We start from the raw sequence: 144179 nt of genomic DNA, 5'->3' as shown, positions 1-144179 counted from the left end.
ATGGTCATGGTGGAGTTTGCATTCAAGACAGAATGTCTAGTTAGTCCTAATTGAACATGGTACTAACCTGAACTCCATTATGGTCATCCTGGAGTTTGTATTAAAGACATCTTATAATGTCTAGTTGGTCCTAATTGAACATGGTGCTAACCTGAACTCCATTATGGTCATCATGGAGTTTGTATTAAAGACATCTTTTAATGTCTAGTTGGTCCTAATTGAACATGGTGCTAACCTGAACTCCATTATGGTCATTGTGGAGTTTGTATTAAGGACATATTATAATGTCTAGTTGGTCCTAATTGAACATGGTGCTAACCTGAACTCCATTATGGTCATCCTGGAGTTTCTTTTAAAGACATCTTATAATGTCTAGTTGGTCCTAATTGAACATGGTGCTAACCTGATCTCCATTATGGTCATCGTGGAGTTTGTATTAAAGACATCTTATAATGTCTAGTTGGTCCTAATTGAACATGGTGCTAACCTGAACTCCATTATGGTCATCCTGGAGTTTCTATTAAAGACATCTTATAATGTCTAGTTGGTCCTAATTCAACATGGTGCTAATCTGATCTCCATTATGGTCATCGTGGAGTTTGTATTAAAGACATCTTATAATGTCTAGTTGATCCTAATTGAAGATGGTGCTAACCTGAACTCCATTATGGTCATGATTTTAGTTTGTATTAAAGACATCTTATAATGTCTAGTTGGTCCTAATTGAACATGGTGCTAACCTGAACTCCATTATGGTCATCGTGGAGTTTGCATTAAAGACATAATGTCTAGTTAGTCCTAATTGAACATGGTGCTAACCTGAACTCCATTATGGTCATCATAGAGTTTGTATTAAATTCATCTTATAATGTCTAGTTAGTCCTGATTGAACATGGTACTAACCTGAACTCCATTATGGTCATTGTGGAGTTTGCATTAAAGACATCTTTTAATGTCTATTTGGTCCTAATTGAACATGGTGCTAACCTGATCTCTATTATGGTCATCTTGGAGTTTGTATTAAAGGCATCTTATAATGTCTAGTTGGTCCTAATTGAACATGGTGCTAACCTGAACTCCATTATGGTCATCATGGAGTTTGTGTTCAAGACATCTTTTAATGTCTAGTTGGTCCTAATTGAACATGGTGCTAACCTGAACTCCATCACGGTCCTCTTGGAGTTTGTAATAAAGACATCTTATAATGTCTAGTTGGTCCTAATTGAACATGGTGCTAACCTGAACTCCATTATGGTCATCATGGAGTTTGTGTTCAAGACATCTTTTAATGTCTAGTTGGTCCTAATTGAACATGGTGCTAACCTGAACTCCATCATGGTCATCATGGAGTTTGCATTAAAGACATCTTTTAATGTCTAGTTGGTCCTAATTGAACATGGTGCTAACCTGAACTCCATTATGGTCATCATGGAGTTTGCATTAAAGACATCTTTTAATGTCTAGTTGGTCCTAATTGAACATGGTGCTAACCTGAACTCCATTATGGTCATTGTGGAGTTTGTATTAAAGACATCTTATAATGTCTACTTGGTCCTAATTGAAGATGCTGCTAGCCTGACCTCCATTATGGTCATCATGGAGTTTGTATTAAAGTCATCTTATAATGACTACTTGCACCTAATTGAACATGGTGCTAACCTGAACTCCATTATGGTCATCCTGGAGTTTGTATTAAAGACATCTTATAATGTCTAGTTGGTCCTAATTGAACATGGTGCTAACCTGAACTCCATTATGGTCATCTTGGAGTTTGTATTAAAGACATCTTATAATGTCTAGTTTGTCCTAATTGAACATGGTTCTAACCTGATCTCCATTATGGTCATCGTGGAGTTTGTATTCAAGACATCTTATAATATCTAGTTTGTCCTAATTGAACATGGTTCTAACCTGATCTCCATTATGGTCATCGTGGAGTTTGTATTAAAGACATCTTATAATGTCTAGTTGGTCCTAATTCAACATGGTGCTAACCTGATCTCCATTATGGTCTTCTTGGAGTTTGTATTAAAGACATCTTATCATGTCTAGTTGGTCCTAATTGAATATGGTGCTAACCTGATTTCCATTATAGTCATCTTGGAGTTTCTATTAAAGACATCTTATAATGTCTAGTTCTTCCTAATGAACATGGTGCTAACCTGATCTCCATTATGGTCATCATTGAGTTTGTATTAAAGACATCTTATAATGTCTAGTTGGTCCTAATTGAACATCTTGCTAACCTGATCTACATTATGGTCATCGTGGAGTTTGTATTAAAGACATCTTATAATGTCTAGTTGGTCCTAATTGAACATGGTGCTAACCTGAACTCCATTATGGTCATCATTTTAGTTTGCATTAAAGACATCTTATAATGTCTAGTTGGTCCTAATTGAACATGGTGCTAACCTGAACTCCATTATGGTCATCATGGATTTTTTATTAAAGACATCTTATAATGTCTAGTTGGTCCTAATTGAACATGGTGCTAACCTGAACTCCATTATGGTCATCATGGAGTTTGTATTAAAGACATCTTATAATGTCTAGTTGGTCCTAATTGAACATGTTGCTAACCTGATCTCCATTATGGTCATCATGGAGTTTGTATTAAAAGACATCTTATAATGTCTAGTTGGTCCTAATTTAACATGGTGCTAACCTGAACTCCATTATGGTCATGGTGGAGTTTGCATTAAAGACAGAATGTCTAGTTTGTCCTAATTGAACATGGTGCTAACCTGAACTCCATTATGGTCATCATGGAGTTTGTATTAAAGACATCTTATAATGTCTAGTTGGTCCTAATTGAAGAAGGTGCTAACCTGTTCTCCATTATGGTCATCATTTTAGTTTGCATTAAAGACATCTTATAATGTCTAGTTGGTCCTAATTGAACATGGTGCTAACCTGAACTCCATTATGGTCATCATGGAGTTTGTATTAAAGAGATCTTGTAATCTCCAGTTGGTCCTAATTGAACATGGTGCTAACCTGAACTCCATCATGCTCATCATGGAGTTTTCATTAAAGACATCTTTTAATGTCCAGTTGGTCCTAATTGAACATGGTGCTAACCTGAACTCCATTATGGTCATCATGGAGTTTGCATTAAAGACATCTTTTAATGTCTAGTTGGTCCTAATTGAACATGGTGCTAACCTGAACTGCATTATGGTCATTGTGGTGTTTGTATTAAAGACATCTTATAATGTCTACTTGGTCCTAATTGAAGATGTTGCTAACCTGACCTAAATTATGGTCATCATGGAGTTTGTATTAAAGACATCTTATAATGACTACTTGGTCCTAATTGAACATGGTGCTAACCTGAACTCCATTATGGTCATCCTGGAGTTTGTATTAAAGACATCTTATAATGTCTAGTTGGTCCTAATTGAACATGGTGCTAACCTGAACTCCATTATGGTCATCCTGGAGTTTCTATTAAAGACATCTTATGATGTCTAGTTGGTCCTAATTGAACATGGTGCTAACCTGATCTCCATTATGGTCCTCATGGAGTTTGTATTAAAGACATCTTATAATGTCTAGTTAGTCCTGATTGAACATGGTACTAACCTGAACTCCATTATGATCATTGTGGAGTTTGCATTAAAGACATTTTTTAATGTCTATTTGGTCCTAATTGAACATGGTGCTAACCTGATCTCCATTATGGTCATCTTGGAGTTTGTATTAAAAGCATCTTATAATATCTAGTTGGTCCTAATTGAACATGGTGCTAACCTGAACTCCATTATGGTCATCATGGAGTTTGTGTTCAAGACATCTTTTAATGTCTAGTTGGTCCTAATTGAACATGGTGCTAACCTGAACTCCATTACGGTCATCTTGGAGTTTGTAATAAAGACATCTTATAATGTCTGGTTGGTCCTAATTGAACATGGTGCTAACCAGAACTCCATTATCGTCATTGTGGAGTTTGCATTAAAGACATCTTATAATGTCTAGTTGGTCCTAATTGAACATGGTGCTAAACTAAACTCCATTATGGTCATCATGGAGTTTGTATTAAAGAGATCTTATAATGTCAAGTTGGTCCTAATTGAACATGGTGCTAACTTGAACTCCATTATGGTCATCTTGGAGTTTGTATTAAAGACATAATGTCTAGTTCGTCCTAATTGAACATGGTGCTAACCTGAACTCCATTATGGTCATCATGGAGTTTGTATTAAAGGCATCTTATAATCATGTCTTGCTGGTCCTAATTGAACATGGTGCTAACCTGAACTCCATTATGGTCATCATAGAGTTTGTATTAAAGACATCTTATAATGTCTAGTTCATCCTGATTGAACATGGTGATATCCTGAACTCCATTATGGTCATCATGGAGTTTGTATTAAAGACATCTTATAATGTCTAGTTGGTCCTAATTGAACATGGTGCTAACCTGAACTCCATTATGGTCATCGTGGAGTTTGCATTAAAGACATCTTATAATGTTTAGTTGGTCCTAATTGAAGATGTTGCTATCCTGATCTCCATTATGGTCATCATGGGGTTTGTATTAAAGACATCTTGTAATGTCTAGTTGGTCCTAATTGAACATGGTGCTAACCTGAACTACATTATGGTCATCCTGGAGTTTCTATTAAAGACATCTGCTAATGTCTACTTTCTCCTAATTGAGCATGGTGCTAACCTGAACAACATTATGGTCATCATGGAGTTTGTATTAAAGACATCTTATAATGTCTAGTTGGTCCTAATTGAACATGGTGCTAACCTGAACTCCATTATGGTCATCCTGGCGTTTGTATCAAAGACATCTTATAATGTCTAGTTGGTCCTAATTGAACATGGTGCTAACCTGAACTCCATTATGGTCATCATGGAGTTTGCATTAAAGACATCTTTTAATGTCTAGTTGGTCCTAATTGAACATGGTGCTAACCTGAACTCCATTATGGTCATCATGGAGTTTGTATTAAAGACATCTTTTAATGTCTTGTTGGTCCTAATTGAACATGGTGCTAACCTGAACTCCATTATGGTCATTGTGGAGTTTGTATTAAAGACATCTTATAATGTCTAGTTGGTCCTAATTGAATATGGTGCTAACCTGAACTCCATTGCGGTCATCCTGGAGTTTCTATTAAAGACATCTTATAATGTCTAGTTGGTCCTGATTGAACATGGTGCTAACCTGAACTCCATTATGGTCATTGTGGAGTTTGTATTAAAGACATCTTATAATGTCTAGTTGGTCCTAATTGAACATGGTGCTAACCTGAACTCCATTATGGTCATCATGGAGTTTGTATTAAAGACATCTTATAATGTCTAGTTGGTCCTAATTGAAGATGGTCCTAACCTGTTCTCCATTATGGTCATCATTTTAGTTTGCATTAAAGACATCTTATAATGTCTAGTTGGTCCTAATTGAACATGGTGCTAACCTGAACTCCATTATGGTCATCATGTAGTTTGCATTAAAGACATCTTTTAATGTCTAGTTGGTCCTAATTGAACATGGTGCTAACCTGAACTCCATTATGGTCATCATGGAGTTTGCATTAAAGACATCTTTTAATATCTAGTTGGTCCTAATTGAACATGGTGCTAACCTGAACTCCATTATGGTCATCGTGGAGTTTGTAATAAAGACATCTTATAATGTCTAGTTGGTCCTAATTGAACATGCTGCTAACCTGAACTCCATTATGGTCATCATGGACTTTATATTAAAAGACATCTTATAATGTCTAGTTGGTCCTAATTGAACATGTTGCTCACCTGATCTCCATTATGGTCATCGTGGAGTTTCTATTAAAGACATCTTATAATGTCTAGTTTGTCCTAATTGAACATGGTGCTAACCTGAACTCCATTATGGTCATCGTGAAGTTTGTATTAAAGATATCTTATAATGTCTAGTTGGTCCTAATTGAACATGGTGCTAACCTGAACTCCATTATGGTCGTCGTGGAGTTTGTATTAAAGACATCTTATAATGTCTAGTTTGTCCTAATTGAACATGGTGCTAACCTAAACTCCATTATGGTCATCATGGAGTTTCCATTAAAGACATCTTATAATGTCTAGTTGGTCCTAATTGAACATGTTGCTAACCTGATCTCCATTATGGTCATCGTGGAGTTTGTATTAAAGACATCTTATAATGTCTAGTTGGTCCTAATTGAACATGGTGCTAACCTGAACTCCATTATGGTCATCGTGGAGTTTGCATTAAAGACATCTTATAATATCTAGTTGGTCCTAATTGAACATGGTGCTAACCTGATCTCCATTATGGTCATCTTGGAGTTTGCATTAAAGACATCTTATAATGTCTAGTTGATCCTAATTGAACATGGTGCTAACCTGAACTCCATTATGGTCATCTTGGAGTTTGTATTAAAGACATCTTATAATGTCTAGTTTGTCCTAATTGAACATGGTTCTAACCTGATCTCCATTATGGTCATCGTGGAGTTTCTATTAAAGACATCTTATCATGTCTAGTTTGTCCTAATTGAACATGGTTCTAACCTGATCTTCATTATGGTCATCTTGGAGTTTGTATTAAAGACATCTTATAATGTCTAGTTGGTCCTAATTGAACATGGTGCTAACCTGATCTCCATTATGGTCATCGTGGAGTTTGTATTAAAGACATCTTATAATGTCTAGTTGGTCCTAATTGAACAGGGTGCTAACCTGAACTCCATTATAGTCATCATGGAGTTTTATTAAAGACATCTTATAATGTCTAGTTGGTCCTAATTGAACATGGTGCTACCCTGATCTCCATTATGGTCATCATGGAGTTTGTATTAACGACATCTTATAATGTCTAGTTCGTCCTAATTGAACATGTTGCTAACCTGATCTCCATTATGGTCATCGTGGAGTTTATATTAAAGACATCTTATAATGTCTAGTTGGTCCTAATTGAACATGGTGCTAACCTGAACTCCATTATGGTCATCATTTTAGTTTGCATTAAAGACATCTTATAATGTCTAGTTGGTCCTAATTGAACATGGTGCTAACCTGAACTCCATTATGGTCATCATGGAGTTTGTGTTGAAGACATCTTATAATGTCTAGTTGGTCCTAATTGAACATGTTGCTAACCTGATCTCCATTATGGTCATCATGGAGTTTGTATTAAAAGACATCTTATAATGTCTAGTTGGTCCTAATTGAACATGGTGCTAACCTGAACTCCATTATGGTCATGGTGGAATTTGCATTAAAGACAGAATGTCTAGTTTGTCCTAATTGAACATGGTTCTAACCTGAACTCCATTAAGGTCATCATGTAGTTTGTATTAAAGACATCTTATAATGTCTAGTTGGTCCTAATTGAACATGGTGCTAACCTGATCTCCGTTATAGTCATCATTTTAGTTTGCATTAAAGACATCTTATAATGTCCAGTTGTTCCTAATTGAACATGGTGCTAACCTGAACTCCATTATGGTCATCATGGAGTTTGTATTCAAGACATCTTATAATGTCTAGTTGGTCCTAATTGAACATGGTGCTAACCTGACCTCCATCATGGTCATCATGAAGTTTGCATTAAAGACATCTTTTAATGTCTAGTTGGTCCTAATTGAACATGGTGCTAACCTGAACTCCATTATCGTCATCATGGAGTTTGCATTAAAGACATCTTTTAATCTCTAGTTGGTCCTAATTGAACATGGTGCTAACCTGAACTCCATTATGGTCATTGTGGAGTTTGTATTAAAGACATCTTATAATGTCTACTTGGTCCTAATTGAAGATGCTGCTAACCTGACCTCCATTATGGTCATCATGGAGTTTGTATTAAAGACATCTTATAATGACTACTTGGTCCTAACTGAACATGGTGCTAGCAGCAGGGAAGTTCTACAGACCAGACCGTTCCAACAAAAAAAATCCTCCTACGAGAACTTTCTCCGTAGAAGCCTCAGATTTCAAAAATAAACCTTTCCAGAAAAACTAATTTGCGTAAATTCGATACAGAGTGCAATTTTTGTGTGCAAATTATATCATTCTGGACAAGGAAAAAATACGATTTTTTAGGGGGGGGGGGGTGGGAAAATAATCGGGTGTCGATGAAGTTTGGCAAGGAAAAAGCTGCAATTTTATGAGTAAATCTGATCAAGACCAACTCGATACCTACTACGAGGATCATGAAGATTAATCGTGACAAAACCGTGCGGTGTTGCTTGAGCGTGACTGAAGAAATTTTTGAATTTATTTATATCCATATCGCCGTTACACCAAGTTTGATGGATATTCCTCAGCGTGTGAGTATCAACGCCATTAAATACCGATAAAATATTACAATTATCTCTAATCACCTTTGGAATTTGCGTATATCGCTGTGTCACGTAAATCACATCGGTGTTCCTATGTCGGCCACGCGAGAATATCCTAGCTGGGTTAGTTTGCTTATCCAGCATCACATCATCGAAAACAACAAGATTATTAACATCGCTATTTAAATTTTCCACTGATGGAGCTTCATTGATATCCGTTATAAATTCTATTGTGCCATCCTCAGTATTATCGCTAAATTCTTTTAGTACTTGATAACATCGCTGATCATCAACGGATGGCGCAACCAAATACAATTTGTCCCATTTTAACCATCGCATAATCAAATTCAACAACAACTGCGTTTTTCCAGATCCCGATGGTCCAATGATTATCATTCTGATCGAATTTGGTAATGCCTCGGTGTGTTTTACTTGCTCGCGTTTCTTTGTGGCTGAAAAATCAATTACATTCATGTTATTAGAATATTATGGATTCATATTGTGTTAAGTGTCGCACTCGAACTGCTACGATAAATCCAATCGAAGTCGTTACACGCAACAACAGAAATGCAATCAAGGGTGAATGTGAAGTTTGCAAGACAATTAAGTTTAGATTTGTAAAAAAAAAAGTAGAACCGGAGGAGATATTGCCGCCTCCTTAACAAATCTACCTGGAGCTCCTTGGGCGAAATATCCCGGAGAGAAACATCTGCCAGGATACAATTACTGTGGACCTGGTACGAGGCTCGATATAAGACTCAATAATAATAATCAACCAAATCCTGGCGAGGATCCAGTAAACGCCATCGATAACGCATGCTACTATCACGATCTTGCATATCGTAGCGGAGATTTAGAACAACGACATCTCGCTGATATTAGATTAATTCACGCAATAGACGCAATTCCTAACAAAAATTTTAAAGAGAAATTGGCAACTTGGCTGGTAAAGGGTGCGATGAAAGGTAAATTAGTTCTCGGTGCTGGTAAATTATAATGGAGCAGATATATTATTCTCCGCGAGGTTTTTGGCGAGGAAAATCAGCAATTGCCAAACTTGCCAAGGCAGCAAAAGTAAAGCAATCTGTTGCTGAATCGTGGCTATCGAGACAAGCAGTCTGGCAAATTTATCTTCCTCCGCCTAAGAAAATATCATATGCGAGTTTCTCTGTCAGCGTCCCTAATGAAGTCCATCAGGCTGATTTAATGTTTCTTCCTTACGATACCGTCGACGGAGTCACATATAAATACGTGTTGACGGTTGTTGATATCGCTAGCAGATACAAGGAAGCGGAACCGTTATCGAATAAAACAGCAACAGAGATTGCTAAGGCGTTTAGCGAAATTTATTCACGATCCCCGTTGACATGGCCAAATCTTCTTCAGGTTGATCCAGGTCGAGAATTTCTTGGCGCGGTTACTTCATTGATGAAAAAGAATAATGTTAAAATCCGTCGCGGTATTGTAGGTGTTCATCACAATCAAGCTATCGTTGAGAGATTCAATAAAACTCTTGCAGAACGATTATTCGGATATCAATACGCGAGAGAATTTATCCAAGATAAACGATCTCACGATTGGGTATCAAGATTGCCTCAGGTAATTAACGCGCTGAATAATGAGACGACTCGAACAATAGCAATGAAGCCCGCAATTGCAATTACAAAATCGAATATACCCCTAAAGCGAGATTCTACAATTCAGCCTGTACTAGGTAGCGTCACAGTCAGATATTTATATAAAGAAGGCGAGGCCGAGGGAGGCAGAAAAAGAGCAACCGATCCAAACTGGAGCGTCACAACACATAAAATATCAGCCGTAACAAGATCGTCAGGAAGACCAGCAATTTATTTTCTAGATTCGTTAGCACCACAACGAGGATTTACCAAAGAAGAATTACAAATAATACCGAAAGATACTCAACTACCGCCATCGTCGTTAATGTGAAATTTAATTCTACCTAACTGAGATAATTTTCTTACTCGAGACACGGCTAGATAAACTAAATTTGACCAAGAAATTCTATCATCGACGATCCAAACTTGGCCATGTACAGTCAATCCCTGCGATGAATGTATCGTTGTTGCGTATCCGAGTTTCCATGGTGATCTTTCCGCGTTTATCGCATCATTGACAAGATTAATATCAACGAAAATAATATCATTCAAAACTAATATTTTTTCTTCTCCGCATGGCAAAGTAACATTAATATTTTGTTTCCTGGTATCAGCGGGCCTATAACACAACGGTACCTGCAATGTTGGAAATTTCTCACAATGAAGCTTGAATAACATTTCCTGAATAGCATCGCGAATAATTTTTCTACTAGCAACAATCAGATGATCTGGACGCCACAAGGTTAGAAAATTATCCATCGAAGTCTCGTTGATTATTTTTCTCATCACATCACATTGAAATTTATTAGGTTGCAATCGAATCATTTTTTTAAACTCGGTCAGTAAAATATCATCGGATCTATAATCAGCATCGATTTCTTCATAATAATCAACGAAGTTCCTGAGCCATTCATGTGGAGATTCGCCATCAATAGGATCTGGCTGACCATGATCTCCGCACATTATCACAGCGGTGTTTTTCTCCTCCAACCAACCCAGGAATGATTTTAACACAACTAAATTTACTGTACAAATTTCATCAAATATTATGATTTTGTTGATATATTTATTTCCCATGCGAGCCGAATCCCACAATCCACCGCTGTATTTGAAATAACTATGATACGTACAAGAATCAACGCCGCGTTGTCTTATTTCTCGCGCTAATCTGTGAGTTGGAGTCAACACGATCATATCAGATTTTGAAAATAAATTTATCGCTCTTGTTGTTTTACCGCTACCGCCAGGACCGTTCATGTAGACAAATTTACTTCGTGAAATCGGATCAAACGCAGATGCGGCCGTTGATACTTCATCGTATTTATCTCGATGAAACTTATCGCAATCTTCGACATCGGCGTCTTCGCAATAATCTAGAATATCCTCGTTTTTTATTCTCCAAGTTCCCCAAGAACCATCAGTGATTAAATTTTCTAGCCTACACTGATATTTCTTATCGATATAAAACGAGTCCGTTGCGACCCTTACCGCGATATCAGAAAATTTATTTATCATCGACAGCAAATTTATACTCACATAAGCTAGCATCGATGACCGCAAATGCGTATATTGCGCTGATTCTCCATCGAGATAACTAATCACGGTACCCAACTTTTCTCCATCAATGATAATATTCTCTCTGTTGCAGAATATTCCACGCGATACTGTATCGGCAATAATAAAATCCATCTCAGCATCATTGATAAATAACCTAGCGTGTCGGTGTTTATGATCAACTGATCCTCCTTGAGTAAATTTACCAATTATTTTTCTTCCGATATCTTTCGCATTTTCACAGTCCGTGGGCAACCACACTTCGGTCTGCTTTCTATACGATATAATCGCCTCGCTCACCGTCAACGATATTAACATCGACGAATCCAGCATATATCTCAACAATACCGTAGGGACCCATCTGCGTTGAGATAAATGTCGACCAAACCAAATATAGCAGATTTTATGTAAGTTTTCAGCAAACTCGAATGAAGTAACATAAGCGAATCCTGTCATAACAAAATCGGGTAACGGTCCGTTAATCGATACCCTTGTCATATCGCTGGTTGGATGACCAAATTTAGCAAAGTAATCAGCACAATCGCCATATCCGAGAAAACTTCCAGGATAGCATGCGCTCATGTCAACGGAAATCATATCTTCGAAATAATATTTGGTATTCCATAATCCTCCATGGCCGTATTCGATACAGCTAAGTTGAATATCAGCGAGATATTCATTCCTCGTAGGTTTCCACGAGTTTCTCTCTCTGGCAGCGTGAGCAGTAACAGATGGAATAGTAAAACAATTTGTCAGTAACTGATCGGGATTTGATGAATACTTCACTGCGATATTTTTCATCGATTCGTGTAATATTTCATCACGGTAAATATCTCCTCGCGGCAAAATAAACTGATCATATTTTTCTTCACTCGAAAATAACCAAACCGATATTGGATCAGACGCTGCTAATATTTTGATATATCTGAACATGGCATCGGAATTGTCTTTTGCAGCGTCCGCAGATTTACTATCTGTGGGATAAAACTTAACAACACGATCTCGCGGGAATATCATTACCGACTGCGACCACGCGTGCGAATTATGATCAACAATTTCGATTGGTGTTCCTCGAGAATTATACGGCGATGAATATAATATTTCACCCGATAGTGTTTTAACCGTGATAGGAAATTTAAGTTTCTTGCTCAACACAGCAACATCATCAATCGATGCACCATTAACAACCGTCTTCGCCCATGAGTTAATTTTATCCAATCTCAATTGAGTCAAGCCAGATCCACGACGAGCGTTTTTCATGTGCTCGATAACGCGCTCAGCAACGCAGTTTATCATCGGTGATTCTTTCATCGCAGGTAGATTTTTCGCATCAGGATTATTATTCAGCCGATAAATTCCATAGACAACAGCACTAGAAGGATACGCCCTAGCATAATAAGGACCATCAATCCCTAATAATAATCCCGGCTTCGAATTTTTATCAAGAACGACATTTTTCTTACCGCCACGTACTGGATCTCGTTTATCGCGAATGATCCAAGTATCATCAGGTATTTGTGCGATAAATTTTATTCCAAAAATAAATCGTTCTTCCTTGTGTTCAGATTTTATATGCTCAATTATCTTCTTCGCTCGCTCTAGATTCATCGTAGCATTAACGAAGTTAGTTTTCCAAGTTGACCAGGTATGAATCGCTCCATCATCGAAAAATTCTTTCTTAGCACGATCAACTTCAGGAATGATAAATTCTGCCTCATCAAGATCAAATATATCCATTATTATATTTTAGACAAATGTTTAAATTATAATGAAGCAATGCGCGTGGATAATAGTCGGATCAACAAAATCATGTGACAAATCCTGCAGAGGTGAATATTGTGGCGCTCACATATACGAAATTCGACGAGGCAACAAAGGACCACAACGATGTTTAGTTTGCCAAGTTGGTATTCGAGGAAAAACAAGATTATGTTTCTCTTGTGGAGGAAAAAAATATCGTGAATTATGTCGATATTACAAAAAGAAATCTTCCTCGGTGATAAAATGTGAAGAAGATTATATTAATCGATTTAAGGCAAATTTCGATTTAAACAAATGGAATATTGTATATGGAAACAAAATCAACGATTCCTGCAATGAAAATCACGAGCGAGTATAGATCTCATCCAACAATCAGTGGATACGAGGCATCATCGGATGGTACTGTCAGACACATCAAAACAAAGAGGTGTGTTGGTAAAGTCAATAAATACGGTTATCTCAGATTTACCATCACCAAAAATAAAAAAACAATAAATTACACAATTCATCGGTTCGTATTCGAATGCTTTCATGGACCAATAGAAATCGGACTTGTCATCGACCACATTGACGGTAATAAACTTAATAATGAATCTTCCAATCTGCGCGCAATCACTCAGAGCGAAAATTGCATTTTCGGTAATTCTGGTAAATATCCGAAGTATGCCAGGGCTGTCAAATCGATAAATCAAGCAACAGGTGAAGAACTTGCATTTGAGTCGACAAGCGCCGCTGCTAAATATTATAATATTAGTTCACACTCGGTACAATTTGTGGCAGAAGGAAAAACCAACGCAACGTTTTCCTACAATCTCGGTGTTTGGCTCAAATTTTCCTACATCCGAATAATATTAGATTCGGAAATCGATGAGGAATAATTGAAGATTTACAAAATTAATATAATGAATGAGGAAACTATAAACGATATCATTGGAGCCATCGATGATCTGAAGAAAAAAATAAATCTTCCATCGGAGTTAGACACAAATAAAATTCGATCAGAATTCGAGACGATTGTTCAAGGAAAACTCGAATACAAATACACACTGCCGTCCGAATACAAATTAATAAAGAAAATCCAAATTGCGATGTATCAATCACTAGCTACAGTCAACGATGATCGCATTGAGGATTTCGTTAAATTATCGATGTTGGTGGAGAATGCTAGATTGATTTTATCTGACGCATACGAATCAAGAAAAATTACAAGTTCGCGTGTCAGGCAGTTGAAAAAACTTGTCGATGAAAACAAAATTAGGGAATCTTCCGATTCCTAATTCCACAAAACAAAAAAAAAGATTAATTTTGAAAATTTCCCTGGATTTTATTTATTTTTTTTCGCCCATTTTTTCCCGTGGACAGATTTAAAAATCTCTGATTTAAGAGTCAGAGACTCTCACTCACGATCTTACTAGCAAATTGATACTTACAGTCTCTCCTCGTATATCAAGTAAATTTCCTTTTTGATCCGTTAGTTTGAAATTTATTCTTGTCAATAATCGATTATGACATCGCAGGTAAAACGGATTCATTGGTTCCTTGATTATCAAATAACCGGGAGATGCGCTAGGTGAAAATGAATACAATACAAATCCCTGATTCGCTTGATTCGACACTGACGAATCAACATTATAGCTACCCTCGACAACATCCGCGTGAAGATAAATCGCGATAACATCCGTTATATTAACGATACCCGGCGATATGTGCCGTCCACCTTTGTCAGGATCGTTATTGTGTTTAAGAATCAATTCTGAATGTATTTTTTTGGTCCATGAGGCATGTAATTTCGGAAATAAATCATCGATGGTATCAGTGACGGATTTTCTCATCGCATCAAAATCAGAATTGGGAAATTTGAAATTTGGCAGTGTTTCCTCGGTTAATTCAAATACTCTCATGAATTTTTGTTTCTCACCCGAGTTCTTGATCAACTCGAATTTGCTAATAGGGAGAACATAGTCGGCAATTGATATATCATCGACTATCGCCTGAATAAACATATCATGATAATATTCAATATCATTCGCAAGTTGATTTAAAATTTTCACGTGTTTTATAATTTCGCTACATGAACCAGATTTATTTAGGATGCATTCATGAAATGATCCTCGCAATAAATTTAATTGTAATTCGTGTTCTTGAATAAACTCGTCGAGGGTTCTTCTTACCAAGATACCGTCTATGGGGGCTATTATCCTGTTAATGTGGGTAGCGTCGAAGATTTTCACATCCGGGGGGATTTTAGGAAGAGGCAGCCATGAGAGAATTCTTTCGTTAATAAAAGTGAAAGCGAACATTACTAGGTTAATTTTGTGGTTATTCATGAGATTGATGGCGTTGTGGATCAGAGGCTTGTGTTTGATATCTCCGTACCATCCTTCGTCGGTGGTAAAATCCGATTTTTTTGGTTCCGGTAGTTCTGGAAGGGTTTCATCATACCAACCTGGAATAATAACATCCGATTTTTTTGGTTCTACCAGAGGTGCGACCTCGGGCCAACCTAATATATTTCTAATCGATGATTGGTAAATATCTACCACGTACGGTGATTTCACTTCTATCATTGACGATAGTGTTGGATCATGTGAAGATATCTTTATTCCCGGAGTAGCATCGCCGGTTATATTTGATATTCTAGTGGTAAATTCATTATTCAGCTGATCAATTTCGTAACTACCGGTTGGTATACCAACGACGATCCAATCGGGTGTTCTATCGGGTTTATTTTTATTTGCAAAAACAAGTGAATTATTTGGCATCAAATTACCGAATGATTTTGATCTAACATTTGGCCAGCTGTTGTAGACACGCAACTGTGTTAATGCAATTTCGCTAACGTTAATTGGTGTTGAGAAATTAATGCTAAACTCTGGTTTCGTTGAACTTAACGATATTAACGTTGTTGTCGGCGGCGTCGTGTTTGTCACGATCTGGGCTAGCTCGGACATTATTAATATTCATTTGTTCAATCTCCGAGTAGATACTAATCATTGAAGAAAATTCTAGATCGGATATAATACCGTCGTTGAGACTCTCAGAAAGTAACAATGATAACTTCGAGTACGCATCATTGATTTTAGCAAGTTTATTTTTATATGATGATAATTTTTCATTTGTGCACGATGATATTTTTTTCGCGATGATATTAAGAACACCCGCGATTGTTGTTGTTGACGATATTATTATTGTTGCTACGATTGGCGCAATTGTTGTTATCGCGGATAGAATTATTCCTGCGCCGACGACCACGGCCGATACCGCGTACACTGCAACATCAATGATAACTAATTTGCGCTGGTATTTATTTATTTTTATCTGATAATCGTCAAGTTGTTTTTTTAGCGAATCCTGCCATGATCGCGCCTGATTGTATCGGTAATCAGATGCAGTCATTTATTAGTATCTTACGATAACAATTGCGGATAATATGGCGTACGTTCGGATAAAAATTCGAAAATTATAGAATAATACACAATTCCCATGCTGGTTCTTGGCGTGAATATTGATCTGTCTGGCGGTTCTAGCGTGAATGTTGTTTTGCTATATTCACTTAACGAAATAATAATAAAAAATCCAGGGCAGAATTCATAAATTTTATTATTCTGATCCGGTTGTACCTTAAATTTTATATCGGAGATAATATTTGCTCGATATACGCCAGCAATTGGCGCGGTAAATTCAAAAGAATCATTATCGGGTGTCCAGGTAAGATTATTTATGGTTAACACAAATGTTAGATTGCATCGTATAATTCTGTCTATCAATTTATTTGGTATATATAATTTCTTCAATATTGGGATATCCAACGATGATATTTTTGTGTTGATATTGTTAATTTTTGTGGTTGTTTCGATAATTTCCCTACCTAATTGTTTTACGTCAGTGGCGTGACCAGTTTTATCGACGGATTGGTCAATCTTTACTGTTGCAGCAAGAAGTTTCGTGTTTAAATCTCGAATTTCTCCGTCGTACGTTGATATATCTAACTTTTGACGCGTCAATTCATGTACCGTGTTAATTTTATCGTTGATGGATTTTATTTTCTCATCTATTTGTCCTTGCATCACGTTAATCCCCTTGGTAAATTCAGGAACAACAACATCGCCGAGTTTAATAATTTCCTCGTTGATTTTTTTGCTGAGATCGTCGATTGATGTTTTCTGACCCATCGAGATATTTATCTTGGTAATTTCCTCGTTGATGGATTTTACTCTATCGATGAGATCGCTGTGTGTATTTGAGGAGGTATCGATGAATTTTTTTATATCCTCGTCGAGTTTTTTTCCAAGTTTACTTGATACATCGTCGAATTTTCTAATATCGCTAAATAATTTGTTGAGTCGCTTATTTATTTTGTCTTCGTGTGATGCTAACGCCGTTGATAACTCACTATTTTTTTGTTTTATATTCACGAGATCGGCCTTTGGTGGAAACTCTGCAATGATATCGGTAATATCAGCAATAGATTTTAATACCAAATCCGATTGACGAGTAAATTGACTGATATGATCATTATATTCTTCTCGCTTAATTATATCAGTTATTTTGATGTTGCTAGTTTGTAATCGCCCTTCGGTATTTTGAAAAACAGCAACTTCACCAGGATCAACTTCTGATAGTGATAGAAGATTGTTAATATCGCTCTTGGTTGCAAACTTTGATGTATCGATGCCGCCTACTACTTCTCTTTTTTCTTTTCTGAAGAGAGATCTACCGTAAATGTCAACCATGATATTTATCTAAGGTATATTCAAATAAAATTTTGCGATAGGGATTGGATGATTTTGAAATTGCATCAAGGACGTTAATTGTCTCTGGACCGCATATTGGTGGATCTGCTAATGTTTGTGTTGGAAGCGTTGAATACCAAACCGGAAGTTTTAGTTTTGACACGTACTTGATAAATTCATTTGGTGGTGCTAATCCGTATGAGTCGAAGTAAATGATTTCGCGAGGATTAATCGCGTAGGCAACCCAGTGAGTGCCAGGACCGGAATTTTTATCGAGATTTATTATTCCTGTCTCGGTAGGATTTGGTTTATCTGGTAGTTGATCTCGCATAAATACGCCTCTGAAAAATTTTATTTTCTTTTTTTTTGCTTCACTTATTAAATCTAAATTTGAGGCTGGTAGGCTCGACTTAGACCGGATCCGTACGGGGGACGTCTTAGGTAAAGGCCTGATCCTTGTTGCGGCTGCATCATTTTTGCGAGAAGAGGGAGAAGAGGGAATATCCCTCCCTTTTTTTTGCGATATCTTCCTCCGACGATCTTTTTTCCTAATACGGTACCCATCCCACCAAGTGCACCTAATCCTACTGCCTTTGCAATCATGGGGGCCGCTGCAGCTATTAATCCTGGAATAGCGGCGAATAGCGGGAAAATACCACCTACTTTGATCATATCTCTGATTGCTCCTATTGAGAGATTCAGGCGAATACCAGTATTTGCCGATCTGGCTCTGGTGAAATGTCCGTGTTGATTTTTAGTTAACGATAGTTTGTTAGGTCCACCGTGAAGTTGATTACTTTTTAAGGTTAAACTTAAACCTCGTCGTGCTGTTGTTGCTGATTGAAGCTTTTTCACCTGACCGGGAGTCAGAGTTACGCTAACGTGATCGTATGGCATATTAATAATCACTTAATCTAAATTTGGAATTTATTACATGTTCTCTACGGGTGCATCGATGACTCTCATTCTACCACTAATACCTTCTAGGAACATTGTTCTATCACTAAGAATAACCGCGATTGCTCTTGCTGGTCCTCCTGTGTTAATTCTGGCTTTGAAATGAATATCGACAACCGACTGCTTTACTAAATCGAGATGTTCCAGGGAAAAGTAATAGATGGGATAGAGAGTATTAAAATCTAACTGTGATATTTGCAATCCGGTATCAATATTTTGATCGCGTCCCATAAAACTTAATAATCGATGATACGCGCGCGCCGTGGAATAATTTTCAAAATTGATAGCTATTTCTTCGGATGGCTCCTGTTGGCCATTTATTCTTAATGATACGTTTGTTGCCTCTAATCGATCGAATATCATGTTACTATGTAATTGATCGTCTCTAATCATGCTTTGCAGAGCAACAAAGATATGTCTTGGCGCGGAGGATCCCTGCTGTGAAGCAATTCGCCAAGTAAATATTCCGTCCAAATTAACATTTTCGTTGGAGTCAGTCATTGTTGTCAACCAAGACATGATGGATTTTCCTCCTTGATTCATAAACGACAGTAATTTTTCTTCTATGATCATTGATGGAACTATTGCTGGCATCCACAAGGTAATTTTTTCAAGGACAACTTTACCAGGATCACCAGGATCTCTCCAAATGGCTCTGTCATCATTGGCATCTCGAACGAAAGATATCGTATGCTTCGCTCCGTAAATAACTTTTCTGAAATGTCTGCAAAATCCAAAAATATGAGATAATGGAATTGCACAGGAGAATTTTCGTTCATCTCCCTTCAACATATTTTTTCTTATGGCAAATCCAAGATTGTAATTGCCGTTGGGGGAGATCATCGCTGAACGAATATCAGCGGCGGCGCCAGCAACGGTTACCGGTCTGCCGATATCAAATGGTAAATGTTCAGGGTAGTTGGAATTATCCTTGGCAAACATCATGCTAGGACCGGCTGATCTGGTAAAATCATCCGAGTATCTCGCTAGACCTATGATAGTCGTTGCTATATCAACGTTGTTCGTAATTGATTCAATCTCTCTTCCATCAATCATATAAGTGGCATTCTTGAATAATGCCATGATACCATTATTGACAAACCCAACACCAAAATCCGCATCGTAGTTGGTACCATCAGCTGCCTTTACAATTTTACCAACAAATTCGATATACGCCTCAGATGGAAGAAAATATCTTGTTGTATCGTGGACTTGAATTTCCTTCCGATTTCTTGAATCTGGCTCAACTACATCGTACGAGAAATACTGAAAATCTCGCACTGATGTGTCCCTACCTACTGGCTCGTCCATATCAAATACTTCATTTGACACTTGTGCGAACATTTATTACTAATAATATCGTCTAAAACGAAGACCACTACCTGAAACAAAACTTGTATTTGCTAAATTTGTATTAGCAACTTCATTTGCAATATTTGTCTTAGCAACCTCCTGCGCTAGATTTGTTATAGCAGCTTCCTGTGCTAGATCATTTATTTTTTTATTTGCCGCATCATTTATGGCCTTACTGACTTCAGGTGGCATTTCGCTGGTAATGGGTAATTTGACGGGTTGTTTTTTACGTACTAAACTTAATATTTTATTTTTGATGGCGTTGAAGCCTTTACTAGCCAAATTACCGATACCAGAAACAGCAGTCTCACCTATCTTTCCTATCGCTTTCAATCCTAGTTGTTTTACCATTGGTCCAATTTTAGGTATTACTCGCGTAACGAGACTTCCAACAATATCACCGAATCCGTTGCCGTGGATATATTTGTACACGGGCAATCGAGAGTTAACTACGCGGACCTGTCTTGGTCTGCGCTGATGTTTGTGAACAATCATGTTATTTCAATTGTGTTATTTTAATCGATAAGCTCATCGACGAGTTCCTTGTAAATGTGAGAATCAATGATACCACCACGAAATAATCGCTGACAAATATCTGAGGCTTCGTTGATTATTTCACGAGAGTTATTTCCAGCTCGTTTTCCTCCGATTAATACTTCAAGGCGAGATACGTCGTTGACAACACTGTCAGGACAGATGGTATATCCACTTCCTGTTTTGGGTTCATCTTCAGGTTCATCTTCAAGTTCATCTTCAAGTTCTTCGGGCGGTTTTAATATTTCTTTCTCACGATCTAGTCGGTTTATTTCTATTCTAAAATTTTTGTAATCAGGATCTTCGATATCAATAGGTTTTTTGATAGAAGCAAAATACACAGTGGGTATCCATTGTTCCTTTGACATTTTTAAATCATGATGTTTTGTTTTCAAATAATTTTCTGGTTCTATAAAACCAAACCTTGCGATTCGAATTAATTCATCTTGGTCACTAAATTTTTCAAGAGCATCACGGGTAAAATATCTTGATGGCATGATTCTTTTTTGTCTAATTTTTATAAATTCGGGTTCAACTTCTTCTGGTTCAGTTTCAACTTCGTGAGATGAAGACAAAGATAGCGATAATGGTTTAGATTTGTATATCTTTTCATAATTATCTACCAAAAGAATAAAATTAGTATATTCTGGATCATTAATTTTAACTACTTTGACATTCTTGTATGCATAATATACCCACCTTATCCAATTTGCGAATGTTACTTTCTCGGATTGACCCGGTTTCATCAGTTTTTTTCGTCTGTTTTTCTCAAAATTTTCCACAGTAAATTTTATAACCTCTTTCTGATTCATTGATTTTATTCTTGCAATAGTCTCATCGGTAAATTTATCGGAGCCCAAAATTTTTATTTTTCCACTTTGAGGTTGTTTTTGCGGCAATTGTGCTTGTGCTTGTGCTTGTGCTTGCGCTTGTGCTTGTGCTTGCGCTTGTGCTTGTGCTTGTGCTTGTGCTTGCGCTTGCGCTTGTATTCGTGTTTGTTCTTGTTCGTGTCGAATTTGCTCAAGTTGACCCGGAACCACTTGGGTATGTTGCTCAATATCTCTCGTCATGGGAATAAGCCCAAGATCCCTAAGTTCCTTGTCTTTCTTTTGTTTGCCATATGCGACTTGTTCGATAACTCCGGTGACTGGACTCAACCATTTTGACGATACCTCACCAATATGATATTGAGCATCATCGTACTCACGAACTTTTTTCTTAAATAATTTTTTTGTCGGAATGAGTTTCCTTATTGCCGCTAATTCTTCTCGTGTTAATCTTGCAGAATGAGGCTCTCCAACTGTGCTAGTTTTTCGACTCATCTTATTTTCAACTATATTGTTTTATTGTGAGATAAAATTAATATCCGCAGCTTTTTCCTTGCCAAACTTCATCGACACCCGATTATTTTCCCACCCCCCCCCCTAAAAAATCGTATTTTTTCCTTGTCCAGAATGATATAATTTGCACACAAAAATTGCACTCTGTATCGAATTTACGAAAATTAGTTTTTCTGGAAAGGTTTATTTTTGAAATCTGAGGCTTCTACGGAGAAAGTTCTCGTAGGAGGATTTTTTTTGTTGGAACGGTCTGGTCTGTAGAACTTCCCTGCTGCTTGGTGCTAACCTGAACTCCATTATGGTCATCCTGGAGTTTGTATTAAAGACATCTTATAATGTCTTGTTGGTCCTAATTGAACATGGTGCTAACCTCAACTCCATTATGGTCATCCTGGAGTTTCTATTAAAGACATCTTATAATGTCTAGTTGGTCCTAATTGAACATGGTGCTAACCTGATCTCCATTATGGTCCTCATGGAGTTTGTATTAAAGACATCTTATAATGTCTAGTTAGTCCTAATTGAACATTTTACTAACCTGAACTCCATTATGGTCATTGTGGAGTTTGCATTAAAGACATCTTTTAATGTCTATTTGGTCCTAATTGAACATGGTGCTAACCTGATCTCCATTATGGTCATCTTGGAGTTTGTATTAAAGGCATCTTATAATGTCTAGTTGGTCCTAATTGAACATGGTGCTAACCTGAACTCCATTATGGTCATCATGGAGTTTGTATTCAAGACATCTTATAATGTCTAGTTGGTCCTAATTGAACATGGTGCTAACCTGAACTCCATTATTGTCATCATGGAGTTTGTATTCAAGACATCTTTTAATGTCTAGTTGGACTTAATTGAACATGGTGCTAACCTGAACTCCATTACGGTCATCTTGGAGTTTGTATTAAAGACATCTTATAATGTTTAGTTGGTCATAATTGAAGATGTTGCTAACCTGATCTCCATTATGGTCATCATGGGGTTTGTATTAAAGACATCTTGTAATGTCTAGTTGGTCCTAATTGAGCATGGTGCTAACCTGAACTCCATTATGGTCATCCTGGAGTTTCTATTAAAGACATCTTCTAATGTCTAGTTTCTCCTAATTGAACATGGTACTAACCTGAACTCCATTATGGTCATTGTGGAGTTTGCATTAAAGAAATCTTTTAATGTCTATTTGGTCCTAATTGAACATGGTGCTAACCTGATCTCCATTATGGTCATCTTGGAGTTTGTATTAAAGTCATCTTATAATGTCTAGTTGGTCCTAATTGAACATGGTGCTAACCTGAACTCCATTATGGTCATCATGGAGTTTGTATTCAAGACATCTTATAATGTCTAGTTGGTCCTAATTGAACATGGTGCTAACCTGAACTCCATTATGGTCATCTAGGAGTTTGTATTAAAGACATAATGTCTAGTTCGTCCTAATTGAACATGGTGCTAACCTGAACTCCATTATGGTCATCTTGGAGTTTGTATTAAAGGCATCTTATAATGTCTTGCTGGTCCTAATTGAACATGGTGCTAACCTGAACTCCATTATGGTCATCATTGAGTTTGTATTAAAGACATCTTATAATGTCTAGTTGGTCCTAATTGAACATGGTGCTAACCTGAACTCCATTATGGTCATCGTGGAGTTTGCATTAAAGACATCTTATAATGTTTAGTTGGTCCTAATTGAACATGGTGCTAACCTGATCTCCATTATGGTCATCATGGGGTTTGTATTAAAGACATCTTGTAATGTCTAGTTGGTCCTAATTGAGCATGGTGCTAACCTGAACTCCATTATGGTCATCCTGGAGTTTCTATTAAAGACATCTTCTAATGTCTCGTTTCTCCTAATTGAACATGGTGCTAACCTGAACAACATTATGGTCATCATTGAGTCTGTATTAAAGACATCTTATAATGTCTAGTTGGTCCTAATTGAACATGGTGCTAACCTGAATTCCATTATGGTCATCGTTGAGTTTGGATTAAAGACAGAATGTCTAGTTAGTCCTAATTGAACATGGTGCTAACCTGAACTCCATTATGGTCATCCTGGAGTTTCTATTAAAGACATCTTCTAATGTCTAGTTTCTCCTAATTGAACATGGTGGTAACCTGAACAACATTATGGTCATCTTGGAGTTTGTATTAAAAACATCTTATAATGTCTAGTTGGTCCTAATTGAGCATGGTACTAACCTGAACTCCATGATGGTCATCTTGGAGTTTGTATTAAAGACATCTTATAATGTCTAGTTGGTCTTAATTGAACATGGTGCTAACCTGAACTCTATTATGGTCATCGTGGAGTTTCTATTAAAGACAGAATGTCTAGTTAGTCCTAATTGAACATGGTGCTAACCTGAACTCCATTATGGTCATCATGGAGTTTCCATTAAAGACATCTTTTAATGTCTAGTTGGTCCTAATTGAACATGGTACTAACCTGAACTCCATTATAGTCGTTGTGGAGTTTGCATTAAAGACATCTTATAATGTCTAGTTGGTCCTAATTGAACATGGTGCTAACCTGAACTGCATTATTGTCATTGTGGAGTTTGTATTAAAGACATCTTATAATGTATAGTTGGTCCTAATTGAAGATGGTGCTACCCTAATCTCCATTATGGTCATCATGGAGTTTGTATTAAAGACATGTTATAATGTCTAGTTGGTCCTAATTGAACATGGTGCTAACCTGAACTCCATTATGGTCATCTTGGAGTTTGTATTAAAGACATCTTATAATGTCTTGTTGGTCTTAATTGAACATGGTGCTAACCTGAACTCTATTATTGTCATCGTGGAGTTTGTATTAAAGACAGAATGTCTAGTTAGTACTAATTGAACATGGTGCTAACCTGAACTCCATTATGGTCATCATGGAGTTTGTATTAAAGACATCTTATAATTTCTAGTTGGTCCTAATTGAACATGGTGCTAACCTGAACTCCATTATGGTCATCTTGGAGTTTGTATTAAAGACATCTTATAATGTCTAGTTGGTCTCAATTGAACATGGTGCTAACCTGAACTCCATTATGGTCATCCTGGAGTTTCTATTAAAGACATCTTATAATGTCTAGTTGGTCCTAATTCAACATGGTTCTAATCTGATCTCCATTATGGTCATCGTGGAGTTTGTATTAAAGACATCTTATAATGTCTAGTTGATCCTAATTGAAGATGGTGCTAACCTGAACTCCATTATGGTCATCATTTTAGTTTGTATTAAAGACATCTTATAATGTCTAGTTGGTCCTAATTGAACATGGTGCTAACCTGAACTCCATTATGGTCATGGTGGAGTTTGCATTCAAGACAGAATGTCTAGTTAGTCCTAATTGAACATGGTACTAACCTGAACTCCATTATGGTCATCCATGAGTTTGTATTAGAGACATCTTATAATGTCTAGTTGGTCCTAATTGAACATGGTGCTAACCTGAACTCCATTATGGTCATCATGGAGTTTGTATAAAAGACATCTTTTAATGTCTAGTTGGTCCTAATTGAACATGGTGCTAACCTGAACTCCATTATGGTCATTGTGGAGTTTGTATTAAGGACATATTATAATGTCTAGTTGGTCCTAATTGAACATGGTGCTAACCTGAACTCCATTACGGTCATCCTGGAGCTTCTATTAAAGACATCTTATAATGTCTAGTTGGTCCTAATTGAACATGGTGCTAACCTGATCTCCATTATGGTCATCGTGGAGTTTGTATTAAAGACATCTTATAATGTCTAGTTGATCCTAATTAAACATAGTGCTAACCTGAACTCCGTTATGGTCATCGTGGAGTTTGCATTAAGGACATCTTATAATGTCTACTTAGTCCTAATTGAACATGGTTCTAACCTGATCTCCATTATGGTCATCGTGGAGTTTGTATTAAAGAAATCTTATAATGTCTAGTTAGTCCTGATTGAACATGGTACTAACCTGAACTCCATTATGGTCATCGTGGAGTTTGCATTAAAGACATAATGTCTAGTTAGTCCTAATTGAACATGGTGCTAACCTGAACTCCATTATGGTCATCATAGAGTTTGTATTAAAGACATCTTATAATGTCTAGTTAGTCCTGATTGAACATGGTACTAACCTGAACTCCATTATGGTCATTGTGGAGTTTGCATTAAAGACATCTTTTAATGTCTATTTGGTCCTAATTGAACATGGTGCTAACCTGATCTCCTTTATGGTCATCTTGGAGTTTGTATTAAAGGCATCTTATAATGTCTACTTGGTCCTAATTGAACATGGTGCTAACCTGAACTCCATTATGGTCATCATGGAGTTTGTGTTCAAGACATCTTTTAATGTCTAGTTGGTCCTAATTGAACATGGTGCTAACCTGAACTCCATTACGGTCATCTTGGAGTTTGTAATAAAGACATCTTATAATGTCTGGTTGGTCCTAATTGAACATGGTGCTAACCAGAACTCCATTATGGTCATTGTGGAGTTTGCATTAAAGACATCTTATAATGTCTAGTTGGTCCTAATTGAACATGGTGCTAACCTGAACTCCATTATGGTCATCCTGGAGTTTGTATTAAAGACATCTTATAATGTCTAGTTGATCCCAATTGAACATGGTCCTAACCTGAACTCCATTATGGTCATCATTGAGTTTGTATTAAAGACATCTTATAATGTCTAGTTAGTCCTAATTGAACATGGTACTAACCTGAACTCCATTATGGTCATCGTGGAGTTTGTATTAAAGACATCTTATAATGTCTAGTTGGTCCTAATTGAACATGGTGCTAACCTGAACTCCATTATGGTGATCATGGAGTTTGCATTAAAGACATCTTTTAATTTCTAGTTGGTCCTAATTGAACATGGTGCTAACCTGAACTCCATTATGGTCATCATGGAGTTTGTATTAAAGACATCTTACAATGTCTAGTTGGTCCTAATTCAACATGGTGCTAGCCTGAACTCCATTATGGTCATCGTGGAGTTTGCATTAAAGACATCTTATAATGTTTAGTTGGTCCTAATTAAAGATGTTGCTATCCTGATCTCCATTATGGTCATCATGGGGTTTGTATTAAAGACATCTTGTAATGTCTAGTTGGTCCTAATTGAACATGGTGCTAACCTGAACTCCATTATGGTCATCCTGGAGTTTCTATTAAAGACATCTGCTAATGTCTAGTTTCTCCTAATTGAGCATGGTGCTAACCTCAACAACATTATGGTCATCATGGAGTTTGTATTAAAGACATCTTATAATGTCTAGTTGGTCCTAATTGAACATGGTGCTAACCTGAACTCCATTATGGTCATCATGGAGTTTGTATTAAAGACATCTTATAATGTCTAGTTGGTCCTAATTGAACATGGTGCTAACCTAAACTCCATTATGGTCATCTTTGAGTTTGTATTAAAGACATCTTATAATGTCTAGTTGGTCTCAATTGAACATGGTCCTAACCTGAACTCCATTATGGTCATCGTGGAGTTTGTATTAAAGACATCTTATAATGTCTAGTTGATCCTAATTGAAGATGGTGCTAACCTGAACTCCATTATGGTCATCATTTTAGTTTGTATTAAAGACATCTTATAATGTCTAGCTGGTCCTAATTGAACATGGTGCTAACCTGAACTCCATTATGGTCATCATGGAGTTTGTATTAAAGAGATCTTATAATGTCTAGTTGGTCCTAATTGAACATGGTGCTAACCTGAACTCCATTATGGTCATCTTGGAGTTTGTATTAAAGGCATAATGTCTAGTTCGTCCTAATTGAACATGGTGCTAACCTGAACTCCATTATGGTCATCTTGGAGTTTGTATTAAAGGCATCTTATAATGTCTTGCTGGTCCTAATTGAACATGGTGCTAACCTGAACTCCATTATGGTCATCATAGAGTTTGTATTAAAGACATCTTATAATGTCTAGTTCGTCCTAATTGAACATGGTGCTAACCTGAACTCCATTATGGTCATCATTGAGTTTGTATTAAAGACATCTTATAATGGCTAGTTGGTCCTAATTAAACATGGTTCTAACCTGAACTCCATTATGGTCATCGTGGAGTTTGCATTAAAGACATCTTATAATGTTTAGTTGGTCCTAATTGAGCATGGTGCTAACCTGAACAACATTATGGTCATCATTGAGTTTGTATTAAAGACATCTTATCATGTCTATTTGGTCTTAATTGAACATGGTGCTAACCTGAACTCCATTATGGTCATCATTGAGTTTGCATTAAAGACATCTTTTAATGTCTAGTTGGTCCTAATTTAACACGGTACTAACCTGAACTCCATTATGGTCGTTGTGTAGTTTGCATTAAAGACATCTTTTAATGTCTAGTTGGTCCTAATTGAACATGGTGCTAACCTGAACTCCATTATGGTCATTGTGGAGTTTGTATTAAAGACATCTTATAAAGTCTAGTTGGTCCTAATTGAAGATGGTGCTACCCTGATCTCCATTATGGTCATCATGGAGTTTGTATTAAAGACATCTTATAATGTCTAGTTGGTCCTAGTTGAACATGTTGCTAACCTGAACTCCATTATGGTCATCTTGGAGTTTGTATTAAAGACATCTTATAATGTCTAGTTGGTCTTAATTGAACATGGTGCTAACCTGAACTCTATTATGGTCATCCTGGAGTTTGTATTGAAGACAGAATGTCTAGTTAGTCCTAATTGAACATGGTGCTAACCTGAACTCCATTATGGTCATCCTGGAGTTTGTATTAAAGACATCTTATAATGTCTAGTTGATCCCAATTGAACATGGTCCTAACCTGAACTCCATTATGGTCATCATTGAGTTTGTATTAAAGACATCTTATAATGTCTAGTTAGTCCTAATTGAACATGGTACTAACCTGAACTCCATTATGGTCATCGTGGAGTTTGTATTAAAGACATCTTATAATGTCTAGTTGGTCCTAATTGAACATGGTGCTAACCTGAACTCCATTATGGTGATCATGGAGTTTGCATTAAAGACATCTTTTAATTTCTAGTTGTTCCTAATTGAACATGGTGCTAACCTGAACTCCATTATGGTCATTGTGTAGTTTGTATTAAAGACATCTTTTAATGTCTAGTTGGTCCTAATTGAACATGGTGCTAACCTCAACTCCATTATGGTCATTGTGGAGTTTGCATTAAAGACATCTTATAATGTCTAGTTGGTCCTAATTAAACATGGTGCTAACCTGGTCTCCATTATGGTCATCATGGAGTTTGTATTAAAGACATCTTATAATGTCTAGTTTGTCCTAATTGAACATAGTGCTGACCTGAACTCCATTATGGTCATCGTGGAGTTTGTATTAAAGACATCTTATAATGTCTAGTTGGTCCTAATTGAACATGGTGCTAACCTGAACTCCATTATGGTCATTGTGGAGTTTGTATTAAAGACATCTTTTAATGTCTAGTTGGTCCTAATTGAACATGGTGCTAACCTTAACTCCATTATGGTGATCATGGAGTTTGCATTAAAGACATCTTTTAATTTCTAGTTGATCCTAATTGAACATGGTGCTAACCTGAACTCCATTATGGTCATTGTGTAGTTTGCATTAAAGACATCTTTTAATGTCTAGGTGGTCCTAATTGAACATGGTGCTAACCTGAACTCCATTATGTTCATTGTGGAGTTTGCATTAAGGACATCTTATAATGTCTAGATGGTCCTAATTAAACATGGTGCTAACCTGGTCTCCATTATGGTCATCATGGAGTTTGTATTAAAGACATCTTTTAATGTCTAGTTGGTCCTAATTGAACGTGGTGCTAACCTGAACTCCATTATGGTCATCATGGAGTTTGTATTAAAGACATCTTATAATGTCTAGTTGGTCCTAATTGAACATGGTTCTAACCTGAACTCCATTATGGTCATCGTGGAGTTTGCATTAAAGACATCTTATAATGTCTAGTTGGTCCTAATTGAACATGTTGCTAACCTGATCTCTATTATGGTCGTCATGGAGTTTGTATTAAAGACATCTTATAATGTCTAGTTGGTCCTAATTGAACATGGTACTAACCTGAACTCCGTTATGGTCATCTTGGAGTTTGCATTAAAGACATCTTATAATGTGTAGTTGGTCCTAATTCAACATGGTGCTAAGCTGAACTCCATTATGGTCATCTTGGAGTTTGTATTAAAGACATCTTATAATGTCTAGTTGGTCCTAATTCAACATGGTGCTAAGCTGAACTCCATTATGGTCATCTTGGAGTTTGTATTAAAGACATCTTATAATGTCTAGTTGATCCTAATTCAACATGGTGCTAAGCTGAACTCCATTATGGTCAACTTGGAGTTTGTATTAAAGACATCTTATAATGTCTAGTTGGTCCTAATTCAACATGGTGCTAAGCTGGACTCCATTATGGTCATCTTGGAGTTTGTATTAAAGACATCTTATAATGTCTAGTTGGTCCTAATTCAACATGGTGCTAAGCTGAACTCCATTATGGTCATCATGGAGTTTGCATTAAAGACATCTTATAATGTCTAGTTAGTCCTAATTGAACATGGTGCTAACCTGATCTGACTTCCAATATGGCCACCATGCCTGTACTCACATGGATACTTTTATATGGGAATTGCTTTCTTTTCCATTTGAACATGAAAATAGGTCACTTGAATTACTATATAGAGAATAGGTGGAAAATCATTAAAAAATGTTTTCTAGATGGAAAATTAGTAAAACTGTCACAAAATTTAATTAAAGACCTTTTTTAATAAGTTCTCAGCAATACTTACTACAACTGCTCGAACATAATAAATTTACAGATTAATTATGAGCACAGCTCATGGAAAATAAAAGTGAATCAAAGATTTTCCATGTACACCTATATTTCTGTGCCAGTCTCATTTACAAGCAGAGTCTAGTACATTTTAAATGTTCTCTATGTATTTTAAGTGGTGAAATGGACTGCTTATAAATTTATATCTAATTTGTTATACCGTCATTGCGATAGCCAAAAGGGCCATATTATTTTTCTTATGTACAGTCCATAAGGTTGTGATTTATGTTCGAATGTCTATCTATCTATCTATCTATATCCCAAAACCATTTTAATAACATGGCAAAAAAAAATTATTGGATTTAGAGCCATTCAATTTTACGCTTCAACTAACTGGATTTTTTTCAGGCCATTACATCAGCATTTAAAATTTTTACAGATATTTTAACATTTGGACTTGGCACAAAACATGAGATAGTCAAATGAAATATAGTATGTATAGTGTATGTATCAATAGATAATGTCATGAGATTTTCATGCCGTTATCTACATGTATAATATTATTTTAAATGTTCTAGTTTTGAAGTTTTGGGAACTTCTTTGCTCAGCAGTATATACAGCAGGGGCATACATGTCTGGTGTCAGTCATTATATATATGTATAATATTTCTTTTAAATGTTCTAGTTTTGAAGTTTTGGAAACTTCTTTGCTCAGCAGTACATACAGCAGGGGCATACATGTTTTACAAACAAAAATCTTTTTTATTTCAGGCACATAGCTGTCTCACATATTATTCCACCAAAGTACTTGAGAGCTCTGGATACTCATTAGAATCAGTGATGTCTGGTGTCAGTCAGGGATGTCTGGTGTCAGTCAGGAATGTCTGGTGTCAGTGATGTCTGGTGTCAGGGATGTCTGGTGTCAGTCAGGGATGTCTGGTGTAAGTCAGTGATGTCTGGTGTCAGTCAGTGATGTCTGGTGTCAGTCAGGGATGTCTGGTGTCAATATTTCTCTGGAATGATGTATAAAGTGTACAGCAAGTTGACTACTAAGGATAGATTTCAGAATGCATTACAATCTCGAACAGGAGCAAGGAATCAACTGATATTACACCTTCAAGAAATCAAATCAAAATGAATCCATACCTCAACATGTTTTACTGTATATAAATGCTTGTAAATCAAGTCCAACTGCAAGCAACATAGACCCTAATCTTCCATTAGATAATGCACTGGCAGGTCAGGGTACTGGTTACTCTTAACAAAACTGCATAGACTCAGATCTGCAGGTACATGCAATTGTAACAAGATGATCTGTGTTGGAGTCAGATTATTACAGTCAAGACACTAAGAATGTTATTGAAAATAAGATGTTTATATAATTAAAGATAGAAAAATCCTACACCAAACTTGTATGCATAAATTCCAACATTAGATTTTTCAATGATGTGCACTGAGTTAAATAACTGATAAAACAAAAAATGATATGGTTCCTAACTGGAACGAATTGTAATATGCACTTTAAATTGAATAGTCAATAATAATAAGTTAATTGAAATTAAACAAAGATTAAGGGCAAAAAAGAACCAATGATTAGTCTCTCAAACAATGTTAAGTTTTCACTCAAATAGTGAGAGATGATTTCACATAAATTGGGCCATATATCTTGTGACATCCAATTCACAACCACAAGGTATTTCCAGCCCAACCACTCTTCTGGATGGTCAAGGAGCCACCGCAAAGAGTTCCCAGTCTGCCTAAGAATCCATAGAACCCCTTTTGTTCCCTGCAGACCCATTGATCCCGAAGCTTTTGGTCCCTCACCATGAGAAAGCCACTATCTTCCTCGGGGCTAACATCACCACCGACAGCAGCACATCAGGTATATCCCAACCCATGTTAGTACCACGGCTAAAACAACACTTTCAGTACGGTGAAAACAAAGCAGAGATATAGCATAGCACTGTCACTATCACTCCATCACGCATTCACCCCCTCACTCCTTTCAGCTGAAAATATAACATCTATGTCCGTGTAATATCTTTGATGCAGTTAGTATAACATGCAATGACATACATGACGCATGCATGTCAGTGGAGTTGATTATTTGATAAAAGTCATATTGTCAGGAATACTTTATAAGCTTATGATAATAATCAGGTTCATATGATCTGATGAGAATCTAACAGAACTTTAAGCAGTAATCAAATATCCAGCAAAACAAGTTAGGACCCTAAACTTAAGAATATATGAGGTGATCCAAAGACCATCAGGCTCAGATGCACAAAGTGACACACCATTAAGCCTAGGAAAGTTTAAATAACTGTACACAAAAGGGTGAACCCAAACCATGAACCACCCCACACAAGTCAGATATAAAGGATTTCTCACATTACAAAATCTGATATTGTACTTATTGACATAATCTTCAATATTTTTTATATTCTTCAAAACTATCAGATATTTGAAGAAAAAAACAGACTTATGAACCATAATGATGAAATGTCATATGATAATACAGCATTTCTTTGCTATAAAATATAACAATTATTGTTATAATACTGTTCATGTTGTAATGTAAGTGTGGTCCCATTATTCTGTGTAGTAGTGAAATTACTTGCATAATTTATTTCATCATCCATGGCTTAATGAATAGTGCTATAATGAGGGAATTATGTACTTCACCTCACTTAAGTAGTGTATTCTGACTCCTGTGGACAGTTTTATAATGAGGGAATTATGTTCTTCACCTCACTTAAGTAGTGTACTCTGATTCCTGTGGACAGTGTTATAATGAGGGAATCATGTACTTCACCTCACTTAAGTAGTGTACTCTGACTCCTGTGGACAGTGTTATAATGAAGGAATCATGTACTTCACCTAACTTAAATAGTCTACTCTGACTCCTGTGGACAGTGTTATAATGAGGGAATCATGTACTTCACCTCACTTAAATAGTCTACTCTGACTCCTGTGGATAGTATTATAATGACAAAGAGACACAATTTGCTTTACACATAATTTTAATTCCATCGTACATGTCACCATCATGCATTATAAATATATGGTAATATTTAAGGTTTTATGTGTCGGCAACAGTTGTTCTGAGATTATGTGATGAAATGGAAGCTGTTTAGACAAGATAACCAGTTGAGAAAAAGCTACTTCTTCATTGTCGTTGGTGCACTACAACATTTTCTCAAAAGATTTTGTAAAGTAAAATTATGAGTCCAAACTTCCTTCAGATTAAATATCATCATCATGAAAAACACGATTCAAGGAAAGCTTTTGCTTCTAAATTTGTTTTTATCAAAGTTTAGTGAAAATAATGTATGATATATACTAATATACAAGTCGGGTCCAACTGCAAAAAGCATAGACCTAGATCTGTTGTGATGTAATGTGCCAGCAGATCTGGATCTCTTCAGTTTTTTAGTCCTAATTAGTAGAAGAAATACTACACCTAATCTGGTGATGCATAATGTGCTAGCATGCCAGGGTCTATATGACTTACAGTTAGATCTAATTTATATGTGAGTAGATATGGTAGTGCCCTAAATTAGTCATTATTTATCTTGGCTGTTACTCTTGAGTGAGAGGCTCTGATTTTTGTCAAACACTTTTACCAGTTGTTTCAACGTTCTGATATTGAAAGGCTTGAAGATATCCAAACACATGATCTAGGATGGTGAGATTTAAAAAAAAATACAATTCAGGGTTCCATTGCTACCAGGAAATATCTTAACTGATAATGATTTAAATTTATTGAGTTCTGACCAGAATATTCGTAGGTCACAGCTTAGATTATTTGGGTGCTTCCTGTAAACATATTTGTATAGTCAATCCACACACTCAGTTGATTTGATTTGTCTAGTGGATTGGGTAGTACACAGACAACTCCATATTTGTATCTTTTTTTTCTGTAGAAGATATAAAGACCAGTCTAGTGTCACAACAAGCCAACATGCCTGCAACATCTGAACTCGGAGAGTTTGAGATAAATTATACAGCTGATCATCAGTTTCTGTTTTGATATCTTAAGTTATGGAAAATGTATTGTGATAAAGCTTATTATTTGGTAGTTAGTAAATGGGATATGGTGTCTAACATTAGTATCAATATTCACCTTGGCCACTAACTGCATTTGGGGGAAAACAAAGAATTTGATCCTGGAACAAAAACAACTGGAAAAGACCTGAAAACATTTCTTTATAAAAAAGCATTGGAACCATGAAAACATATTTTGACAATCAACTAGTCATACAACATATTACCAGCAAATTAAAACTTGGTTTATTAAAAATTCTAAAATAGTCATTTACAAATTAAAATCCAATATACATGGTACACTTGATTTCCCTAATTAAGATTTCAGTCAAAGAAAAAAAGGATTTTCACCTTTTGTAAGAAGTGAACATTTTGAATTGTCACCATTGGTCTTTGTGCCTGGATAAGAGTTATGGATGTTTAATAATTAATAAGTTAATAACTTTACATTTTTTGTGTTCCTCTTTGGGTTGTTTTTTTTTTAAAGGCAAAATGTCTAAGTTCCTAGTGGTAGTGTCATACCCATTGTGGTAGAAAGCCTAAATGTCTTGCCTCAGTAGCAAGGGCAACAAAAAGGTTGAACTTTCTGACAGCATTTGTCCTTTTTATTCAAATTTAATAATAATAACAATATTGTTATTTTAGCAGCAAATGAGCAAATGGCTTTCCAGAAAGTGTTTTCAATAAAACTCACAAAATATATTAAAGACCTTTTTGTAATAATCTCAGCATTCAGTTTTAAAATGTTAGAAAAAAGCTGTTGCTTAGATATGTCTATAAATCAGCACATATCACTGCACAAATCTGATTAACTTTTTATTGCTCCACAATTAGTTTGTATGTGTTACAGTTATCTCCCCTACAATAAAGTTAACTGATTTCTTGGAATGTTGTCTTGGTGTTAGGAATAGAAGTTATTTAAGTAAGGTGAGGTTATTTCCCTTTAAGGGTTTCCTCAATCATTGCCTTTTAACGATTAACACACATGTAGAAAATATTTGTACAAATAATAGTGATTATTGTAAATCTAAACTCAATATCTTAACATTAAAACATAAATCATGTTTGTGTTTTTTTATGAAATTTTTATGATTTCTGAAGAGTTTTTTTTATATTAGTTAATATATCATTATATGATGATAATTTTTCACTTATTTTGTAACTGAATTGTTATGTCTTGATTTATATATAGTTGTAAACCATATTGATGATGGAGGTCTGTAGCTATTGGCTTATTTCTCCTGTTGAAACCTTAATTGGTTGACCTGTATGGAAATGAAATAGTTATTGAAACACTTAGCCAATAGTGTCCTTTGACTTCCATTTTGTTTGATCTTACAACTTGATGTTTAAAATGTATCATTGACTTCATACCTGGCAATCGCAGTCAGAAGTTCAAGAATTTATTCATTGTTCAGGAACTTAATTTCTGTGTAGTTGTTAATTTTTCTGCATCAACATCAATGACAAATATGACTCAGTCAGTTATAAAAATCTATTTATCTGTCTTGAGTACAAATGGTGCAAATGTGGCCACCTTATAAGTATGAATTTATATCAGAATTCTTTAAAATGTGTTTCCCTATTGTGCAAAATTCAGAAATGTGGAGTCGAAACAGTGCACCCTGATTCACCCTAAAAAAATCAAAAATCAAATCAAACTTCTCACAGTATGTTGTGTTTCTATAAAACCGCTCTAGTGCCTATTGGTTAGAGTGTCCACCTCGGAAACAGGCTGTCGAGGATTCAAACCCCGGCCGAGTCATAACATAGACTTATAAAAATAGTACTGACAGCTGCGTCACTTGGCACTCAGCATTAAGAGGTTAGTGCTAGGACTGGTCGGCCTCATGTCAAGATAATGTGACTAAGTGCAACATCACGTTACATGTCTGAAGCTTGATGCCCCAGTGCTAGACATCACTATAACTGCCACACTGTAGACATCATAATGATATGACTGAAAAATTGTTAAAGCTATGTTAAAAATCCTAATGACACACACACACACACAATACACACACAATTCAATAAACAAGTTGATTTCAAGTCAACTATCGGGTATTCATTTTAAGGTCAGAATACATGACTCAAAATTTTTGTTATACTGGCTTGTAGGCATGATAAGACAAAAAAGCATCATTGTGTTTTTATAAAACCAGCTTGTGGATATACAAGTATCTCATAAATGCTTTGAAAATATACCACTTAAATAAATCGGGATTTTTCCAAAATGTATTCTAGATTTAATCAAACATAGCCTATCACTATATCATGACACTGCTTTACATATATAAAACAATTCCTGTTACCATATTTGGTTCAAGGTCGATGCCATGACAAAAATTGTATGCTGCACTTACAGGTCTCTTGTGTACAAGAAAATATTTAGCTTATAAATTATTTCTACAAATTTGATATTTGTAATGTTTTATTTCTACTATATTACTTTTGGATCTGGGGCCCCGAGTGTCCAATTGGTCTAAAGTGCTCTCCATTACGGATCACTGCCATCTCACCTTTGTCTGCGTAATTTCAAGTCTCGGATTCGGCCAATGTGGGTATGTGAGAAAGCTTGCCAGTAGCTTGTTGAGGGTTGATGGTTCTTTGCGGGGATTTCATGGGTTCTTCCTCCACCATTAATACTGGCCGCCATATATAGCCTATCGTGTGCTGAAAAATGGCATTAAACCCTACAACAACAACAACAACTACTTTTGGATCTAGACTGCTCTGGTGGTCTAAGTGATTAGAATGTCTGCCTCAAATGTGGGGGTTGTGGTTTTGAACCCTATCGAAGTCATACCAAGACTTATAAAAATGGTACTAACAGCTGCCTCGCTTGATGCTCAGCATTAAGAGGTTAGTGTTAGGACTGGTCAGCCTGGTATCAGGAATATGTAACTTGGTGGGGCATGATGCCTCTTTGCTCGACATCACTGTAAACATCCACACTGCAGACATTGTAGCAAAATAACTGAAAAATTGTTAAAGCTGTTAAAAATCCATCACATACACACACAAGTACTTATGTATCTACATTACTGCTTGAATTTTGTCAAAATTCAGCATTGTAGCCTAAATCAAAAGCACTAGCCAGAATAAATTAAACATCTCCACTTGACCTGTCAAGTTTGTGGCCAATTAACTAATTGTTTTCATGTCAGGAATGTCACAGTTTTTACAGGAAAATAATGTTCTTAAAGGGTTATGCCGTTGTTCTTAAGGGATTCTGCTGTTGTTCTAAAGGGATTCTGCCATTGTTCTAAAGGAATTCTGTCATTGTTCTAAAGGGAGTATGCCATTGATCTAAAGGGATTCTGCTGTTGTTCTAAAGGGATTCTGTCATTGTTCTAAAGGGATTCTGTCATTGTTCCATTTGGCCATGAAAATAGGTCATTTCACATTTTTGTAAAGGGGTTAGTGAAAATTTATGTATTTTCAGAATGTGTTAGTAAAACTGCCACAGGATTAAAAACTTAAAGACCTTTTCATAATAAATATCTCAGCAATATTTAATAGAACTATTCTTGCATAATAATTTTGTTGATTAATGACTAGTACAACACATAAAAAAATTAATGGTTTTTCATGTACACCTACTTTTCCACAGGAAAATGAATTTCCATGTGGATTCTATCTACTTTCCTGCCATTGTTCACATGGATTCCCATTCGATGTTTGCATGAGAATTACTCTTTTTCATATGTTTCCTGAAGAAAAAATCTTAATTTGAATTTAGTTTTATTATTATTAGTGGAAAATGATCAAAAGTGTTTGCATAATCAGTACAACTGTCCCAAAATTTAAGAGATTAATCATTTTTGGTTTTAATCTCTTAGCAATATTTGATAAAACAGTTTTGCATAATAAATTTGCTGGTAATGACTAGCATAGCATATGGAAAATTTAACTTCGAAAAGACTGTACTAAAAGAGTTTGTAAACATCTCAGCATGTTTGAATAAATCCAAGTCACTTTTTATTGATCCTCAATTTAGTTTGTGTGTGCGTGTAGGAGTTATCACCCTTACACTAGTTTTATCTAATGTCTTGGCTGTGATCTTGCTGGTAGGAATTGAAAAGGTATTTGAGTAAGGGCAAGGTTATTTCCCATTCATTGTTTCCAAAATCATTGCATTTTCACCATTGACACACACACATATAGGAATATTTTTATAAAATAACAATTATTTTAAGTCTTAAGCCAATATTTTGAAACAAAAACATAAATCATAGTGCCTTATATTAGAATTTTGTAAAATAGTCCTTTTTCTAGCTATTTTATTTGATTCACGTAATATAAAGTATAATTATATGATGGTAATAATTTAGTTCTTTCTAAATGAATTTCTTTGGCTTGAGTTATATAATGCTTCAAACCATTCAAGTGATGGAGGTCTGTAGCTATTGGTTTATTACTCATGCTTAAACCTTAATCGGTTTACCTGTCTGATAATGTAACAGTTATTGAAACTTACTTAGCCAATAGTGTCCTTTGACTTCCATTTTGCCATCAGATACTTTTAACGATAAGACAGTATTACAAAATTGCTATGTATCCTGGTTAATTTATTAATGGTCAGTTAGTATATCTTTACATCTCAATAATTGATCAGCTCCTATCTAAATGATTTGTTATGTATCTTTTTATTGTTTTGAACCCTGTATGTGATGTATGGGGGTCTGTACCTATTGGCTTATTTCTTAATTTTAAGCCTTAATTGGTTGATTTGTATGGAAATGAAATAGAGCTAAACTTACTGAGTCAATAGTGTCCATTGACTTCCTTTTTATCTCACAACTTATTGCCTGAATTTTATCATTGACTTCATGTCAGGCATTACGGGGCCCCCGAGTGGCCGAATGTTCTAAAGCGCACTCCGTTACAGATCACTGCCATCTCATCTCCGTCTGCATGGGTTCCAGTCTCAGATTCAGCCAATGTGGATATGTGAGAAAGCTTGCCAGCAGCTTCTTGTGGGTCAGTGATTCTTTCCAGGGCGTTCCCGGGTTCTTCCTCCATTATTACTGGCCACCATGTATAGCCTATCGTGTGCTGAAAAATGGCATTAAACCCTACAACAACAACAACAACGTCTCACATTACCAGATTCTTTTATTTATTTAGTTCAAGAAGTGATGTTCTTTGTAATTATTCCTTTTGCTGTGTAAATATCAGTGTTAAATATGACTCATTTACTTGTAAAGACCTAATTATATACATCGAGGCCAGCTATTATGTTCAATATTTGCAAAACTGTTTAAATGTTATATTCACACCTAAACAGTGCTTATGCATCAAGGTGAGCCTATTTAATTTCCTTTGGAATATTATTATACAAGGGTGCCTGAATACCTGTGTGGTTCATGGTTTGGATTTTTAATGCAGCAGTTTTTGTACGATGTCTGCAGTGTGGCAGTTTGTAGTAATGTATAGCACTGGGGCATCATGCCACATACATGTAGCATCATGTCCCACCCAGTCATGTTATCCTGACACCAGGCTGACCAGTCCTAAAGCTAACCTCTTAATGCTGAGCACATAGCGAGGCATCTGTTAGTTCCATTTTCATAAGTCTTTGGTATACCAGGGTTCAAACCTGCAACCTCCAGCATCCAAGGCAGATGCTCTAACCACTTAGCCACCGGCTTGGTACCCCTGAATACTTAAAGACTTCTTATGTGTAAATGGTCTTAAATGAAAAGGGTTCCGCAAGGACATCCACTATGGCCAGCTTGGTATACATTTTGAAAATCTTGTTATCATTGTTCCTTAATGAATAGTCATATAGACAGGTTGAACTTAAAGATTTTCTGTCATGTCTAGTTCATCCTAAATGAAATTTGTGCCAGTGTGATATCAGATATGGACCACCTTAAAAATCTTTTCAGTGAAACTCCCAAAAACAAACATTTTCAACACATTTGATCCAAACAAAGTAAATATCTTTGTGACTGTAACTGGTGATTTATGTGTTTATAAGACTTATTTTACACCTATTTGAATCCAGCCTATGAACTAGGAAACATTCTTCAAAGAAATCCAAATTTCTGTAGACCGATCCAATGGCCTAAGTGGTTAGAGTGTCTGCCTACAGGAGGTCGCTGGTTCAAATCCTGTCCAGGTCATACCAAAGACTTATAACAATGTTACTTGCAGCTGCCTCACTTGGCACTCAGCAGGTTAGTGTCACGACTGATTGGCCTGGTGTCAGGATAATGTGACTGGGTGGGACATGATGGTACATGTCTGTGGCATAATGCCCCAGTGCTAGACAGCACTATAAACTGACACACTGCAGACATCATAACAATATGACTGGAAAATTGTTAAAGTTGCATTAAAAATCCAAATCACACACACACACACACTCATTCAGTTCAGAAAGTTGATTTCTGTGCAGTTGTTCCTTTTGCTGCCTCAGCATCAGGTATAATGGTACCAATTGAACAACTCCAGATGGACAGAGCTTAAGGTGTAAGGAACATTGAATTCAGAAATAAACAACAGCTGTGATTGATGCATTATGTAAGAGTTGTACTTTCTGTTAGGCTTAAAAAATAGTTGTGCCTCTTGGCCACATGTGAGATTATGTTAATTTATACCTAGATCATATTTTGTATTTTTTCTGATTTTTTAAAAATGTTGTGCACATGGCTGAAACTGTATGTGTTGTGACTAAATAACTCTTACCCTTGTCCAGCAGAGTTATCTCTCTTAAATGCAGTGGAGTACCTGGTTTTGTCATTGTCAAAATGACAATCTAGCATTCCTCTCTATGACAATGTGTGATGTACATGCTGAGATAGGATAGAAAGTATATTTATTTCACAAAACACTAGCACTGAGGTATATGGAAAAACATTTGGTACTGTGATACCATCAGTGACAAATAAGTTATAAAAAATGATCTACCTTAAGGTCATCTTGTCTTATATATATAGTACTAGTAAAAATTGATTACAGTAAAACCTGTCTTGAGAGACCACTACTATAAAAGACCACCTGTCTTGATAGACTGGGTTCTCCATGCATAGATTTATTGATCATATAGTGTTATGACCTGTCTTGAGAGACCATTAATTTTTGGCAGAAGGGGTAGTCTTTCAAGACAGGTTCAGGCTGGCTCTGGTCAATTTAAAAGCATGTTACATATTTATACATCATTTGTGCTTTGTTTAGTATTTTCATTTAGTTTTAATTTTCGAGCACTGTGCAAGGTACAATCGTGATACTTTCATAGAATATTTATCAGGAGAATTACTTTTTGTTGGTAAGAAAACAAGGTTGCAATGACCCATTTTTATTACTTTTTCCATTTGGCCCGGAATTTTTTTTAATGTAAACTTTTCTTTATTAGAATTAGTGAAAAATGAACAAAACTGTTTGCATAATGTATTTATCAGTGAAGGTTCCAAAAAATTTAAGAAATTAAAGACTGTTCTGTGATAACATCTCAGAATCTGTAATAGAATTGTTCTCTGGTGGCCTTAGTGGTTAGAGCATTCTCCTTGGATGCAAGAGGTGATGGGTTCAAACCCCAGCCGAGTAATACCAAAGACTTATAAAAATGGTACTAGCAGCTGCCTCACTTGGCACTCATCATTTAAAGGTTAGTGTTAGGACTGGTTGGCCTGATGTCAGAATAATGTGATGGGTGGGACATGATGCTACATTACTATAAGCTGCCACACTGCAGACATCATAGCAATATAAAATTATTAAATCTACATTAAAATTTTTTTAAAAAAACACACAATAAAACTGTTCTTGTTTAATAAATTTTTTGATTAAAGTCTAATAACGTACAAGGAAAATTTCATTTTTAAAAATCTATGAAAGAAGCTATTTCTTAACAATATTTTTATAAATCAGCATGGGATTTTGAATCTAATTTGTTATTGCTCCTCAGTTAATTTGCATGTTTGGAACTCCTCATCCATACACTAATGGTACTTAATTTCATTGCCTGTGGTCCTCATGAAGGTAATTTAAGCAAGGTTGAGGTTAGTTCCCTTTTAATGGTTCCTGCTTGTTCACCAATAGCACACATATTAGAAAATATATTTGCAAAATAAAAATTAGTTATTTTAAATTTAGGAAACATTTTGCATTTACGCATAAATCATAGTGCTTTGGAAGAAACTTTTATAAGATTTTCATTTATTCTGAATAGTTTATTTGTAATTAGTTCATTTATAATTGTTCAGTTATTTCTAAATAATTTGCTATGAGTTGAGTTATATATTATTTTTAACCTTTGGTCTTACAGAGGTCTGTAGCTATTGGCTTATTTCTTATGTTTAAACCTTAACTGGTGGACCTGTATGGAAATGGTAATACAAGAAATACAGAAAAACAATATATACAGATCTCAAAATATTCTATACCTTGACGGAAATTAAAAAAAAAATACAACACACAAAATTACCGAATACATAATTACAACAATGAAAATGTGTGGACAAGTCATAGTTTTAGACAAAAAGAAATAGAGCATACCATGAGGGAAGTACGGATAATGACGTCATGGGGCTATGTCACATGGCGCTACGCGAAGTGAACAGGCCCATGGAAGAGTCGGGAAAAGAGCCCTTATGATATGGCTAAAATAAATAAATAAAAACGTAAAACTACAAAATAGCACATTTGTTGAGATACTTACCCATCCTAAACCCCAATCCATTATATACTTTACCTCATTACTAACACAGAACCTATTACTGTGCAAATACCCCGAATGGGAAGGCAACTAATGCATAAAGACTTTTAGACTTTTTGGCAAATAAAATAAGGGAGGAAAATGCTCGAGATGGGAGACATACACAAATAAAAGTAAAGACCCTATCTCGAGCATACCACACCCTTTTCTATTCGAGAGAGTGATAATGCACACATATAAACCACTAGGGTTTCAAATAAACAATATATGACAATCCTCGACAAAATTCAAAATATTTCACCACTAACGCTTATAGACTAAGCGAAAATAGGAGACAACTGGGAAGAATGAATTTGATACAGCTGCTATCCCTACACGAACACATAATATAGCACTCACCAACATATAGCATACGCACATAGCAAACACGGGACGTAGGCGACCCTAGCAAGGTCGACAAAAACAACAGGGAAGGAATTCCGAGAGGTTAATAGAAATCACTCTCGGATGAACAACCCTATAGATATACTAGGGAACATAGAAATACCCTAATGAAAATTTCTAAATATATGATTCAAAATTCTATAACATAAAACAAACAACACACCTAAGGGGGAGACAAATACACATAAACTATTTACTACCTTTGGCAAGGGGGTGGGGGCATCTGCCTGGTGCCCGCAAAAAAAAAACAAATTATGTTTAAACCTTAACTGGTGGACCTGTATGGAAATGAAATAGTTCTTCATGTTACATAGCCAGTAGTGTCCCTGGATTTCCATTTTGCTTTTAAAATTTAATGCCTAACTTTTATAATTACCTTTTTACTTTACCAGTCAGATGCTAAAATTGATTTAGTTCAAAAAGTAAACTGCATTTCTATTTTTTTACTGCATCAATGTCAATGACAAATGTGAATCACTTACAAAGAATTTATATACCTTGATGTCATCTGTTATGCACAACATTTACAAAAATGTATTTAATTATCACAGTCACACCTAAACACTGCTCATACATACACATACATAACACATTCACACACTTAACACATTTTCACCTGTCTATATACACTTGAACTGATAATGCACTGGAAATCTGGAATGCTGCACTTACTGCCTTGCATGAAACACAATGGTTACATGTATGAAGTGAGTGTCTGTACAAATTTACAAGGAAATGCCCACAGGAAATGCAGGACAATGAATATTTAACTGTTATATTTCATCCAGGCATTCATCTTTCATTAAAGGATGGTGCAGTTTGACCCTGTTTAATTTCCTTTGCAATATTATTCCATACAAGGGCCCTGAATATTACAGGAGTCTTTCAAAGAGTTTTTGTTTTTTTGTTTTACCACTTGATATTTATTTGAAACAGTGGATCTGCACTTAGTAGTATATTATATATTGCCTGGTTCTGGTCAATTAAAAATATTGTTAAATATTTATGCATCCTTTGTTAAGTATCTTGATTTTGTTTTCATTTTCAGACACTGTGTTGTGTACAGTCAGGACACTTTATTAGAACATTTATCTAGAGAATTACATTTTCTTGCTAAGAAACCCATGGTACAACAACCTATTTTTCACACACACTGATAATTTTGTTTTTGGTGTTTGCTTCTTGTACAATGTTTAGTTTAAATCTTCTCTTACAAGTTCTAGCATTGGACACAATTATTGTTAGTTCAACTGACCAATGATCAGAAGATTTTACATGATGACCTTCTGTCCATCCTGTCCACCATCTGAGATTGTTTATCACAAGTTTGTTATTTCTTCTGAATGGATGATCACATCAGCATGGCGTTTCCATTAAAGACATAATGTCTAGTTGGCCCCAATTGAACATGGTGCTAACCTAAACTCCATTATGATCATCGTGGAGTTTGCATTAAAGACATCTTATAATGTCTAGCTGGTCCTAATTGAACATGGTGCTAACCTGAACTCCATTATGATCATCGTGGAGTTTGCATTAAAGACATAATGTTTAGTTGGTCCTAATTCAACATGGTGCTAACCTGAACTCCATTATGGCCATTGTGGAGTCTGCATTAAAGACATCTTATAATGTCTAGTTGGTCCTAATTAAACATGGTGCTAACATGAAATCCATTATGGTCACCATGGAGTTTGTATTACATCTTTTAATGTCTAGTTGGTCCTAATTGAACATGGTGCTAACCTGAACTCCATTATGGTCATCTTGGAGTTTGCATTAAAGACATCTTTTAATGTCTAGTTGGTCCTATTTGAACATGGTGCTAACCTGAACTCCATTATGATCATCGTGGAGTTTGCATTAAAGACACAATGTCTAGTTGGTCCTAATTCAACATGGTGCTAACTTGAACTCCATTATGGTCATCATGGAGTTTGCATTAAAGACATCTTATAATGTCTGGTTAGTCCTAATTGAACATGGTGCTAACCTGAACTCCATTATGATCATCGTGGAGTTTGCATTAAAGACATCTTATAATGTCTAGTTGGTCCTAATTGAACATGGTGCTAACCTGAACTCCATTATGATCATCGTGGAGTTTGCATTAAAGACATAATGTCTAGTTGGTTCTAATTTAACATGGTGCTAACTTGAACTCCATTATGGCCATTGTGGAGTTTGCATTAAAGACATCTTATAATGTCTAGTTGGTCCTAATTGAACATGGTGCTAACCTGAACTCCATTATGGTCATCATGGAGTTTGCATAAAAGACATCTTATAATGTCTAGTTGGTCCTAATTGAACATGGTGCTAACCTGAACTCGATTATGGCCATTGTGGAGTTTGCATTAAAGACACCTTATAATGTCTAGTTAGTCCTAATTGAACATGGTGCTAACCTGATCTCCATTATGATCATCGTGGAGTTTGTATTAAACACATCTTATAATGTCTACCTGGTCCTACTTCAACATGGTGCGAACTTGAACTCCATTATGGTCATCGTGGAGTTTGCATTAAAGACATAATGTCTAGTTGGTCCTAATTGAACATGGTGCTAACCTGAACTCCATTATGGTCATCATGGAGTTTGTATTAAAGACATCTTATAATGTCTAGTTGGTCCTAATTGAACATGGTGCTAACCTGAACTCCATTATGGTCATCGTGGAGTTTGTATTAAAGACATCTTATAATTTCTAGTTGGTCCTAATTGAACATGGTGCTAACCTGAACTCCATTATGGTCATCATGGAGTTTGTATTAAAGACATCTTATAATTTCTAGTTGGTCCTAATTGAAGATGGTGCTAACCTGAACTCCGTTATGGTCATCATGGGGTTTGTATTAAAGACATCTTATAATGTCTAGTTGGTCCTAATTGAACATGGTACTAACCTGAACTCCATTATGGTCATCGTGGAGTTTGCATTAAAGACATCTTATAATGTCTATTTGGTCCTAATTGAACATGGTGCTAACCTGAACTCCATTACGGTCATCTTGGAGTTTGTGTTCAAGACATCTTTTAATGTCTGGTTGGTCCTAATTGAACATGGTGCTAATCTGAACTCCATTACGGTCATCTTGGAGTTTGTGTTCAAGACATCTTTTAATGTCTAGTTGGTCCTAATTGAACATGGTGCTAACCTGAACTCCATTATGGTCATCATGGAGTTTCTATTAAAGACATCTTATAATGTCTAGTTGGTCCTAATTGAACATGGTGCTAACCTGAACTCCATTATGGTCATCGTGGAGTTTGCATTAAAGACATATTATAATGTCTGGTTGGTCCTAATTGAACATGGTGCTAACCTGAACTCCAATATGATCATCGTGGAGTTTGCATTAAAGACATAATGTCTAGTTGGTCCTCATTGAACATGGTGCTAACTTGAACTCCATTATGGTCATCATGGAGTTTGCATTAAAGACATCTTATAATGTCTAGTTGGTCCTAATTGAACATGGTGCTATCCTGAACTCCATTATGGTCATCATGGAGTTTGCATTAAAGACATCTTATAATGTCTAGTTGGTCCTAATTGAACATGGTGCTAACCTGAACTCCATTATGATCATCGTGGAGTTTGCATTAAAGACATAATGTCTAGTTGGTCCTAATTCAGCATGGTGCTAACTTGAACTCCATTATGGTCATCATGGAGTTTGCATTAAAGACATCTTATAATGTCTAGTTGGTCCTAATTGAACATGGTGCTAACCTGAACTCCATTATGGTCATCATGGAGTTTGCATTAAAGACATCTTATAATGTCTAGTTGGTCCTAATTGAACATGGTGCTAACCTGAACTCCATTATGGCCATTGTGGAGTTTGCATTAAAGACACCTTATAATGTCTAGTTAGTCCTAATTGAACATGGTGCTAACCTGAACTCCATTATGGTCATCATGGAGTTTGCATTAAAGACATCTTATAATGTCTGGTTGGTCCTAATTGAACATGGTGCTAACCTGAACTCCATTATGATCATCGTGGAGTTTGCATTAAAGACATAATGTCTAGTTAGTCCTAATTGAACATGGTGCTAACCTGAACTCCATTATGGTCATCATGGAGTTTGCATTAAAGACATTTTATAATGTCTAGTTGGTCCTAATTGAACATGGTTCTAACCTGAACTCCATTATGGTCATCATGGAGTTTGTATTAAAGACATCTTATAATGTCTAGTTGGTCCTAATTGAACATGGTGCTAACCTGAACTCCATTATGGTCATCATGGAGTTTGTATTAAAGACATCTTATAATGTCTAGTTGGTCCTAATTGAACATGGTGCTAACCTGAACTCCATTATGGTCATTGTGGAGTTTGCATTAAAGACATTTTATAATGTCTGGTTGGTCCTAATTGAACATGGTGCTAACCTGAACTCCATTATGATCATCGTGGAGTTTGCATTAAAGGCATAATGTCTAGTTGGTCCTAATTGAACATGGTGCTAACCTGAACTCCATTATGGTCATCATGGAGTTTGTATTAAAGACATCTTATAGTCTATAGTTGGTCCTAATTGAACATGGTGCTAACCTGAACTCCATTATGGTCATCATGGAGTTTGTATTAAAGACATCTTATAATGTCTAGTTGGTCCTAATTGAACATGGTGCTAACCTGAACTCCATTATGATCATCGTGGAGTTTGCATTAAAGACATAATGTCTAGTTGGTCCTAATTCAACATGGTGCTAACTTGAACTCCATTATGGTCATCATGGAGTTTGCATTAAAGACATCTTTTAATGTCTAGTTGGTCCTAATTGAACATGGTGCTAACCTGAACTCCATTATGGTCATCATTTAGTTTGCATTAAAGACATTTTATAATGTCTAGTTGGTCCTAATTGAACATGGTACTAACCTGAACTCCATTATGGTCATCATGGAGTTTGTATTAAAGACATCTTATAATATCTAGTTGGTCCTAATTGAACATGGTGCTAACCTGAACTCCATTATGGTCATCATGGAGTTTGTATTAAAGACATCTTATAATGTCTAGTTGGTCCTAATTGAACATGGTGCTAACCTGAACTCCATTATGATCATCGTGGAGTTTGCATTAAAGACATAATGTCTAGTTGGTCCTAATTCAACATGGTGCTAACTTGAACTCCATTATGGTCATCATGGAGTTTGCATTAAAGACATCTTATAATGTCTAGTTGGTCCTAATTGAACATGGTGCTAACCTGAACTCCATTATGGTCATCATGGAGTTTGCATTAAAGACATCTTATAATGTCTAGTTGGTCCTAATTGAACATGGTGCTAACCTGAACTCCATTATGCCCATTGTGGAGTTTGCATTAAAGACACCTTATAATGTCTAGTTAGTCCTAATTGAACATGGTGCTAACCTGAACTCCATTATGGTCATCATGGAGTTTGCATTAAAGACATCTTATAATGTCTGGTTGGTCCTAATTGAACATGGTGCTAACCTGAACTCCATTATGATCATCGTGGAGTTTGCATTAAAGACATAATGTCTAGTTGGTCCTAATTGAACATGGTGCTAACTTGAACTCCATTATGGTCATCATGGAGTTTGCATTAAAGACATCTTATAATGTCTAGTTGGTCCTAATTGAACATGCTGCTAACCTGAACTCCATTATGGTCATCATGGAGTTTGCATTAAAGACATCTTATAATGTCTAGTTGGTCCTAATTGAACGTGGTGCTAACCTGAACTCCATTATGATCATCGTGGAGTTTGCATTAAAGACATAATGTCTAGTTGGTCCTAATTCAACATGGTGCTAACTTGAACTCCATTATGGTCATCATGGAGTTTGCATTAAAGACATCTTATAATGTCTAGTTGGTCCTAATTGAACATGGTGCTAACCTGAACTCCATTATGGCCATTGTGGAGTTTGCATTAAAGACACCTTATAATGTCTAGTTAGTCCTAATTGAACATGGTGCTAACCTGAACTCCATTATGATCATTGTGGAGTTTGTATTAAAGACATCTTATAATGTCTAGTTGGTCCTAATTCAACATGGTGCTAAATTGAACTCCATTATGGTCATCATGGAGTTTGCATTAAAGACATCTTATAATGTCCAGTTGGTCCTAATTGAATATGGTGCTAACTTGAACTCCATTATGGTCATCATGGAGTTTGTCTTAAAGACATCTTATAATGTCTAGTTGGTCCTAATTGAACATGGTGCTAACCTGAACTCCATTATGGTCATCATGGAGTTTGTATTCAAGACATCTTTTAATGTCTAGTTGGTCCTAATTGAACATGGTGCTAACCTGAACTCCATTATGGTCATCTTGGAGTTTGTATTAAAGACATCTTTTAATGTCTTGTTGGTCCTAATTGAACATGGTGCTAACCTGAACTCCATTATGGTCATCTTGGAGTTTGTATTAAAGACATCTTATAATGTCTAGTTGGTCCTAATTGAACATTGTGCTAACCTGAACTCCATTATGATCATCGTGGAGTTGGCATTAAAGACATAATGTCTAGTTGGTCCTAATTGAACATGGTGCTAACCTGAACTCCATTATGGTCATCATGGAGTTTGCATTAAAGACATCTTATAATGTCTAGTTGGTCCTAATTGAACATGGTGCTAACCTGAACTCCATTATGGTCATCATGGAGTTTGCATTAAAGACATCTTATAATGTCTAGTTGTTCCTAATTGAACATGGTGCTAACTTGAACTCCATTATGGGCATCATGGAGTTTGTATTAAAGACATCTTATAATGTCTAGTTGGTCCTAATTGAACATGGTGGTAACCTGAACTCCATTATGATCATTGTGGAGTTGGTATTAAAGACATCTTATAATGTCTAGTTGGTCCTAATTCAACATGGTGCTAAATTGAACTCCATTATGGTCATCATGGAGTTTGCATTAAAGACATCTTATAATGTCCAGTTGGTCCTAATTGAATATGGTGCTAACTTGAACTCCATTATGGTCATCATGGAGTTTGTATTCAAGACATCTTTTAATGTCTAGTTGGTCCTAATTGAACATGGTGCTAACCTGAACTCCATGATGGTCATCTTGGAGTTTGTATTAAAGACATCTTTTAATGTCTTGTTGGTCCTAATTGAACATGGTGCTAACCTGAACTCCATTTTGGTCATCTTGGAGTTTGTATTAAAGACATCTTATAATGTCTAGTTGGTCCTAATTGAACATGGTGCTAACCTGAACTCCATTATGATCATCGTGGAGTTGGCAGTAAAGACATAATGTCTAGTTGGTCCTAATTGAACATGGTGCTAACCTGAACTCCATTATGGTCATCATGGAGTTTGCATTAAAGACATCTTATAATGTCTAGTTGGTCCTAATTGAACATGGTGCTAACCTGAACTCCATTATGGTCATCATGGAGTTTGCATTAAGGACATCTTATAATGTCTAGTTGTTCCTAATTGAACATGGTGCTAACTTGAACTCCATTATGGGCATCATGGAGTTTGTATTAAAGACATCTTATAATGTCTAGTTGGTCCTAATTGAACATGGTGCTAACCTGATCTGACTTCCAATATGGCCACCATGCCTGTATTCACATGGATACTTTTATATGGGAATTGCTTTCTTTTCCATTTGAACATGAAAATAAGTCACTTGAATTGCTATATAAAGAATAGGTGGAAAATCATCAAAAATGTTTTCTAAATGGAAAATTAGTAAAACTGTCACAAAATTTAATTAAAGATCTTTTGTAATAAGTTCTCAGCAATACTTATTAGAACTGCTCTTGCATAATAAATTAGCTGATTAATGATGACCACAGCCCATGAAAAATTAAAGACTTTCCATGTACACCTATATTTCTGTGCCAGTCTGTTTTAGAAGCAGAGTCTAGTGCATTTTAAAAGTTCTCAATGTATTTTAAATGGTGAAATGGACTGCTTATAAATTTAGATCTAACTTGTTATACCGTCACTGCGATAGCCAAAAGGGGCATATTGTTTTTCTTATGTACAGTCCATAAGACTGTGATTTATGTTCGAATGTGTGTATATATATATACATATATATATATATATATATATATATATATATATATATATATATATATAGATATAGATATATATATATATATATATATATATATATATATATATATATATATATATATATATATATGTATATATATATATATATATATATATATATATATATATATATATATATATATATATATATATATATATATATTTATATATATATATATATATCCCAAAACCACTTTAATGACATGGCAAAAAAGAAATTGGATTTAGAGCCATTCAGTTTTATACTTCAACTAACTGGATTTTTTTCAGGCCATTACATCAGCATTTAAAAAATTTTTTACAAATATTTTAACCTTTGGACTTGGCACAAAACATGAGATAGTCAAATGAAATATAGTATGTATGGTGTATGCATCAATAGATGATGTGATGAGATTTTCATGCCGTTATCTATATGTATAATATTTCTTTTAAATGTTCTAGTTTTGAAGTTTTGGGAACTTCTTTGCTCAGCAGTATATACAGCAGGGGCATACATGTTTTACCAAGCAAAATCTTTTTTATTTCAGGCACATAGCTATCCCACATGTTATTCCACCAAAGTACTTGAGAGCTCTGGATACTCATTAGAATCAATGATATCTGGTGTCAGTCACTGATGTCTGGTGTCAGTCAGTGATGTCTGATGTCAGTCAGTGATGTCTGGTATCAATATTTCTCTGGAATGATGTATAAAGGGTACAGCAAGTGAACCACTAAGGACAGATTTCAGAATGCATCACAGTCTGGAACAAGAGCAAGGAATCAACTGATATTACACCTTCAAGAAATCCAATCAAAATGGATCCATACCTCTACATGTTTTACTGTATATAAATGCTTGTAAATCAAGCCCAATTGCAAGCAACATAGACCCTAATCTTCCATTAGATAATGCACTGGCAGATCAGGGTACTGGTTACTCCTAACAAAACTGCATAAACTCAGGTCTGCAGGTACATGCAATTGTAACAATATAATCTGTGTTGGAGTCAGATTTTTACAGTCAAGACACTAAGAATTTTATTGAAAATAAGATGTTTATATAATTAAAGATAGAAAAATCCTACACCAAACTTGTATGCATAAATTCCAACATTAGATTTTTCAATGATGTGCACTGAGTTAAATAACTGATAAAACAACAAAATGAAATGGTTCCTAACTGGAACGAATTGTAATATGAACTTTAAAGCGAATAGTCAATAATAAGTGAATTGAAATTAAAACAAAGATTAAGCGCAAAAAAAACCCAATGATTAGTCACTCAAACAATGTTAAGTTTTCACTCAAATAGTGATAAATGATTTAAAACAAGTTTTCACTCAAATAGTGATAAATGATTTCATATAAATTGGGACATATATCTTGTGACATCCAATTCACAACTGCAAGGTATTTCCAGCCCCACCACTCAACCAGATGATCAAGGAGCCACTGCAAAGAGTTCCCAGTTTTTCAGAACTTGAAGTAACATTCTTGCATCCCTTAACACATGTAACATTAATTTGAATATAATTATTTTGTTCAATTATTCCTTTACCTCATAGTTTGTATGGTTTTTTAGCCCTTAGATATACATGGAGCAAAGTTACTGAGTGCAATGCACTATAAATAGAACACCTGTTACCTTTGCGACTCCACACACATAGGCCTATTTGTTAAGTTTTAAGCAGTGATGTGTATGTTACGTTTAATGGCAATTTTAAGCATTTTACATTTTTGGTACACATATATTATGTATGGAAAGATTTAAGCATAAAATCTGATCGTTATAAGCTGTATAATTATCATTTACAGAAGAATTTTTTATGTGCTTCAAAATCTTGAGAGAACTCATTCACCATCAAGTCAATGAAGCTGCATGACCTGCCATTTCTCATACTCGAAATTTACAAGTTTTTTATCTGCATCTACATCACTAAGTCATCTAAATTTGATAATTTATAAAAACTAATTGCTACCTACATCAATATCAGAGCCTTTACCTAAGTTATTGAAGCTTTCATAGTTGTGATTCTAATCGTGAAAACTCAAGTAAGTCTGAATGAAATCGGCAACCTCCATTTTGGAGAGTGGAGAATACGACACAGTTACTTTAAATAGCAGATTTCGACCAGAGCATAAACAGCGACCACGTGAGAATGTAGACATGGACAAAAATCTTGTAAATTTTTAGAAATGGCAGCTACATTTGGTCATGCAGCTTCACTGATGTGATGGTGAACGAGTTCTCTCAAGATTTTAAAGCACATAAAATATTCTTCCATGAAAAATAATTACACAGCTATAACGATCAGACTTTACTCTTAAATTTTTCCATATATAATAGATGTATACCAAAATTGTAAAATGGTTAAAATTGTTTTTAAACATAAAATACACTACATTGTTTAACAGTTAACAGGCAGGCCTATGTGTATGGAGTCGAATAGGTAACAGTTGTGTTATTTATAGCGCACTGCACTGGGTAACTTTGCTTTATGAGGTAAAGGATTAATAGATATTCTGAGACATTATTACTTTTACTTCACACAATACTATGTTGATTATTCTGATTTCATTAGAATTTCAAGTTTTAAAGGAAAATAACAATTAATTTCAGTTGTTCAGGCTTTTATTGTGTCCTCATATCATTATAATGCAATTCAGCAACACAACATTACCCATACAAAATTTTTCACATGGATTGGATATGGAATCCATACGTACTTTTACAGAAATATCCATATGGACATTTTTATTCTATAGCTGAACCACTCTTATGGATTTCAATGTATCCATATGGAAATGTTATGGATTCTGTATGTACTTCTTATGGAAAGTTCCACAAAATATGCAAATTAGTCCATCAGATCTGTAGGTTGTTCATATCGAATAAAATTAAAATTCCACATGGAATTTGGCAATAATCCATATGGAATTTGTAAACATTTCATATGGAATTTGTAAACATTTCATATGGAATTTGGTAATAGTCCAACCCATATGAAATTTTCCAGGCGTACTTAAAGCGGATTTCAGACAGGTTTTTTAAGCGCTTTCTGCCTAAACCATAAAAAATCTGTTTCAGATTTCTATTAAACTGCTTAATGATTCTTAAACATTATTTGGAATCAATGATAAATGTTCACAATAATTTTTAAAATGGATTATTTTGACAGACATTATCATTGTCCTCATTTTCTTTCATTGCATACAAAACCTAATCCATGATGGCATCACTTGTCTTTTTCATTTTACTGAAAAGTTTGGTGATTTTTCACAAATATTTCGATCAAAACTTTCATTGAAAATATGGTGAGATCTCACTAAAATTTCACTGAAATATTTGTGAGGTTTCACAAAAAATTTGACTAAAACTTTTGAGACTCCACTAAAATTTTGATCATTATATAGTATTTTCCTAGGTTTCAGTAGTTTTTCAGACATTTTAGAAGGTTTCAAATTATTAATAGATATGAATTAAACAGGACTTTATTAACCAAGGTGATAATTAGTTGCATGAAACAAATATACAGATGTTATAATTATGACATCCAAGGCAAGAGATATGGGAGTTATTGTTGTTGTTGTTGTTGTGGGGTTTAACGCCATTTTTCAGCACACGATAGGCTATGCATGGCGGCCAGTATTAATGGTGAAGGAAGAACCTGGGAAAACCCCAGGAAGAACCACCAACCCACGAGAAGCTACTGGCAAGCTTTCTCACATACCCACATTGGCCGAATCCTAGACTCGAACCCACGCAGACAGAGGTGAGATGGCTGTGATCCGTAACAGGGAGCGCTTTAGACCACTCGGCCACTCAGGGCTCCGATATGGGAGTTAATAATAATAATAATAATGACTTTATTTAGAAAATGTAACTCAATTAGTTACAGCACTAATCTACCCTGAGGCCTTCTATCTGTTATGTACAATATATACAGCATGATGTGAAGAATCTGGCTTGACACTAAATAATTGATTTTACAAATCAAAGTATCAAGCATGGAGCATAAGCACAGGCATCTGTGAAGACATAAACATATATAAAATATCAGATATTAATCTGCATTGAAAAATTCAACTGTAAAAATAATGCAAAATTACAGAAAAGCATCCATTTGAGACACTGATTAAAAAAGAAGACGTGCTAGGAACCTGCCTTATGTCACTTGTACTGCAGACTTGATTTTTGATTAATGTACAAACTATGATGCTGTTGTGGTCTCTTGAATTAGTCCTTGTGCCATAAGCAGCCGTGACAAATGTGTATCATGATATAATTACTCTTATTTTACACTGAATTCTAACACACCTAGAATATTTTGATAATATACACAATAATGCATCACGATATTCAAAGATGATTATACGTGTGGGCCAAGAACACTCCGCAAAGATATGACTATCTTTGATAGACATGGGTATTTGGCAACAATTTCCACCAGTGATCTATACGTTGTCCCTCCTTAAATTCATTCTGGAAGTTAATCAGTTTTGAGTTATATAACTTCGAAATCATCCTGGTTCAATTCCTTGTCCTATTTAGCACGTTAGCCACTACTGTAAAGATCTTTATGCCACACAAAGCAAAATGCTTAAGTCCTGGCATTCAGTTTTCATACAGATTGACCAATTACATTCCCATCGACTTTGCATTCAAGCTATTCTCATTGCCGCACATTTTTCAAATGGTTATTAAATCTTGTACCCCGCTCGATAATTCGAATTGCCATGTTTAGCAAGCATGCTCATTCCCATCAGTTTCCATTATGCAACAATTCATTGGGCAAGTGCAAAATTTTAACCAATCAGAAAATTCTTTACAGCGATCATCTTTTAAATAATAATTGGAACAAATGCTTATTAGAAAACTCGTTGCGGAATGAGACCGGGTATTGCATTATTTAAACAAAAAAGTTTCGGATATGATATTTTTTTTAAAAAAGGTCCGTATTGAGGAAAATTAGATTCATGTCAGGAGAAAAGCGATATTGTGCCCAAAATAAACAATAAAATTACAGATATCAGAAATAGGAAATATAAATGCTGCTAAAAATCATTCAAATTGTACAAGAAACAAAAATTTTTTTATCTTATTTATATTTTTTATTGAAATGTCACTGATATTACAATCACAGACTATCACTAAATTTTCAGAATTTTTGACAAACTCTTAGTGACATTTCAATCACAGATTCCCACTGATATTTTCAGAAATGTTGGCAGAGTCAGTGAAATTTCAATGACAAACTTTCTCACTGATATTTTCAGAAATTGTGGTAAAATATCCTAAAATACCATAATTGTAGTGAAAAAGGACTCAGCCAATGTGGGTATGTGAGAAAGCCTGCCAGTAGCTTCTCGTGGGTAGGTGGTTCTTTCCGGGGTTTTCCCGGGTTCTTCCTCCACCATGAATACTGGCCACCATGTATAGCTATCGTTTGCTGAAAAATGGCGTTAAACCCTACAACAACAACAATTAATGGAACTAATATGGAATGAATTGTCTGATTCCATAAGGTTTTCAGTCCATATCTCTTCCATACTTATTCCTGAAGTATTGCATACGGAATCCATGAGAAATTTCTGTACGGGTAAATTTTTATTCTGTAAATTGAAACAACGTGCAATTTTATATCAGTGTTCTATAGTCAGATTTGTTTTGTGTGATACATTTAGTACATGGTTGTATGTTTCATTCAGATGATATGGGAGCGTCTTAAAATAGAAACATCTTTTGATTTATAAAGTGCATGTTTTCTAAGAATTATTTAATTCCATTTAGTAATGGTTGTATGAGAATTTGGTGGAAAAAAAGAATTTGATCCTGGAACAAAAAAAAGTGGAAAAGACCTGAAAACATTTTTTTTTAAAAGCATTGGAACCATGAAAGTGGTCAATTACAGATTAAAATCCAGTAATACATCCAGTAACACACTGTAGCAAAATGACTGAAAAATTAAACATGCCGCTACCAAAATACAATTCAAAATAACACCGGAACGACACAATAAAATATAAACAGAAATCCATACAAGCACACAAAATACGGGCCACAACGAGTAGACATAATACTATTTTTCCTTTTCCGCTTAAATCCTTATATCTTCCAAAATCTTATTCTAGGAATAAATGGGGCATCCAGACCAGTACAATGGGATCAAGTCAAAGATCATTGCTTGCCTTTTTGTACTTCAGTTTATTCAGCTTATGAACAGACACTTGCACACAGACACTTGCACACATACAAGTGAATTCAGACAGACTTGGTATTTAGTTGCATTTCAATAGACCAGTTGATTTCAAGTCAACTCTCAGGTATTGTAAGGTCAGAAGACTTGACTCAAAATTTTAGTTACACTGGCTTGTAGGCATGATAAGACAAAAATGCATCATTGGGTTTTTATAAAACCAGCTTGTAGATATACAAGTATCTGAAAAATGCTTTGAAAAACTACCACTTAAATAAATCTGGGTTTTTCCAAAATGTATTCTATATTTAATCAAACATAGCCTGTCACTATATCATGACACTGCTTTACATATATAAAACGAATCCTGTTACCATGATATCAGGTTCAAGGTCGGTGCCATGACAAAAATTATATGCTGCACTTACAGGTCTCTTGTGAATAAGAAAATATTTAGCTTATAAATTATTTCTACAAATTTGAGATGACTAGAGTGTCCACCTTGGAAGGGGGGGGGGGGCAGTTGAACCCCAGCCCAGCCATACCTAGACTTATAAAAGTATTACTAGCAACTGCCTTACTTGACGCTCAGTATTAAGAGGTTAGTGTTAGGACTGGTCAGCCTGGTGTCAGGATAATGTAATTGGGTGGGGCATGATACCCATTTACTCGACATCACTGTAAACTGCCACACTGCAGACATTGTAGCTAAACGACTGAAAAATTGTTAAAGCTACGTTAAAAGTCCAAATCACATACACACACAAGTACTTCTGTATCTACATTACTGCTTGACTTTTGTCCAAATTCAGCATTGTAGCCTAAATCAAAAGCACTAGCCAGAATAAATTAAACATGTCCACTTGACCTGTTAAGTTTGTGGCCAATTAACTAATTGTTTTCATGTCAGGAATGTCAGAGCTTTTGCAGGAATATAATGTTCTAAAGGGAGTCTACTGTTGTTCTAAAGGGATTCTGCCATTGTTCTAAAGGGATTCTGCCATTGTTCTAAAGGGATTCTGCCATTGTTCTAAAGGAATTCTGTCATTGTTCTAAAGGGATTCTGCCATTGTTCTAAAGGGAGTCTGCCATTGATCTAAAGGGAGTCTGCCATTGTTCTAAAGGGATTCTGCCATTGTTCATATGGATTCTCACAGTACCTTTGTATAGAAATTATTTTGTTTTCCATTTGGCCATGAAAATAGGTCATTTGACTTTTTTGCTAAGGGATTAGTGAAAATTTATGACAAGTGTTTTCAGAATGTGTTTGTCAGTAAAACTGCCACAGAATTTAAGAAACTAAAGACCATTTCATAATAAATATCTCAGCAATATTTCATAGAAATATTCTTGCATAATAATTTTCCTGATTAATGACTAGCACAACATAACAAAAATTAATTATTTTCCATGTACACATACATTTCCACAGGAAATCGAATTTCCAGGTGGATTCCATCTACTTTCCTGCCATTGTCCACATGGATTCCTGTTGCATGTTTGCATGGGAATTACTTCTTTTCATTTGTTTCCTGAAAAAATTTTAATTTGAATTTATGTATATTTTTATTAGTGGAAAAATTATCAAAAGTGTTTGCATTATCAGTACAACTGTCCCAAAATTTAAGAGGTTAATCATTTTTGGTTTTAATCTCTTAGCAATATTTGATAAAACAGTTTTGCATAATAAATTTGCTGATAACGACTAGTGCAGCATATGGAAAATTTTAACTTTGAAAAGACTGTAATAAAAGAGTTTGTAAACATGTAAGCATGTTTGTAAAAATCCAAGTCACTTTTTATTGCTCTTCAGTTAGTTTGTGTGTAGGAGTTATCACCCTTACACTAGTTTTATCTAATGTCTTGGCTGTGATCTTGCTGGTAGAAATTGGAAAGGTATTTCAGTAAGGGCAAGGTTATTTCCCATTCATTGTTTCCAAAATCATTGCATTTTCACCATTAACACACACACAGAAAATATTTTTTTTATAAAATAACAATTATTTTAAGTCTTAAGTCAATATTTTGAAATAAAAACATAAATCATTGTGCCTTATATTAGTATTTTGTAAAATAGCCATATTTTCTGGGTTTTTTAATTTGCATCCACTTAATATAAGGTATAATTACATGATGATAATTTTTCAGTTCTTTCTAAATGAATTTCTTTGGCTTGAGGTATATACTGCTTTGAACCCTATGAGTGATGGAGGTCTGTAGCTATTGGCATATTACTCATGTTTAAACCTTCATTGGTTGACTTGTCTGGTAATGAAACAGTTATTGAAACTTACTTAGCCAATAGTGTCCTTTGACTTCCATTTTGCTATCAGATAGATGTAACGATAAGACAATATTACAAAATTGTTATGTATCCTGGTTAATTTATCAATGGTCAGTTAACATATCTTTATATTTGTTATGTATATGTTTATTGATTTGTACCCTGTATGTGATGGACATTATAAGATGTCTTTAATACAAACTCCATGATGACCATAATGGAGATCAGGTTAGCACCATGTTCAATTAGGACCAACTAGACATTATAAGATGTCTTTAGTACAAACTCCAAGATGACTATAATGGAATTCAGGTTAGCACCATGTTCAATTAGGACCAACTAGACATTATAAGATGTCTTTAATACAAACTCCACGATGACCATAATGGAGATCAGGTTAGCACCATGTTCAATTAGGACCAACTAGACATTATAAGATGTCTTTAATACAAACTCCACGATGACCATAATGGAGATCAGGTTAGAACCATGTTCAATTAGGACCAACTAAACATTATAAGATGTCTTTAATACAAACTCCACGATGACCATAATGGAGATCAGGTTAGAACCATGTTCAATTAGGACAAACTAGACATTATAAGATGTCTTTAATACAAACTCCAAGATGACCATAATGGAGTTCAGGTTAGCACCATGTTCAATTAGGATCAAGTAGACATTATAAGATGTCTTTAATGCAAACTCCAAGATGACCATAATGGAGATCAGGTTAGCACCATGTTCAATTAGGACCAACTAGATATTATAGATGTCTTTAATGCAAACTCCACAATGACCATAATGGAGTTCAGGTTAGCACCATGTTCAATTAGGACCAACTAGACATTATAAGATGTCTTTAATACAAACTCCATGATGACCATAATGGAGATCAGGTTAGCAAGATGTTCAATTAGGACCAACTAGACATTATAAGATGTCTTTAATGCAAACTCCATGATGACCATAATGGAGTTCAGGTTAGCACCATGTTCAATTAGGGTCAACTAGACATCATAAGATGTCTTTAATACAAACTCCACGATGACCATAATGGAGTTCAGGTTAGCACCATGTTCAATTAGGACCAACTAGACATTATAAGATGTCTTTAATACAAACTCCACGATGACCATAATGGAGTTCAGGTTAGCACCATGTTCAATTAGGACCAACTAAACATTATAAGATGTCTTTAATACAAACTCCACGATGACCATAATGGAGTTCAGGTTAGCACCATGTTCAATTAGGACCAACTAGACATTATAAGATGTCTTTAATACAAACTCCACGATGACCATAATGGAGATCAGGTTAGCAACATGTTCAATTAGGACCAACTAGACACTATAAGATGTCTTTTAATATAAAGTCCATGATGACCATAATGGAGATCAGGCTAGCACCATGTTCAATTAGGACTAACTAGACATTATAAGATGTCTTTAATACAAACTCCACGATGACCATAATGGAGATCAGGTTAGCACCATGTTCAATTAGGACCAACTAGACATTATAAGATGTCTTTAATGCAAACTAAAATGATGACCATAATGGAGATCAGGTTAGCAACATGTTCAATTAGGACCAACTAGACATTATAAGATGTCTTTTAATACAAACTCCACGATGACCATAATGGAGTTCAGGTTAGCACCATGTTCAATTAGGACTAATTAGACATTATAAGATGTCTTTAATACAAACTCCATGATGACCATAATGGAGTTCAGGTTAGCACCATGTTCAATTAGGACCAACTAGACATTATGTCTTTAATGGAAATGCGATGCTGATGTGATCATCCATTCAGAAGGAATAACAAACTTGTGATAAACAATCTCAGATGGTGGACAGGATGGACAGAAGGTCATCATGTAAGATCTTCTGGTCATTGGTCAGTTGAGCTAACAAAAATTGTGTCCAATGCTAGAACTTGCAAGAACTTGCAAGAGAAGATTTAAACTAAACATTGTACAAGAGGCAAACACCAGAAACAAAATTATCAGTGTGTGTGAAAAATAGGTTGTTGTACCATTATTTCTTAGCAAGAAAATGTAATTCTCAAGATAAATGTTTTAATAAAGTGTCCTGACTGTACACAACACAGTGTCTGAAAATGAAAACTAAATATAGATACTTAACAAAGGATGCATAAATATTTAACAATATTTTTAATTGACTGGAACCAGGTAATATATAATATACTACTAAATGCAGATCCACTGTTTCAAATAAATTTGTAAAACTGTACATAAATTCACTTGATACATGTATCCTTTGTGTTTCATGCAAGGCAGTAAGTACAGCATTCCACTTTTTCTAGTGATTATCAGTTCAAGTGTATATAGACAGGTGAAAATGTGTTATGTGTGTGCATGTTTATGTGTGTATGTATGAGCAGTGTTTAGGTGTGACTGTGATAATTAAATACATTTTTGTAAATGTTGTGCATAACAGATGACTTCAAGGTAGATAAATTCTTTGTAAGTGATTCACATTTTTCATTGATGTTGACGTAGTAAAAACAATAATAGAAATGTACTGTTCACTTGAACTAAATCAATTTTAGCATCTGACTGGTAATGTAAGGTAAAAAGTCAATTATAAAATGTAGGCATTCAATTTTAAAAGCAAAATGGAAGTCCAGGGACACTATTAGCTATGTAACGTGAAGAACTATTTCATTTCCATACAGGTCCACCAGTTATAGTTTAAACATAAGAAATAAGCCAACAGCTACAGACCTCCATCAAACACATGGTTAAAAATAATATATAACTCAACTCATAGCAAATTATTTAGAAATAACTGAACAATTATCATCATGTAATTATAAATGAACTAATTACAAATAAACTATTCAGAATAAATAAAAATCTTATAAAAGTTTCTTCCAAAGCACTATGATTTATGTTTAAATGCAAAATGTTTCCTAAATTTAAAATAACTAATTTTTATTTTGGAAATATATTTTCTAATGCGCGTGTCACTGGTGAACAAGCAGGAACCACTGAAAGGGAACTAACCTCAACCTTGCTTAAACTACCTTCAGGAAGACCACAGGCAATGAAATTAAGTACCTTCAGTGTATGGATGAGGAGTTCCAAACATGCAAATTAATTGAGGAGCAATAACAAATTAGATTCAAACACATGTGCTGATTTAAAAAAATATTGTTAAGAAATAGCTTCTTTCATAGATTTTTAAAAATGAAATTTTCCATGTACGTTATTTGACTTTAATCAAAAAAATTATTAAACAAGAACAGTTCTATTGTGTTTTTTTTTAATTTTAATGTAGCTTTAATAATTTCAGTCATATTGCTATGATGTCTGCAGTGTGGCAGTTTATAGTAATGCAGCATCATGACCCACCCATCACATTATTCTGACATCAGGTCAACCAGTCCTAACACTAACCTTTTAATGCTGAGTGCCAAGTGAGGCAGCTGGTATTACTCTGCTGGGGTTTGAACCCATGACCTTTTGCATCCAAGAAGGATGCTCTAACCACTAAGGCCACTAAAGAACAATTCTATTCAAGATTTCTGAGATATTATCACACAATAGTCTTTAATTTCTTAAATTTTTTGGAACCTTTACTGATAAATACATTATGCAAACACTTTTGTTCATTTTTCACTAATTCTAATATAAAAGTTTACACTAAAAAAAATTATGGGCCAAAAATGATAAAAAATAATAAAAATGGGTCATTGCAACCTAGTTTTCTTACCAACAAAAAGTAATTCTCCTGATAAATATTCTATGAAAGTATCATGATTGTACATAGCACAATTAAAACTAAATGAAAATACTAAACAAAGCACAAATGATGTATAAATATGTTGTTGTTGCTGTCATGGGGTTTAACGCCATTTTTCAGCACACAATAGACTATGCATGGCGGCCAGTATTAATGGTGGAGAAAGAACCTGGGAAAACCCTGGGAAGAACCACTGATCCACGAGGAGCTGTATAAATATGCAACATGCTTTTAAATTGACCAGAGCCAGCCTGAACCTGTCTTGAAAGACCACCTCTTCTGCCAAAAAATTAATGGTCTTTCAAGACAGGTGGTCTGTCATGACAGGTTATAACACTATACAATCAATAAATCTGTGCATGAATCCAGTCTATCATGACATGTGGTCTTTTATAGCAGTGGTCTCTCAAGACAGGTTTTACTGTAATCAATTTTTACTTATACTATATATAATACAAGACTAGCTAACCTTAAGGTAGATCATTTTTTATAACTTATATATGACTGATGTTGAGGCAGCAAAAGGAACAACTGCATAGAAATCAACTTCTTGAACTGAATGATTGTGTGTGTGATTTGGACTTTTAATGCAACTTTAACAATTTTTGAGTCATACTGCTATGATGTCTGGAGTGTGTCAGTTTATAGTGCTGTCTAGCACTGGGAATTATGCCACAGACATGTACCATCATGTCCCACCCAGTCACATTATCCAGACAACACGCCGATCAGTCCTGACACTAACCTGCTGAGTGCCAAGTGAGGCAGCTGCAAGTAACATTGTTATAAGTCTTTGGTATGACCTGGACAGGGTTTGAACCAGCGATCTCCTGTAGGCAGACACTCTAACCACTTAGGCCACTGGATCGATCTACAGAAATTTGGATTTCTTTGAAGAATGTTTCCTAGTTCATAGGCTGGATTCAAATAGGCATAAAATAAGTCTTATAAACACATAAATCACCAGTTACATTCACAAAGATATTTACTTTGTTTGGATCAAATGTGTTGAAAATGTTTGTTTTGGGGAGTTTCACTGAAAAGCTTTTAAAGGTCGCCCATATCTGATATCAGACTGGCACAATTTTCATTTAAAATGAACTAGACATGACAGAAAATCTTTAAGTTGTTGTTGTTGTTTTAGGGTTTAATGCCATTTTTCAGCACATGATAGGCTATATATGGCGGCCAGTATTAATGGTGGAGGAAGAACCCTGGAAAACCCCGGAAAGAACCACCGACCCTCGAGAAGCTACTGGCAGAAAATCTTTAAGTTAAACCTGTCTATATGATCATTCATTAAGGAACAATGATAACAGGATTTTCAACATGTATGCCAAGCTGGCTGTACTGGATGACCTTGTGGCACCCGTTTTATTTACAACAATTTAGACATAAGAAGTCTTTAAATATTCAGGGGTACCACTCCGGTGGCTAAGTGGTTAGAGCATCTGCCTTGGATGCTGAGGTTGCAGGTTTGAACCCTGGTATACCAAAGACTTATGAAAATGGAACTAACAGATGCCTCGCTAGGCGCTCAGCATTAAGAGGTTAGCTTTAGGACTGGTCAGCCCGATGTCAGGATAATGTGACTGGGTGGGACATGATGCTACATGTATGTGGCATGATGTCCCAGTGCTATACATTACTATCAAGTGCCACATTGCAGACATCGTAGAAAAACTGCTGCATTAAAAATCCTAACCACAAACCACATAGGTATTCAGGCACCCATGTATAATAATGTTCCAAAGGAAATTAAATAGGCTCACCTTGATGCATAAGCACTGCTTAGGTGTGAATATAACATTTATATACAGTTTTGCAAATATTGTACATAATAGCTGGCCTCAATGTATATAATTAGGTCTTTACAAGTAATTGAGTCATATTTAACATTGATATTTACACAGCAAAAGGAATAATTACTGTACAAAGAACATCACTTCTTCAACTAAATAAATTTCAGCATCTGATTGGTAATGTCAGACATCATTGTTGTTGTTACAGGGTTTAACGCCATTTTTCAGCACATGATAGGCTATACATGGCGGCCAGTAATAATGGAGGAGGAAGAACCCGTGAACACCCTGGAAAGAACCACTGACCCACGAGAAGCTACTGGCAAGCTTTCTCACATACCCACACTGGTTGAATCTGAGACTGCAACTTATGCAGATAGAGGTGAGATGGCAGTGATCTGTAATGGAGAGCGCTTTACAACACTCGGCCACCCAGGCCCTGTAATGCCAGAGTGTGTGTGTGTGTGATTTGGATTTTTAACGTAGCTTTAACAATTTTCCAGTCATATCGCTACGATGTCTGCAGTGTGGCAGTTTTTAGTGATGTCTAGCACTGGGGCATCATGCCGCAGACATGTGGCATGATGTCCCACCCAGTCACATTATCCTGACACCAGGCCAACCAGTCCTAACACTAACCTCTTAATGCTGAGTGCCAAGCGAGGCAGCTGTTAGTACCATTTCTGTAAGTCTTTGGTATGACTTGGCCAGGGATCGAACCCACGAGCTCCCTCATCCGAGGAGGATGCTCTAATCACTAGGCCACCGGAGTGGTCTGTAATGCCAGACATGAAGTCAGTGATAACATTCAGGCAATAAGTTGTGAGATAAAAAGGAAGTCGATGGACATTATTGATTCAATGAGTTTAGCTCTATTTCATTTCCATACAAATCAACCAATTACGGCTTAAAATTAAGAAATAAGCAAACAGGTACAGACCTCCATCACATACAGGGTACAAATCAATAAACATATACATAACAAATGTAAAGATATATTAACTGACCATTAATAAATTAACCAGGATACATAACAATTTTGTATTATCATTACATCTATCTCATAGCAAAATGGAAGTCAAAGGACACTATTGGCTAAGTAAGTTTCAATAACTGTTTCATTACCAGACAAGTCAACCAATGAAGGTTTTAACATGAGTAATATGCCAATAGCTACAGACCTCCATCACTCATTGGGTTCGAAGCAGTATATACCTCAAGCCAAAGAAATTCATTTAGAAAGAACTGAAAAATTATCATCATGTAATTATACCTTATATTAAGTGAATGCAAATTAAAAATCCAGAAAATATGGCTATTTTACAAAATACTAATACAAAGCACTATGATTTATGTTTTTGTTTCAAAATATTGACTTAAGACTTAAAATAATTGTTATTTTATAAAAAGAAATATTTTCTCTGTGTGTGTGTGTGTGTTAATGGTGAAAATGCAATGATTTTGGAAACAATGAATGGGAAATAACCTTGCCCTTACTGAAATACCTTTCCAATTCCTACCAGCAAGATCACAGCCAAGACATTAGATAAAACAAGTGTAAGGGTGATAACTCCTACACATAAAATACTTGAGGATGAATAAAAAGTGACTTGGATTTATTCAAACATGCTGACATGTTTACAAACTCTTTTATTACAGTCTTTTCAAAGTTAAAATTTTCCATATGCTGCACTAGTCGTTATCAGCAAATTTATTATGCAAAACTGTTTTATCAAATATTGCTAAGAGATTAAAACCAAAAATGATTAATCTCTTAAATTTTGGGACAGTTGTACTGATAATGCAAACACCTTTGATAATTTTCCACTAATAAAAATACACATAAATTCAAATTTCAAATTTTTTCAAGAAACAAATGAAAAGATTAATTCCCATGCAAACATTCAACGGGAATCCATGTGGACAATGGCAGGAAAGTAGATGGAGTCCACCTGGAAATTCATTTTCCTGTGGAAATGTATGTGTACATGAAAAACCATTAGTTTTTTTATGTGTTGTGCTAGTCATTAATCAACAAAATTATTATGCTAGAATAGTTCAATTAAATATTGCTGAGATATTTATTATGAAATGGTATTTAATTTTTTTAATCTTGTGGCAGCTTTACTAACACATTCTAAAAACGTCTGTAATAAATTTTCACTAACCCCTTAGCAAAAAAGTCAAATGACCTATTTTCATGGCCAAATGGAAAACAAAATAATTTCTATACAAAGGTACTGTGAGAATCCATATGAACAATGGCAGAATCCCTTAAGAACATTATTTTCCTGTAAAAACTCTGACATTCCTGACATGAAAATAATTTGTTACTTGGTCACAAACCTGACAGGTCAAGTCGACATGTTTAATTTATTCTGGCTAGTGCTTTTGATTAAGGCTACAATGCTGAATTTTGACAAAATTCCAGCAGTAATGAAGATACATAAGTACTTGTGTGTGTATGTGATTTGGACTTTTAACGTAGCTTTAACAATTTTTCAGTCATTTTGCTACAATGTCTGCAGTGTGGCAGTTTACAGTGATGTCGAGTAAATGGGCATCATGCCCCACCCAATTACATTATCCTGACACCAGGCTGACCAGTCCTAACACTAACCTCTTAATGCTAAGCGTCAAGTGATGCAGCTGTTAGTACCATTTTTATGAGTCTTGGTGTGACTCAGATAGGGTTCGAACCCACAACCTCTGCATCTGAGGCAGACACTCTAATCACTTAGACCACCAGTGTAGTCTAGATCCAAAAGTAGTTGTTGTTGTTGTTGTAGGGTTTAACACCATTTTTCAGCACATGATAGGCTATTCATGGTGGCCAGTATTCATGGTGGAGGAAGATCCCATGAAATCCCCAGAAAGAACCATCAACCCTCGAGAAGCTACTGGCAAGCTTTCTCACATACCCACATTGGCCGAATCCAGGACTCGAAATTATGCAGACAAAGGTGAGATGTCAGTGATCCATAATGGAAAGCGCTTTAGACCACTCGGCCACTCGAGGCCCCAGATCCAAAAGTAATATAGTAAAAATAAAACATTACAAATATCAAATTTGTAGAAATAATTTATAAGCTACATATTTTTTTTGTTCACAAGAGACCTGTAAGTGCAGCACACAATTTTTATCATGGCACCGACCTTGAACCTGATATCATGGTAACAGGATTCGTTTTATAAATATAACAAATTTGCAAATGGTTACATTTTACAGCAACACTTTTCCTTATCTGAGAAATCCCTTTTTATAATCATAATATCCAAGAGTTCTGTTTCTATCTTTAAATGTTTGCACAAAGACGTACAGTAATACTGCAGGACACACACTTTGAAGTTTAACAGGAAACATGATTATCATATCTATAATTAACATCTGTAAAAAAAAAAAAAAACATGCATTAAAATGGCCAACTGATTTGAGAGAACAGAGACCTCTGGTAAGACAATGCTGTTACACCTTGCTAATGAAAAAAGGCAGGCTTAATAAGTAGTTTTTTTTGCATGATTATTTAAGTAATGTGATTATCCAAATACTAAATTCTAAATTCGGACCTATCTTAGCTTTTGCCCACTACATCTAGATGATCATGAAACCGGCTTAATTGTTTAAGCATGTTAGTCTTTCAGGTTTCTGCAGGTCACTGTTGTTAAAACTTGCATAATGTTACAGTCCTTTATCTCCTCCTGAAACAGACATTTTAAAATAGATATTGAGTAAATATAATGGGTAACAAATCCAATCGATGATCTTTTTCTGTTCTTCACTCAAAACAAACAAATCTTTTTACGTTATGTTCAAACTAGTTGGCAAAAAAACTGTATTAGAAATTTGAAAGTGGATTTCTTACATAATGCCTCGGATGCAGAAGGATGTGGGTTCGATTCCTGGCAGAGTCATACCAGAGACTTAAAAAATGGTACTAACAGTTGCCTCACTTGGTGCTCGGCATTAAGAGGTTAGTGTTAGGACTGGTTGGCCTGGTGTCAGGATAATGTGACTGGGTGGGACATCATGCTACATGTCTGCGGCATGATGCCCCAGTAATAGACATCACTATAAACTGCCACATTGCAGACATCGTAGCGATATGACAGAAAAATTGTTAAAGCTACATTAAAAATAAAAATCACGTCACAAAATCAACAAAAGCAAAAAGTTATTCTGCAATGACCGGCAATACACAGGGCATAAGTAAACACTTGTTATAGAAATGAACAGGTGTGTGGGGGGGGGGCATATATGAATTTAAGTGTGATTAAGTCCTAAATGATGTATGTATGTGTATATGATGTCTGCATGTGGCAGTTTATAGTGATGTCTAGCACTGGAGCATCATGCCTCAGACATGTAGCATGATGTATCTCGGTTATTCGGTAACTGAACAATTCAAGAGTATCTATGATCTTCGGGGCGACTTTTCCTGACACTTGGAATGATGATTTCTCCAAGGGACAGGTTCTCCAATGGAGCTAGTCCAACATGTAAGACCATGACGCTGAAATTTATGTTTTGGGCGTCAGGACTAGCACTAAAACAAAACCAGCTTGTACAGTGTCTTACATTGTAGGACTATTAATGGGGCGAGTAATCCCAAGGCGAGTTCTCGACTATTCCAGCAGCACGAACCATTTAAAGTTGAAACTCAGGTCAAAGCTAGGATTTGAACTCAGCCTATCAATTATTACTTCAAAATACAATACGTTAGTACACCATGCTCCTGAATATGCGATCTATTTGGTTAAATTCGAATGTCTTCTCTTGTCGTCGTCTAAGCCCCAGCAAGTAACAATATTTATCTGGTAAGTTACTATCTATCTTATTCGGTAATACATTCAAATTCTACGATTGATCATAGTCGACACACGCTTACAAAACCTGACATTACAATGACCGGCCCCTAGCTGGAGAACCTGATAATAAATTTGATAAATAGCTTTTACATTTAATTAAAAAAATATTTTTATCATTAATCCTTTTATGTGACGTATTTACATCAATTTGTACATACTAGTTGTCGTATTCAGTGGATTTTTTAGTTTAATTAAGCCAGGCTGATAACCAAGGCTGATCCCCGTTTTCTGAATGCTTTCTCGGCATGTGGTCGTGGAATACAAGTTCTTTAAGAGTGAGGTTATTTCCCTTTAAATATGTCAACAATCAAGACTGTATTAACATTTTTTTAGAAAAATTTCTATAAATGACAGTCATTATTATAATTTTTTTTTTTAGCATTAAAACATAAATCACAGTATTTTGTATGTGTTTTTGTGAAATTTTATTTTTTTCTGGTAAATTTTATTTAAATTAGATAATATATCATTATATGATGATAATTGTTCACTTATTTTGTAACTAATTGTTATGTCTTCATTTATATACAACTCTACACCATTAATGTGTAGGAGGTCTGGAGCTCTTGACGTGTTTGTAATGCTGAATATATATTATCCCGCAAATTGGTCAGTGTTTCTGAAGATATATTGTTCTTTAAATTCTTATTGATTTCCAATACTCATTATGGTCTTCAGCAGTTATTAGGGTATTCAGACCTCCGTTTTGTTTGGGCTTATGACTTCCATTTTGTTTGGTCTTGATGTTTAAAATGTATCATTGACGTCATACCTGGCAATCCCAGTCAGAAGTTACGGAATTTATTCATTGTTCAGGAACTGAATTTCTATGTTTTTGTAGCTTCTATACACTAGGGACATTATTGAATCCAAATTGTATAAACAGATAACTGACTACATATACAACACTATGGATATGAGAAGAAGAAACATATGGCTAACATAATTAACAGTGACCTAAGAGTTGAACTCTGCCTCCCCACTCCTATACTTCTCCCATCCCCCACTCCTACTAACACAGAAAATACACCTACGCTCTAACACCTGTCTACAGAATCAGATTATAAACACATTCAGTGGGGGGGGGGCTAATTTGTTTCTCCCAGGCACACTGTTTAGTTGATAACATCCCTCCCTCATATCTCCACCCCCACCCCCCACTGTACACTAAATCAATACCTTTTACCTGACTATAACCCCCCCACCCCCAGCTATAAATCATTTAATTGGGTCTGTATAAAGCTACATTAATAGTTACCTGAATAGGAATGCAGATTAAAAAAAAAAAAAACAATAATGTATAGCATAAAGCCATAAGCCAACGTGTACTACCATGACTACATCCTATTTGTCTGACGTTACCTGACCAAACACTCAATAATTTATACATGGAAAACAGAATGCGGAAGCTCAAATACGAAAAAGCCAGCCTTAGATGAGCCATTTCAAGAGAATCTTAAGTCTGAGTCTATCACAACTATAGTAAATCACCCTACAAATCCCAAACTTAAACTCTTCAACAAATTTTCAAAATTAAATCCAACTCATAAAAAAAAGACAAACAAAACACGCCTCTTCAAAATACAGTTTAAAATAACACCGGAACGACACAATAAAATATAAACAAAAATTCATACAAGCACACAAAATACAGACCACAACAAGTAGACGTATTATTATTTTCCCTTATACGCTTAAATCCTTACATATTCCAAAATCGTATAAAGTATTACTTGCAGCTGCCTTACTTGACGCTCAGCATTAATAGGTTAGTGTTAGGACTGGTCATCCTGGTGTCAGGATAATGTGGGCCATGTTGCCTGTTTACTCGACATCACTGTAAACTGCCACAGTGCAGACATCGTAGCAAAACGACTGAAATTTTTTTAAAGCTACATTAAAAATCCAAATCACATTACACACACAAGTACAGTGCAGCCTCGTTAATCTGGACACATTCGTTTCCAGCATGTCCAGATTAACGAGTTTTCCGGATAATTGAATCATGCACATTTTTTATTTTACGATATCATCACACCATATATATGTACATGTATATGCTAGCTTTAAATGTAATGTACAGTAACTGTATATTCAAAAATGGTTGAAATAAATTAATGAATACATCTATTAATTTGTGTTGATTTCACATTATTATAATGTGCTTGTACGTACATATCTGAGAACCACATGAATACGGCATCATCGACTTGTTGATATTTGGCATGGCGAGCGCGGGTTAGGTCTGCTGAGTCGGCAGGTATGGACAACCATTTGTCCTTGTTTTTATAATGTCCGCACCTGTCGACTTGCCAATGTCTAAGGAATAGTAAGCTATAATATGCTAGCGTATATCTTGAATTGTAGCTTTTGGGTGATCTTCTTTGTGCTGGCAAATCTTCTTTTTTTATGCTGGCCAATATCTCTACTCGTCTGCGCTTGCTTGATGGTGTCGCCATAATATGTAAAAAGTACAGCGAATACAAACTGTTATCTCCCAGTTAAATGCGCAATGGTAAACTAATAAAATGCAGTCATTTTTATAAGTCGTATTTTACAGTTGCTAATGACTGACGTCCCCATTTTAAATGAAGCCCTATACTGTCCACAGCTTAAAAATATCAACTGTATTTGCTCAGCAAACAATAAACTGTGATTGTTACATAAAATTGGTAAACAACAAAGAGGCTTAATGACACTTTTAATTTATTTACCATATGTTATGTCAAAAAGCGTGGACGATTTGATCCCAGTGTGTTTATTTAATTATTAACACCCCCGTCGGCAACTAACTAAAACAGACATTGTTTATACGGACACGCTACTTAGTTATTGATAGTGGCCATAGATTCTCAAGGGCTTCACTACTCTGTTTTATGTATTATTCTTCTGACTGTAGGAACGCGGATTTCTTGATTAACGGAGCAAATTAACGTTTAGGAATTCCGTTCCCGTTGAATTATGTCCAGATAGAGAGGTTTCCGGATAAACGGAGTCCAGATTAACGAGGCTCCACTGTACTTCTGTATCTACATTACTGCTTGAATTTTGTCAAAATTCAGCATTGTAGCCTAAATCAAAAGCAACAGCCAGAATAAATTTAAACATGTCCACTTGACCTGTCAAGTTTGTGGCCAATTAACTAATTGTTTCCATGTCAGGAATGTCACAGTTTTTACAGGAAAATAATGTTATTAATGGTTTCTGCTATTGTTCTAAAGAAATTCTGCCATTGATCTAAAGGGATTCTGCCATTGATCTAAAGGGATTCTGTTGTTGTTCTAAAGGAATTATACCATTGTTCCATTTGGCCATGAAATAGGTCATTTCACATTTTTGTAATGGGGTTTGTGAAAATTTATGACAAATGTTTTCAGAATGTGTTTGTCAGTAAAACTGCCACATAATTAAGAAATTAAAGCCCATTTCATAATAAATATCTCAGCAATATTTAATAGAACTAATTTTGCATAATAATTTTGTTGATTAATGAATTTCCTTGGCTTGAGATATATATCGCTTTGAACCCTATGGGTGACGGAGATCTGTAGCTATTGGCATATTACTCATGTTAAAACCTTCATTGGTTGACTTGTCTGGTAATGAAACAGTTATTGAAACTTACTTAGCCAATAGTGTCCTTTGACTTCCATTTTGCTATCAGATAGATGTAATAAGACAATATTACGAAATTGCTATGTACCCTGGTTAATTTATTAATGGTCAGTTAATATATCTTTACATCTCAATAATTGATCAACTCCTATCTAAATGATTTGTTATGTATCTTTTAATTGTTTTCAACCCTGTATGTGATGCATGGAGGTCTGTACCTGTTGGCTTATTTCTTAATTTTAAGCCTTAATTCATTGATTTGTATGGAAATGAAATAGAGCTAAACTCACCGAGTCATTAGTGTCCATTGACTTCCTTTTTATCTCACAACTTATTGCCTGAATTTTATCATTGACATCATGTCTGGCATTACGGGGCCTGGCTGGCCAACTGTTCTAAAGCGCTCTCCGTTATGAATCACTGCCATCTCACCGCTGTCTGCGTGGGTTCCAGTCTCAGATTCAGCCAATGTGGGTATGTGAGAAAGCTTACCAGTAGCTTCTCGTGGGTCAGTGGTTCTTTCCAGGGTGTTCACGAGTTCTTCCTCCTCCATTATTACTGTCCGCCATGTATAGCCTATCATGTGCTGAAAAATGGTGTTAAACCCTACAAAAAACAATGTCTGACATTACCAATCAGATGTTGAAATTTATTTAGTTGAAAAAGTGATGTTCTTTGTAATTATTCCTTTTTGCTGTGTAAATATCAATGTTAAAAATGACTTAGTTACTTATAAAGACCTAATTATATACACTGAGCCCAGCTATTATGTACAATATTTGCAAAACTGTATATAAATGTTATATTCACACCTAAACAGTGCTTATGCATCAAGGTGAGCCTATTTAATTTCCTTTGGAATATTATTATACAAGGGTGCCTGAATACTTGTGTGGTTTCTGGTTTGGATTTTTAATGCAACAGTTTTTCTACGATGTCTGCAGTGTGGCAGTTTATAGTAATGTATAGCACTGGGACATCATACCACATACAGGTAGCATCATGTCCCACCCAGTCACGTTATCCTGACATCAGGCTGACCAGTCCTAAAGCTAACCTCTAAATGCTGAGCACCTAGCGAGGCATCTGTTAGTTCCATTTTCAAAAGTCTTTGGTACACCAGGGCTCAAACATGCAACCTTCAGCATCCAAGGCAGATGCTCTAACCACTTAGCCACCGGAGTGGTACCCCTGAATATTTAAAGACTTCTTATGTGTAAATGGTCTTAAATGAAAAGAGTGCCACAAGGTCATCCAGTATGGCCAGCTTGGCATATATGTTGAAAATCCTATTATCATTGTTCCTTAATGAATGGTCATATAGACAGGTTTAACTTAAAGATTTTCTGTCATGTCTAGTTCATTTCAAATGAAAATTGTGCCAGTCTGATATCAGATATGGATGACCTTAAAAAGCTTTGCAGTGAAACTCCCAAAAACAAACATTTTCAACACATTTGATCCAAACAAAGTAAATATCTTTGTGAACGTAACTGGTGATTTATGTGTTTATAAGACTTATTTTATGCCTATTTGAATCCAGCCTATGAACTAGGAAACATTCTTCAAAGAAATCCAAATTTCTATTGATCGATCCAATGGCCTAAGTGGTTAGAGTGTCTGCCTACAGGAGATCGCTGGTTCAAACCCTGTCCAGGTCATACCAAAGACTTGTAACAATGTTACTTGCAGCTGCCGCACTTGGCACTCAGCAGGTTAGTGTCAGGACTGATCAGCATGTTGTCTGGATAATGTGACTGGGCGGGACATGATGGTACATGTCTGTGGCATAATTCCCAGTGCTAGACAGCACTATAAACTGACACACTCCAGACATCATAGCAGTATGACTCAAAAATTGTTAAAGTTGCATTAAAAGTCCAAATCACACACACACTCATTCAGTTCAGGAAGTTGATTTCTATGCAGTTGTTCCTTTTGCTACCTCAGCATCAGTCATATATAAGTTATAAAAAATGATCTACCTTAAGGTTAGCTAGTCTTGTATTATATATAGTATAAGTAAAAATTGATTACAGTAAAACCTGTCTTGAGAGACCACTGCTATAAAAGACCACATGTCATGTTAGACTGGGTTCATGCACAGATTTATTGATTATATAGTGTTATAACCTGTCATGACAGACCACCTGTCTTGAAAGACCATTAATTTTTTGGCAGAAGAGGTGGTCTTTCAAGACAGGTTCAGGCTGGCTCTGGTCAATTTAAAAGAATGTTACATATTTATACATCATTTGTGCTTTGTTTAGTATTTTAATTTCCTTTTCAAGCACTGTGCTATGTACAATCATGATACTTTCATAGAATATTTATCAGGAGAATTACTTTTTGTTGGTAAGAAAACTAGGTTGCAATGACCCATTTTAATTATTTTTTATCATTTTTGGCCCATAATTTTTTTCAGTGTAAACTTTTGTATTAGAATTAGTGAAAAATGAAAAAAAGTGTTTGCATACTGTATTTATCAGTAAAGGTTCCAAAAAATTTAAGAAATTAAGGACTATTCTGTGATAATAACTCAGAAATGTTGAATAGAATTGTTTTTTGGTGGCCTTGGTGGTTAGAGCATCCTCCTTGGTTGCAAAAGGTCAAAGGTTCAAACCCCAGCTGAGTAATACCAGCTGCCTCACTTTGCACTCATCATTAAAAGGTTAGTATTAGGACTGGTTGGCCTGATATCAGAATAATGTGATGGGTGGGTCATGATGCTGCATTACTATAAACTGCCACACTGCAGACATCATAGCAATATGACTGAAATTATTAAAGCTACATTAAAATTTTAAAAAAAAAACACAATAGAACTGTTCTTGTTTAATAAATTTGTTGATTAAAGTCTAAAAACGTACATGGAAAATTTCATTTTTAAAAATCGAAGAAAGAAGCTATTTCTTAACAATATTTTTGTAAATCAGCACGTGTGTTTGAATCTAATTTGTTATTGCTCCTCAATTAATTTGCATGTTTGGAACTCCTCATCCATACACTAAAGGTACTTAATTTCATTGCCTGTGGTCTTCCTGAAGGTAGTTTAAGCAAGGTTGAGGTTAGTTCCCTTTTAATGGTTCCTTCTTGTTCACCAATAGCACAAATATTAGAAAATATATTTGCAAAATAAAAAGTAGTTATTTTAAATTTAGGAAACATTTTGCATTTAAACATAAATCATAGTGCTTTGGAAGAAACTTTTATAAGATTTTTATTTATTCTGAATAGTTTATTTGTAATTAGTTCATTTATAATTACATGATGATAATTGTTCAGTTATTTCTAAATAATTTGCTGTGAGTTGAGTTATATATTATGTTTAACCTTATGTGTGATGGAGGTCTGTAGCTATTGGCTTATTTCTTATGTTTAAACCATAACTGGTGGACCTGTATGGAAATGAAATAGTTCTTCACATTATATATCCAATAGTGTCCCTGGACTTCCATTTTGCTTTTAAAATTGAATGCCTACATTTTATAATTGACTTTTTACCTTACATTACCAGTCAGATGCTAAAATTGATTTAATTCAAGTGAACAGTACATTTTTATTATTTTTTTACTGCATCAATGTCAATGAAATATGTGAATCACTTACAAAGAATTTATCTACCTTGAAGCCATCTGTTATGCACAACATTTACAAAAATGTATTTAATTACCACAGTCACACTTAAAAACATGCACACACATAACAAATTTTCACCTGTCTATATACACTTCAACTGATAATCCACTGGAAAAAGTGCAATGCTGTACTTACTGCCTTGCATGAAACAAAGGATACATGTATGAAGTAAAAGTATGTACAAATTAACAAATTTATTTGAAACGGTGGATCTGCAGTTAGTATATTGCCTGGTTCTGGTCAATTAAAAATATTGTCAAATATTTATGCATCCTTTGTTAAGTATCTATATTTAGTTTTCATTTTCAGACACTGTGTTGTGTACAGTCAGGACACTTTTATTAAAACATTTATCTTGAGAATTACATTTTCTTGCTAAGAAATAATGGTACAACACCCTATTTTTCACACACACTGATAATTTTGTTTTTGGTGTTTGCCTCTTGTACAATGTTTAGTTTAAATCTTCTCTTGCAAGTTCTAGCATTGGACACAATTATTGTTAGTTCAACTGACCAATGATCAGAAGATTTTACATGATGACCTTCTGTCCATCCTGTCCACCATCTGAGATTATCACAAGTTTGTTATTCCTTCTGAATGGATGATCACATCAGCATGGTGTTTGCATTAAAGACATAATGTCTATTTGGCCCTAATTGAACATGGTGCTAACCTGAACTCCATTATGGTCATCGTGGAGTTTGTATTAAAGACATCTTCTAATGTCTAGTTGGTCCTAATTGAACATGGTGCTAACCTGAACTCCATTATGGTCATTGTGGAGTTTGCATTAAAGACATCTTATAATGTCTAGTTGGTCCTAATTGAACATGGTGCTAACCTGAACTCCATTATGGTCATCGTGGAGTTTGTATTAAGGACATCTTATAATGTCCAGTTGGTCCTAATTGAACATGGTACTAACCTGAACTCCATTATGGTCATCGTGGAGTTTGTATTAAAGACATCTTATAATGTCTAGTTGGTCCTAATTGAACATGGTGCTAACCTGAACACCATTATGGTCATCGTGGAGTTTGCATTAAAGACATAATGTCTAGCTGGCCCTAATTGAACATGGTGCTAACCTGAACTCCATTATGGTCATCATAGAGTTTGTATTAAAGTCATATTATAATGTCTAGTTGGTCCTAATTGAACATGGTGCTAACCTGAACACCATTATGGTCATCATGGAGTTTGCATTAAAGACATCTTATAATGTCTAGTTGGTCCTAATTCAACATGGTGCTACCCTAAACTCTATGGTCATCATGAAGTTTGCATTAAAGACATAATGTCTAGTTGGTCCTAATTGAACATAGTGCTAACCTGATCTGACTTTCAATATGGCCACCATGCCTGTATTCACATGGATACTTTTATATGGGAATTGCTTTCTTTTCCATTTGAACATGAAAATAGGTCACTTGAATTACTATATAAAGAATAGGTGGAAAATAATCAAAAATGTTTTCTAAATGGAAAATTAGTAAAACTGTCACAAAATTTAATTAAAGACCTTTCGTAATAATTTCTAAGCAATATTTATTAGAACTGCTCTTGCATAATAAATTTGCTGATTAATGACGAGCAACAGCCCATGGAAAATAAATGATTTTCCATGTACACCTATATTTCTGTGCCAGTCAGATTTACAAGCAGAGTCTAGTGCATTTTAAAAGTTCTCTTGTATTTTAAATGGTGAAATGGACTGCTTATAAATTTATATCTAATTTGTTATACCGTCACTGTGATAGCCAAAAGGGCCATATTGTTTTTCTTATGTACAGTCCTTAAGATTGTGATTTATGTTCGAATGTGTATCTATCTATCTATCTATCTATCTATCTATCTATCTATATATATATATATATATATATATATATATATATATATATATATATATATCCCAAAACCATTTTAATAACATGGCAAAAAAAATTTATTGGATTTAGAGCCATTCAATTTTACACTTCAACTAACTGGATTTTTTTCAGGCCATTACATGAGCATTTAAAAATTTTTACAAATATTTTAACATTTGGACTTGGCACAAAACATGAGATAGTCAAATGAAATATAGTATGTATGGTGTATGTATCAATAGATAATGTGATGAGATTTTCATGCCGTTATCTATATGTATAATATTATTTTAAATGTTCTAGTTTTGAAGTTTTGGGAACTTCTTTGCTCAGCAGTATATACAGCAGGGACATACATGTTTTACAAACGAAAATCTTTTTTATTTCAGGCACATAGCTATCCCACATATTATTCCACCAAAGTACTTGAGAGCTCTGGATACTCATTAGAATCAGTGATGTCTGGTGTCAGTCAGTGATGTCTGATGTCAGTCAGGGATGTCTGGTGTCAGTCAGTGATGTCTGGTGTCAGTCAGAGATGTCTGGTGTCAGTCAGTGATGTCTGGTGTCAGTCATTGATGTCTGGTGTCAGTCAAGGATGTCTGGTGTCAGTCAGGGATGTCTGGTGTCAGTCAGTGATGTCTGGTGTCAATGTTTCTCTGGAATGGTGTATAAAGTGTACAGCAAGTTGACTACTAAGGATAGATTTCAGAATGCATTACAATCTGGAACAGGAGCAAGGAATCAACTGATATTACACCTTCAAGAAATAAAATCAAAATGAATCCATACCTCAACATGTTTTACTGTATATAAATGCTTGTAAATTAAGTCCAACTGCAGTCAACATAGACCCTAATCTTCCATTAGATAATGCACCGGCAGGTCAGGATACTGGTTACTCCTAACAAAACTGCATAGACTCAGATCTGCAGGTACATGCAAGTGTAACAATATGATCTGTGTTGGAGTCAGATTATTACAGTCAAGACACTAAGAATCTTATTGAAAATAAGATGTTTATGTAATTAAAGATAGGAAACTCCTACACCAAACTTGTATGTATAAATTCCAACATTACATTTTTCAATGATGTGCACCGAGTTATTTAACTGATAAAACAAAAAATGATATGGTTCCTAACTGGAACAAATTGTAATATGCAGTTTAAAGTGAATAGTCATTAATAATAAGTGAATTGGAATTAAACAAAGATTAAGTGCAAAAAGAACCAATGATTAGTCATTCAAACAACGTTAAGATTTCACTTAAATGGTGAAAAATGATTTAAAACAAGTTTTCACTCAAATAGTGAGAAATGATTTCATATAAATTGGGCCATATATCTTGTGACATCCAATTCACAACCACAAGGTATTTCCAGGCCAACCACTCTTCCAGATGGTCAAGGCGCCACCGCAAAGAGTTCCCAGTCTGCCTAAGGATCCATAGAACCCCTTTCATTCCCTGCAGACCCGTTGATCCCAAAACTTTTGGTCCCTCACCATGACATAACCACTATCTTCCTCGGGGCCAACGTCACCATCAACAGCAGCACATCGGGTACATACCAACCCATGTTAGTACCACGGCTAAAACAACACTTTCAGTACGGTGAAAACAAAGCAGAGATATAGCATAGCTCTGTCACTATCACTCATTCACCCCTTCAGCCCCTCACTCCTTTCAGCTGAAAATATAACATCTATGTCCGTGTAATATCTTTGACACAGTTAGTATAACATGGCAATGACATACATGACGCATGCATGCACATAAGTGGAGTTGGTTATTTTATAAAAGTCATATCGTCAGGAATACTTTATAAGGTTATCATAATAATCAGGTTATCATAATAATCAGGTTCATATGATCTGATGAGAATTTTACAGAACTTGAAGTAACATTCTCACGTCCCTTAACACATGTAACATTAATTTGAATATAATTCTCTTGTTCAGTTAACAGGCAGGCCTATGTGTATGGAGTCGAATAGGTAACAGGTGTTCTATTTATAGTGCACTGCACTGGGTAACTTTGCTTTATGAAGTAAAGGGTTAATGGATATTCTGAGACACTGGGTAACTTTGCTCTATGAGGCAAAGGGTGAGTAGATATTCTAAGACACTGGGTAACTTCGCTTTATGAAGTAAAGTGTTAATAGATATTCTAAGACACTGGGTAACTTTGCTCTATGAAGTAAAGGGTTAATAGATATTCTGAGACATTGTTATGTTGACTTCACACAATACTATGTTGATTATTCTGATTTCATTAGAATTTCAAGTTTTAAAGGAAAATAACAATTAATTTCAGTTGCTCAGGCTTTTATTGTGTCCTCATACCAACATAATGCAATTCAGCAACACAACGTTACCTGAAATTTTCCACATGGATTGGATATGGAATCCATACGTACTTTTACAGAAATATCCATATGGAAATTTTTATTCTATAGCTGAACCACCCTTATGGATTTCAATGTATCCATATGGAAATGTTATGGATTCCATATGTACTCCATATGGAAAGTCTCATGAAATATACAAATTAGTCCATGAGATCTGTAGGTTGTCCATATGGAATAAAATTAAAATTCCATATGGAATTTGTAAACATTTCATATGGAATTTGGTAATAATCCATCCTGTACAAAATTTTCCAGGTGTACTTAAAGTGGATTTCAGATGGGTTTTTTAAGCGCTTTCTGCCTAAACCATAACAAATCTGTTTCAGATTTCTATTAACCTGCCTAATGATTCTTAGACATTATTTGGAATCATTTTTAAAATGGATCATTCTGACAGACATTATCAAATAAGACTTTATGTTTTTCTTGTCCTCATTTTCTTTCAATGCATACAAAACTTAATCCATGATGGCATCACTTAAATCTTTTTCATTTTACTGAAAAGTTTGGTGAGATTTCACAAATATTTCGATCAAACCTTTCATTGAAAATGTGGTGAGATCTCACTAAAATTTCACTGAAATATTTTTTAAAATGTGACTAAAACTTTTATGAGACTCCACTAAAATTTTGATCATTATATAGTATTTTACTAAAGTTTCAGTAGTTTTTCAGACATTTTAGAAGGTTTCAAATTAATAATGGAAATGAATTAAACAGGACTTTATTAACCAAGGTGATATTAAGTGTGCATGAAACAAATATACAGATGTTGTAATTATATGACATACAAGGCAAGAGATATGGGAGTTAATAATAATAATAATAATAATAATAAAAATAATGACTTTATTTAAAGAAGGTAACACAATTAGTTACAGAACTAATCTACCCTGAGGCCTTCTATCTGTTATGTACAATATATACAGTATATACATGATGTGAAGAATCTGGCTTGACAATAAATAATTAAGTGATTTTAAAAATCAAAGTATCAAGCCTGGAACATATGCCCAGGCATCTGTGAACACATAAACATATATAAAATATCAAATATTAATCTGCATTGAAAAATTCAACTGAAAATAATGTAAAGTTACAGAAAAGCATCCATTTGAGACATTTATTATAAAAAGAAGAAATGTTAGGAGCCTGCCTTATGTCACTTGTACTGCAGACTTAATATTTGATTAACACACAAACTATGATGCTGTTGTGGTCTCTTGACTTAGTCCTTGTTCCATAAGCAGCTGTGACAAATGTTTATCATGATATAATTATTCTTATTTTACACTGAATTCTAACACACCTAGAATATTTTAATAATACACACAATAATGCCTCACGATATTCAAAGATGATTATACATGTGGGCCAAGAACACTCCGCAAAGATATGACTATCTTTGTTAGACATGCATATTTGGCAACAATTCCCACCAGTGATCTGTACATTGTCCCTCTTTAAATTCATTCTGGAAGTTAATCAGTTTTGAGTTATATAACTTCGAAATCTACCTCGTTCAATTCCTTGTCCTATTTAGCACGTTAGCCGCTACTGTAAAGATCTTTATGGGCACAAAAAGCAAAATGCTAGTCCTGGCTTTCAGTTTTCATACAGATTGACTTTGCATTCAAGCTATTCTCATTGCCGCACATTTTTCAAATGGTTATTCAATCTCGTATCCCGCTCAATAATTGTAATTGCCATGTTTAGCAAGCATGCTCATTATCATCAGTTTCCGTTATGCAACATTTCAGTGGGCAAGTGCAAAATTTTGATCAATCATAAAACTCTTTACAGCTATTACCTTTTAGATAATAAATGGATCAAATACTTATTAGAAAACTCGTTGCAGAATGGGACCGGATAGAGCATTATTTAAACAAAAACGTTTCGGAGACTATATTTTTTTTTTTAGAAAAGGTCTGTATCGAGGAAAATTAGATTCAGGTCAGGAGAAAAGTGAAATTCTGATTTAAAATGGAAAACAAGAAAACTTGTTTGAAGGCAGTTAAATACAACAACAATATCAAAAACAAAATTTGAAAAACAAATATAACAAGGAAAGATGTGGAAAGAAGTTATTGTGCCCAAAATAAACAATAAAATTACAGCTGCCAGAAACAGGAAATATAAATGCTGCTGAAAATCATACAAGAAACAAAAACAAAATTATTTTATCTTATTTATATTTTTTATTGAAATGTCACTGATATTACAATCACAAAATATCACTATTTTCAGAATTTTTGACAAACTTTTAGTGAAATTTTAATTGCAAATTCCCACTGATATTTTCAGAAATGTTGGCAGTCAGTGAAATTTCAATGACAAACTATCCCACTGATATTTTCAGAAATTTTGATAAAATCTTTAATACCATAATTGTAGTGAAAAAGGACATTTGAGTGAATGTCAAACAATGTTCAGTGATTTTGCAGAAATTTCAATCACAATTTCACTAGGGTATGATTTTTGTAGAGCATATTTTAATAGGAAGCCAAACAAATTATTTTTCAGAGTAAACATCAGATCAAGCCCAAAATCCACCTTGCACAAAAAGTCCAAAGATTCATCTATGCTTGTACTACCGAATTTTAATTTTCTGATCATGTTAACATTTTCTCTACTTTTTGGGTCATGTCTTTGTCTGTTTTAAACATCCGTGGAAATAAATTAAAGAAAACTGACATGCATGTATTTCTTCAAATTTATATGAGTATATATATTCATCTTTCCACAACAGCTACACTGACTTGTACATGTAATCTGACTCCCACCAATATTTCTATTGAATCAGATACTTGTACATGTAATCTGACTCCCACCAATATTTCTATTTGAATCAGATACTTGTACATGTAATCTGACTCCCACCAATATTTATGTTTGAATCAGATACTTGTACATGTAATCTGACTCCAACCAATATTTCTATTTGAATCAGAAAGATTGGGTTATTCATTTTTCAAAGAGTATTTTCCATGATATATAATACATGAGCCTGCTTTCCTTATATAAAAAAGTGCTTATGGATTAAAGTTGCAACTTTATTCCATATGGAATTTTCACTTGCTGTGAAGTACTTATGGAATTGATATGGAATAAATTGTCTGATTCCATAAGTTTTTCAGTCTATATCTCTTCCATACGGATTCCTGAAGTATTCCATATGGAATCCATGAGAAATTTCTGTACGGGTAAATTTTTATTCTGTAAATTGACAACATGCAATTTTATATTAATTTTCTATGTTCAGACTTGTTTTGTGTGATACATTGTGTGGTTTAGTACACAGTCGTATGTTTCATTCAGATGTTATGGGAGCATCTTGAAATAGAAACATCTTTTGATTTATAAAGTGCATGTCTTCTAAGCTAAAGCATTATTTAATTCCATTTAGTAATGGTTGTATGAGAATTTAGGGGGGAAAAAGAATTTGATCCTGGAACAAAAACAACGGAAAAGACCTGAAAACATTTCTTTAAAAAAGCATTTGAACCATGAAAGTGGTCAATTACAGATTAAAATCCAGTAATACATGGTTCACTTGATTTCCCTAATTTAGATTTCAGTTTTGTGTTCCTCTTTGGGTTGTTTTTCCTAAGGCAAAATGTCTAAGTTCATAGTGGTAGTTATTTTTGTTATTGCTCCACAATTAATTTGTATGTGTTGCAGTTACCTCCCCTACAATAAAGTTCACTAATTTCTCGAGGTATAATAGCAACTCATTTCTGGCGATCAGCCTCGAGCGATCAGCCTTAGCTAGATTTGTCTAGCGAGTTCTCGTATTGGCCGAGGGACCGATCATTCTAGCTTAGTAATCTGCATAGATATGAAGCTTCTTTTGAGGTAACTAATATATATAATGCACCGGCGAACGTACTAAGGAAACGGAAGAATAATAAGAAGAAGAATGCATTTGCAACAATAAGTAAACAATTATTTACAACTATCCAAACATGATACAACAAGAAACATATATTGAATTGCCATTAAACATTACTTTTTTCTTGTAACTTTACATCAGTATCACTATATAAGTTTCTTTCTTTAAATTTAATTAGTAAACTAAAATAATTAAATGACATTAATAATTAATATGCTGACATATATCAAGAATGCTGACTTTAAATAAGCTATATTCAAAAATCAAATTTAAAATTATTTACAATCAACTTGAAATTAAATATTTACATTCATTTAAACATGCACAATTTTAATAATTTTAAATTGTAGACTGAAATAAAATAAGTTGACTTACTGGTTTGCGATTTGTCTCACAAGATAACATTCAATGATAACAAAAGATTAAGTATTAACACTGCATTATTCATTAACAAGTCCTAAAACAATATTTATCATTTTGTACATGAGGTTACTGTAATTAAAAGGTTGCATGAAGAAACAACATGGGAATTTCATAAGGTGCAAACATGTAACATGTCTGATTAAGGTGAGTGAAGACATTTGTATAATCTTTATTATCACTTGTTTATAAATAAAATTATGCTCCTTGAAACATGAAACAATTATTCCTCTTTTTAATCCACTTTAATTGAATTTGTTTGCTCTTGATGTCAGGACAAGCAGGATCAATTAGCAAATAAATAATTAAAATCACTTGTTATGAATAAATACCCTTAACGTATTTGTAGTATAAAATATATATTTTTTAATGAAATTATGTTGTTATTATTATTATTAATTAATTAATTAATTAAAACATATGAGATTAGTTAGGATTGGATTAATTAAATGCGGAATGAATTGCCCACTGAACTTAGACACAAAGACACAATAATCACATTCAAGAGTGCTCTCAGAACTCACTTATTTCGACTGCAAGACCTAATAATGTTTCCTACTTTAAATATTCTCAGCATGGTTTTTTTTAATATTTTCTAATTTCATGGTGTTTGTTTTTGTGATCATATCATTATATGTTTTTTATCTTACAGTTGTTGTCTAATGTTGTAAAGCGCTTAGAGCTTCTAAAGATTAGGCGCTATACAAAGTCCTCATTATTATTATTACTGAATATAATCACTTGGGATAATTCAGAAATTCTGCCAGTCATTAAATATTCATTTATACAAATATGCAAATGAATTTGGTTGAAACTTTTGTTTTCATTGGACATTGTGGTTTTGTAAAAATAACGTTGACATTGAGACTTGTGCTTCTAGAAATTTAGTATTATGTTATCAGACCGGTAGTGTATATACTTTAACCGTTACTAATAATTCCATTGTAGGTTTCATTTCAGCGCTGGTTATTACATTTTATTTTGTTTACTGTTACAATTTTTAAAGTACTATTTGAAATTAGACCGCCATTGGTGGCGTTATCAATTTTCGTGGATTGGTTGAATTGCAAGGCTTTTTCGCTAGTAGTTTTATTATAATTATTATATATTATTATAACCGTATCTATGAATTCTTTGTATGTTTATATTTTTAATAGGCACGTTTTTAAATTAGAATTGAAATTAACCGATACATCATTATATGCCTCATACCCATTTATGACCGTTATCAGTTTTCGTGGTTTAGTAATAAGATCGCATTATTTTATCTGCACGGCAGTACTCGTAATAGTATCTATACTGACACCGTTACTAAGATATAAGTTACATTTTATTTGGGTACTAGCAATTACATTTCTTTCCGATTAATCCACTTTAAGTTTATTACCGTTATTAGTTTTCGAGGACTGGTATTTAAAAAAAAAGTCATTGAAAAACCCACAGGGGCTTGTATCATTACTTACAATTGACCTGTCATACATGTGCTATATAGTAGTTAATATATAGTACATTAGTCCGAATTTCCTCTAACCATTGACACCCCATTTTTGATATTTGGACAGTATATTGGGGTGTAGGGTCCCTACACCCCAACATAAATATCCAAATATCAAAAATGGGGTGACAAGGGTCAGAGGAAATTCTGACTAATAGTACATGTATGACAGGTCAGTTGTAAGCAGCGATATGAGCCCCTGTGGAAAAAACAATATGGTGTGGGCTAGCTTCCGACAATATTGGTTCTATGGTATCTCTATATTTGAACTTTTTGGTAGGTATTTATTTCATCTATTGCACCACATATCATGTACTTATATATACTATGTGACCATAGCCTAGGTTACTATTTCTGCATCACCAGTTTATTTTGGGAAAATGTCAGGATTGCTGACGAGTACACTATTTTATAAATAAATCCATGAATATTATTATTTCTAAATAATATCCTTAACCTATGTTTTTAGATAGAATCAAAATCTTCTTAAAATTGCTATCACTGTAACAAATTGTTTAGCCTGGAGTTTGTTGACTGATAATGTCCAATGATGTAATACAAGAGTTAGATCACATGATTACTGTGATGGTCAAGGACTAGGAGATCGAATCTACGGTAGCAAATAAGAATCAAAATGTGAATCATGTTAATGTCGTATTTTGGCAGCTTTCGCAGTTAACAGGTGTTGACTTGAAAGCTGCATTGCACACGATTTATTACTTTTCATTGGAACACCGGTTGTTGCTCAAACAGTCTTAAATTGATATGTACTTTCATGCTCATGTTGAATGTTCGTTCTCAGCAACATTTTACAACCTTGATGGTAATCGTATTGATATTTTACAGTCAGCTGATCATTCTCATCAGATGTCTGTTCTGCGGATGCTTAATGATAACTTTATCAGTGCTCATCCACATATGGTGACAGTAACAATCAAAACTGTTCATGTTTTACGAATAACAAGTCCATATAAATGTACATTTGCCTGTATATTATAGTATGTGTTTTAGATTTTTAACATAGCTTTAACAATTTTTAAGTGGTATCGCAAAGATGTCTGTAGTGGCAGTTTATAGTGATGTCTTGCACTGGTGCATCATTCCCCAGACATGTAGCATCATCTCCCACCAAGTCACATTATCCTGACACCAGGCTGACCAGTCCTAACACTAACCTCTTGATGTTGAGCACCAGGCGAGGCTGCTGTTAGTACCATTTTTTTAAGTCTTTGGTATGACGCAGTCTGGGTTTGAACCCACGACCTTCCACATCTGAGGCGGATGCTCTAATCACTAGGTCACCAGAGCGGTCAGCTGTATAATATATAATAATGTATGTACTAGTAAATCTTGCGATAATGACATTATTAGTTGTTTTATGTTTTCTGTGACACTAATAGGTCGTGCATAAAGTATGTATTTATTGAGTGGAGGTTGGGGGTGTTGAAAAATTCAAAAAGCATTAGCCTGTGTATGTGGCAGTGTGACTGCTAAGTATGTTCTGCAGCGGTAGGGGTCATTATTGCTTGATAATTGTGATGTTTATGAAGAGTAGTCAAGTCAGAAATATAACTAGCAGATGAGTTAGATGCAAAGTGGCTGGTATTCCATGTCAGGCAGAGCCAATATCTGCTTAAAATTATGAAGTGTGATATGTTGTAGTTTTATTGCCCATGGTGCACTTTGTGGAAGACGTATTTTCCTCTTCATTTTCTGACATGACCAGTTATTTTATCTCATGATTCCGACAGATTATGCATTCCAGACTCTGATGCCTCATGCGAATTTGTGAAGCCATACCTTGCCATACTGGGACAGTATTGTATTTGGATAGACACATGGATTGCCTTTCTGACACCTATTGTCCTTTACTTTTATAAGAGTGAGATTTAGAAGCATGTCTTAAATTTATTACTCATCCTAGGCCAAGATGAAATGTCACATGATTGCACACACCTTACAAAAATTGTCACCCGAGAAAAGAACTGTTATTTTTCCTGATCTGGATGATATTGAAGCTGATGATAAAATTTGACGTCCAGTCATTCCAAATGATGATAAGTTTGATAATTTTCCAATTTTCCACTGTTGATATCAAAATTTTAGTCACTGGCTACTACTTGACTATTAAAGTTAAAGTCAACTAAATATTAGCTGCTGTCACTTGTTTAAAACTATTATTAGAGATAAATATTTACATTTTCCTTAGAAAAGCATTGGTTATGATTTCTGTAAAATTCAAGCTATGTATTACTATTATAGTTGATGTTAATAATTTCCTACTTTCATTTTCAAAGTTTGTTTTACATGGTATTAATTAAACCTCTGCTTATTTTTAATGGCTGTACTAATAACTTCATCTTTTATAATTCAATTGTCCCAGCTATTCTTGGAAAGGGGGTGGTGACTCAGCAGTGTACATACACAGGGGTGGGATACAGAAATGTATGCTTTGCAATGAGTAATGGGAAAGGGGGTAAAAAATCACCAATTGTTTGCATATGTGCTTTATGGACAACCCCTAACATCATTATCAGAATATTATTATTGCCAGTGTAACTGTTCTTGGGTAAAGTTATTGGATCGATTAAATGTTTTAACAGCTGACCATAATGTCATTATAGTTCATTTGTGCATGAAATATCATTCTACATTATAACTATTTTCTCTTCTTTTTGTTAACTTTGTTTGCAGATTAGTGTAGATTTCGGCTGATTTTGGCAATTATATGGACTTTTACAGATGGGCCTTGTTACCTGGATAGTCAAAAAGATGTTAACATGACCATTCCTCTGATAAAGGTGTGTAGATGAGTCAGCGGCTAAGGACAGGCTGAAAAATGTGATGCTGCAAAGGTATATTTTCCATTTGATATATTATAGATGACTCATATCAGCATCCATACTAGAAGTATGGGTGTGACTGACTATCCCATATTCTGCATGAGACATAAAAAGCTATCTAAAGTTGTCTGCCACATCTCATTACATATATGCTATACATTAATGTGTATAAGGGAAATATTACTTATTTTGTAATAGAGTGGGAACATTTTAATTTGTCATAAAAAATGGTACATTTTCCTTAAGCTATGGATAGGCATTTTGAATTATGTATTATTTTTAACATTAACATGAAAAATTTGCAGTATTTTTGTGCTTACTCCAATACACTAAATCGTCTAACCTTCTAGGAACAACAATTATTAATTTTTCCTACAAACACTAAAGGCATCACATGCTGCATTTCTGGATTAAACACATTAATTCCATTATGTCTTAGATATTTCACTTTGAATTGTTTGCATGTAAATATAAGTTATTGCACACATATTGTATTTTTATGTGCAGTATTAATTTTAATCTTTATGGGGCGGGGGAGTATTCATAGTGATGATTTAGTATCATTTAATATTGAGCTTTACATGCTGGGTATGCAGATGAGTTTGAATGTTTATAAACCGCTGTTGCTTTTAATTACTGCTGTTCTAGTATGTTGATATCCTCTGTATCACAAGTAGAGCAAACCTTTACCTAAAGTTCAGAGTGAAAGCAGTTTTTCTTTGTAGGTAATAAGTACAGAGAGAGAGAGTTAGTTAGTTCACAGGCACTTTACTGAGAAAAAAACTTAGTATGATGTATCCCAGAAGATTACAGTCTACCAAAGAATCTTACAATTACCAGTCACAAAAATATATAGTGTGTTAATTCTACCAGAGACAAAGAATTCTTTCGTCCTGTGTCCAAAAAGCTTAGAAATTGACAGTTTTGTAATAAGTCCCAAATGAAATCAAAGTACAAAGTAGTGATAAAACTTCATGTAGCAACAGTTTTGATTCAAAAAGATTATTTATCACTGACAGTGCACAGCTTATAACTTACAGACAACTGTACTAAAGTGACACTGTTACAAAGAGTAACTAAAATACCTTCCAATCAATAAACAAACAATACGAGTACCTTATTGGGCCAGCAGGAGGGCGGTATTTGTAAAGAAAGGTAGGGACTAAATTCTGAGTACTGACTTAATGTTAACTCAGATGTAAATATTAATCACCTAAATTTTCTGATAGTTACAAATAGACTTGGTACCTCTTTATGCAGTTAAATGTGACCTCTGCTTTATGTTGGTGAAATAAATTATGTAAGATAGGTATGTTTTGATTCCTTTTTGTTTCCACCAATGGTATGCAAGGTGTTCATACATCTAATGCAAAATGTTTCTTTTTCTTTCATTTGTTCCTCCAATAAAGGCAGTGGGCAATTTCGGAAGGATTACATTATCAAAGGTAAAGTGAAATTTTGCGTTACCAGATTACATTCAGTTTTTTGGGTAAGTTAATCAAAATGACAAGTGTTGATTTGGATGTTAAGATTTTTGTTTCTTGAACATACTGGATACTGCACTTTTTCTGCAATCATTCAGGTTCAGTTGTACGGATAACACTCCAATTTCATGTATTTGAATGCAGTTAAAGCAGGTTTTGGTCTGAATTTATATTATGCAAGTTAGAGGCATCATTTGTCTCAATAGCAATGTAAGGAGCATTGTTGACAGCACTTTGATATTAGTTTACTTTTATAACATCAATTTTTATAGTTTAAACTGCTGAAAAAAATTAGTTCAGTTTATCAGTGTTCAATGTTGCTTCATTACAAGATATATATTTATGGGATAGTTTTTGTCTTAGTATTATATAATCGAAAAATTAAACTAACGTTTGAAAAATCTACGACATTTCACAGCATTTTAGAGAGATAATTGGGGTGGTTCTAATAAATGGATGATCTATTTTGAACACATACATTATTATTATTGCAGAGGCTTCATTGTTTATCAATATTGCTATAAATTAGTGCTACTTGACTTTTAATAATAACTGTATATATTGGCGCCAATAAAATAATTATTATTTCCTGTACTAGAACTTATGGTGAAACTTTTTTACACCTAGGTCATATGTTCCAAGACTTAAAAAGTGAAATAAATTTGTGTTTAATTTGTACCCCCATGTTGCATTAAAATTGAATAACAAAATGCTTATTTGATAATAAAATGAAAGAAGTTAAGACTGTATTGTTATCACTTATTCCTCTCTTTTTTCCATCATGAGCATTAATGAAAATGTATCCACAAAGTCCATATATGTAGCGTAGACATCTATACTGTAGCATGTTTCACTTGCATCAGATTGCACAATGTTTACTGACATGAACATAGAGAAACAAATCGTGTTTGGTTGTACTCAGAGGTTTGAATGTGTAATCTGATTGAAAACTGGATCCAACAAAATCACAAACAGTAGTGAAAAAGTGAAATGATGGCTTGAAGGTATGTGCCATTCACACATGACACAGTGTTATGTGCAAAATAACCAAGATTGTATTATATCCAGTTCAATTATATGACAGTATCTTGCAAATAAAATCATTATTTGTCATTTTGCCAACAGGATATTGAAGACAAGGATTATTTTTTTATTGCAAAGCAAGCTGACCTTGGAAACCGACTTTGGATACTTTTAAGCCGATTATATTTTAAAGGATATTAATAAAAAGGTTATTTTTTTCAAAGCAAGCCGACTTTGGATTCTTTTAAGTGTGCTGATTTTATATATATAGATATATACACACACACATTCAGCGCACATAGGGAAACTACTTTGCTTCCATTTGACCAGTATTCACAGGAATTTTGGAAATAAAATGAAAAAATGAAACAATTTTTAAAGTGACATAATATAGTACTTCATGCATGGACATCGATGATCCAGGATCACTTAGATGATTTGGAGAAAATAAAATCATTTGACGAATTTGTGAAGGCCAGAAGAGAAGATGATTTTGCAGACAATAAGATCATTAACATGGATAAAATTCCAGTGTGCTTTGATCTCATTCCTCGATGGACTGTCAATAAAATGGTGGTTGAAAGTGAGAATTAGCATGACTGGTGCAGATCGTAAATAAAATGACTTTAGTCCATGCTGTTTCTGCTTAAGGAGATGTGTTGCTTCCAACAATAAATTTTCACTGCATGACAAAGCTAAAAAGATATTCATGCACTGAAAGAATGGATCATATATGTGCAGGAGAAGGGTTGGGTTAATAAGATGATGCTGCAATGGATTTTTAAAAAAGTACACAGTTTTATATTTTTTAAAATAAAAATTTAAGTTGGAGTGCATTTTCTGACATGTAATTTTCAAATGATTTAAAATGTGCTCACAACTTAAGACTGGAAAAGAAACTATGTGTCCCAGAACATACAGTGCACAAAAAATATACATTCAGAATTGAGTTATGTTGTCTCAACATAAACGGTATATATAACTTTTTATGAATAACAAACTTTTGATTGAGTTGCATAGCTAAATGCTTCCATGTTCTTACATACAAATATCATTAATATTGTCACTGTATGAATTGTTTGCTAGTCATTTGAAGAGTGATATATTTATTTCATGATCTATATATTATTGTTTGGCAGCATCAGACTGAATTTTCAATACACTTTGATGCAGTTTCTAAGCTCTATAACTGTTAAAAATTTCACCAAAATGTTTCCAAAAGTGAAGAAAAAAAAGTTGCTGCAATTATACCGCAGAAAAAATGTTTTTCCTTTTCTTGATGAAATCCACACTAAAATCTATTAGCATACAAATTTCTACTAGTAACATTTCATCTGAAATGTTAATTGTCATAACTTTTTCCATTTATTATATTTTTAAAAAGAAAACTGTTATGGAATGATTTGAAAAAATCTTTAAATTGATTCATTCCTTCATAGAAATTCAGAAAAAAGAAATTCATTTTTTGTTTGCTAAATAAAATCATTCTTACTTCATTCACATTATTTTCACCCATCCATTCCTCTTTTCTGGGAAATAGATATAAAATATATGTTATGGTTTTAACCATGACAAGTAAATCCCAGTCCAGGGGTTACATTATTTGTCTCCCCACAAGGCTTGCCGAGTGGGGAGACATATAATGTAACCATGCAACTGGGATTTCCTTGTCTCGGTCCAAACCCCAATGTAGATTATTTTTCTCACCCAATATTTTCCTCTAAAAAGAACTCTTCATTAGTGTAATATAGTTCATATGCAAATGTTTACATGTGGCTCATTAATACAAATATGTTAATGAGGGGTGTGGTGTGACCATTGCATCCAAAGTACAGTTTATGCGCGGATGTTATGTGAAATTAAAAATAAATAATTAATATTTATTACAAGAAACTTTCGTTTTCATCAGTTTCAATTTTGAAAAGTTATATTGTAAATAATGAAACAATACTGGCTACTCAGCTCTACTGTAGTTATACTTAGTACAAGCTGAATCGAAAAGTAACATCTTGCTTTAGATTATTCATGGGTAATTAGAGATCTGTATCACTATCGTATACAACTCTCCTTTTCTTTGGAGGAGGTGAAACTGTTTGTGACATGTGTTGTCCTCAGTATTGATTGTAAAATTACCCCAAGTGAAACTGTTTGACATGTGTTGTTCTTAGTATTGATTGTAAAATTACCCCATGTATAAAAGACCCTCCAAAACTTTCAAGTTCACGGATTCTTTGAGAAAAAAAATTTTGTCTTCGAAATATGGCAAGTGATACAGTAAATTTGCTTATGGATTAATGATTTCTTCTGGCTGGAAAGTGCATTATTAAATATTGTAGGTTTATCTTTCAGATCCAGTGCTGAATGTCATTCTCATGATTGAGAGGAACAAGGTTATGCTCCACTGGAATCCATGTACCTGCTACAGATTGCAGATTTACACAGAAAATGTGACCTCTGATAAGTCTGTCAGAGCACAAGCAGAATTTTAAAGTCTTCAACAGCACAGATTTCCAGAAATCACCAATTATTAGTACTAAACATGTTATTTGTATTGCTAATTCAGTATACAGTAATACTGAAAGGATGTACATTTCTGACCACACTTTCTGTTGTTCCCATGATTTCACTCTTCACAAAGCAGTACTGGTTTACTCATGTTATAATGTTGCACTTTTGCAAGAGCACTTAATAGAGCTCCATTTTTCATTATTGTTTACCTTTCTTGTTTAGCAAAGGCATCTGCTCCAACTGTATTTGACATGATTGTGTTATTGAGTAATGGTTAAAATGTTACTCATTATTTCAGCTTGGTAAAGGAAATATAAAAACATATTACAGATTGCTTTTGATTGCTGATTAAACTTAAATGATGGCAGCCAGATTGACAACTATTCCATTAAAACATAGATGGGACCCAGAAAGGCACTTTCAGAGTGGGATACTCACTCATTGATGCAGTTTAGAATTTTCTTATAATTTTAATATGATATCTGTGAAATCAATGTACATATATTTTGTTTTAAACTGCCTTCCCTGGGTACTACGTATGTTTAAATGAACAGCCCTAAAAGCAAAGCTTACAAATATGGAACATATAGTGAATAAGCTAAATTTGAAAGAATCTGGGGGGGCGGGGGAGCTCCATTATTTAAATAGATTATTATATGTGTATGCTTTATATCTTGTACTTGTGTCAGTAATTGGCTTAAAGCACTAAATATGTATATATGTTCATAAATATATGAAACATGAACAGGCATCAAACCATGGGCAATAATTGTTGTCCAAAGAGTATTCACATAAAATATTTTGGTGGCTATCTGGGTAGAAAGTAGTTGCCAATGAGCATGAAATGGTGGGTAGTGGATGTGTTCCTCCTGTCAAGTAACAAAGTGAACAATATTTACATGCATGATAGAATGTTGCCTTTGCAACAGTAAACCACTTTTGGATACCATAAATTTCATTTATTGATTTTATTTAAAAAATGACATCCAAATGACCCACATTTCATGGTGAAAATTTAGACTGATGAATTTCCCAGAAAAATTGTTCTTTTGGTAACAAAAATCAGTTGTGTATAAAACATGTACACTGTTGTTTCATAATTTGCTTACCTAGTTTAACGTGTTTTTAAATGTAAATATGTTCTGTATTCAGTCCAAACAATTTCATTGAGATTTTCTAATCGTGACTGCAGGCCGTTTGCAGTCGCATATTGTATAGTTCTTTAATGTAAGAGTACAGTATACGTGTTAAGTGTTTCAACTGAACTTTTTAAATAATGGTACAATATACCTCTGCAAACAAAAAACGTGTGCAGATTAAAATTATTGAGGTACATTCATTGTAAGTGTAAATTTTCTTTTCAGTAAGTATACAGTATTTGGCTTTTAATTGCTTTATAGATTTTAAATCTCTGCACAGTGATGCAGTGAAAGTTACTTTGAGTGTTTGCAAATGAATAATTGAGGAATTAGGCATACATTTATACCCAATAAATGCAGAAAATGTACTCCAATTTTATGATTAGAAATATTTAGAATTGGCTTTTTGTCATAGCCACCATTATATGGCTTCCCTGGACACTATGAAAGGCTTTTTCCCAGCCTACAAATGCATACCATATCTGTCCTTTAGGTCTACAACAGTGATCTGTATGAATGGCAAGTTGTACTGTGTTCTTCATAATTTCCTACCATTTCATTCAGTATATGCTATAATAATGTTTTCAAGTAGATAAGATGCTGTACATAAAAGATGTCTTAATTTTCAAAAACTTTTTACCAGTCTTCCACCTTCATTGACCCCCATTGTGTCCCAAATCTTATTCAATAATTTACACACCTGGACAGCCTCTGACGAGGCTATGAGTTATATTGTGATTTGTAAACACCATTAATTTCATTGTAACCATAATTAAAATTTATATACTAAGAAGTTGCATTTTTGGTGCTTGAGTTTTTGCATTTAAATAAAGACTTGTTTCACATGTTAAGAGGTCTTGTAATAAGTATTAAGGAAAGAAATGAAAAAATAGCAAATAGCAATGTCTGTCTTAGTTATATTTGAAATCTTTTTAATTGCATGATTTCAAATTCATTTTGTATTCAGATGTTGTGGTCTTTAATGTTTCTGTGGGAAATAAAAAAATTAATAAAACATTTAACATCATACAATATTTCTTTATTACTTGCTTGTTCATACGACCATACTTATAGGCCACACATTGTCATAATTCTAAGCATCCACAATATGTTTCTTCAGATAGGGCAATAATTGAATCAAAAGAAATTATTTTCTTTGAATTATCTGTTTCCATTCTAGATTGTATATCTACTATCTTTTCACAATTACCTTCTCACAATTATCAAATGTATTTTTATCATCAAAATTAAAATAAGTATTAGTCACTATAGTGCACAGGCCAAGAAATAAAATTACTAATGGGAAATGATAATTAAGGCAAAATAATTTACTTTCGTTAAATTATTTTCCATTTCAGGAGATTTGTGTATCTGTGTGTGTGTGTTACAAGATTACTATTTTCTCAGACTACTCTGGTGGTCTGGTTGCCCAGTATCAGGATAATGTGACTCTGATGACCCAGTGCTTGACACCACTATAAACAGGCCCCTGGTGGCTGATTGCTTGAAGACATCACCATACAAGCTCTGGGTTTATACACTCTCATTAATATTACCAACACGTAAAGCCCATAAAGCTACAGAAACCCTAATAACTCACAGAAACCTGGGTAACTTGGTAAATATATTCCATCAGTATTCAATTCCTACATTTGTATCATAGGAATTATGGTAAATAAAGGGTTCTGAATTATTGGAGTGAGATCCTCATCTGATTTCTTGACCTTCTCGCATATCATTCTACCATTATTGTTTCTATTCCCCACCCCACCCCAACATGCACTTCATAGAAAGTCTTTTGACAAAATAATTTCTTGCATTATGTTGGATGGGTAGTCGGCATGCATGACTATAAACAAAATTCCCATGCTAAATTCAACGACAATAACTGCATTTGTTTTTTCCTCTCCAGTTCAGAAGTTACAAATGTAGAAATGGCTAAAAGAACAGCACACTCCTTTCCCAACCACAACCCCCAAGTTGAAACTTCAAAACCTTAACTGTCTAATTCTCCCAAGTACAGGTCCTGTATTGAGGACAATACGTTGTCTATTTCAGCAGCTTCATACAATGTATATATGCTGTCTTACTTTCATGGTGAGAACAGGAGAGTGACTCAAACATGAAGGCAATCAACATTCTAACTGACTTAAGATTGAGAAAATATTATTTGTTGACTAAGTGAATGACATTAATATCAGTCAAACAGAACAAATAATTGTGGTTATTTGTTAACTGAAAGAGGCTTGATGATTTATTCAACAAACGTTTCATAGAACTAATGCCATGTTTTTGTGTAACAATCAAGTTTGGCTTTACTATATATATATATATATATATATATTAATATGTCATGTTTACCCCGACCCAGAGTAGCCCAGTTGAAACATGTATAATCAAGGTAATTCTGACAGGCCATTGTTTGATGTCGAACATTGCCGAAGGCTAGCACTAATCCGTTACGTAAGATTGTTGTGGCTAGAATCGAAGAACTGGACATCGGAGTTGCGAGGCGCCCGATAGCCAATTATCACCTAGGTGTCGAAATGTTTCCAAGATCAGAAGAAATTGCCTGAAGAAGTTGGAGTGTCCTAACTTCTTTTCCCTGTAAACAGACAGACAGGTTGAACTGGCCGCTAAGACGATTGGACAGGGGCACAGCGCCACCCAATCAGAATCAAGATGGGGGGAGACCTTGATTTGGGTAGAATGATATTCCAGCATTTTCCGGCAAAAGTTAGTTCGCTGAGAGAAATTACCCAGAGAAGAGGTTAGCGTAACTCCGAATAGCCATTCGTTATTGGTGGGAAAAATCTTAGAGCGGGAAATTCTAAGTAGAAAGCTTCAAATAAGGTCAGTAGATATTTGTTCGGTCTTTGTGGAATGCGACTGCATTTTAGTTGTAGGTCGTATGTATACTTTATTATTACTAGAATCGTAGTACGAAGAATTACTTTGTTTTGTTAATATGTTTGCATATTTTGAAGAAATGAGTTGATACTTGTAAAGAATTATATAGCTTGCTAGCCGTCGTAAGAGTTAATATTGTACTTTGCTATGTGGGTATTTTATAGTAGACTAACACATATGTTCATATGATTATAGATTTTGCCATTGTTGAATATTTGTAATGTACAGACATGCGTCTGATTGTTGTCAGATTGTAGTACTATGAGATTAAATATATGTGTATATACTGACGTGACGCAATGTATTGATGTCTGTATAACAATTCGCTGATACTGTGTTATTACGCCATTGTTTACCCTGCAAGAAGTGTGTGGGAACTTCGATGTGTATGCATGCGTGGCCGAAACAGTGACAGCTATCTGATGATTAATTGTCGCTATAGTGTGAGGTGAGATTCGATAAAACATGTTAACGCCTTGTAGTTTTTCACAGGAAGCTTTGAGGGACAGACCAGTTAAAGTTTGGTCCCGTTGTCTCAGATAGAGAGACGGAGGAAAGGAGGGAAGGAGAAGAAGGTGAAGTTGAAGTCTGGGAGCGAAATTGGATGAGGAGATAATAGAGAGGGAAAGGAGAAGAAAGGAGAAGTTGAAGTCTGGGAGCGAAATTGGAGGAGGATATAGTAGAGAGGGAAACGGAGACAAAGGAGGAGTTAGAGGAACGGAAAGAAGGAAGGAATCAGCGGGGAAAGAAATAGATGAGTAGATGCAAGGACAGGGGAAAATCGAACTCACACTGTAAATCACGGGATGAATTAGGCTGTCACTTGGTCGAGGGAAAGACGAGTGATTGGAAGTTATCGTTTTTAAATTATTAAATTGTTATTGATTGAATTTCATCTTCGTGTTCTCTATAATTTAACCGTCGGCATTGCTGACTGGGGGCTCAGAGCTGTAAATCTACCTCGTCGCTAATTTAACTTTCTAACCTAATGAGCCAGGGTGGAACTTTCATCATAATTTAATTAAATCATATTGAAAGAACCCCACCCCCATAAGTGCAAACGTCATTATATATATATATATATATATATATATATATATATATATATATATATATATATATATATCCTGAATTTTAAGTTCAACTCCATGTGTGTTTTGATGTAACACATCTAATGGAAAAAAGTTGCCATAAACGCATAAACGTCCACATGATTCGGGGATGACAGATTCTTTAATATTTCTTACAGCATCTGTGTAAAACATTAATATTTAACTGGGACACATGCGGCCAAAGTTCAGTCCCATCTGTGTTTGCATTGACTTAAAGAAGAAGGCTTACATCTTTTATTCAAAACACGTAATATACACTAAATGGTACTACCATTGTACTAATAATGACATTAGTGATTAAGCAGAGAAGAGGTTTTGAAAGAATACATAAATCATCTTCCAATTATAAAAATCTCTTTTAATCTAAATAGATTTTTAACATAAACAAGATGACAATTAGTTCCATTAAGATCTTGTTAAATAAGCACAAAAAAATTACATTATACACAAAATAAGATAACAGTGTACATGTAAAAGACACGTACAATGCAAAGCAGAAAGGTAAGTATTATACACAAGTACTACTACTACTACTACTACTAATAGAATAATAATAATAATAATAATAATAATAATAATAATCCAAGTATTAGTATAGTCTGGATAAATGTATCAATGGAAAATACCACATACTGAGACAAAAACGCTTAAGAAAAGAATACAGGTATAAAACAGCTCAAGTTGATTCACTGCAGAAAAGGTGAGCTTTCATGAATCGTGTTGCAGTTACATTATGATTAAGTTGAAGAGGCAGACTATTCCAGAAAGTTGGGCCCTGGTAATCAAAAGGATGCTTTGCAATGTATTTTAATCTAACATTGGGAATAATGATGATATGAATACAGGAGATGAGTGCAATTGTCTGGAAAGTGTGTATACACGATGAACTCAACAATGTACTTAGGGTTTGACATATTAAAAATGTTGTAACAACGAAGTCACTTTTTGTTTAATCCTTGATATAACCAGAAGCCTGTCAAGAATGCTACACACAGAAAATAAGTACTCACTAATATGAATTCATTGACAAAATAAGGAGCATTTTGCACCTTTTTCAAATTTATTTTTTACTATGTACTGGGGTAAAAGCAGAGACTGGAATCGAAATAATCAAGTATAGAATTTACAATGTTAAGATGCATCTTGAGGAGACGAATCCAATGATACCTCGTTGATAAAAATCAGTTGAGGCATTTGTGAGAAAACTGTGTTCTTGTGACAGGGTTCGGGTTACGGTTTCCTGAACAGATAGTGCTATTTTGGATACCGTATTCACGGAAATACTTGTCTCATGGAGTTTGATAGAAAGATATTTTGTTCACGAAAATCGGTCGAGTGGTTTATGAGAAATTGAATTCTTGTGATTTCCCATATATTTATATAGGTTATTGTTAGGGTTACGGTTTTCTGGTATAATGTACGAATGGACCCGGCAATTCTGATGCGCTTTTTGCTGCAGTACGTGTGTCATAGAGCCCAATAGATAGGTATTTCTTTCATGAAAATCGGTCAAGTGCTTTGGGAGAAAACTGTTTTCTTGTCATTTCCCTTATGTTTATCATAGGTTAGGGTTAGTGTTGTAGTTTTATGGTAATACGTAAGAATGGACCTGGCAATTTTTATGGTCTTTTCACTGCAATACGTGTCTTATGGAGCCAGATAGATAGGTATTTGGTTCATGAAAATCAGTCGAGAGATTTTGGAGCAAATTTTTTTTTTTTGGTCATGTTGTGTTAGGAATTAGGGTTACCCATGAAGTAAGTATTTTCTCAAGATCTTGGGAATTTTTCATGAGGTGCGCTTTGCTTATCTGCACTTGGGTAAACCTATGTAAAGATGGTGCGTATGTCTTTCTGCGACCTCCAGCACCCATTATAATGCGAAATGAGTGTTTGGTATTATAGTGAGCAGACTTATCATCGGAGTTTTATGATACCTGTATCCAAATACGGATCTTAAGGAGATAAATCTATTGATACTTTGTTGAGATAGAGAGCTTGATTTTTTTGCCAAGTTATAGCCTTTTTTTAATAAAATTTCGTCTATTCCAGTGAATATCTTGGTAACCCCTTTGAATTGCTTGCTGACATTGGCCCTACCAAATGAGCCCGGTAAAGACGCATGTTGAGACACCTAGCCTATGAAAGTAGCTTGAAGGCTTATGGAGTTACTTGGATTCAAGTGACAAACAGACCCTCTACGACATAAATTTGAATAAAGCCCATCTTCCAAACTAGCACCATAAAACAGTCTGCTTGACGTAAATTGGCCAAGTTGCTACATCACTATTTTCTGATTATCTCAATCCACCTTGGAATTTTGACATGCGGTTTGCTTTGCTAGATCAGCCTTGGTGAGACGAACATAAGGATGGTTCGTCCGCCTGTCTGCGACCTACAATGCCCCCATAATAAAAAATTAGTGCTTGGTACTCAGGTAGCGGACGGATCGTCGGAATTCTATGATACTTATGTCCAAAGATGCGTCTTCATGAGAGTAACCCAACAATACCTCGTTGGCGAGAACTGGTCAATGCATTCGTTAGAAAATTGGATTCTTGTGACTTAGGGTTAGGGTTTAGGGTTAGGGTTATGTACTTCTGGTAATAACGCAAGAACAGACAATACGATTTGAATGCGCTTTTTACAGCAATACATGTCTCATGGAGCTCGAAAGATCAGTACTCGGTTCATAAAAATTGTTTTTAGTAGTTTGGGAGAAATTCAGATTCCTGTGATTTCCCACAGATGTAGCATAGGTTAGGGTTAGGGTTACATTTTTCAGTTAATAGTCTACGAATGGATGGGACGATCTGGATGCAGTTTTCACTACGATATATGTCTCCTGGAGCCTGATGGATAGGTAGTTACTTCATAAAAATCAGTCCTGAGGTTGGATAGGAAAATGGATTTTGTCATTTAGAGTTAGGGTTATATATGAAGTAACATCAATATTTCGGTAACTCATGGGATTTTGTCATGTGGTTTGCTTTGCTAGATCAGCATTGGCGAGGCCTAATTAAAAATGGTTCGTCTGTATGACTGTACAGCACCCCCTATAATGTGAAATGAGTGTTTGGTGCTGTATCGGGCAGACGGATCATCGGAGTTCTACGATACATATGCCCCTTTTGCCATAAGAGGTTTCCTATGCTGGATAAAGGTAAATCTGTTATCATAGTTAATCATATGGAACTAAGTTTTATCCAAGGTATCGATGACACGTCAAGTACTAGTTCACACCGGTTACACATATGCAATGTTTTTGTTTTATAAAATTTCAATTAATCTGCAGTTGATAATTCCTGTTGAAAAATATGTAACATACAGTTACTGACCATTAAATGTTGTCTTCTGCTAATATCTTCAACACTCCCAGGACTCAGGAATACGATGTTGTCAAGAAAATTATTGTATCAGTTACTTTCATATATATAGTGATTGGACACATATGTATATATTTATGCGGGTTTGTAAGGAAATTAAATTTTAAAATACATTATTGATCAGATGTTTGTTGTATCGATATTAGTTATGAACAAATATCATTATTTTATTGAATAAATGCAAATAATTGCTTATTGGAGAATTTGTAAATGATTAGTGTACAGGGGCTTAGACCATGAGATTACCCGTCTGTTGAATTAAAAACTGATTTTTTTGGCCATGCGGCTAGAAAAGTTACCGGGTTTATATGACCGGGGGGGGGGGGGGGGGGGGGGGCAGCACAGTCGCCAATGAAGGGTACGAATACAGGTTGGATGATAGTCATTTTCTGAACGTACGTGCTTGCATTGTTTGTCTACGCACCTTATCACTTGGAAGGTGTGAACTGGTATTTACCTAGGTGCAACGCAATTAGTGAAGAATTGGTGTCAACTTTGTTTTTCTGGGTCATACAGATAAAGAAAAAACCAAAACCAATGTGCACATACACTATAACTAACAGGACACAGCATACAGTACATAGAGCTCAAAGTGTAGATAACAGAAGAGCAGAGAGAGACAGTGTGAGATACAGAGCGAGCGAGAAACAATGTGTGTGTGTGAGAGAGACAGCATGAGAGAGAGAGAGAGACAGAGCAAATGAAAGCTTGAGACAGAGCAAGAGAGCGAGTGAAAGACAGCAAATGTGAGACAGTGCAGAGAACAAGCGAGCGAGACGCAGAGCATGAGAGACAAAGCAAGAGCATGAGAGCAAGTGAGACAGAATGAGAGAAAGGCAGAGAAAGCATGAGACAAAGTGATACAGGGAGAAGATGGACAGAAAGAGCAAGTGGGATAGAGCAAAAGGGAGAGAGGGATTTAACAAGAGAGACGGAGCACGAGATAATGAGCAAAATAGACTTATTTAGAGAGAGCACTATACATACATATGGAGACAGAGTGAGAAAAAGACATATATAATCTATGTTGGGGTTTGGACCGAGACAAGGAAATCCCAGTCAAGGGGTTATATTATTTGTCTCCCCACGAGGCTTGCCAAGGGGGAGACAACATAATGTAACCCCTTGATTGGGATGTCCTTGTCTCAGTCCATAACCCAATGTTGGTTCTTTTTCTCACCCAATAATTTCCTTTAAAGTAAAAAAGAACTTCTCACTTTTGCAATACAGTTTATGTGCAAATATTTACATACGGTCCATGAGTACAAACATGTTTATGAGGACTGTGGCGTGACCATGTCATCCGAAGTACATAGTAGTTATGCATGAGCCCGCAAAAATAATATAACATAAAACGTTGCATAATATTGAGGTATTATTACATTTAACATGGATATTATATGAAATTAACAAGAAATAGCTAATATTTATTATAAGAGAATGTTTCATTTTCATCAGATCCGATTTAGAAAAGTTCGTTATAAATAATGGAACGATACTGGGCCCACACCTCTTTTGTAATAGTAGAGGCTATTATTATAACGAAAAGTAACATGTAGCATGTGTTCATGCTTGGGTTATTCACGGGTAATTAGTAATCTGTGTCACTATGGTATATAACTCTTCTTTTCTTTGGAGGTGGTGAAACTGTTAGTGACATACTTGTGTTGTCCTTAATATTGATTGTAAAATTACCCCCGTGTATAAAACACTCTCCAAATACGGACCCAAGCGGATAATCATGTGCTAAACTTTCAAGTTTACGGATTCTTTGAAAATTTATTTTTCTGTCTTGGAAATATAGTAAGTGCTTAGTGAAATTTGCTTATTGATGTATTGACGGATAAATGATTCCTTCTGATGGGTAAGTGCAATATTTGTCATTAAATATTGCAAATTTATTTTTGATTCAACTGGGGCACAATGGATATGCTTAACAAAATTAGAATAAAGCATGTTTTGCAACACATTTCTGTCTGTTACTAAGTTTTCCGTAGTTGTTAAGAGAGTTGAGAGGCTATGAAGTGTATAGGTCTAGAACAAAATAAAAGAATTTATAAAACATTAATAATTTTCAACAATGGTAACATCAATAGAGTGGTTCAAATACAAATATTGAAAATAAAGTTTTACAAATTTTCATCTCATGAAGACGTTTGATGAGTTTCACTAAAAAAAATACAACATATGACAGCTGATAACATGAAAAAGAAACAGTGGGTCAATATTTGAAGGGCAAATAGCTCTGGTCAATTTCATGTCGACATCATATAACAGAGCAGAATCAAGACCCATTTATTGATGTGATTGAAATGTACATAAACGTTTGGGGTTAACAAAAGAATTACTATATACCATGATGAAAGGAGGGGAAAAAAACCTAATACTATGTATACTACCTGCAGTTTAAGGAGCTGAGCAGTGAGACCCATTAACTATGTCATCATGTCCAGTAGGAACTGACATGCAGTCACTCTAGAATTGGTACTGGAAGATAAGAAATAAAAGGAAAACAAACTGTCCAATATATGGAAATATTCTGAACTGGAACAGCTATCAAATCTATTACAAAGAAATGAAAAGATTTCCGACTCTCTATTAAGTTTCTGTTGATTAATACCACAACTGTTGTGTTGTTTCTTCTTGGGTTTAATGCCATTTTTCAGCATACGATAGGCTATACATGGCGGCCAATAGTAATGGTGGAGGAAGAACCTGTGAAAACCCCGGAAAGAACCACCGACCCATGAGAAGCTACTGGCAAGCTTTCTCACATACCCACATTGACTGAATCTGAGACTCGAACCCACGCAGACAGATGTGAGATGGCAGTGATCCGTAACGGAGAGCACGTTAGACCACTCGGCCACTCGGGGCCCCGCAACTAATGTGTCGGTTAACAATCATTTAAATAAATGACAAAAATACATTAAGTGTAAGTGTTTTAGATTTTTAGTGCATCATTAACAATTTTTCAGTCATATCGCTATAATATCTGCAGTGTGACATTTTGTAGTGGTATCAAGCATTGGGGCATGATGCCGCAGATATGTAGCATCATGCCCCACCCAGTCACATTATCCTGTCACCATGCCGATCAGTCCTAACACTAACCTCTTAATTCTAAGCGCCAAGCGAGGCAGCTGCTATTACCATTTTTATAAGTCTCTGATATGACTTGGTCAAATGTCATTCATTCTTACCAGCATGTACAATACCAATGCATTGTCTATTTACTGAAATGTATTGATTAGGGCTGAAAGCAGCCACAGGTTTTGTAGATACAAACAATGGAAGCAGACAGTGATGTTTTACACAAGAACAAATTTCACTGACTGGAGGATAGGGTTTCCCCCAAGGAATCTGCTGTTTTGAACCAGTCAATTGACTCCTTGAAACCATTTTATGTGCGACTATAATGGCTTTTCCACAGAATGCATCTGGATGGATTGTTTTCTTATAAAGCCTGTGCAAGATGAAGAAAAGTTGAATAAAATGTTATATTAAAAAAGGCTTAAAACTAAACCTGACTTTAACATGGAATATGATAAATAAAGAAATGGAACTTCAAAGATTCTTGGCTGCAGAAGTTTCTGTGGCACGATGCCAAAAAAGATCAAACAACTGCAGCTTGTAATGCATGTTAGAGATGGTCCTGATACCAACAAAAACCAGTGGATTGTTTGCAGGACAGGTTATCACAAGGAAAGATGCACTGTTTACAAATCAAAAAGTGCAAAGCACAATACTTGTCAATTAAAATGTTTCAGTGAAAAAGTCAAATCTGATAAAGATGTTGTGGGTGATTTTTAGATTGAGTGATCAATAAATACATTGTGAGCCAAACTGAGTTTTACAAGAATCTGTTTAATTAATTAAAAAAAATGCACAACTGAATTAGTTAAGTAGGGTTTTCAGTAAAAATAGGAAAATAGTGAAGTATGACAAGTTTTCCTCATACAAAACTGGTGATGACAGCCATAACCCAAGGACCCAAAATAAATATTTTTAGTTCACATTTTATGTAACACAAATATATATATATTAATACATAATACATTGATATTGTATTGTTTCAAAATTAATAATTCACATTTTCACATTCTATTCAAAAACGTTAATATGGAGGAAACAAAAAGCTGATTAGTTCTTTAAGAAGAAAAAAAATACTTTTGTACTTATACTCAAAAATGCAACCAATAAAAATTTGTATCACAGAAAACACCAAAATATATAATACAATAAAATTCTAATGCATGTATGGTGCCCAGAAGAAGCAAATTAATTGGGCTAATTTTGAACAGTTACAGACTTGTTTACCCATACATTTTCTTATCAGTATTTTAAGCAGTGTCTGTCAGTATTTCTAGCATCTTAGCACATATCACCTATGAAACAGGGCACAAACTGTAGACACTATAATAACCATTATGTAGTATTGCACGACATACTGATGATACACTATTTTGTTGCTGTTGTTGTAGGGTTTAACGCCATTTTTCAACACACAATAGGTTATACATGGCGGCCAATATATATGGTGGAGGAAGAACCCAGGAAAGAACCACCAATCCACAAGAAGCTACTGGCAAGCTTTCTCACATGCACAAATTGGCTGAATCTGAGACTCAAACTCACGCAGACACAGGTGAGATGGCAGTGATCTGTAACGGAGAGCGCTTTAGACCACTCAGCACCCCATACTATTCTGTAAACAACTCCTAGTTTGTAAAGACATTGATATTCAGGCACCTCTGTGTTCTAAGCAAAATCTGCTGATATTGGCCATTGGCTTAAACATGTTTATATTACAGTGATAAAAACCCACAAAGGAATACCTCCACACACCCAAATTCATGCTGTTATTTACCTCTGTTACTTTCTCTAGAAAATCTGTTTTCTCATCTTCATACATATCCATAACATTTAAAATAAAGCCAAATCTCTACATTTTACACGGTAAAGGAAGACTTAATACAAAACATAATGACATAAATTGTTACCACCACCCATCCTCTCAGAAAATAATAAGTTCATCTAGATATGTGAAGGCAATCTAATTTATTTCATAAAATCTGATATCAGCTTTGTTAACATTTACAGTAATGGATTGCTTCTAAATACCTTGTGCAATTTTGGAATCTGGGAACATATTTGTCATTGCTTCTGTTAACTTGTCAGCTGCACTCAATGACAAATTCATATTTATGATCAACTCGCAGAGAATCGCCTCAGCCCGTGTTATTTGCTTTTGAAATATGTGTTGATCACTGACTTCCTTTCCCTTCATCATTGACAAAACATTTATATTTCCCTTCACTAATGATTCCAATTTTGCATGATTTTCTGATTCCACATGCCGTGAACAGTCATTCCATCCACCATGTGCACAGGAAAGTCTAAGTTCTCTTTCAGAGGATGGTTTAAGGAATGGCCACAAAGTATTATAGACTGGTAGAAAATGCTGCTTTCTATTTTTAGACTTTCTATTTTCATGCTAAAACTTTCTTATCATCGACAATTTTCTTTGTTTAAACAACCGGATGCGGAGAATGTTAAAATCAATGATGTGGCACAGACTGCAGACACGGACGTGGATTGAAGAGATGATACAACAAAACAAAATGGAATAAAAACCACTTACAATTCAAAAATATTAATAATAAATGCATCCTCAAATCATATTTTCTGATCAATGACCATACCAAGGGACTTTATTCTGTACAAATATGGTAAAATATGGACAGGTAAACAGGTCTGCAGTTATTTCAGATTTTGCAATAAATGATTCAAGAAACATACAAATCATCTCCATTTTCATTATATAAGGAACATGTCTGCACAATTAATGGTTCAAAATAAAGTCTTCGTTAGGGGGCAGGGTCCAGTTTTTATGTACAAATTTAATGCCGCAATCAGCGACCTAGTATAAAAAAATCATAAAAAATCAAATATACAAGTGAGGTCAAAAAGGTCCATATTTTTAGATACCTATATGAAAACAAAGCATAAGAAAATAGTATTCACTTGACCAGAGAAGTCAATGGCAGTTCACAGCAGAAGAGGTTTATGCACCCCAACCCCTATTTTATACCTGCATTTTTCACATCCAAATGCCATTTTTGACAGCATGTGGTGCTCACAGTGCAAACGCAAGCCCTTTCCCTGGATGAAAATTTTGAAAAACATTGTCTACTAAATAGTTTGATGCACTTCAGAATAGTTGTCATCCAATGCCGTTTTTGAGATACTCTAGTTGCCTTGAACCCACGTGTCTACTGCTATGGGAGGCTAGCTCTTCTTCCTAGCCAACTATTGGTATTTCACTATCAACATACTGCAGAGCAACTATGGAAGGTGTACATGCCTGACATCAATTTCAAGAACAATACAAGCCCAAAACACCTAGTTCACAAATATATCCATATCTATAAATACTAAACAATAATAGCTGAAAAAGTCACACCATAGCCTTAAGTTAAGAAATTTGCCAGGGGCCAATTTACGAAACTGGACCCTGCCACCTTAAGGATTTGACTAAAAATGGTTTATGTCAAAAGTTGTGTACATATCACATATTTAGACATGATCTAGTACAATGTATAAAGGAAAACTTTTTGTGCACAAAACTAAAAATGGTATTATGCTTTTGAAAAAGTTACCTCTTTGCGGCAAAAAGCACTGCATTATTTACATTGTGAATTATGACTGACTGCATTTCTTGGAAGATTTCAAATTGTTTGCAACCTACAATGCTTTTGATCTTTGTTTACCACCATAGCATCAGTACAAAATCAAAATTCCTTTACAATGTTTCATGAATGTCAAGAAGAGATCTGGAAGTTATAAATTTTAGGAGGGAATGACAGAAATACTATGTTAGGTGTCAGTGACAGAAGTGAAAAGTTTCTATAAACTCTTCTAGCAAACTTAAAGAAATCACACATTTAAGTAAATCATGTACTTTAGAAGTACTCTTAGACTGATATAAAAGAAGTGGTTCCTAACTTTTCATTATCATTCTGGAGATGCTAATAGCAGCATCAGTGTTGTGTCAGTGTGTGTTGTTGGGGGGGGGGGGTAATCGCAACACAAGTCTAGCTAGTCTGGAGAAGTCAAAGTTTAATCAATTAACATTAGACAATGCTGGAATATTGATATACTGATGTGTGGGACCCTAAAACTTACAAAATGACATATCAAATAAATTCATTGATACATAGCCAATGAAATTGACCACACATATACATTACTCAATACAATTTAACAGAGAAATTTCTTCTCAGACACCAATTTACTTACAACTGACTTTAATGTTTTCTGGAGTTTACAAAATCATAGTAAATAATAAGATAAGGTATAGAACAAATATTTAAAGTGGAAAATCCAGTTCAAGGTAAAAATCATTTCACCGGCTTGGCTTTTGATAAGCACATACCATAAAACAACTCCTTCAGAAGCTAAATCTGTCCGTCAAAGTCACTCTCTTGTGTACTTAGATCAGAATGAGTATCTGGATGAGATTGAAGCTATTGTTTCTTTCAGCATGACTAACCGATTAATCCTAATCTCCTACCATGCAAACTGAGACCTGCAAAAAGAAAAGAAACCAGTGATATTGATGTACTTTTAACATTCAGTGAAAACATAAGACTTTCAGAGGAGAAACTGTATGTGTATTGTCAAATGCATGAAGCTGCCACTTAATTTTAAGCTTTTCCCCCTTTGTTAACTGAACCTAGAAATTTCAAGATATATACATATCACTGAAACATTTTCTATCATCACCCAAGTGTGAGATATGAATCTCTTATGTCAACTTCAGAGTGGGGTCATGAAGGTAGAAACTATGTCGATGTGCTAAAACTTTCATTCTTTTCACCAAAATATAGCAAGTAATATGCCATATGCATCATTATTTCTAAGACCGTTCAACTGGTGACATTCAATATTCACAACAGTATGTTTATGTATGATTCCTCTGAATTCTATCTGCTCCTGTGGAGTTAAATTACTTTAAAGAATACATGTTGACATGCTATGTAATTGTTTAGGTGTGTCTGTATTAAAATGTGAATATTATTCATAAAAATAGGGTGCAAAACCTTGACAGCTACAGAAAATGCAAGACAATACATTATGGTTACCATTTTGTTTCCATATTTAGTAAGTTAAGTCCAAAATATGCTACTTTGTCATGATGGAAACAGTTCTCACATGGAGGTACAAAACACAGTTACCTCCCTCTCCAAAGAGCATTACATACATCACTAAGTGATATATGGAAAAAGGAAGGAGATATAATAAAGTTAATGCATACAAATCATTTAAATAAACACAAAGAAACAAAAAAGTATAATAGATGTGGCTGACTGCACCATCAAAAAATTATCAATTTTCCTTAAGGGGGCAGGGTCCAGTTTTTATGTACAAATTTAATGCCGCAATCAGCGACCTAGTATAAGAAATCATAAAAAATCAAATACACAAGTGAGGTCAAAAAGGTCCATATTTTTAGATACCTATATGAAAACAAAGCATAAGAATAGTATTCACTTGACCAGAGAAGTCAATGGCAGTTCACAGCAGAAGAGGTTTACGCACCCCAACCCCTATTTTATACCTGCATTTTTCACATCCAAATGCCATTTTTGACAGCATGTGGTGCTCACAGTGCAAACGCAAGCCCTTTCCCTGGATGAAAATTTTGAAAAACATTGTCTACTAAATAGTTTGATGTAATTCAGAATAGTTGTCATCCAAGCCGTTTTTGAGATACTCTAGTTGCCTTGAACCCACGTGTCTACTGCTATGGGAGGCTAGCTCTTCTTCCTAGCCAACTATTGGTATTTCACTATCAACATACTGCAGAGCAACTATGGAAGGTGTACATGCCTGACATCAATTTCAAGAACAATACAAGCCCAAAACACCTAGTTCACAAATATATCCATATCTATAAATACTAAACAATAATAGCTGAAAAAGTCATACCATAGCCTTAAGTTAAGAAATTTGCCAGGGGCCAATTTACGAAACTGGACCCTGCCACCTTAGTGAATTTCACAGGACAACCAGGACAGCAGAATACCTACAATGAAAGAACAGTTTCAACAGTTATAATGTTACTTCAAAAGGAAAAGTATATACATGTTACCCATGCTGCATTTAAAAAAAAATATAATAGCTTATTATTTATAATAATTCTAGCATAGTGATGGAAAAATTGATCAAATCTAAATATCAGATTTTACCTTCACTGGTCAACTGTAAAAGCAGTAGTTACAAACATGGTTCCCATGCTTTTCAAAAGATAAATGTTCAGGTCATTTCCACAATGAAATTACTTTGTTCAAGATTCACATATGACCATTACTGAATGGAATTAAAGAACATTTTGGATTATAAAGCATGCATTTTCTAAATATAAAGCTGTTTATCATTCAAGACTATAAAATAGTCAGAAAAGATGAGCATGTACAAAACCATGAAATGTATCACACAAAACAAGTTTGACTATACTCATATAAATTGGCAGGTAAAGTCATTTCATTGTACAGAATATAAATTCTAATTTTACCATGCTGACCTGCACTATGTTGTTATGTGGAAACAACATAATGAACATATGCATGTTATACAATGTAAACATTTCCTATCACAGTAGGAAAATAAAATAAAAGCATAGTATTAGAATCTTTTTTTGAAACGAAAACAGCTTAACTTTAAATTTACCTGTGCCAAAACCCCAAACAAAATTTTTCAAACGACCTAAACTCTTTAAGATGATCTAGTTTAACATCAATCATTTAAAAACAGTTACAAAAAGGGTTGATTTAAATTTTGAAAAAAAGCCTTCAAAATGATAACTGCTACATAAACAACTAAATTTCTTTAAAATCAAATTGTCTTCTTGTAATTGATAAACCAGTCCCCAAACCTGTAATGATACAGGGGCTCGTTTTGTTTTTGAATATATAATAAAAGGGATGACAATTTCCCATTTCTCCTGTGTTCTGTTTAAGATCTGAAACCAATGCTTCAAGCTACATGTCACTGTGTAATAGTTTCACACCAAAGTTCAGCTAAGCAATTCAAAATTTTGGACAACAAAATTTGGCTTAAAATGAAAAGCAGTCCGTTTTCTAATCTGAATTTCCTATGAATATACAAATCCTATTTTTTACATTTGGTTTTCTAGGTTCAGGTGTGAGGTCCGAGCAATTGCATTAAAAAAAAAATAGGAATTTGCTGCCACTGTGTGGTAGCAGCATATGGTAGTCACTTACCAGTAGGCCTAGCAAATTTAAACTATGTTATATAAGCGATAGGAAACTGATTTATTTTCTTAAAAATGGCAAATATGGCAAGTATTATAATCATTATGTCTTTAATCCGCTGACAGACTAGATAAAACTACACCATTGATGAAACATGACCCGGTACTTGCCATTTGTGTTAATAGATGAATTCAGCCATTTGTGTTGACTTCACAACTCCAACAACGATATCAAAAGTCCAATAATCAGCTGATATCAACAACAAACTTCTTTTTAATGTTGTTGTACAAATATTAAATAATATTATAATGAAAGACAGATACAGAAAGAACATATAATTCTCAACATATCTGATTCAAGAACAATGACAAGAAACCCGTCAGTTTTGCAGCAAACAGGCCAGTCTTAAAAGTGAAAATTTTCTTGAAATGCGCAGACAAAATGTCTTACTTTAGTCTTTGCAGTTTCCACTTCAGGAGACGAGTTGTCATCAGTGGTAATTTTAACAGCATGAGGAACCTAAAATACATTCATGCATCGAAAGCATGGATCGAATGTGTACAGGAGAATGGTTGGGTTGATGAGAAGATGATGTGGTGGATAAAAGTGTTTCATCTCAAGAACACACTTTAATACATTTTAAATTTGAGTGCGTTCACTGACATGTACTTTCTGAATGATTCAAAAGTTGTCCCACAACCTAAAACTCATAAAAACAAACAGTTCACCAAAACATTATTTTAAAAATTAATTCAAGCTGTCCCAATGTATACTATAAATATGGTATATTCAATGTTTTTAAAAAGAATAAGAAAAGGAAATAAAACTATCATTTTAATAAAGTGAGATCCATCAGCATTAAAATAAAATTGTTGCTGATAGGTTTTTCACTAACCTGCCATGACAGAACTTTAAATCCACTTGCAGATTCAGCACAATGGTGGACACTGTCAGCCCAGGGGATATTCTCCCAAAACAAACTGCCAGTGTTCAGCTAAATAAAAACAAATTGTAATACATGAACATCTTGATCATTAATGGAGAAAAAAGATACATACATTGTCCATCTTATAGTTAAATCAATGTATGGCCACAATACTGAAGCCATGACTGATATCTGGAAACGGTTGACAAAGGAATGTAGAACTAATATTGTTTTATTATATATATTTATATTTATTCACCAAGGCTATTCAATAATTCCTTTTCAATTTAATTGGAAAAGACAATTCACGCCTCATTTAGAAAGTCTATTGAACTGGCCACCAAGTATATAATTTACATAAAGCTATCTGTATGGCTACCACATACCTGAACTGCGAAATATACTAACTGTTGCAAATGGTTACATTTTACAGCAACACTTTTCCTTATCTGAGAAATCCCTTTTTATAATCATAATATCCAAGAGTTCTGTTTCTATCTTTAAATGTTTGCACAAAGACATACAGTAATACTGCAGGACACACACTTTGAAGTTTAACAGGAAACATGATTATCATATCTATAATTAACATCTGTAAAAAAAAAAAAAACATGCATTAAAATGGCCAACTGATTTGAGAGAACAGAGACCTCTGGTAAGACAATGCTGTTACACCTTGCTAATGAAAAAAGGCAGGCTTAATAAGTAGTTTTTTTTGCATGATTATTTAAGTAATGTGATTATCCAAATACTAAATGCTAAATTCGGACCTATCTTAGCTTTTGCCCACTACATCTAGATGATCATGAAACCGGCTTAATTGCTTAAGCATGTTAGTCTTTCAGGTTTCTGCAGGTCACTGTTGTTAAAACTTGCACAATGTTACAGTCCTTTATCTCCTCCAGAAACAGACATTTTAAAATAGATATTGAGTAAATATAATGGGTAACAAATCCAATCGATGATCTTTTTCTGTTCTTCACTCAAAACAAACAAATCTTTTTACGTTATGTTCAAACTAGTTGGCAAAAAAACTGTATTAGAAATTTGAAAGTGGATTTCTTACATAATGCCTCGGATGCAGAAGGATGTGGGTTCGATTCCTGGCCGAGTCATACCAGAGACTTAAAAAATGGTACTAACAGTTGCCTCACTTGGTGCTCGGCATTAAGAGGTTAGTGTTAGGACTGGTTGGCCTGGTGTCAGGATAATGTGACTGGGTGGGACATCATGCTACATGTCTGCGGCATGATGCCCCAGTACTAGACATCACTATAAACTGCCACATTGCAGACATCGTAGCGATATGACAGAAAAATTGTTAAAGCTACGTTAAAAATAAAAATCACGTCACAAAATCAACAAAAGCAAAAAGTTATTCTGCAATGACCGGCAATACACAGGGCATAAGTAAACACTTGTTATAGAAATGAACAGGTGGGGGGGGGGGGCATATAGACCATTCTTAATGAGATCCTCATGAATATTAATGTATCGCGAAAACGAGGCTACGGTAGGCAGACTGAGAAAAAAATATGGCGTCTTACTGTACATCGAGTAACGATCTGAGCTGTTTGCCAGATATTTCTTTTACATTCGTTGAGAATTTCATCACGGGTGTCTCCAGCAGTTCAGGGAATGAACAGATGACAAAAGGATTCAAGTATTACAGTGAGGGATATGTCCATTCTCTTAAACGTAAGTTGATTTACGTCCTATCTTGAGTGTACTTTTTCTCTACTCAACACAAAACACAAGTTAACGATATAGAAATGAAACTATTTAAATCATAAATTTTTTTTTCTGAGTAGGTCTGGTTTAAATGTACAGCTGTCAGTCAATACTGTGGTCAAAACACCCGGTCAAAATAAAACATTTACAAAACGTGCATAGTGACACAAACTGCCCTTTTAACCAACCACGCCCCCTTCCTCACCAGTAGAGACTTTGTGGTGCGCTTTAAATAGTTTTGGGTACATACCTTGCATTTTAATATGTATCAAAAGTACACAACCTGATATTTTTATATTTACCCACAAAACAGCAGGATTATTTGTTCAAAGCTGTTTTATATCCATTTATATATATATATATATATATATATATATATATATATATATATATATATATATATATATAAATTATCAAAGAGCACTCTACCCCCAAACACACAAATTGGTCCCTTATTTATGTGAACTTCTTCATTGTTCATTGATTATAATTATTATTAGTTTTGTGGTGTTGGTAGATGGATGAATCTTAACACCCAATATGTAACTGCACACATTAGATCAAGTAAACATAATAGGGAATAATTGTGTCTAAACAATATAACATTTTGTCATTTTATGTATGGGATATTATGTTAATCTGTTTATTAAACTTAGTTTCTCTTTTATTTTCAGTTTATAGAGATGGAAATGAATGCCTTGTCAAGGGACAGTGTTTTAGATCACAAAAGAAGAACAAGTCACCACATGTTGTTAAGGTAAACCTGTCATTTTCATTTATATTTATATTATAAATTATTAAAATTATATTCAACATGCACAGATATTTTTAATATTTCAACACTTAAAATATTATTGAAATTCAGATCTTGCATAAATGCTGTCTACGATACAGTTTGGCCATATCATATTTCTTCAAATAAACTTTCCAGGGCTGTCTATTTTCCTAAATTAGGATTGCTTTTGGAATACAAAATGAGTATGCTGTAAAGAAAAGAAGAAAACAAAATTATCCGATTTGTATCCTTTTTAAAAGAAATTTCAAGAACAAAAATTTGTAAAACCTGCTTAAGAAATCAATGAAACTAATTTGTATTGCATAAATGACACCCCAGTGTGTAGGAACATTTTATTTGAATAAGAAACAAAACCACCTTTTAAATTATTGCGATTTATGATTTTGGTTTGTTTTTATATTAAAAAAATAACTTTTTTCTTCTAGAGAATGAATGACAATGTCAATCTGTACCCAAGTGGCATAATTGTGAGCCCATTTTGTCATTGGCTTGCTGCAACTCCTGATCGTAAAGTCTACAACCCCAACAGGACCCCCCCCCCATGTTTGTTGGAGATCAAATGTCCAGTTGCAGACACTTTACTATCTCTGAAGTACCTTGCGGTCTCTAATGATGCCTTGAAATTGAAGACAAACCACAACTACTACTACCAAGTTCAAATGCAGTTGGCAGTTACAGGACTGGAATGGTGTGATTTTTGTGTGTGGTTGGAAAATGACTTTCATGTTGAGACTATTCTGTTTGACAGGGAATTTTGGCAAGTTGTCAAGGACAAGCTTGATCTCTTCTGTTATCAATTCTACCTCAATTAGTACGTTCTCCTGTTTGTATATATGCATATGAATGTTTTGTCAGAGATATTTTAAAATGAATTTTCTATGCCTTTACATTATTAAATCATTCTGACAACTCCAAGCAAAATGGCTGCAAGTCATTTGCCAATGTGGACTTTGCTGCACTGCTTTTAAAATCTACTTACATAAATTGTCAATTTTAAATTCAGCGTAGCTGGTTTTACTTACTATATATGTATATAGGCCGGAAGAGTCACCCATAGATGCATTATAGAATTGTGTATCATTTTCACATGAACCCTTTGAGTAATTGTGTGTGTGTGTGTGTGTGTGTGTGTGTGTGTGTGTGTGTATATATATATATATATCGACATACACACATCTTACCAAAGGTATTTGCATGAAATTCAAGATGTCATTGAAATATCACACGATGTTACTAAAGGTGTTTTAAAAAAAACTTGTACATTACTGAAATGTTAATAAAATAAACTAGATTCACACATCTAAAATGTATTTGCATGACAAGATGCCAATGAAATGTGGCATGATTTTAAGGTCTAAAAATAAACTACTGAAATGTCAATAAAATGAACCTTATGTGGTACTTTCATAATGTCTCAGTATCTTTGTTTTCATTCACAAGTTCTACATGATACTTCCATGTCAAAAAATGTTATTTCTTTTGTTTAATTAGTGGTCATTTGAACAAAGTCAGTACATTTGCTACTGTCCACAACTGATTTATTGACCCAGAAATTGTCAAGGCACCACAGACTGTAATAACTTTGTATTCTTTCACCCTCTTAATGTGTCTTTACACATGTATCCTCAGGCTTGCAATTTTTTGATTGGTTTCCACCTGGTAAGCTGTGAACTGCCCATCACTACACCAAAAGTGTGGTGCTGCAATGGAAACACCAGTACCTTCTAAAACTTTATGTAAAACAAAACCTTTATCTGCCATGATTTGGTCCCCTGGTTCTAACAAATCTATAAGCCCTGACAGCTTTGTGATCTCCACATCACTCATGCATCCCGAGTACAAGGAAGACACACGTGATTGCACCGTGTGGGGCTATCCCTACCAAGCCTTTTCAGGTGTTGTGAGTTTTGTAGTTTGAATAAGTCTTTGATGCAAGCACTAGAGATGAGGGTCTTTCTGTAAATATTTATGTGCAGTCAATAATAATTCTAGTTCCTGCATAGGACAGTTGAAAATCGAGAGGCATATTTGCTTGAACCTGCTCACAACTTGGCCAAATATTTATACTTCCCAGTAAGAAATACAAATAATTTGTCCACGTGATTATTTTCCGACTTACAGAAGACCTGTGAATATTAAATCGAACAGACATATCTTCAATCGGAAATCCACATCTCAATCTACACAAAAACATGAAAAGTTCATCCACTGGGTCCATTGCCTTTTGCCGTCCCCTGATGTTGATGTCATTCCCTGTGCTGTAATATAAGATCTTCATTCTAATTGCAGTAGGTTTGATGCTATTGAAGAAGGTTATTAAAACCTCATATGTGGGAAAAACCAGTGTAAAATTCTATCATTTCATCATCATCTGTAAATCTGTTCAATCCAAATTTCTCCAAATTTATTTTTTTATTCAAATCTTGCAGTTGCCTTTCGTTCTCTTCCAATTCTGTTACTGCTTTCCTCAGTCTCTTCTCCAGCTCTGTAATTTTACTTTTGCATGCTATATGCAACTCACAGGATCTGAAGATAAAATAATAATGTAGCTTTTCATCAACATTTGTTAACTATAATGGAGACCAAAAAATATAACTAGCAAAGTTACCAGTTTCACTATAATTTAAAATTATACAAGAGTTTTAACAGAGGCTAATTGTCTGCTCTCTCTCTTTCTCTCTCTCTCTCTCTCTCTCTCATACACATAAACACAGTGTCATGCACACACACACCATGCACACACTATGAAATAAATGTGTAAAACAAAAGTTACAAAGCTATGGTTTGATTACATATCAGTGCCATCTGGAGGAGAACAGCAAGCAAAATAAGCCCAACATAAATCAGGTCTTTTCAGAGTAAATAAGAGAAATTATGCAGTGATGTTTTATCAACAGCTTCATTAATTCTTATCTGCTCTCTCTCTCTCTCTCTCGTAATTTCATTCAACTTGTACTCTCATCATTTTCATTGTACTGGTGCTATCTCTCTTCTCTATCGTGGTCATTTACATTCTACTTGTTTTTTTAACGAGGTAATAACGTTTACTTTTTCTGTACTTACTACTCCTACGTAAATTCATAATTTCTTGTAAAATTGCGCTACTTGGAGGTACGCCCAGTTTTCGATGACCCCGTTATGTGGAATGGGACTAGGGGTAACATTTTTAGAAACCTGTCATTATAAAACACACATACATACAATCATTTACTTCATCGACAGAATCTATTTTGCGTTTGGAATTCTTATTCTTACATCATTCAGTTGCAAGAAAATATAAACACACCAACAATCATCCAGTTTCTTACCTTAAAATTCAGCCCCTCATCACGACGTATTGCAACAATCCATTTTCTACGAAGCTCCATCTTCTTCACTGATGGGATATGGTGAAAGCTTAAATCTATGTGAATTCTAGCATTCCCATTGCACAACGGAACACAACAATAATTGTCACGATTTTTTCTGTTGCCGGTATCAACTGTAGCAGCCATGGTTGCGAGGTAAAATGAAGCTGGTGCCTATATTAGCCTCGTTTTGGATTCGCTGACCCAGGGTCACATGAATATATGAATACATTCTAAGAATGGTCTATATGAATTTAAGTGTGATTAAGTCCTAAATGATGTATGTATGTGTATATGATGTCTGCATGTGGCAGTTTATAGTGATGTCTAGCACTGGAGCATCATGCCTCAGACATGTAGCATGATGTATCTCGGTTATTCGGTAACTGAACAATTCAAGAGTATCTATGATCTTCGGGGCAACTTTTCCTGACACTTGGAATGATGATTTCTCCAAGGGACAGGTTCTCCATGGAGCTAGTCCAACATGTAAGACCATGACGCTGAAATTTATGTTTTGGGCGTCAGGACTAGCACTAAAACAAAACCAGCTTGTACAGTGTCTTACATTGTAGGACTATTAATGGGGCGAGTAATCCCAAGGCGAGTTCTCAACTATTCCAGCAGCACGAACCATTTAAAGTTGAAACTCAGGTCAAAGCTAGGATTTGAACTCAGCCTATCAATTATTACTTCAAAATACAATACGTTAGTACACCATGCTCCTGAATATGCGATCTATTTGGTTAAATTCGAATGTCTTCTCTTGTCGTCGTCTAAGCCCCAGCAAGTAACAATATTTATCTGGTAAGTTACTATCTATCTTATTCGGTAATACATTCAAATTCTACGATTGATCATAGTCGACACACGCTTACAAAACATGACATTACAATGACCGGCCCCTAGCTGGAGAACCTGATAATAAATTTGATAAATAGCTTTTACATTTAATTAAAAAAATATTTTTATCATTAATCCTTTTATGTGACGTATTTACATCAATTTGTACATACTAGTTGTCGTATTCAGTGGATTTTTAGTTTAATTAAGCCAGGCTGATAACCAAGGCTGATCCCCGTTTTCTGAATGCTATTCTCGCAGTCGGACTGACGTCATCGAGTCACGTGCTCAACATAGCAACTCGTCCGCCATATTTGTTTGGGGGACACGTTTGTGAAAGATCGAAATTCGAAGAATTCAGTTATTATATTAGATTAATTGTTAAATTTAATTGAAATGTCTTACCAATATCAAGACAATTTGGCTTTGGACGCACAACAGAGGTACTTGGTAAAACTGAAGTTGATTGCAATGGATATTTGTCCTTATAAGGTGCCTGCTGATACCTGGATCAATGACCCGAAACAATGGCCAGCTACTGAATACCACGATGTTTATAACTACCTGATTAAACATCCACGTAAGTATTTATTTTATTTGACGGGTGAATTAACATATTTCTTTGAATGTAAATAATAATATTACTAAATGTTGCAAATAACGGTAAACTACAATAAATTGATGCTTGTAAATAGTGAATAGTGGTGCTTGTAAATACCATGTTGACAAAGCTAGTAGTGTAAGAATTTGTAGAATAGAAAGAAGGTATTGTCTATGCATCTTTTACATTTTCATTTAATAGATTCAACTAATTGTTTTTACATAATTATTCAAATTTAAAACAACTTATCATTTTCATTTACAGGTATTTATTCTGCTGAGGCAATGGAGAACTATAGGTCTCTAGAGGCACACATTTTTTTGTGTCAGGGTGGGTTCAGACTGTTTTCCACATGAAGACTGACAGTGGACATTATGTTTTGAAAGCTGATGTGAAGCCTTCTTGGAGAGTGACTGAAGAATCCCACCATCCATGGGTTGCATTAAAAAAATCAGGACCTGTTATTGCAGCACATTGTAACTGTATGGCTGGGTAAGTACATGTAACTTAGTTACTATGACATAAATTTAGACAATAAGGACACTGTCACCTACTCAAACAATTTCTGATGGACCCAAGAGGTGTACAATAAATAAAAACTTTTACTGTGCAGTGTTTCTTGTATGAACTATAACATTGTGCCCTTGCCAATAAATTTTTGGGTGCTTCAATGAATATTTCAAAACAATCTATTATTGAAGTCAGACGAGGAAATTTGGATTTGAACACTGGCGGTATTGTGCTGAATATTGTCTCTCTATCAGTCCCCTTGATCATGAATCCAATTTTTGCATGCGTGAGATCAATCCATTTCCAGAAGCAGTCAATTGTTGTTGATTTGAGACACATTATGATGTAGTTTCACAAGTGTTAAAAACAGTTGTTCCTTTAGTGGCAGGCTGGCTTTATTTGACCATTTACTGGTAATACATGTACTTAAAAAAAGTAAACAGCTGTAAAATTATATCCCAGCTAATGCCAGTCATCATCTGGCAGGCATCATTGTTTCCCTCTACAGAAGCTGATGAAAGAGAGGTAGCACTAATTATATGTTCCAGACTTGATGTTTTCTGTAAGGCATCATTTCTTTCTTTTCTGAGAGTTTCGATTTCCATATACAGCATTTATCTCTCAGATTTTTCCAATGGTTGTTTCATTGGCATCAATTGTGGTGCAGTTGAAATTGACTCAACTTCAGGTGACTTTGTTTCCAGGTGTTGTGATTCCTGTGTCACTGTCATCTGAAGTAACAAGATGGTATATCCATTTGTTTGTTAACATCCATTAACTTCAACTTCTTCGTTGCCTGACATGGTTCAGCCAATTTCACTGTTAAAAGAAGCATATATATATATATATTACTTATGGGAACGTTATGAACTTTCACAAATCTCAATATTTATTGACCAAATTGTTCATCTTGATTAATTTAGTTATACAATATACAAACTTGTACCAATGTTTTGTAAATTTGTGTGCACATTTTATACAAATCTCTCTCTCTCTCTCTCTCTCTCTCTCTCTCTCTCTATATATATATATATATATATATATATATATATATATATATATGAGAGAGAGACAGAGAGAGATACCTGCACCACCTGATATCTTTGCAGCCCGTTTAAAGCGGTCAACCTTTACTGTTGACATTTCTGTCCCACCATCTTGTCTACTTGTGGTGCTTGGAAATATGGAGGGCACATAATCTGGATGTGTCGAGTCGTTGACTTTGAGACCTGAAAAAGTAGAACGGAAAACTTATTTCAGATGTAGAATGTTCTTCTGCACTATCAAGACATTTATTGCAGAAACTCCACTTTAGTGTTGTGAACGGGTACTTAGTGAAACGAAATTGACTTCAGGGTGCGGTAGAACACGTTATATTATAAAAAATTTAATTCCATTTCTCATCATTTACAGTAAATCAGATAACGGTTTAAATGAAGGGATATAAATTAGCATAATACTTACCAGGAATGAAATGTGCTGAACAAACGTAACAGTGTCCGCATCTTGGAGACCAGCGTTTATTTTTATTAATACTGCCGTCAGGATTTAGCTTTGCTCTGCTGATTGCATGTAACCATCTTTCTCTTCGTGAGGATTGATTGGGTATGATATAAAACTTTTGAGCCTGATTTTTCCTCTTGTTGGAATGACAACCTGGTGCACAACAGCTCTTAGGAATTTTACAATGGATTGTGATTACTTGTTTTCCCCCAAACAAATATGGCGGCCGCGTTGTGATGAATGTCACGTGACAATTCCCCGGATGTCCGACTGCAAGAATCATACCTGATTTCTCGGCATGTGGTCGTGGAATACAAGTTATTTAAGAGTGAGGTTATTTCCCTTTAAATATTTAAAGAATCAAGACTGTTAACCATTAACACACATTTAGAAAAATTTGTACAAATGACAGTCATTATTATAATTCAATATTTTAGCATTAAAACATAAATCACAGTATTTTGTATGTGTTTTTATGAAATTTTATTTTTTTCTGGTAAATTTTATTTAAATTAGATAATATATCATTATATGATGATAATTGTTCACTTATTTTGTAACTAATTGTTATGTCTTCATTTATATATAACTCTACACCAGTGTGTATCGGAGGTCTGGAGCTCTTGACGTCTTTGTAATGCTACAATCTTCTTATGCGATTGTTCCTGAGTTGTGCAGTTATTAGGATCTTTAACAGTTATTAGGGTCTTCGGACCTCCGTTTTGTTTGGTCTTACGACTTCCATTTTGTTTGGTCTTGATGTTTAAAATGTATCATTGACGTCATACCTGGCAATACCAGTCAGAAGTTATGGAATTTATTCATTGTTCAGGAACTGAATTTCTATGTTTTTGTAGCTTCTATACACTAGGGACATTATTGAATCCAAATTGTATAAACAGATAACTGACTACATATATACAGCACTATGGATATGAGAAGAAGAAACATATGGCTAACATAATTAACAATGTCCTAAGAGTTGAACTCTGCCTCCCCACTCCTATACTTCTCCCATCCCCCACTCCTACTAACACAGAAAATACACCTACGCTCTAACACCTGTCTATAGAATCAGATTATAAACACATTCAGTGGGGGGGGGCTAATTTCAGTTGATAACATCCCTCCCTCATATCTCCACCCCCACCCCCCACTGTACACTAAATCAATACCTTTTACCTGACTATAACCCCCCCACCCCCAGCTATAAATCATTTAATTGGGTCTGTATAAAGCTACATTAATAGTTACCTGAATAGGAATGCAGATTAAAAAAAAAAAACAATGTATAGCATAAAGCCATAAGCCAACGTGTACTACCATGACTACATCCTATTCGTCTGACGTTACCTGACCAAACACTCAATAATTTATACATGGAAAACAGAATGCGGAAGCTCAAATACGAAAAAGCCAGCCTTAGATGAGCCATTTCAAGAGAATCTTAAGTCTGAGTCTATCACAACTATAGTAAATCACCCTACAAATCCCAAACTTAAACTCTTCAACAAATTTTCAAAATTAAATCCAACTCATAAAAAAAAGACAAACAAAACACGCCTCTTCAAAATACAGTTTAAAATAACACCGGAACGACACGATAAAATATAAACAAAAATTCATACAAGCACACAAAATACAGACCACAACAAGTAGACGTATTATTATTTTCCCTTATCCGCTTAAATCCTTACATATTCCAAAATCGTATAAAGTATTACTTGCAGCTGCCTTACTTGACGCTCAGCATTAATAGGTTAGTGTTAGGACTGGTCATCCTGGTGTCAGGATAATGTTGGCCATGTTGCCTGTTTACTCGACATCACTGTAAACTGCCACAGTGCAGACATCGTAGCAAAACGACTGAAATTTTTTTAAAGCTACATTAAAAATCCAAATCACATTACACACACAAGTACAGTGGAGCCTCGTTAATCCGGACACATTCGTTTCCAGCATGTCCGGATTAACGAGTTTTCCGGATAATTGAATCATGCACATTTTTTATTTTACGATATCATCACACCATATATATGTGCATGTATATGCTAGCTTTAAATGTAATGTACAGTAACTGTATATTCAAAAATGGTTGAAATAAATTAATGAATACATCTATTAATTTGTGTTGATTTCACATTATTATAACATGTGCTTGTACGTACATATCTGAGAACCACATGAATACGGCATCATCGACTTGTTGATATTTGGCATGGCGAGCGCGGGTTAGGTCCGCTGAGTCGGCAGGTACGGACAACCATTTGTCCTTGTTTTTATAATGTCCGCAACTGTCGACTTGCCAATGTCTAAGGAATAGTAAGCTATAATATGCTAGCGTATATCTTGAATTGTAGCTTTTGGGTGATCTTCTTTGTGCTGGCAAATCTTCTTTTTTTATGCTGGCCAGTATCTCTACTCGTCTGCGCTTGCTTGATGGTGTCGCCATAATATGTAAAAAGTACAGCGAATACAAACTGTTATCTCCCAGTTAAATGCGTAATGGTAAACTAATAAAATGCAGTCATTTTTATAAGTCGTATTTTACAGTTGCTAATGACTGACGTCCCCATTTTATTCAAAAATGAAGCCCTATACTGTCCACAGCTTAAAAATATCAACTGTATTTGCTCAGCAAACAATAAACTGTGATTGTTACATACAATTGGTAAACAACAAAGAGGCTTAATGACACTTTTAATTTATTTACCATATGTTATGTCAAAAAGCGTGGACGATTTGATCCCAGTGTGTTTATTTAATTATTAACACCCGCGTCGGCAACTAGCTAAAACAGACATTGTTTATACGGACACGCTACTTAGTTATTGATAGTGGCCATAGATTCTCAAGGGCTTCACTACTGTGTTTTATGTATTATTCTTCTGACTGTAGGAACGCGGATTTCTTGATTAACGGAGCAAATTAACGTTTAGGAATTCCGTTCCTGTTGAATTATGTCCAGATAGAGAGGTTTCCGGATAAACGGAGTCCGGATTAACGAGGCTCCACTGTACTTCTGTATCTACATTACTGCTTGAATTTTGTCAAAATTCAGCATTGTAGCCTAAATCAAAAGCAACAGCCAGAATAAATTTAAACATGTCCACTTGACCTGTCAAGTTTGTGGCCAATTAACTAATTGTTTCCATGTCAGGAATGTCACAGTTTTTACAGGAAAATAATGTTATTAACGGTTTCTGCTATTGTTCTAAAGAAATTCTGCCATTGATCTAAAGGGATTCTGCCATTGATCTAAAGGGATTCTGCTGTTGTTCTAAAGGAATTATACCATTGTTCCATTTGGCCATGAAATAGGTCATTTCACATTTTTATAATGGGGTTTGTGAAAATTTATGACAAATGTTTTCAGAATGTGTTTGTCAGTAAAACTGCCACATAATTAAGAAATTAAAGCCCATTTCATAATAAATATCTCAGCAATATTTAATAGAACTAATTTTGCATAATAATTTTGTTGATTAATGAATTTCCTTGGCTTGAGATATATATCGCTTTGAACCCTATGGGTGACGGAGATCTGTAGCTATTGGCATATTACTCATGTTAAAACCTTCATTGGTTGACTTGTCTGGTAATGAAACAGTTATTGAAACTTACTTAGCCAATAGTGTCCATTGACTTCCATTTTGCTATCAGATAGATGTAATAAGACAATATTACGAAATTGCTATGTACCCTGGTTAATTTATTAATGGTCAGTTAATATATCTTTACATCTCAATAATTGATCAGCTCCTATCTAAATGATTTGTTATGTATCTTTTAATTGTTTTCAACCCTGTATGTGATGCATGGAGGTCTGTACCTGTTGGCTTATTTCTTAATTTTAAGCCTTAATTCGTTGATTTGTATGGAAATGAAATAGAGCTAAACTCACCGAGTCATGAGTGTCCATTGACTTCCTTTTTATCTCACAACTTATTGCCTGAATTTTATCATTGACATCATTCTGGCATTATGGGGCCTGGCTGGCCAACTGTTCTAAAGCGCTCTCCGTTATGGATCACTCCGATCTCACCTCCGCCTGCATGGGTTCCAGTCTCAGATTCAACCAATGTGGGTATGTGAGAAAGCTAGCCAGTAGCTTCTCGTGGGTCAATGGTTCTTTCCAGGGTGTTCCCGGGTTCTTTCTCCTCCATTAGTACTGACCACCATGTATAGCCTATCATGTGCTGAAAAATGGCGTTAAACCCTACAACAACAACAACAACAACACTTTCTCACATTACCAATCAGATTCTTTTATTTATTTAGTTGAAGAAGTGATGTTCTTTGTAATTATTCCTTTTGCTGTGTAAATATCAATGTTAAATATGACTCATTTACTTGTAAAGACTTAATTATATACATTGAGGCCAGTTATTATGTACAACATTTGCAAAACTGTATATAAATTATATAGTCACACCTAAAAAGTACTTATGCATAATTAATTTCCTTTCGAATATTATTATACATGGGTGCCTGAATACTTGTGTGGTTTGTAGTTTGGATTTTTAATGCAGCAGTTGTCTGCAGTGTGGCAGTTTGTAGTAATGTATAGCACTGGGGCATCATGTCCCACCCAGTCACATTATCCTGACACCAGGCTGACCAGTCCTGAAGCTAACCTCTTAATGCTAAGCGCCTAGCGAGGCATCTGTTAGTTCCATTTTCATGAGTCTTTGGTATACCAGGGTTCAAACCTGCAACCTCCAGCATCCAAGGCAGATGCTCTAACCACTTAGTCACCGGAGTGGTACCCCTGAATACTTAAAGACTTCTTAGGTCTAAATGGTCTTAAATGAAAAGAGTGCTGCAGGATCATCCAGTATGGACAGCTTGGCATACATGTTGAAAATCCTGTTATCATTGTTCCTTAATGAATGGTCATATAGACAGGTTTAACTTGATTTTCTGTCATGTTTAGTTCATCCTAAATGAAAACTGTGCCAGTCTGATATCAGATATGGACCACCTTAAAAATCTTTTCAGTGAAACTCCTAAAAACAAACATTTTCAAGACATTTGATCCAAACAAAGTAAATATCTTTGTGAATGTAACTGGTGATTTATGTGTTTTTAAGACTTATTCTATGCCTATTTGAATCCAGCCTATGAACTAGGAAACATTCTTTAAAGAAATCCAAATTTCTATAGACCCATCCAGTGGCCTAAGTGGTTAGAGGGTCTGCCTACAGGAGGTTGCTGGTTCAAACCCTGTCCAGGTCATACCAAAGACTTATAACAATGTTACTTACAGCTGCCTCAGTTGGCACTCAGCGGGTTAATATAATGTTATAATGTGACTAGGTGGGACATGATGGTACATGTCTGTGGCATAATGCCCAAGTGCTAGACAGCACTATAAACTGACACACTGCAGACATCGCATCAATATGACTGGAAAATTGTTAAAGTTGCATTAAAAGTCCAAATCACACACACAGCCTCATTCAGTTCAAGAAGTTGATGTCTGTGCTGTTGTTCCTTTTGGTGCCTTAGCATCAATCATATATAAGTAATTGGTATAAAAAATGATCTACCTTAAGGTTAGCTAGTCTTGTATTATATATAGTATAAGTAAAAATTGATTACAGTAAAACCTTTCTTGAGAGACCACTGCTATAAAAGACCACCTGTCTTGTTAGACTGGGTTCTCCATGCACAGATTTATTGATTATATAGTGTTATGACCTGTCATGACAGACCACCTGTCTTGAGAGACCATTCATTTTTTGGCAGAAGAGGTGGTCTTTCAAGACAGGTTCAGGCTGGCTCTGGTCAATTTAAAAGAATGTTACATATTTATACATCATTTGTGCTTTGTTTAGTATTTTAATTTCCTTTTCAAGCACTGTGCTATGTACAATCATGATACTTTCATAGAATATTTATCAGGAGAATTACTTTTTGTTGGTAAGAAAACTAGGTTGCAATGACCCATTTTTATTATTTTTTATCATTTTTGGCCCATAATTTTTTTTAGTGTAAACTTTTGTATTAGAATTAGTGAAAAATGAACAAAAGTGTTTGCATAATGTATTTATCAGTAAAGGTTCCAAAAAATTTCAGAAATTAAAGACTATTCTGTGATAATATCTCAGAAATGTTGAATAGAATTGTTCTTGGTGGCCTTAGTGGTTAGAGCATCCTCCTTGGATGCAAAAGGTCATGGGTTCAAACCCCAGCTGAGTAATACCAGCTGCCTCACTTGGCACTCAGCATTAAAAGGTTAGTGTTAGGACTGGTTGACCTGATGTCAGAATAATGTGATGGGTGGGACATGATGCTACATTACTATAAACTGCCACACTGCAGATATCATAGCAATATGACTGAAATTATTAAAGCTACATTAAAATTTAAAAAAACACACAAACACAATAGAACTGTTCTTGTTTAATAAATTTGTTGATTAAAGTCTAATAACGTACATGGAAAATTTCATTTTTAAAAATCTATGAAAGAAGCTATTTCTTAACGATATTTTTATAAATCAGCACGTGTGTTTGAATCTAACTTGTTATTGCTTCTCAGTTAATTTGCATGTTTGGAACTCCTCATCCATACACTAAAGGTACTTAATTTCATTGCCTGTGGTCTTCCTGAAGGTAGTTTAAACACGGTTGTGGTTAGTTCCCTTTCAATGGTTCCTGCTTGTTCACATGCATTAGAAAATATATTTGCAAAATAACAAGTAGTTATTTTAAATTTGGAAAATATTTTGCATTTAAACATAAATCATAGTGCTCTGGATGAAACTCTTATAAGATTTTCATTTATTCTGAATAGTTTATTTGTAATTAGTTCATTTATAATTACATGATGATAATTGTTCAGTTATTTCTAAATAATTTGCTATTTGTTGAGTTATGTATTATTTTTAAGCTTTAATCTAACGGAGGTCTGCAGCTATTGGCTTATTTCTTATGTTTAAACCTTAACTGGTGGACCTGTATGGAAATGAAATAGTTCTTCATGTTACATAGCCAATGGTGTCCCTGGACTTCCATTTTGCTTTTAAAATTTAATGACTAAATTTTATAATTACCTTTTTACTTTACCAGTCTGATGCTAAAATTGATTTAGTTCAAAAAGTAAACTACATTTCTATTTTATTACTGCATCAACGTCAGTGACAAATGTGAATCACTTAAAAGAATTTATGTACCTTGGTGTCATCTGTTATGCACAACATTTATAACAATGTATTTAATTATCACAGTCACACCTAAACACTGCTCATACATACACACACAAATATGCACACACATAACACATTTTCACCTGTCTATATACACTTGAACTGATAATGCACTGGAAAAAGTGGAATGCTGTACTTACCACCTTGCATGAAACACAAAGGATACATGTATAATTTTTCAGCAATACTTATTAGAAATGCTCATGCATAATAAATTGGTCGATTAATGACGAGCACAGCATAGAAAATAAAAGTGAATTAAAGATTTTCCATGTACACCTATATTTCTGTGCCAGTCTAATTTACAAACAGAGTCTAGTGCATTCTAAAACTTTTCTATGTATTTTAAATGGTGAAATGGACAGCTTACAAATTTATATCTAATTTTGTATGGCGTCACAGCGATAGCCAAAAGGGGCATATTGTTTTTCTTGTGTACAATCCATAAGACTGTGATTTATGTTCGAATGTCTATTTATATATATACATATATATTGGTAACATGGCACAAAAAAATTATTGGATTATAGCTATTCAATTGTAGACTGCATTTTTTTTTCGAGCCATTACATCAGCATTTAAAAATTTTACAAATATTTTAACATTTGGACTTGGCACAAAACATGAGATAGTCAAATGAAACATTGTATATATGGTGTATGTATCAATAGATAATGTGATGAGATTTTCATGCCATTATACGTATGTATAATATTATTTTAAATGTTCTAGTTTTGAAGTTTTGGGAACTTGTTTGCTCAGCAGTATATACAGCAGGGGCATACATGTCTGGTGTCAGTCAGTGATGTCTGGTGTCAGTCAGTGATGTCTGGTGTCAGTCAGAGATGTCTGGTGTCAGTCAGTGATGTCTGGTGTCAGTCAGAGATGTCTGGTGTCAGTCAGAGATGTCTGGTGTCAGTCAGTGATGTCTGGTGTCAGTCAGTGATGTCTGGTGTCAGTATTTCACTGGAATGATGTATAAAGTGTACAGCAAGTTAACCATTTAGAATAGATTTCAGAATGCGTCACAATCTGGAACAAGAGCAAGGAATCAACTGGTATTACACCTTCAAAAAATCCGATCAAAATGGATCCATACCTCTACATGTTTTACTGTATATAAATGCTTGTAAATCAAGTCCAACTGCAAGCAACATAGACCCTAATCTTCCATTAGATAATGTACTGGCAGGTCAGGGTAGTGGTTACTCCTAACAAAACTGCATAGACTCAGATCTGCAGGTACATGCAATTGTAACAAGATGATTTGTGTTGGAGTCAGATTATTACAGTCAAGACACTAAGAATTTTATTGAAAGTAAGATGTTTATATAATTAAAGATAGAAAAATCCTACACCAAACTTGTATGTATAAATTCCAGGATTGGATTTTTCAATGATGTGCACTGAGTTAAATAACTGATAAAACAAAATATGATATCATTCCTAACTGGAACGAATTGTAATATTCACTTTAAATTGAATAGTTAATAATAATAAGTTAATTGAAATTAAACAAAGATTAGTCACAAAAAAGAACCAATGATTAGTCACTCAAACAATGTTAAGTTAAGACATGACAGAAAATCTTTAAGTTAAACCTGTCTATATGACCATTTGTTAAGGAACAATGATGTCAGGATAATGTGAGTGGGTGAGACATGATGCTAGACATTACTATAACACTGTAGTCATATGATTGCAAAATTCTATTTAAAAATAGCTGCATTAAAAATCCACCATAAACCACACAGGTATTCAGGCACCCTTGTATAATAATATTCCAAAGGAAATTAAATAGGCTCACCTTGATGCATAAGCACTGTTTAGGTGTGAATATAACATTTAAACAGTTTTGCAAATATTGAACATAACAGCTGGCCTCGATGTATATAATTAGGTCTTTACAAGTAAATGAGTCATATTTAACATTGATATTTACACAGCAAGAGGAATAATTACAAAGAACATCACTTTTTCAACTAAATAAATTTCAGCATCTGATTGGTAATGTCAGACATGAAGTCAATGATAAAATTCAGCAATAAGTTGTGAGATAAAAAGGAAGTCAATGGACACTAATGACTCAGTGAGTTTACTTCTATTTCATTTCCATACAAATCAACCAATTAAGGCTTAAAATTAAGAAATAAGCCAACAGGTACAGACCTCCATACATCACATACAGGGTTCAAAACAATAAGAAGATACATAACAAATCATTTAGATAGGAGGTGATCAATTATTGAGATGTAAAGATATATTAACTGACCATTAATAAATTAACCAGGATACATAGCAATTTTGCAATATTGTCTTATCGTTACAACTATCTGATAACAAAGTGGAAGTCAATGGACACTATTGGCTAAGTAAGTTTCAATAACTATTACATTATCAGACAGGTAAACCAATTAAGGTTTAAGCATGAGTAATAAACCAATAACTACAGACCTCCGTGTATAAAATTGTTTGAAGCATTATATAACTCAAGCCAAAGAAATTCATTTAGAAAGAACTAAATTATTGCCATCATATAATTATACTTTATATTAAGTGAATCAAATAAAATGCTAGAAAATAGGACTATTTTACAGAATACTAATATAAGGCACTATGATTTATGTTTTTGTTTCAAAATATTGGCTTAAGACTTAAAATAATTTTATTTTATAAAAATATTTTCTACATGTGTGTGTGTGTTAATGGTGAAAATGCAATGATTTTGGAAACAATGAATGGGAAATAACCTTGCCCTTACTGAAATACCTTTCCAATTCCTACCAGCAAGATCACAGCATTAGATAAAACTAGTGTAAGGGTGATAACTCCTATACACACAAAAACTAATTGAAGAGGAATAAAAAGTGACTTGGATTTATTCAAACATGCTGACATGTTTACAAACTCTTTTAGTACAGTCTTTTCAAAGTTAAATTTTCCATATGCTGCGCTAGTTGTCATAAGCAAATTTATTATCAAAACTGTTCTATCAAATACTGCTAAGAGATTAAAACCAAAAATGATTAATCTCTTACATTTTGGGACAGTTATATTGATTATGCAAACACTTTTGATCATTTTCCACTAATAATAATACAACTAAATTCAAATTAAATTTTTTTTCTTCAGGAAACAAATGAAAAAGAGTAATTCCCATGCAAACATCCAATGGGAATCCATGTGGACAATGGCAGGAAAGTAGATGGAATCCGCCTGGAAATTCATTTTCCTGTGGAAATGCAGGTGTACATGAAAAACCACTAATTTTTTTATGTTGTGCTAGTCATTAATCAATAAAATTATTATGCAAGAATATAAAATATTGCCGAGATATTTATTATGAAATGGTATTTAATTTTTTAATTCTGTGGCAGTTTTACTGACTAACACATTCTGAAAATACATGTCATAAATTTTCACTAACCCCTTTACAAAAATGTGAAATGACCTATTTTCATGGCCAAATGGAACAATGGCAGAATCCCTTTAGAACAATGGCAGAATCCTTTTAGAACAATGACAGAATCCCTTTAGAACAATGGCAGAATCCCTTTAGATCAATGGCAGAATCCCTTTAAAACAATGGCAGAATCCTTTTAGAACAATGGCAGAATCCTTTCAGAACAATGACAGAATCCCTTAAGAACAATGGCAGAATCCATTTAGATCAATGGCAGAATCCCTTTAGAACAATGGCAGAATCCCGTAAGAACAATGACAGAATCCTTTTAGAACAATGGCAGAATCCTTTCAGAACAATGACAGAATCCCTTTAGATCAATGGCAGAATCCCTTTAGATCAATGGCAGAATCCCTTAAGAACAATGACAGAATCCTTTTAGAACAATGGCAGAATCCTTTTAGAACAATGACAGAATCCCTTTAGATCAATGGCAGAATCCCTTTAGATCAATGGCAGACTCCCTTAAGAACATTAGTTTCCTGTAAAAGCTGTAACATTCCTGATACGAAAACAATTAGTTAATTGGCCACAAACTTGACAGGTCAAGTGGACATGTTTAATTTATTCTGGCTAGTTCTTTTGATTTAGGCTACAATGCTGAATTTTGACAAAATTCCAGCAGTAATGTAGATACATAAGTACTTGTGTATGTGATTTGGATTTTTAACAGCTTTAACAATTTTTCAGTTATTTTGCTACAATGTCTGCAGTGTAGACATTTACAGTGATGTCGAGCACAGGGGCATCATGCCCCACCAAGTTACATATTCCTGATGCCAGGCTGACCAGTCCTAACACTAACCTCTTAATGCTGAGCATCAAGTGAGGCAGCTGTTAGTACCATTTTTATAAGTCTTGGTATGACTCCGATAGGGTTCAAATCCACAACCCCCACATTTGAGGCAGACACTCTAATCACTTAGACCACCAGAGCAGTCTAGATCCAAAAGTAGTAGTTGTTGTTGTTGTTGTTCTTGTAGGGTTTAATGCCATTTTTCAGCACACGACAGGCTATACATGTCAGCCAGTATTAATGGTGGAGGAAGAACCCGTGAAATCCTCAGAAAGAACCATCAACCCTTGAGAAGCTACTGGCAAGCTTTTTCATATACCCACATTGGCCGAATCCAAGGCTCGAAATTACGCAGACAGATGTGAGATGGCAGTGATCTGTAACGGATAGCGCTTTAGACCACTCGGCCACTCGGGGCCCCAGATCCTAAAGTAATATAGTAAAAATAAAATTGTTGTCATGGTGCTGACCTTGAACCAAATGTCATGGTAACAGGACTCGTTTTACATATGTAAAGCTGTGTCATGATATAGTGACAGGCTATGTTTGATTAAATCTAGAATACATTTTGGAAAAACCCAGATTTATTTAAGTGGTATATTTTCAAAGCATTTTTAAGATACTTGTATCTCTACAAGCTGGTTTCATAAAAACCCAATGATGCATTTTTGTCTTATCATGCCTACAAGCCAGTATAACTAAAATTATCATGCTGCAGACATGTAGCATGATGTCCCACCCATCACATTATCCTGACATTAGGCTGACCAGTCCTAGCACAGTAGTGAAGGGGGGCACCCTACGGACAATGGGAATTAGCATTACAGACCCCCTTGGGCAAATCTACGGACAATGGAAATTTAACATGGAGAAAAATCGTGGGCAAATCTACGGACAAGGGGAATTAACATGGGAATAAATCGTGGGCCACTTTACGGACAAGGGGAATTTAACATGGCGATAAATCGTGGGTCACTCTACGGACAAGGGGAATTTAACATGGGATTTTTTTAAAAAATTTTTTTTAAAAAAGGGGTAGGCAATTCAAAGACTATCTCTTTTCGAGAAATATGGCTGGCCCTGAAAAGGGCCTTTGGTTTATGTTAATATGCCCTTAACATAAAGGGCATTTGCTACATCTTCTTTTCCTCAAACTTCGTTTTACAGCAGGGCCATACATCAGAGTCCTCTTGAGGCAACCTTGTCTCTCTATATAGACTCTTCTTATCCACAGGCTGCTGTTGGTCCTGTGGACAACGGTCCACTTGGATCGGACATACATGAGCATGTCCGTCCTGAACATCATTGTTGACACAAGGGTTGAAGATTCAACGTCTGTCCACATGTTGAGGCTCCGAGAATAGGTGAATCAATGCAGTGAACGGCGCTTATTTATAGGGACAGGAAGGATTGAAACGGATTGAGTTCATTCACCAATCCTAACACGCGTTACAGAATTCAGTCAGCCCACATCCAATCCGAAGAGAGCAGTCTGTGACGTCACGTAGTCTATATAGATTCGCTAGCGCTTGTGTGCAGTCAATCTATGCGACAGTGATTCAACATGACGGAAACTCAGAAAACGATCCATTGGGGTGCACCAGCAGGGGAGACTGCCCAAGGGAACTCGGACTTACTTTCAGAAGAGGTGAATTGGGATTTTGTGGATTTTCTCTCCTCGCAAGAATTTGTTCCGGAACTTTCGTTACCTTCTTCATTACCGCAAGTGGAAAATTTTAGACAGAGACAGAAAGAAGAATTGGAGAAATTTATACAACGACAAAAGGAAGCGGAACAGGCTTTTCTCCTACAGCAACAGCAACAAGAAGAAGAGGTAAGAAAAAAACAACAACAGCAACAGCAAGAAGAAGTAGCAGCAAAGAAATAAGAGGGTGAAAATCAAACGGTCACGGTACTGCTGGACATTTTAGCAGAGTTAAGAAGTCTGAAACAAATGTATCAGACTTCTTTATCACGACCGAAGAGAATACGACCTTCCCGAGCTAAACACGTCAACCCTGTGACTAAGCCTACCGTACCACCCTTAGTGATTTCAACCCAATCATTATCAACATTACGCAGTCCAGAAGTAGGCCTTGGCCGTGGCAAAGGCATAAGGCAGTTAAAGTTGATTGCTTAAACTCACCCTTTCACCATGAAGAAAAAAGGCCCTTTTCAGGGCCACCCACATTTCTCGAAAAGAAATACAATTTCAATTTGCCAATAACTCAAAAAAAAAAATAAACCCCACCCATTTTACCCTTATAGTACGTGTATGTGTATGAGTGCGTGAGTGTACGTTCTTATTTTAAAATCATAACTCAAAGACTCTTACCTTATATCATTCATTTATTCTTTTCTCCATTTTTTACAATCCAATTCACAATTCACAACACAACACTTTAATTAAAAGTTCATTGACTTCTTCTTTCTCCTTGTTTACTCTCTCTGTTTTTTAAATTTCTTCACCGTCTTTTCCTCATTTTCTTCCCTTCTTCTTTTCTTCTTCTCCTCTTTCTTTGCCTCTTGTAAACAGAATTGTCTTTTTTCTTCCTCTTCTTTCTCTGAAGAATCCCTCTCTTCTTCTGAAGAATCCCTCTTTTCTTCTGACTCCTCTTGTTTCTTTTTTGGGCAATCTGGAGACCAATGTCCTTTTTCTTGACAATAATAACAGGTATCTTGACTTTTGTCTTTTTTAGTCCCTGTTTTTGTTCGTTTTTGACGGTCTGGACACTCTGAAGACCAATGCCCTTTCTTCTGACAGATATAACAAGTATCTTGACTTTTATCTCTAAAGGAAGGAGAGTAGTCCGTAGGCTGGTCTGAAGAGAATTTTCTAATGACCCCTCGCAAAGCTCTGACGAAACGTTCCATCTGGTTAGTCTCTTCCATCGTTGTGCTCGGCTTGAGAGTGAAATGAATAGTGAAAGGACAAGACACACACCCTTTTATATACGCTGGTCTGCTATGACTATAAAGTAGCTTATGGTGTTTGAACTTGAGTCATTTGACTTTTTGCTTTCAAGATGAAACGATCCCATTCATTCGAGAAGAAAGAAGAAGAAAGAAGTAAGAGGCAGAAACGTGATCTATCGCCTCGTACCAGGGCTGAAATCTTGGCACAAATTCATGCCAGTGATTTTGAAGAGGACATGAGTGAACCAGAATTTGAAACCTCTAAACCAAGTCCATCACCCTTTGTCAACCCTGAAAAGTACTATTCCATTCGAGAGACGGAAAAGCGCTCCTCTAGAAAATTTAGAACCACGGCTTACAAATACACGGTGAAGTTTAAAGATTTCAAGGCTGAAGTACCGTTAGAGAAAGCAGAAGTGTTCATCACCGAGGTGTGGGATTCTCTGCTCACCTCACTCAAGCGACAATGTCAACCCAAAGAAGACGATCGCTTGAGACTTTCCATACAACACGACGGTTTGAAATCCCCTGTTTGGATCGAGTTTAGCACCCCTGCAGAATTGACTGCTTCCAAAGTCATGGACAAGATTCAACACGTACAACAATCTAATGATCAATTTGACATCACCGATGGTAAAGCCACACTGGACATGACCCACGTCTCTCCTCCTCAAGGGACAGGACGCAAAAAGATGTTATTGGTGGACGACCTTCGCAACACCAAAACAAGTCTCGTCCGAATTGACAACCCTCATGACCAGATGTGCTTAGCCCGTGCCATCGTGGTGGGACGAACCTATGCAGACAAGAACGACACGGTAGAATGGAAAAGAACCTGGGACACTATTCAACGTTCCGACCGAGCCAAACAACGAAATGAAGCAGAACTCCTGTTACAACAAGCCGGACTGCCCAAAGACACACCCTGCGGCATTCCTGAGATGCAAAAATTGCAAGATGTCCTAGCTCCACGATACACCTTGAAAGTGCACCCTCAAGAAGTGCGCGGACCTCTATTGTTTCGAGGGCAAGACTTTAAGGACGGAAAATACATTCATGTCTATTATCACGATAACCATTTCGATACGATTACCACTATCACTGGATTCCTGGGATACAGTTATTACTGTGAGAAATGTGACCATGGTTATAACAATCGAGAGCAACACAAGCATTGTGGATCGAAATGCACAGGATGTTTGGCCTCTTCACCCTGTCTGAGCGAAGAACCAGTGCCTTGTTCAACTTGTCTGCGCACGTTTGTCAGCCCTACCTGTTACCAACAACATTTGAAGACGCAAGGTTCACAGAAGAAATGCGCTTGTCAACTGCTGAGATTGTGCTCTACGTGTGAACAAGTCATACGTACCAATAATACCAAGGCACACGTATGTTCAGGAAAGAAAAAATGTCACATTTGTCACCACATCGTGGACTTGGAACACCAATGTTACGTGCAAAAATACCAACCCCCACCAGAGAAAGAGGACGGTCACAAGAAGAAAGGCAATTTCATCTTTTTCGATTTCGAATGCATGCAAGAGACCGGCATTCACATTCCTAATTTCTGCGTGGCTCATCGAGCGTGCGAGAAGTGCATTCAAGAACCTATCTTCAGTCATTGCCCTCACTGCAGCAAGATTCCCGGAGGGCGTGAAAAAATCTTTCGGGGGCCGAACACGTTAGCCGATTTTGCCCAATGGGTCTTAGACCCCGTCGACAAGACGTGGAGCCAAGAGGACATCGAACGTTACGGAGATTGTCATCGTCATGCCACGGTGATGGCTCACAATTTCTCCGGATACGATGGACAGTTTCTTTTGAGGTACTATACGGAACAAGGCACCGAACGTCCTAAAGTGACTTTGAACGGAGCCAAAATCATTTTCATGCAAGTGGGACAAGTACAGTTTAAAGATTCGATGAGCTATTTGGCCATGCCTTTGAGTCGAATGCCTAAAACGTTTGGAATGACAGAAATGGCTAAAGGGTACTTTCCACACTTTTTCAATACGGAAGCCAATCAACATGCCGTTCTACCCCATTTACCTGAGGCTCACTATTACGACCCCGACAACATGCGTACCGAACAACGAGAAGCTTTCTACGCTTGGTACCAGATTCACGCCTCGGACCCTTTCGACTTTCAGGAAGAAATGCTAAAGTATTGTCGTTCCGACGTGGACATTTTACGGCGTTGCTGTGGAAAATTTCGAGAACTGTTCATGGAACACGGAGGGGTCGATCCTTTGAAAGAAGCTTGCACCATTGCCAAAGCGTGTTCCTTAGTGTATCGACAACGATTCATGCCTGAAAAGACCGTGGCTGTCATCAGTCCTCAAACGACCCACTTTGTCAAACGTCAATACTCGGTCAAAGCCCTACGTTGGTTACATTACTTGTGCGACAAGGAAGACAAGTGGATTCAGCATGCCCGCAACGGAGGGGGCGAAAAGACCATCGGAACGTATTCGGTCGATGGCTGGGACTTAGAAAACCCCAAGATCGTGTACGAGTTTAACGGTTGCTTATTTCACGGATGTCCCGTCTGTTACCCTGACCGTGGCACCAAGAATCAGTTTTTGCAACGAACCATGGAAGACCTGTACCAGGACACTTGTCAGCGACGCCTAAAGTTAGAACAGCAAGGATACCAAGTGGTGGAAATGTGGGAACACGAGTACGATCACCGTATGAAAACCGATCCCGAGTTTAAACGCCTCGTGGAAAGTTACCAGTTCGTGGACCCGTTGAACCCGAGGGATAGTTTGTACGGAGGAAGGACCAATGCCACCTGTTTGCTGTACCAAGCCGACGAAGAGAAAGGAGAAGAAATCAAATACTTGGACGTGTGTTCGCTGTATCACTACGTGTGCAAATATTGTCGCTTTCCTGTAGGGCACGCGCAATTGCTGACGGAACACATCGACCTGGTCAACATTCGACAATACGAAGGCTTGATCAAGTGCAAAATTTTGCCTCCCACGAACCTCTACCATCCCGTCTTACCTCACCATTGTCAAGGCAAACTGATGTTTCCCTTGTGCCGTACTTGTGCCGAAACATGCAACCAAGACCAACCTTGTCAGCATACCCAGGAAGAACGTGCCTTGACGGGAACCTGGGTCAGCGTAGAATTGTTCAAAGCTCTGGACATGGGATACCAACTGTTAGAAGTGTACGAAATTTGCCACTTTCCCAAGACACAACAGTACCACAAGGGTGACCCTACTCAGAAAGGCATTTTCGCAGACTACGTGGATGCCTTTTTGAAACTGAAGCAAGAAGCCAGCGGCTATCCTTCCTGGTGTCACACTCCCGAAGACCAAATACAATTCAAAGAGAAATACTACGAACAAGAAGGCATCACTTTAGACCACATCGAGAAAAACGAAAGGCAGGCGATTGTTTGCCAAAGTGATGTTAAATTGCTTGTGGGGCAAAATGGCACAACGACCGTGTTTACCCAAGACGGAATATTTGACAGAACCTTCCCGCTACTTCCAGATGATTCACGACAAAACCAAATACATGAAACACGTGGACGTCGTTCGAGAGAATTTGATCTTGGTCAATTACGAAGAAGATCTGGACTTTGTACAAGACGACCCTTTTGGAAATGTCATCATTGCGGCTTACGTGACAGCCCATGCTCGCTTAAAATTGTACGAAGCTTTAGAACTGTTAGGGGAACGCGTCCTGTACTTTGACACGGACAGTTGCATTTACATCCATCACCCGATTCAACATCACCCTAACATCGAAGGAGACCGTTTAGGAGCCTGGACAGACGAACATCCTGACGACAAGATTCTAAGTTTCGTCAGTGGCGGTCCCAAAAATTACGGCTACGAATACCGGGACAAACAAGGAGAAGTGCACACGACGTGCAAAGTGAAAGGACTGACTCTGAATTATCGTACCAGTCGAGTGGTCAACTTTGGGGTATTGAAAGAAGCCTTGCAATCGGGAGAGGATGGAAACTTTAAAGTGACCACCTATCAACCTAACAAGATTGTACGTTTACCCACTCACCACATCGTCAGTCGACCCTTGGAAAAAGTCTATCAAATTGTATACCAGAAGCGAGTTCGACTTCCCAATCATTTCACCTTACCGTACGGTCACGTCGGTATTGGTCTGTATATAAAAAAGGAACCCTAGGCAAGATCGATAGTTCATTGTGACTACCAAGACCGAGCGAACAAGATGAATACTTTGAAAGAGGCATCGTTCCAGTTTGGGGATTGTAAAAAAGTTGTATCTTCCTCTAGTGTGACTAATATTGGATGGATAAGACCCATGCATTGCGACGGAAAATGTCCGGAAGGAAACTGCGATTGTCCATGTGGTTACCATTGTAATTGCGTAACGGAGTTTGCAGACGAGTGCGATTGTGAGCCTTGCGATGGATACGATGCTGTACCTTGTGACC

General features: G+C 35.2%; 1 protein-coding gene and 3 long non-coding RNA genes across 5 annotated transcripts; 3 read left to right on the top strand and 1 right to left on the bottom strand.

Moving 5' to 3' along the window:
* The first annotated feature begins 87756 nt into the window (after positions 1–87756).
* Positions 87757–98445, top strand: LOC149800260 (uncharacterized). 2 transcript variants are annotated; one of them, XR_016421352.1, is made up of 4 exons: positions 87757–87827; positions 91159–91271; positions 92669–92704; positions 96116–98445. It is a non-coding gene; the product is annotated as an uncharacterized LOC149800260 (long non-coding RNA). The 2 variants fall into 2 exon arrangements; XR_016421351.1 differs by lacking the exon at positions 87757–87827 and having other exon boundaries at positions 88609–91271.
* Positions 98446–111922: 13477 nt separating this feature from the next.
* Positions 111923–125639, bottom strand: LOC149800257 (uncharacterized). The gene is made up of 4 exons (XM_089958376.1): positions 125318–125639; positions 124939–125082; positions 115996–116094; positions 111923–112411 (listed from the first exon to the last, which is right to left on the bottom strand). The coding sequence occupies exons 1-3, from the start codon at positions 125637–125639 to the stop codon at positions 116051–116053; spliced, it is 510 nt and encodes a 169-aa protein (XP_089814502.1). The 3' UTR covers positions 111923–112411; positions 115996–116050.
* On the top strand, positions 117313–121841 carry LOC149800259 (uncharacterized). The gene is made up of 2 exons (XR_016421349.1): positions 117313–117723; positions 118431–121841. It is a non-coding gene; the product is annotated as an uncharacterized LOC149800259 (long non-coding RNA).
* LOC149800258 (uncharacterized) lies at positions 122916–124372 on the top strand. The gene is made up of 2 exons (XR_016421350.1): positions 122916–123322; positions 123608–124372. It is a non-coding gene; the product is annotated as an uncharacterized LOC149800258 (long non-coding RNA).
* Positions 125640–144179: the final 18540 nt, after the last annotated feature.

Source organism: Sinohyriopsis cumingii, chromosome 5, assembly GCF_028554795.1.
Source record: "Sinohyriopsis cumingii isolate HCF-2022 chromosome 5, ASM2855479v2, whole genome shotgun sequence".
Lineage (NCBI taxonomy): Eukaryota > Metazoa > Mollusca > Bivalvia > Unionida > Unionidae > Sinohyriopsis > Sinohyriopsis cumingii.
Note: the sequence above shows the minus strand (reverse complement) of the source record. Positions and strands in the feature narration are given on the sequence as shown.

What these genes read in the sequence shown, in the direction of transcription:
- LOC149800257 (XM_089958376.1), bottom strand. Translation starts at nt 125,639, where the DNA reads ATGATTCTTGCAGTCGGACATCCGGGGAATTGTCACGTGACATTCATC. An exon ending in TTCAGCACATTTCATTCCTG is followed by an intron (nt 125,083 to 125,317) that starts GTAAGTATTATG and finishes CTACTTTTTCAG; the next exon opens with GTCTCAAAGTCAACGACTCG. An exon ending in AAAGATATCAGGTGGTGCAG is followed by an intron (nt 116,095 to 124,938) that starts GTATCTCTCTCT and finishes GTTTTTATTTAG; the next exon opens with CTGAACACTGGCAGTTTGTT.